The sequence below is a fragment of the Arabidopsis lyrata genome (assembly GCF_000004255.2).
Source record: "Arabidopsis lyrata subsp. lyrata unplaced genomic scaffold ARALYscaffold_7, whole genome shotgun sequence".
NCBI lineage: Eukaryota > Viridiplantae > Streptophyta > Magnoliopsida > Brassicales > Brassicaceae > Arabidopsis > Arabidopsis lyrata.
The window spans coordinates 12,375,729-12,513,606 of record NW_003302549.1 but is presented as its reverse complement, the minus strand read 5'-3'; the positions used below and the strand labels follow the sequence as shown (position 1 = coordinate 12,513,606).

General features: G+C 36.3%; 24 protein-coding genes, 3 long non-coding RNA genes and 1 other non-coding gene across 29 annotated transcripts in view; 16 read left to right on the top strand and 12 right to left on the bottom strand.

The window, feature by feature from the left end:
• Positions 1 to 243: 243 nt before the first annotated feature.
• LOC9304242 (putative pectinesterase/pectinesterase inhibitor 43) lies at positions 244 to 3,560 on the bottom strand. The gene is made up of 4 exons (XM_002868124.2): positions 2,606 to 3,560; positions 1,499 to 2,312; positions 838 to 1,222; positions 244 to 746 (listed from the first exon to the last, which is right to left on the bottom strand). The coding sequence occupies exons 1-4, from the start codon at positions 3,275 to 3,277 to the stop codon at positions 446 to 448; spliced, it is 2,172 nt and encodes a 723-aa protein (XP_002868170.2). The 5' UTR covers positions 3,278 to 3,560; the 3' UTR covers positions 244 to 445.
• An 873-nt stretch (positions 3,561 to 4,433) lies between these two features.
• Positions 4,434 to 5,288, bottom strand: LOC9304241. Its single transcript, XM_002868123.2, has one exon. It carries the CDS (start codon positions 5,132 to 5,134, stop codon positions 4,724 to 4,726), a length of 411 nt encoding a protein of 136 aa, XP_002868169.2. The 5' UTR covers positions 5,135 to 5,288; the 3' UTR covers positions 4,434 to 4,723.
• A 2,073-nt stretch (positions 5,289 to 7,361) lies between these two features.
• Positions 7,362 to 8,082, bottom strand: LOC9306264. Its single transcript, XM_002868122.2, has one exon. It carries the CDS (start codon positions 7,918 to 7,920, stop codon positions 7,657 to 7,659), a length of 264 nt encoding a protein of 87 aa, XP_002868168.2. The 5' UTR covers positions 7,921 to 8,082; the 3' UTR covers positions 7,362 to 7,656.
• A 576-nt stretch (positions 8,083 to 8,658) lies between these two features.
• On the top strand, positions 8,659 to 10,291 carry LOC9304240. Its single transcript, XR_002330223.1, has 3 exons — positions 8,659 to 9,107; positions 9,196 to 9,948; positions 10,033 to 10,291. It is a non-coding gene; the product is annotated as an uncharacterized LOC9304240 (long non-coding RNA).
• Positions 10,292 to 11,072: 781 nt separating this feature from the next.
• Positions 11,073 to 12,245, bottom strand: LOC110226787. The gene is made up of 2 exons (XR_002330704.1): positions 11,652 to 12,245; positions 11,073 to 11,304 (listed from the first exon to the last, which is right to left on the bottom strand). It is a non-coding gene; the product is annotated as an uncharacterized LOC110226787 (long non-coding RNA).
• Positions 12,246 to 13,791: 1,546 nt separating this feature from the next.
• Positions 13,792 to 14,595, top strand: LOC110226773. The gene is made up of 2 exons (XR_002330693.1): positions 13,792 to 14,122; positions 14,205 to 14,595. It is a non-coding gene; the product is annotated as an uncharacterized LOC110226773 (long non-coding RNA).
• A 4,364-nt stretch (positions 14,596 to 18,959) lies between these two features.
• LOC9306262 lies at positions 18,960 to 19,659 on the top strand. Its single transcript, XM_002870145.2, has one exon. It carries the CDS (start codon positions 19,050 to 19,052, stop codon positions 19,281 to 19,283), a length of 234 nt encoding a protein of 77 aa, XP_002870191.1. The 5' UTR covers positions 18,960 to 19,049; the 3' UTR covers positions 19,284 to 19,659.
• A 4,960-nt stretch (positions 19,660 to 24,619) lies between these two features.
• Positions 24,620 to 25,471, bottom strand: LOC9304238. The gene has a single exon (XM_002868120.2). It carries the CDS (start codon positions 25,416 to 25,418, stop codon positions 25,011 to 25,013), a length of 408 nt encoding a protein of 135 aa, XP_002868166.1. The 5' UTR covers positions 25,419 to 25,471; the 3' UTR covers positions 24,620 to 25,010.
• Positions 25,472 to 27,034: 1,563 nt separating this feature from the next.
• On the top strand, positions 27,035 to 28,293 carry LOC110226746 (60S ribosomal protein L19-2). The gene is made up of 3 exons (XM_021019315.1): positions 27,035 to 27,318; positions 27,515 to 27,753; positions 27,840 to 28,293. The coding sequence occupies exons 1-3, from the start codon at positions 27,255 to 27,257 to the stop codon at positions 27,885 to 27,887; spliced, it is 351 nt and encodes a 116-aa protein (XP_020874974.1). The 5' UTR covers positions 27,035 to 27,254; the 3' UTR covers positions 27,888 to 28,293.
• A 12,406-nt stretch (positions 28,294 to 40,699) lies between these two features.
• LOC9304237 (putative FBD-associated F-box protein At1g05080) lies at positions 40,700 to 42,064 on the top strand. The gene has a single exon (XM_021019503.1). It carries the CDS (start codon positions 40,706 to 40,708, stop codon positions 41,744 to 41,746), a length of 1,041 nt encoding a protein of 346 aa, XP_020875162.1. The 5' UTR covers positions 40,700 to 40,705; the 3' UTR covers positions 41,747 to 42,064.
• Positions 42,065 to 45,296: 3,232 nt separating this feature from the next.
• Positions 45,297 to 48,598, top strand: LOC9306259 (MATH domain-containing protein At5g43560). Its single transcript, XM_002870142.2, has 3 exons — positions 45,297 to 45,318; positions 47,615 to 48,024; positions 48,112 to 48,598. The coding sequence occupies exons 1-3, from the start codon at positions 45,297 to 45,299 to the stop codon at positions 48,340 to 48,342; spliced, it is 663 nt and encodes a 220-aa protein (XP_002870188.2). The 3' UTR covers positions 48,343 to 48,598.
• A 2,796-nt stretch (positions 48,599 to 51,394) lies between these two features.
• Positions 51,395 to 53,629, top strand: LOC110226606. Its single transcript, XM_021018651.1, has one exon. The coding sequence runs from the start codon at positions 51,544 to 51,546 to the stop codon at positions 53,521 to 53,523; it is 1,980 nt and encodes a 659-aa protein (XP_020874310.1). The 5' UTR covers positions 51,395 to 51,543; the 3' UTR covers positions 53,524 to 53,629.
• Positions 53,576 to 55,577, top strand: LOC9304236. Its single transcript, XM_021018652.1, has 8 exons — positions 53,576 to 53,950; positions 54,035 to 54,165; positions 54,323 to 54,400; positions 54,488 to 54,532; positions 54,617 to 54,661; positions 54,753 to 54,804; positions 54,885 to 54,981; positions 55,243 to 55,577. The coding sequence occupies exons 1-8, from the start codon at positions 53,671 to 53,673 to the stop codon at positions 55,406 to 55,408; spliced, it is 894 nt and encodes a 297-aa protein (XP_020874311.1). The 5' UTR covers positions 53,576 to 53,670; the 3' UTR covers positions 55,409 to 55,577.
• A 466-nt stretch (positions 55,578 to 56,043) lies between these two features.
• On the bottom strand, positions 56,044 to 60,427 carry LOC9304235. The gene is made up of 7 exons (XM_002868117.2): positions 59,920 to 60,427; positions 59,319 to 59,516; positions 58,580 to 58,852; positions 58,041 to 58,143; positions 57,762 to 57,880; positions 57,128 to 57,304; positions 56,044 to 56,972 (listed from the first exon to the last, which is right to left on the bottom strand). The coding sequence occupies exons 1-7, from the start codon at positions 60,208 to 60,210 to the stop codon at positions 56,166 to 56,168; spliced, it is 1,968 nt and encodes a 655-aa protein (XP_002868163.1). The 5' UTR covers positions 60,211 to 60,427; the 3' UTR covers positions 56,044 to 56,165.
• Positions 60,428 to 61,074: 647 nt separating this feature from the next.
• Positions 61,075 to 62,344, bottom strand: LOC9306258. The gene is given in 5 exon segments (XM_021016996.1): positions 61,075 to 61,351; positions 61,353 to 61,394; positions 61,483 to 61,793; positions 61,795 to 62,227; positions 62,313 to 62,344. Coding segments are annotated over 5 exon segments (1,095 nt in total).
• A 338-nt stretch (positions 62,345 to 62,682) lies between these two features.
• On the top strand, positions 62,683 to 65,092 carry LOC110226217. The gene is made up of 2 exons (XM_021016995.1): positions 62,683 to 62,739; positions 63,979 to 65,092. The coding sequence occupies exons 1-2, from the start codon at positions 62,683 to 62,685 to the stop codon at positions 64,771 to 64,773; spliced, it is 852 nt and encodes a 283-aa protein (XP_020872654.1). The 3' UTR covers positions 64,774 to 65,092.
• A 5,085-nt stretch (positions 65,093 to 70,177) lies between these two features.
• Positions 70,178 to 78,102, top strand: LOC9306257 (topless-related protein 2). The gene is made up of 25 exons (XM_002870140.2): positions 70,178 to 70,469; positions 70,568 to 70,747; positions 71,000 to 71,113; positions 71,201 to 71,359; positions 71,888 to 72,062; positions 72,164 to 72,296; positions 72,496 to 72,611; positions 72,930 to 73,062; positions 73,174 to 73,283; positions 73,517 to 73,586; positions 73,667 to 73,737; positions 73,823 to 73,918; positions 73,999 to 74,091; positions 74,279 to 74,406; positions 74,692 to 74,926; positions 75,038 to 75,196; positions 75,288 to 75,383; positions 75,716 to 75,865; positions 75,980 to 76,090; positions 76,230 to 76,406; positions 76,565 to 76,693; positions 76,809 to 76,904; positions 76,991 to 77,173; positions 77,455 to 77,630; positions 77,712 to 78,102. The coding sequence occupies exons 1-25, from the start codon at positions 70,390 to 70,392 to the stop codon at positions 77,917 to 77,919; spliced, it is 3,378 nt and encodes a 1,125-aa protein (XP_002870186.1). The 5' UTR covers positions 70,178 to 70,389; the 3' UTR covers positions 77,920 to 78,102.
• A 545-nt stretch (positions 78,103 to 78,647) lies between these two features.
• LOC9306256 (probable disease resistance RPP8-like protein 2) lies at positions 78,648 to 82,123 on the top strand. The gene is given in 4 exon segments (XM_021019088.1): positions 78,648 to 79,904; positions 79,999 to 80,145; positions 80,355 to 81,003; positions 81,005 to 82,123. Coding segments are annotated over 4 exon segments (2,712 nt in total). The 5' UTR covers positions 78,648 to 79,036; the 3' UTR covers positions 82,053 to 82,123.
• A 2,320-nt stretch (positions 82,124 to 84,443) lies between these two features.
• On the top strand, positions 84,444 to 86,978 carry LOC9306254. Its single transcript, XM_002870137.2, has 6 exons — positions 84,444 to 84,914; positions 85,130 to 85,341; positions 85,813 to 86,041; positions 86,169 to 86,254; positions 86,351 to 86,442; positions 86,531 to 86,978. The coding sequence occupies exons 1-6, from the start codon at positions 84,609 to 84,611 to the stop codon at positions 86,776 to 86,778; spliced, it is 1,173 nt and encodes a 390-aa protein (XP_002870183.1). The 5' UTR covers positions 84,444 to 84,608; the 3' UTR covers positions 86,779 to 86,978.
• A 107-nt stretch (positions 86,979 to 87,085) lies between these two features.
• On the top strand, positions 87,086 to 87,159 carry TRNAT-AGU. The gene has a single exon. It is a non-coding gene; the product is annotated as a tRNA-Thr (tRNA).
• A 13,684-nt stretch (positions 87,160 to 100,843) lies between these two features.
• LOC9304234 (two-component response regulator ARR2) lies at positions 100,844 to 104,434 on the top strand. 2 transcript variants are annotated; one of them, XM_002870136.2, is made up of 6 exons: positions 100,844 to 101,308; positions 101,792 to 101,944; positions 102,025 to 102,429; positions 102,518 to 102,594; positions 102,670 to 103,836; positions 103,974 to 104,434. In XM_002870136.2, exons 1-6 carry the CDS (start codon positions 101,149 to 101,151, stop codon positions 104,040 to 104,042), a joined length of 2,031 nt encoding a protein of 676 aa, XP_002870182.1. In that variant the 5' UTR covers positions 100,844 to 101,148; the 3' UTR covers positions 104,043 to 104,434. The 2 variants fall into 2 exon arrangements, with proteins under 2 accessions (XP_002870182.1, XP_020872616.1); XM_021016957.1 differs by lacking the exon at positions 100,844 to 101,308 and adding an exon at positions 101,424 to 101,701.
• Positions 104,435 to 104,518: 84 nt separating this feature from the next.
• LOC9306253 (COBRA-like protein 7) lies at positions 104,519 to 107,531 on the bottom strand. The gene is made up of 2 exons (XM_021016958.1): positions 106,765 to 107,531; positions 104,519 to 106,250 (listed from the first exon to the last, which is right to left on the bottom strand). The coding sequence occupies exons 1-2, from the start codon at positions 107,312 to 107,314 to the stop codon at positions 104,824 to 104,826; spliced, it is 1,977 nt and encodes a 658-aa protein (XP_020872617.1). The 5' UTR covers positions 107,315 to 107,531; the 3' UTR covers positions 104,519 to 104,823.
• A 5,870-nt stretch (positions 107,532 to 113,401) lies between these two features.
• LOC9306252 (L-arabinokinase) lies at positions 113,402 to 120,641 on the top strand. Its single transcript, XM_002870135.2, has 29 exons — positions 113,402 to 113,747; positions 113,869 to 113,976; positions 114,047 to 114,115; positions 114,199 to 114,282; positions 114,380 to 114,456; positions 114,640 to 114,706; positions 114,797 to 114,854; positions 114,956 to 115,023; positions 115,103 to 115,165; positions 115,330 to 115,383; positions 115,485 to 115,587; positions 115,668 to 115,777; positions 115,891 to 116,010; positions 116,137 to 116,193; positions 116,378 to 116,553; positions 116,625 to 116,793; positions 117,106 to 117,189; positions 117,472 to 117,597; positions 117,720 to 117,850; positions 117,923 to 118,004; positions 118,422 to 118,509; positions 118,670 to 118,713; positions 118,797 to 118,892; positions 119,019 to 119,095; positions 119,271 to 119,471; positions 119,551 to 119,716; positions 119,829 to 119,900; positions 119,994 to 120,194; positions 120,289 to 120,641. The coding sequence occupies exons 1-29, from the start codon at positions 113,643 to 113,645 to the stop codon at positions 120,400 to 120,402; spliced, it is 2,970 nt and encodes a 989-aa protein (XP_002870181.1). The 5' UTR covers positions 113,402 to 113,642; the 3' UTR covers positions 120,403 to 120,641.
• Positions 120,642 to 121,518: 877 nt separating this feature from the next.
• LOC9304233 (neural Wiskott-Aldrich syndrome protein) lies at positions 121,519 to 122,722 on the top strand. Its single transcript, XM_002870134.2, has one exon. The coding sequence runs from the start codon at positions 121,903 to 121,905 to the stop codon at positions 122,404 to 122,406; it is 504 nt and encodes a 167-aa protein (XP_002870180.1). The 5' UTR covers positions 121,519 to 121,902; the 3' UTR covers positions 122,407 to 122,722.
• Positions 122,723 to 125,483: 2,761 nt separating this feature from the next.
• LOC9304232 (GATA transcription factor 17) lies at positions 125,484 to 127,010 on the bottom strand. Its single transcript, XM_002868114.2, has 3 exons — positions 126,807 to 127,010; positions 126,549 to 126,722; positions 125,484 to 126,081 (listed from the first exon to the last, which is right to left on the bottom strand). The coding sequence occupies exons 2-3, from the start codon at positions 126,720 to 126,722 to the stop codon at positions 125,725 to 125,727; spliced, it is 531 nt and encodes a 176-aa protein (XP_002868160.1). The 5' UTR covers positions 126,807 to 127,010; the 3' UTR covers positions 125,484 to 125,724.
• A 968-nt stretch (positions 127,011 to 127,978) lies between these two features.
• On the bottom strand, positions 127,979 to 131,611 carry LOC9304231 (importin subunit alpha-2). The gene is made up of 11 exons (XM_021016980.1): positions 131,098 to 131,611; positions 130,909 to 131,005; positions 130,730 to 130,821; positions 130,490 to 130,621; positions 130,189 to 130,374; positions 129,946 to 130,109; positions 129,780 to 129,858; positions 129,282 to 129,410; positions 129,009 to 129,136; positions 128,524 to 128,901; positions 127,979 to 128,389 (listed from the first exon to the last, which is right to left on the bottom strand). Exons 1-10 carry the CDS (start codon positions 131,320 to 131,322, stop codon positions 128,526 to 128,528), a joined length of 1,608 nt encoding a protein of 535 aa, XP_020872639.1. The 5' UTR covers positions 131,323 to 131,611; the 3' UTR covers positions 127,979 to 128,389; positions 128,524 to 128,525.
• A 408-nt stretch (positions 131,612 to 132,019) lies between these two features.
• Positions 132,020 to 135,521, bottom strand: LOC9304230 (AMSH-like ubiquitin thioesterase 3). Its single transcript, XM_021016981.1, is given in 14 exon segments — positions 132,020 to 132,116; positions 132,220 to 132,282; positions 132,427 to 132,481; positions 132,484 to 132,501; positions 132,606 to 132,668; positions 132,755 to 132,844; positions 133,163 to 133,490; positions 133,573 to 133,619; positions 133,752 to 133,857; positions 134,264 to 134,355; positions 134,503 to 134,694; positions 134,784 to 134,859; positions 134,945 to 135,009; positions 135,260 to 135,521. Coding segments are annotated over 13 exon segments (1,269 nt in total). The 5' UTR covers positions 135,359 to 135,521; the 3' UTR covers positions 132,020 to 132,116; positions 132,220 to 132,244.
• A 719-nt stretch (positions 135,522 to 136,240) lies between these two features.
• The window catches only part of LOC9306251, a 2,170-nt gene continuing 532 nt past the window's right edge, over positions 136,241 to 137,878 (bottom strand). The window contains exons 3-7 of the mRNA XM_002868111.2: positions 137,095 to 137,157; positions 136,949 to 136,996; positions 136,746 to 136,808; positions 136,590 to 136,652; positions 136,241 to 136,474 (exon numbers count right to left, since the gene is read on the bottom strand). Of these exons, the coding sequence (XP_002868157.1) occupies positions 136,457 to 136,474; positions 136,590 to 136,652; positions 136,746 to 136,808; positions 136,949 to 136,996; positions 137,095 to 137,157 (255 nt within the window). The 3' untranslated portion in view covers positions 136,241 to 136,456. The remainder of the gene's footprint in view (positions 136,475 to 136,589; positions 136,653 to 136,745; positions 136,809 to 136,948; positions 136,997 to 137,094; positions 137,158 to 137,878) is intronic.

The following is a 137,878-nucleotide window of genomic DNA, read 5'->3' as shown; positions in this document are numbered from 1 at the left end:
GTTTTTCGGGCCGGCCCGAGCCCGGCCGGGCTAAGTCTTAAAAACTCTTTAGCCCAACGGGCTTAGCCCGAAAGGCCCGATTTTTTTCTCGACATATATTTTTAGGTCCGAGTCTGCTGTTTTTCAGGACTGGGCCGGGCCAGCCCGCGGGCTTTGGCCCTAATTGACATGCCTAGCTAGGATTACCTTCGATTCAAAGATTCACACAGTTTTATCCCATGATTCATGGCCTCACATGTTAAAAAACTAAAAATATATGTCACATTACTTATAGGAAAAACATTTTCAAATATCTATACTATACATTTTCCCTCAAAAAAAAAAGTTAAAAACACTATATACAAATCCTCTTTGTTTTTTTCTTCCCTCCGGATTTATATACACAGTTAAATACAAACACCTTTTCCTTTAAAAAGAGTTGGACGATAGAGAGACAAGTATATGATCAGTTAGCATTATAAGGTATACGCGTCTGTGGTATCCACGTGTTGCCACGTAGGAAATTCCCGGGAGCAAACTCCCTTGCGACTCTATCAGAGATCCGCTTGATACCTCTCCACCTAACCCGACGACCCTGACCCGAACCACGACCTCTGTTGCGGTACTCAGTGTAGAACAACGTGTTGAGCGCGAACGTCTCGTTCCACTTCAACCAACCCTCTGGGTCTATCACATCATCAATCTCTGTGTTCATTATAATTGTCCTCGAAAACTCTTTCCATGGCCGTCCCAAAAATGCTCTGTTCCTGTATATATAGAGGTTCATCTATATAATGAGCTTTAACTAAAGTGATATCTGGCTAGTACTTAAATAAAGTTTATAGTAATTATCATTACTTGGCTTTCACGGGAAGATATGATGCATCACCGGTTATACGGCTATTGTGGATAACAATCCCAGTCGTCTCACGCCGGTCTTTTCGTCCTTGTGCTGTGACTATGCACTGTTGGTGTTCCATGGGACGGCGGATAACGAATTCGCAGTTCTGAAAAACGGCCTTGGCATCACCGAAGACGAAATCAATGGTGCCTGAGACGCGGCAGTTACGGTAGAATTGACGATGAGTGTGGACGTAAAGCGTGTCTTGGTAACCATTCATATGACAGTTGAAGAACACAGCAAAATCGGCTGAAACTCGTAGTGCGACTGCTTGATGGCGTGCCGCTCCTGCCGTGTTCTCGAACCCTATGTCCTTTGCCATGAAATAGTCCCCATTCACCGCTTCAAACAACAACAACAACTATATATATTAGAATTTTACGTTAAAAATAACAGAGTTAATCTTATACACAGCTGAAATGAACTAGTTCAACATTACTAAAACTAAATTAAACAAATTTTAAAATGTTATAAATCGAATCATTAATCTACTTATTGGGGATTATTTTTGAGATGAAATTTTATAAATCTTTTTAGAAAACTTGATAGTTTTGAGTAGATCAAGAATACATAATTAAATTATATTAAACCATAAGTAAAATGTTATATATAATATACCAACGGAGGCAGTGCGGTAGGTGCCGACTTGGTTTGGTAAGAAGGCAATGTCTCCAGTGATAATCGTCTTTGTTGGTCCGTCTCCAACGAACATGACGTGAAGCATTTTTTTGGTTACCTCTACTTTCTCCTTGTAAACACCTTGCTTTATGTGAATTACAAACTTTTTTGTGTTCTTCATTGGTACCATTGCCAATGCTTGTGCGATAGTCTTGCACTTACCACTCCCGTCTTTTGCAACCACAACGTCCGCTCTGATTCCATTATTTCTAGGTCCACGTGCAAGAAGCCTTCGCGAATGCCGTGTTACCCATGGTGGGAACTCTCCTTCCTCCGATAAGTGTCGATCCTTTGAAGAATCCAATTTATTAAGGGGATTTAATTTTCTAAGAGGATCCAATGGTCGAATAATGGAAGAATCCGAATTTTGAGTAGGATCCAACGGTCGATTCTCGGTAGAAGTTGATTTTTGAGGATTACTCTCTAAAGAATCCAATGGCTGATTCTCAGAAGAAGTCGATTTTTGAGGAAGTTTATCGGAAGAATCTAGTGGTTGATTCTCGGAAGATGTCAATTTTTGAGGAGAATTTTCGGAAGATTCCTTTGGTCGATTCTCGGAAGAATCCAACGGTCTATTATTTGAAGAATCCGACGGCCGATTCTCTGAGGAATCCAATGGTCGATTCTCCGAGGACTCCATTGTTTTAGGAGAATTATCAGAAGAATCCACATTTGGAGGGGGATCTTGGGAAGAACCCACAGATTGGTCTCGTGAAGAACCTGAACCTAAAATGCCGAGTCTGTCTCTTCTTGACTGTTAAAGACATACAATCCAGTGTGGATTATTCATACGTAGGAAAATTAGTTTATAGAAAGTTAAAAAAAAAAACGGTAACTATAAGAAATTATGGAACCTATCAGCCAAACAGAGCAAATCAAGAGAACAGAGCTACACGATGTCGTTTCTGTTCTCTTGATTTGCTCTGTTTGGCTGATAGAACCTAACCCTATTTTTTTATAGTATAAAACTAAAATGTAACTTAAAACCATTGAACTAAGAATGATACTGAAATATAGGTTAGTTGATAGAGTGTGACGTGAATGTACCCTGAGAAATGGAAATGGAATACGAAAAGCCTTCAATAACTTATCGAGATTTGCGGCAATCGCTAATCCATTGCTAGTGAGACGCTGCCCCTTCCTCATGACTCTCTCCATCATCATGGCCGCTTCGCTATCTATCCCTTCAAATCCATCGATGCACGTCTGTTGGTATGTGATTGATCCACTGAGCCACACACAAAGATCCTCAACAAAGTCTGACAATCTTGTGAACAAAAATCCCCTAAATTTATCTCTCGTTTTTCGAAGATCATCAATTGCATCATCCATAAGCTCTCGACAAGTATTCAGGGCGTTCCTTGTGTGCACATCCGCATCCGCTCTACTTTTTAGATCAATCATCCCCCTGTCAATTCCACTTCTAATTGAGACGATAGCGAGATCGAAAGCAGATCTTATTAGATTTCGGGGATCCGGCGACCTCACGGTTGCGAGACTCGTGGTGCAATCTTGTTTGTAATCGGTGGAGGAACATATAATAGTCACCGCCGTCTTTGTTATCATCAGCTTGCTTTCACGGTGAATCTCTTCCATTTTTCTACTCGGGCTGCTGCCATCGTTGGCCTCTACACAAATGACCATTGCCATAAGGAGAGCCGTGAGGCCTAACAAGACATATTTCTTCATCTTGCTTGAATAATTCCATCCATTCCACATTATTTTTTCTTCCGGGAATGTTTTGGGATTTTTTAGAATATCAATTGCTAAATGTGAGTTGGTTTTGAAGTCATCCTTATATGTGGAAGAAGGGAGGGAAAGTTAGTTATCTACCGTTAAAAAACTTGAGGCAGTAATTAGTTTCTGAAAAATCCCAAAATATTTGAAATTTGTTTCCAGTGGTTTTTGCTATACTTGCGGGGAAATTCATAATCTTTTTATACCATTGGAGGTGATTAAGCACAAAATTGAATGCATAAAACATAGCTTTAAAAATTTGTATTTGCTAATTCTTTATCACATGGGACCTTTTTCTCTATGTAAACTTAAGATATAATGAAAAATGGAAAGAAAAGAGAGAACATGGGCACACACAAAAAAACAGAGATTTTTTTTTGACATCTTTGGATCGACAAAGTCCGATCCATAGCCAATCCCTACTACGCGGGGTAACGCGACTTACTGGAATCGAACTCCGGTGGGGAAGGCGGAGTCAAATGGACTTAACCATTTGACTAAAGGCACATCCAAAAAAAAAAAAAAAAAAAAAAAACAGAGATAGAGTAAACATTTTTGTAAAGAAATTGTAACAAATAAAAAATTAGCACATGTCTTATTTTCTAATCATTTATATTCATATTCATATTCAGATTCAGTAATATCTAGTTCTTATTTAATTCTAAGAGTTGGGTGACCACATTTGTTTCCTTTTAATTTTCTTATAGCCACCCAAAACTATTTTCACCTTATTTTCCAAACTACCATTTACTTTCTGAAATTCCTACGACCATCATCCACGACTTGATGTTAGATTGTTAGAATTCACACAAGATCTTTAGGGTTTACATGATGCATCTGACCCATGGTGCTGATGTCTCCCCAATTCATCCACGAAAACAGGATCTTAGATGTGTTGGAAAAAAAAACTAAAAATAATGTGAGATGAAAAATTAGATTAATTTTATACCTTGTAATATGTTTTCATGATTTTCTATGTAGTATACATAAATCATTTCATAATTCCGATAAATTAGAACTTCTATACACATTTTGATTCATATGCAGAGCCGCCCTGAAGGGAACAGTCTATTTTTGGTCTGCTTGGCGTCTCTAAAATATTAGACACAGCTCGGTGCATATATATATGACATGCTTATTTAAAGTTATTTTAACACATGCTTATTTATATTAAAAAAAGTCAAGACACATATGTTTACATAGCACCGTAACATTTTACATTACATAAGCTTCAACATAAAGTACTTCTAGATATACATAACAGACACGCACACTTGGTTGTGATCTAAAGCTTATTCTAACTCAAAACCGTGGCAACAAGCTTTAGCATATGTGTTGGTCTGATCTTTTTTCGAAACCAGAAACAAAAATTATCACACTTACTTACAAACTCCATGCATCTTCAACATAACTTGAGGTTTTCACGGCTTATTTACGAAATTCCTTTATAAGCACCCCTCCATAGAGTTGGACCGCCTCGTCACAGTTAATAACTCGTCCTTTTGGCGTCTCAAACCGGTTGGGATTGCCAACAAAAGGACGGGTACCACCAAAGTATTGAATATGTTCTGTGGGGTGAGAAAGAACAGGTTCTTTTATAGTTGACTCATGTGAGTACATATAAATAGCTCGACCACAACTAGTAGTACTAGTCGCCTCTCTTACGGTATAAATTTGTGGACCACCATATTTGTAAGCACTTTGGCTAAAACGAGAAGGGAACTCGCCTTTAGGATCATATGGTTTAGTGGTTAGTTTTGGAGACTTACCATACACCTTATCGACCATTTCAAAAGCCTTTTGAGCGATCTTTGTATTCCTATCCTTAATTTGAGCCATTGGTGAAACACAAAGAAGAGAAGAAAAGTCTATTGTTTTAGTGTATAATCTTTGTTTCTTTTGGTTTTAGTTTGATTTTGAAAAGGAAGCCAATGCCCTTTATATAGAAAAATCTTCTAAAGGAACCAACATATTCTTTTAACAAGAGCATTTCGTTACTTTTCTATCCACTTGCATTTTCTTATGAGCACTCGTTTTCTTTTACTAATATCCAGTATTTAATATGAAGTTGTAAGTTCTGATATATTCCTAATTATGAAAAATATCGATACGTGTAATCATCACAGAGATGGAATCAAATTTAAATAATCATTCGTATCAAAGAATGTAAATAATCATTATTCCCTCAATAATGTATCTCCTTCCAAGGCCATGGACGGTTTGACGGTCTGCCCTATCCTTTCCTTTCCTTCCCATATATTAGATTACTTTTTTTTTTTTTTTTTTTTTTTTTTTTTTTTTGACATCTTTGGATCGACAAGGTCCGATCCATAGCAATTCCTACTACGCTGGGTAACGCGACTTAGTGGAATCGAACTCCGATGGGGAAGGCGGAGTCAAATAGACTTAACCACTTGACTAAAGACACATCCCCATATTAGATTACTTATATTTTACAGATTTGACATATCACATGATTAAATTTATCATAGATATATTACTTAGCATCAAATTTACTATTTGAACTCAATTTTAAATGACCATCATTCGCTCTATAATTAATAGTTTTCTTTCATACTGTTCTTCTCTATGAACTGACGCATGGTTCTTCTACCTAAGCAAAACATTTCAAAAACTATATCAAAGTCTGTCAAAAAAAAAAATCATAAACTTTATTCAATGTATTTCGTTTGAGACGCGTTGTCGGGAATTGTGATGTTTTCTTCCAGTGACTAGTGACGCCAACAGAAACAGAAACTAGAAAGCTAGTCAATCATGGCTAAGGAAAACATCAACGTAAAAGAAAAGAATTGTATAGATATAAATCGAAAAAAGTATGAAGAAAGTAGACAAGAGAGTTTAGAGATTACTTCTCGATAACAAATACAAAGATGTAAGATCTTATCTCTTGAAAATAAAAGTAAAGTGAAAAAGAACACGTCGTTTTGATTTAATGAAGGTATATTGGAGCTTGGCCGTGGCACCAGGATGTGGAGGCACGGCAATGAGGCTCTTGGCCACGGACGGATGCTCACAGGCCACGGCGTCGAGGCTTTCGCCACTGTTGGTTTCTTCTCGGGTGTGGCTGGACAGGGCTCCCTTCAATCGGGCATAAAAACGTTTGGATTGTCGGTTTTGGTCGATTTCACTTAGAGACAGATCCTGACTCTTCCAGCTTTCCGTAGACTCCAAAAACGCATCATTTGTTGCTCGGGAAGGCCTTCAACAGATGTCAAACTGCCAATGGTCCGAAACTGTCTTGAAAGCTCATTTTCCTTCATTTATGCTTTTTATCCTTTAAAGCATACAAAATGTGATAAACAACGTTTGAAAACATTAAGAAAAAACTAGCTAAAATGGACAAAAATACGATGTTATCATCACACAACTATCCACTTCATATGGCCTGATAGAAACTGAAGAAGACATGGATATATTGTGAATTCTCATTCTGCTTCATCTGGGCTATTGATAAAATAGTCGGAAAACGACTTTACTTCCTTAAGAAACTAGGCTCGACGTATATGGTTGATGGCCTTGATACTCTGGTTTGGTTCACGGAGGTGGTTGCTTATGATAGGATCTGCTTTGTTTTAGCTCCCAATTCTGTGTTTTTTAGAGTCATGTATATATTAACAAAGGCTTCTAATTTCAAAAGAATGTAAATAGAAACCGGTGTCTTAATCTGCTAAACCAATTGGAAAAATAATTATTCACTACATTTGAGGTTCCATAATACATTTAAAATATTATTATTTTCAGCATCAACTTAAAGTTTGCTTTCATTCCCTGTTTTCTATTAGTTATTAGTTATTTTTTTTTGTCAATCAGTTATTAGTTATTACTATTAGATTTGATCAAATTACTAAAACTCCTATTAATATATTTTTTTTACATTAATTACTTCAAAATATTTTATTAAAAACTCTTAGAACATAAAATAATAATAAAATTTAGTTAATACTACAAAAACTTTTTTTTAGAAATTACCATGAAAGGGTCAAATATTTTTTGGTCTGCCTGGCGTCTCTGAATTATTAGGCCCCCGCTTGTTGCATATATGACATGCTTAGTAAAGTCTTTGAATACATGCTTATTTATGTTTACAAAGAGTCAAAGACACATATGTTTACATAGCGCCATAACATTTTACATTACGTAAACTTCAACATATAGTACTCTAGCTAGATATATAACAGACACAAACACTTGGTTATGATCTAAAGCTTATTCTAAGTCAAAACCGTTACAACAAGCTTTAGCATATGTGTTGGTCTGCACTTTTTCCGAAAGCAGAAATAAAACTTATCACACTTATTTACAAACTCACCATGCATCTTTAAACTTGAGGTTTACACCGCTTATTTACGAAATTCCTTTATAAGCACTCCTCCATAGAGTCTGACCGCCTCGTCGCAGGTAATACGCCGTCCTTTAGGCCTCTCAAACGGGTTGGGATTTCCATCAGAAGGATGGGCACCACCAAAGAAGTGAATAGGTTTCGCCGGGTGAGAAACAACCGGTTCCTCTATGGTTGTCTCAGGTGAGAATCGATAAGGAAGGGGCTTATCGATCATTTCCTTTTGAGCGACCCATCTATTCCTATCCTTTTGAGCCATTGCCATCGAAGCAGAAAGGAGAGAAGAAAGGTGTTTTGTTTTAGTGTGTTATCTTTAGTTTGTTTTGGGAAAGAAAGCCAATGCTATCTTTATATAGATATTATGGAACCAACATGCTTTTAACAAGTCATGTTGAGTCAAATTAAACAACCACAGAGCGAGAACTCTGGGAAGAAGTTAAAGAGGACAAGCCACGACTTTTTAAGGATCGGGCTGAATTGTACCAATCGAACCCTGGTTGCATGTGTAAGTAGTGGTCCAGACACAAGTACACAGCCACTTTGAACGGGTTCAATTTGTAAAAAAAAACATGCTTTTAGCAAGAGCTTTTCAGTGAAATTTTGTTCTGGAATTATCCACTTGTATTTGCGTGTGAACACTCGTCTTCTTTTAGTTTATTCTATTTAATATAAAGTTTAAGTTTTGATATTTTCCTTAGGAAAATTATGATACGTGTAATTATCACAAACATGGAATCAAATTTTGTTAATCATTCCGTCAAAGGTCATGGACGGTCTGCCTGATCCTTTCCTTATTTTTTTTCTCTCATATCTAGTAAATGCAGGTTAAACAAATCCTTTCATTTCCGTAAATTAGAATAGAGTATATTATAATTCAGTTTAAACAAAAAAAAAGATTACTTATATTATACAGACCACATGACATATTTATATACATATAGCTCGCATCAAATTGATGTAAAAGAAAAACTTATCATCAAATTCAAGGAATAAGTTGCAATATAGTACGTTTTCCAAAGATAATTGGAAAAGCAGTACGTGTACTATTTACAACTCAGAAATACACCCTGCTTTTACTGTTACACTAATAGAAGATAAAGTGTGTAATGGCAAGAAAAACCTTATCAAAAACTCATATTTACAATGTTGCCATTCTTAATCCAAAAAAAAAAAGATGTCTCTTTTCTCTCTCTCCCAGCATCTGATTCCATCATTCTTCTTCTTCGAGCAATCTCTTCTCCACCAACAACAACAACCCAACTAAACTTTTTCTTCTCTCCCTCAGATTCGCCACCTCCAATTCTCTATCATCAATCACGTCTTTAAAGTAGATCGATTGGAGATTTGAACAAGAGAGAGATGAAAGTTGTAGAGATGGAACAAAATTGCAGAGATGGAGCGGAGAGAGAGATGGAATCTAGGGTTCCAATAGAAACCATCGAAGAAGACGAAGTGAGTTAAAATCTCTTTATGGGTTTCTGAAAATTTCGTTATTTGAATCGATTTTGGAATTTTTCAACTTCTGGGTTTTCTCCTACAGGAGTTCGATTGGGAAGCAGCAGTCAAAGAAATCGACTTGGCTTGTCTTAAAACCTCCAATGCTTCTTCTTCTTCCCATTTCACTCCTTTGGCTCATCCTCCAATTACATGAAATAGCACTAAGCCTCATGCGAGAAGACAATCTACTCTCGATAAATTCATCAGAAGAACCGAGCATAAACCGGAGAATCAAGTTGTTTCCGAGTCGAATTTTGATGAATTTGAATGTGGTGGTGGTAACGATAAGAGTCCTTTAGTTGGGATTGATCCTGAGGCAGCTAAAACTTGGATTTATCCAGGTTTGGGAGATTGTAACTTTTGATAAATCTTTGTAAGTTGGGAGTAGACTCGGTAGTGAACTGTTTCTGATCTAACTGTTAGAGAAGATGTTGTTGGTTACATATTTGGCAAATGGTTTGGCTCTTGCTCTTGTTAGTTGTTTCGTTAAGAAGATAAGTTTGATTATGTTATTCACATGATGTGTGTTGTTTGATTTCTCTAACTTAGGGATGGTTCAGAGCCGAATCTTCTTGTTGTAGCGATTGGTTCTCATATCGATGCTATTCCATATTCCGGAAAGTATGATGGCGTTGTCGGTGTTGTAGAAAGTGAAGTTTAAGATTGTGTTTCTTGATGATTTTTGTTGGGCTTTCTTTGTTTTCTTAAGGTTGGGGGTTAAACCGAAGAGATCTCTGGAGATAATCTTGTTTACATCTGAAGAACCAACCCGATTTGGGATCAGTTGTTTAGGAAGGTACCCTTGTTTTGATTTTTATGAACTGAGAAACGATTGTTTCTTTGTTTCTTTTTGTCTTACTTGTAAATTTTCTTGATACAGCTGCTTGCTTGCTGGAAGCAAAGAACTTACAGAAGTACTAAAGACTACAATTTTTGATGGCCAAAATGTGTCCTTTATAGAAGCAGCTAGATCAACTGGATACGCAGAAGATAAAGATGACGACTTATCGAGTGTGTTCTTGAAGAAAGGAAGTTACTGTTTTGTGTGCCTTTTCTAGTTCTGATTTCATTCATTGTGATTGGAAGATTTTAAAGAACCAGTACACAACACACATAATATCCTACCAATTCAGATTTCATATCTTGTGATGTACAGATACCATTTCGTACAGCCAGGTTTCTATACAGATAGTATTCTGTTCATGCTGTACAGATAGCATTCTGTACATATCTTATGCTGTACAGATGCCAGCAAGAGGTTATCTGTACATCACTTAGACACACAGAAAACAATATTTTTTTTTAAATTGGTAGTGTTGGATTTCTTATATATTTGTTTAGTTTATTTATGAGGGTTTCGGTTAGGGTTAGGTTAAAGTGATAAGCGTAACGTACCAGCATTCTGTACAGATAGCATTCGGTTAGCGTTATGCTGTACAGATAGCATTCCGTACAGCATGGTGGCTGTACAGATAGCATTTCGTACAGTTAATCTGTACAGCATGGTGGCTGTACAGATAGCATTCGGTTAGCGTTATGTTGTACAGATAGCATTCCGTACAGCATGGTGGCTGTACAGATAGCATTTTGTACAGCTAATATGTACAGCATACTATATGTACAGACTGCGATTTTGGTAAACTTATGGAAATCATAATTGATATATAACATTTTGTGGATAACTAAATATGTTAATAAATTATAAGTTCGTTGCAAACTACCAGACCCAGTACACAACACACATAATATCCTACCAATTCAGACTACATAAATATTACACAACTTATATATAAGTCTTTAAACAAACAACTAGAACTCGTTTTCACCTTCAACAAAAGCAGCATAAGTGTCCATGCTTTAGAAATGTGTTTCCAAATGCAAAACCTAGGCATATAAAATTATGGAATTGGAAATTGAATGAGGAAGGGATAATTCTCCGTAAGCAAAGGTCTACGACAAAGAAATTTAAAAAAATTATGGAGAACTCCAATTCTGATTATACGGTCCATATTTGTGTAGATGTGTAAAGTTTGGTTAGCAATTAATATTAATGTGAATAAGATCGAATGATTAAGATGCCCCAATGTCGTTGCCTAATCCTACGGTCTGATTCTTCCTCTTCTTCTTTACAGATTACTTGCCAAAGCTGAACCTAGTAGTTAATAACAACAAAACAAAATAGTTCTTTTAAGACTCATCAACAGACCCAAATCAATTTTATCACACACAACAAAACCTCATCACCCCAAACATCACTCAAAATCATATGCATATAGAACAAATGAATCCAAAGAACAACGACTAAATCATCATCTTAACATATCACTCAAAATCATAGGCATATAAAGAAGATCATTTTAATTTCTCAAGAGCTGGGAAATCTGAAATTTCAATTTCACACCAAAGACATTCAAACACAATCAACAGAGCTAATCGAATCGAAACTTAATTTCTACCAAATTCAATCGCTCAAACTAAAATAAATCCCCAAATATTTACCTTCAGCGGCGGTAACAGCGGAGGAGACGACGAGTTTCAGAGTCGAAGTGAAAACAAATGGCTTTCAAAGTTTTCTTCAAATCCGGCCAAATAAATTCGCTGGTAACACGGCGAGACCTCGGCGGTGAAATGAAATCAGAGAAAGAGAGAGAGCTATGAGAGCCAGGGGAGAGAGAGAAAGCGAATCCAAGCCGTTGATCTCCTCTGGTACGATGTTTCCCATCAACGGCTTCTCCAACGGTCCAACGATTTCTAGCTTTTCCTCCTCCATTCTCTGATTTCCTCCAATTAGCCGATGTAACGGAATCGATAAATAAAGATGCAAATTTTCCAGACTTTGTTATGGATTTTGTGTTGCTTCGGATTCAAATTAAGAGGAGAAATCGAGGGATTAATTGAAAATTTTAGGGATTACTGAGAAGAAACGAAAAGAGACGGAAGGAGACGGAGGAGGAGGAGGCTGGGTTTGTGTTTGTGTTCCTGTCTTGTTCGTATCGGTGAAGAAAGCCATTAATGGTGGTGGTCTTTGTTTTGTCTTTAGATTGGAGATTGGAGATTTGAACAAGAGAGAGAGATGAAAGTTGCAGTGATGGAGCGGAGAGAGAGATGAGAATTACAGAGATGGAGTTGCAAGATAGAGAGATGGGTGGAGAGAGACGAAAGGGCATTTTCGTCACTGCACAAATCCTCTTTTTACTCTATTAGAGGAGAGTATCTATTAGAGTAACAGTGCAAACACACTTTTACTCATTATAAATAGTAACTGTACTACTTTTATAATTAAGTGTCAGAAACGTACTATATTCCCAACTCACCCCAAATTCAATATCTGAACTCAGTTGTAAAGACCATCGCTCTATAATTAATAATTTGATTTCATATTGTTCCCATTAAATAATTACATCATTTCTGTATGAATTCACGCGTAGACCTGAAGAAAAAGGGAAAAAAAAAAAAAAACTATTTGCCATGTCTTTATTTTTATCTGAAACCTAATTAAGTCTATCATATTTGTGTTTAAAGCAATTTTTGGATATCATATCCCTGTCTACACTGTTCAACAATATTATTTTTTTTTTTGTCTATGTCATATTGTTAAACTAGACATAATAAAATCATAAGTATTACCAGTAAAAAGACATGAATTCAAGTATTACAATAAAAGTTACAGAAATTATATTGGAAAATATCGATTTCTAATACGTGATCATAAGAAAATTTTACTAATCAATGATAAAATTTTGCTGTCTGTTTTTTTTTTAATGTCAAGAACCTGTAACGTATTGAAATTCATCTAAATGATCAGACACTACAAGAAAAACTGTCCAAAGCCACAAAATAGTCACAAAAAGTTTGTAGCTAGTTTATTTTAGCCACAAATCAGACACAAAACTATGTCGTGGCCAGTTCGTAGCCATGTTGTGGCTAAACCGTAGCTAGTTAGCCACAAAAAAAAATTGTGGCTAAATTGTAGCTATTAATGCCACGAATTACATTCGTGGCTAAGTCGTGGCTTGATAGCTACGGATAATCCACAAATTTGTAGTGGCTATTTCATTTTTTTTTTTATTAAGATAGCCACAAATTTACCACAGATTTATCCATGGCTATACGAAACTCTAAACCCAAAGACAAGCCCTAAAACCCTAAACTCACCAAAAATAAATTAATTACTATGGTGTATAGTAATGTACCCTAAAACTAAGATGTAATAATTATGAAAAATCTTATTTTCAAAACGTAACCATAACCTTAAATCTTAACTCTAAACCCTATACCACAAACCTGACCTAACTCCAAACTCTAAACTTTAAACCTTAAATTTTTAATCATAGAAATTAAATCATAAACCATAAAATGAAATTATAAACATTATATATATGCATAAAAATAATATTTAAAATTATTTACATAGGTACTTTACATAAAATACTTCTAGAAATTATTTCCTTTTAAATTTAAATCTCTAAACCAACAATTCTATTATTACATATATTCAAAATTAAAATTCCAATTCCAAATTACTAAAACTTAAGTTTGAAACCTTGTATTATAAAGTCAAAACCTTTAACTTAATAATACACATACTTAAAAAATAAATCAAAACTGTAAAACCAAAGTTTACCAAAACAAAGAAGTGAAGGCTTCTTATTGGGTAATCTATAGGGACAAGGATTAGACTTTGTCTTATTATCTACCATTGATTAGATTAAATCCAACGGATGAAATCTTTTCTTTCTTTTCTCTTTTGTTGGTCAAAAGTTCTCCTCTTTTTTTCTCTTTCTCTTTCTCCTTCTCCTTCTCCTTCTCCTTCTCCTTCGTTCACTTCATTAGATCCCAGCAGCGACAAGCGAGACCATTGCAGCAAGCGACGAATAAGATTTTCTAGTGTGTTTTTGGAGAAGCTGAGAACTCACTTCAAAAACATCAAAGAGAAGTATCAAACAAACATTATGATTACAAGATCTACGGTAAGATGTTATTCAAAGATTTTTGTTTTCCTACAATCTAACTCGTAGATAAGTAAACTAACCTATTGCTTCTTCTTCTTAGGCCGTATGGGCAGTATTTAAGGCTGGATCTGGGCTGAGCTTCTGTTTCAGGGCGGCGGAAGTCTTAGGAGAAGGTTAGATGAAAAGCCACTGTAGCTATCTAAAGTCTAGATCCGTGGGGGAAATCGTCTGGCCGTTCGGTGAGTAGTGCCGCTAGTGGAGTGCCGGTTCTTCCCTTCCACAGGTTGATGCCGACGTCGAGGCTTGTCGGCGAACAGATTCTGGTTGCGGCGGCGAGGACCTCCTTTGTTGTGATTAGGGTTTTTTTTTTGTTGATTTTAGCTTCCGGTTGAACCGGCATGTTGTTACCGGTTCAATTCTGTAACTCTTAACCAATTAATACAAATATTCATTTTTACTTAATTAAAAATAATTTGTTTTTTTTTGTTTTTTTTTTTTTTAGTAGCCACGGAAAACCACCATATAAATTAGCTACAAATCTATATAGATACAAATTTTGTGTGTGGTTATTCGTGGCAATCCATAGTTATTAGACACAACAAAGTTTCTGGCATTTTGTGGCTATAATAGACACAAATTTGATTGTGGTAAGTTAGTGGCTATATGCCACAAAGTTTATCGTGACTAATTTGTGGCTACGAGTCCACGAATAGCAACGAAGAAAAATAGCTACAACGCTATAGACACAAGTTTTTTTTGTGGCTTTCCGAAGCTATAATCAAAATAGCCACGGAATTTGGGGCATAGATACAAAAAAGTTGTAGCTATAGACAGTTTTTTTTGTAGTGAGAAGGCAACCATAATATCACAAACCACTAAAAGTAAGAAATTTTGTTGTCTAAATATTTTCTTTCCACCTTTTGTTTTATGATTACTTGCACGTGGAATTAAAAAAAAAATTAGGGTTTTCCAAGAATTTAATGTTGTTTAGTAATGAATCTTGCCGCCTTTAATTTGTCTATTTTAAAAAGTTTACAAAGATTTCAAATATCTCAAATTATAAAATAGTTTTGGATGCTTTTTTTTGTTAAAGCATAGATTTATGGGAAATATTAGAAAGTAACCTTTGACCGAAAAGTTATTAAGAAAATAGTCATAGATCTATTTTTTGTTAGAAAGTAATTATGGTCTCACACTTTAGAGTGAGTGAATTGACAAAATTAACTTTTTTTGTTTTGGAGTTGAATAGAAGGAGAGAAAGATTCGGTGTCAAAGACGGAAATAAAGATAATTTTCGTGAAATTTTAGAAAATAGCATGTAATATTTAAATTTAACATGATATATTAAACCGAATAACCTGTTATTTACAAAAACATACTGTTGTTTTTTTAAAAAGACATGTTTTTGAAACAAATGAACTGAATAGCGTGTAACATATAAAAATAACGTGTTATATTGAAGTAAATAGCATGTTATACTGAAAAAAAATGTTGTTTAGAAAAACAATGTATTTTTAACATTAAAATCATGCTTTTGAAAGAAATCATATGTGATCCTAATAAATAACGTGTAATATGAAAAAATAATATGTTGAAGAGAGAGATTTTATGCTATCACGTGTAATTCGAGAATGTAGCATGTTACAAAAGATAATGACAGACAGTTTAAAACAAAAACATGACGACGGAGATTCCAAAAAAAATTGAAATTTGACGAAATAAAGAGAAAGATCTTCTACAAATTGAGGAAGAGATAACCCATCAATATGGAAAGCGTTTGGTAACCTAGATTTATCGAAAGAGAGAAAGAATGGTGGCATAATATGTGTCGGATGATGGTTGTGGATGCAACAATGGAGGTAGAGAAGGAGAGAGAAATCAAAAAGTAAAAAAAATGAGAAAACAAAGGTTTTTGGGTAATTTCATCTACCCTTCTGACAAATCAATGTGTCTCATGGCTAGTTACTTAATTCTTTTTGAATCCATGGCTAGTTACTATAAATTCCCTAGATTTATTTGGATTCGGGACGTAGAGTGATACCAAGTTTAACACAAAAGTTATATTATACTGTACCAAGTTGAAATTATATGACCCTAGATAAATTCTATAAAATTACGGGATTTTTCCAAAAATTTATTGTTGTTTAATAGTGCATCTTTCTGCCTTTATCTGTTAGAAAATGTTTACATAGATTCAAATATCTCAAATTAAATAATAGTTTTTGATTCTGGACGAAGATTGATATCTTGTTAGATATTACATTATGAAGATGTAGTTGCTGTCTGATGAAGTTGTTGAATGAGTCAAGAAGTAATACATGATTTTGTCTGATGGAGTTGCTGAATGATTCAAGAAGTAATTCAAGATGCGACTGTTTTTGTGTGAGTGTCGGTTTCTAGAAGGTTTGAGAAGATATGTTTGGAGCGTGTTTAGATGATGAATCACAAAAGAAAAAGGAGTTAAAGAGATTTGGAAGACTTGATGAAAGTGGAGTTCAATGAAGAAAAGGAAAAGTGTAAAAGGAAATTTACTTTTTCTTATGGAAATTGGAAACTTTCTCGTATGGTGATTAGGAAATCGTTTTGACTATATAAGGAGGAGCTAAGAACGTCTTGGAGAGGCAAGAGAGCTGAAACATAAAGAAGAAATCTTTGAGAGCTTTCTGTGAAATTGTGTGCAGCTTAGTTTTGCGGATTTGTGCTTGTGTGATCAAGTGGTTTAGTTTTGAAGTCTAGGCTCAAGGGGAGTTTAGCTCAGGGTTAGGTTATACTGATTAAATCTAGACTCAGAGGGAGTTTAGTTAAGGGTAGAGATTATCCTTAAGGTTTCACGTTATAGAAGAGAGCGGTAAATCAAAAGGGTTGTGTTTGTTTTACGCGTTTGCGAATTGGTTGTAATTTGCTTTCTTGTTCTAGTGAAATCGAAATTTGGACTTGGTACAGGGGAGTAGGAAAAACCGAACCTCGTTAACAAATTTCTTGTCTCGTTTACTTTCCGCAATTTATCTTACCTCATCCGCACTTACACATTATATAGCAAGTTCTTCAACCAAAAATATGATATTATACCAAGTTTTGAAACTTCTTTTCATAGAGAGACTGGTTTCTTTTTATTATTTTCTGACATGCATTATTTTTTCCACAAACCCGCCGTCCACGGAATTGTTGATATGATTTATATGTAGTAAATAGATTCCGGGAGTCTACATGGCAAGTTTTGTGTCATTTCGTTTACAGTGTATGCTATTCGATTATCAATCTATTGCTTTAGTTTTCTTCTTTTTTATTTTCGGTGTATAGCTTCCAAAGTCGTATCTTTTTCTTTAAGCTTCCTCATCTTTTATTGTTTATATATAAGGATGAAACATAATCGGTTTTAATTAATGATCAATATGATTGTGATTTAGGGATTATTTGCAGCGTTTGGTGGGTTAGGTTTCAAAATACTCCATTAGTTTGATCATCTGCTTTAGGTGAAACATCAAATACTCTGGCTTTTTTTGCAATAGAACTAGGTGATCAACAAAGACGAAAATAAATTTATTATCCTTAATTCAGAATTCTATATTTGGCTTGATGAAGTTACCTTTTGTATCTCAAATTTAGTATCATTTGTAAATATTCATTGTTATCAATGAAATATTCATACACATATTTCACTAGCAGAATCTGATTACTCCTTGCCTAATTTTGCATATCCTGATTTTTATTTTTTGATACACATATTTATTGTTATCAATGAAATATTCATACAATATGTATTAGAAATTTTAGACTTTGATAACAATAAGTAAACCAAATATCTTTTGGTAAAATTGGTAGACAACAAAATGCTATGTTCTCTTACAAAAACTGGGAAATGAATACCATTATGATAACCATTAGAAATTAAAAAAAATGGGCATCCTTGGATATATGTTATATTCTTAGAGCCAAAGACTGAAAGAAGTCTATGAAAATCAGATAAGAGGAATATATAATTGTAGAGTTGAATGATACCAATTAGCCTACTTTTTCTCTTTTTCTCCCAGTGTTGCTTTAACCTTCCGAAAGCAGGATTCCATATCCCTTCTCTCCCAAGATTTGAAGATTTTTTTTTCTTAGTCATGTACATTACCACATAAATATACATACTTCCATTATACGTTTCATACATATATGATATATTTAGATTTTTATCCCCTATAAAGAATATCATGTTAAAAGTCTATGAAAATATTGCTACCAGAGTTTCAACTTGCATATTTGAAAGATTGGTTGTTTTGTCGTAGAAGAGTTTTCTTGGTTCTATTTGTTTAGGCTTATTAAAAAAATAAAGATCATGTTCTTCCCAACTTATATATATGACCAAATGTTCAGCCGAATCCATAAAAGCCTTGGTTTATATATGTATTGGGCGTTAAGCACAGGCTTGATACACTCACAGCTGGTTTCACTAACGTTAGTGCAAAGGACTGGGCTCTAAAAAATCCTATCTTTAATTACCTGCCACATGATCTGTCAAAACCACACGGACCAAGCTAGCATATTGCAATATTCCTAATAAAACCACAAATCTAACCAAATATCTAACACCCTAGTCATAATAACACACACACAAACACACAAAACTAACAAAATATGGCAGATTTCATGTTGTTTTTACTTAATTTTAAGTTTAATCTCTAACAAGTTTGTCTATATATTGATTAGATTTTCAATATTCTCCATCAATACGATAATAGATACAGAATGCATCAAATACATTCAAAGAAAAGAACTAAAGTAGAATTTTATGAAAATCGTATTATTAATATAATGTTAATAATGTCCTGCCCTTATGACAATTGCACCCTCAGTCTCTGTCTATATAAAAGCCACTAACTCTGTTCTCTTTCCTAACAACCCAAAATAGCAAACTCAATACATTCTTAACATCACTCCTTCACTCACTCTTTCTACTACCATGAGACTTTCTCGAAAGGACCGGCATGTGATGATTGCAGAAGATGAGTCAAAAAAGCTCAACAGAAACACTTCCATGTCAAATCCTAATCTTCCTTATCCTTATAACCTCAACCTCTCTTCTTTCTATACCCATAATAGTTTTTACATCTACCACGGTCCACAAGTTCGTACGGTCAAAGAGTCCATAAGATCTTCCACCAATGCAACTTTTTTGGTCTATCAATCCGACTAGCTAGTTCAATCCATGTAAAACAGCCGGTTTTTTTGTCAATCAATCTCGAAAAAAAAGAAAAAAAAATTGTTTCGCATCTCCTGCCCAAACGGTTTAACCAAACGAAGGCAATAAGCCTTAACGTTCCAGTTATGCTGATTTTCGTAGTCAAGGGATGAAGTATGGCCAAAGATGTGTGGCTCTTTTGCAGTTTTTGTTTATTTAGATATGGTGTGAGTGTATGCAGACCGGTTCAAACTTTACTCTCTTAAGAGTTTTGTTGTAAATTTGTAATAATGCTACAACTTGAATTTGTGTCTGTTTGTAGCATGTAAAGAGTACATATATGTAACCTTATCTTTATGTATGTCAATATGGATGTTTTTATATCAGTTAATCTCCGATTTAATTAAGAACCTAACAAAAAGTACGTACAGAAAATTTAAAGGCAAAATTCTAATCACAAAAGTCATAAACTACTTGTATATAAAGATTTCACAAAACAACTATTTACCAGGGTATATAGTATAACACTTCAACTTAACCACCGTTAGTGGCCGCTTATATTCTGTTAAAATGTGTGATGTGACATTTAAATATTTTTTATTGATAAAACAATTTTTAATTAGTACATAAATTTAAACTGTAATTATTGATTCAAATATAAGAATACAAAATTTTCCTGCATAGGTTATTTTTTCTTCTTTCCCCAACATTTATTAGTTGAAATTGAATCAGAGTGAACCGGGTGATCATCCTAACCACTAGTTGTAGTGGCTGTTTGTTATGACTCTGAAGAAGGAGCATTTTATCAATTCTGCTTCAATATATAAAAGATGATTAGAGGTTAAACTAATGTTATTTCATGTACATAATAAGATTTATATCTACAATTGTTAACAACTGAACAATTCTAATATTGATGAGATGGTTAAAAATACATGTAGAGTATGAGATATAGATACAATAAGGGCAGTTAACATATCTCCAATCAATCACACTAACATTTGCATGATTCCGAAAATCACAGAACCGGTAACGCTTTCGGATTACCGGCCTATTGCCCTTTGCAATGTATTGTACAAAATCATTTCCAAATGTCTAGTGAACCGGTTAAAAAGCCATCTTAATAGTATAGTTTCTGATTCCCAAGCGGCTTTCATCCCCGAAAGGTTAATAACTGACAATGTCTTAATCGCTCATGAGATGATGCATTCTTTAAATACCCGGAAACGTGTCTCACAATCATATATGGCGGTCAAAACTGATGTTAGCAAAGCATACGACAGAGTAGAATGGAATTTTCTTGAGACCACAATGCGTTTATTTGGTTTCTCAGATACGTGGATAGGTTGGATAATGTCTACAGTTCGAACAGTACACTACTCAGTTTTGATTAATGGCTCGCCGTTTGGAGAAGTAATTCCAGAACGTGGAATCCGACAAGGAGACCCGCTATCTCCGTATCTTTTTATCTTATGTGCGGATATCATGAATCATTTGATAAAGTCCAAAGTAGAATCTGGCGATCTGCGAGGCATCAGAATAGGCAATGGAGTCCCCTCCATTACTCATTTACAATTCGCGGATGACTCTTTGTTTTTCTGTCAAGCAAATAATCGAAACTGTCAAGCTTTGCGTGACGTTTTTGAAGTGTATGAGTATTACTCAGGACAGAAAATAAATGTTTCCAAGTCAATGATTACTTTTGGCTCAAGAGTACGAGGGCAGGTGCAAGAACGTCTTAAAAGGATTTTGAGAATCCCCAATCAAGGTGGGGGAGGTAAGTATTTAGGCCTTCCCGAACAATTTGGAAGAAAGAAAAAGGACATGTTTAACTACATTATTGAACGAGTAAGACAGAGAACTACCAATTGGAGTGCTAAGTTTCTTTCCCCAGCCGGTAAAGAAATTTTACTTAAATCGGTAGCTCTCGCTATGCCCGTCTATTCAATGTCCTGCTTCAAACTGCCTTTAGGAGTTATATCGGAGATAGATTCAGTTTTGATGCGGTTTTGGTGGGAGAAAAGTGCTCAATCGAAAGGGATACCTTGGATAGCTTGGAAACGATTGCAATTTTCAAAGAAGGAAGGTGGTTTAGGATTTAAAGATCTAGCTAAGTTCAATGATGCTCTTTTGGCTAAACAAGCTTGGCGTATCATTAGACATCCAAACTCTTTGCTAGCCCGTGTTCTTAAAGCCCGATATTTCCGAGACAAATCATTTTTAGATGCAACTACTCAGAACTATCAATCTTATGGCTGGTCTTCGATCCTAGCCGGACTTTCTTTAATCAAAAAAGGTGCTCGTTTCTTGATAGGTGATGGCACTTCTATTCGTGTGGGAAGAGATAATGTCTTACCAGATCATCCACCAAGACCACTTCACACTTCCGCCCTTTCTTTGGACGATAACATCAGTGATTTTATCACAACGTCAGGTTCATCCCGTTTTTGAGACCGAGAAAAGATACAATCCAACATTATCAATGAGGACCAAGAGTCCATTCTTCAAATTCACATTCCTCGTTTGACAACACAAGATCGTTTGGTATGGCATTACCATAAGTCAGGTGAGTATACGGTTCGAACCGGCTACTGGTTTGCCACTCATGATCCTTCTAGTGACGCATCACCCATTGATGTACCACCGGGCTCGATACTTTTGAAGAACAGAATTTGGAAATTATCAATATTACCAAAACTCAAACATTTTCTTTGGCGCATTATTTCACGAGTACTACCTACTACGGATCGTTTAATTTCGCGGGGTGTTTCTGTTGATCGTTTATGTCAATGATGCAAAGTTACAGACGAGAGCATTACTCATACTCTGTTTTTGTGTCCGGCCTCCAACTTGATTTGGCGACTCTCAGGGGTTCCTGCTTCCACTATTTCCTCTTTCTCTACTGATTGTGAAACAAACCTTTTGACTTTGTTGAATCTTCAAAATATTCAAGGGCTATCAAAACAAATAACATTGCTTCCTTGGTGGGTACTTTGGCACATTTTGAAGTCTCGGAACAATCTTATTTTTAACAATATTCGAGAAAATCATTCAAAGGCGGCACTTCAAGCTCAAGCGGACACAAAAGAGTGGCTTCGAGCTACGGCAATTGATCAAAATGATGTTTTTACTTTACAAGAGGATTCTGGATCACGTTGGACTCGTCCTCCATCTCCTTTTGTCAAATGCAATTATGATGCAAGTTTCAACCCTCACACTCATCAGGTCACTGGGGGCTGGGTTATTCGAGATACCGAAGGCAAAGCTTTGTCTTGGGGTTCTGCGAGATTACGAACTGTTAGATCACCACTAGAAGCTGAAGGCGAGGCGCTTCTTTTTGCTTTACAACAATCGTGGAGCAGAGGTTTTTCAAGGATTTATTTCGAAGGAGACTGTGAAGTTTTAATCAACATCATCAATGGCTTCTCCACAGATATAAACGTTGATGGTCTCTGTCAAGACATCTTCTTTTGGGCAACAAAGTTTCGAGAGATTCGTTTTATTTATGCTAAACGTGTTTGTAATGAAGTAGCTCATCTTTTGGCTAAGAAAGGTTGTATAAATAGAATTTTCTTTTCTGGTTGTGTAACACCACCATCTTGGTTGGGAGAACTCTTGTACTTTGAACGTATTCATTCAATATAAAGTTCTTTTGCTGAAAAAAAAAAAAACATATCTCCAATATCTTTCTAATAAATCACATGCACAATATGCTTTTACAAGCTCCCTTGAAATGGAGCACTGGAGGGGATGACAATTTTGAATGATAAGGCGTAGAACCAATTAAGCTTGAAGAATCCACTTGGCTAGATCGTCAGATGATATGACGTGAGAGACTTGCATTGTGCCACCTTGAAGTTGCTCTTGAATAAAATGAAAAGGCAATATGTTTCCAACTATACACAAACACAAGATTAGCTGAGAGATAATTGACACCATGAAATTGTCATAAACAATAATGGGAGTAGCGAGAGGAATCACTATAAACGATATATTTTGCCTCAGTGAAGGAGTGAGCAGTCCTTTTTTGCTTCTTGGAGGACTTAAATATTGGATACTTTCCAAGGTCAACAATTAATGTATGCACCAACGGAGGCTGTCACTAAACATCCGAGTATCGATAAAGTGAGGGAAGAATCAACAGAGTGTATGAGGCCATGATTAAAGGTGTCAGCAAGGAACCAAAACACACGTTTTGATAGCCTCCCAATGTGAATTTGTTGGTTAATTCATAAATTCGGAGGGTTTAGTTTATTCACCATAAAAGCAAGATCTAATAGTGGAATAGCAAAATACTGAAGATTCTCAATTGCAGCTCGATATTCTGTTGTGTCATCGAGGACCAAACCAATGTGAATAGTCAGATGCTTTGTAGTTTGTACCGAGATGGGTCTCAGGTCGGCATGGTATTAATCAGCTAGGTCTGAGCTAAGAGATCCATGAGGTACTTATTTCGTGTTAGGTAAAGACTAGCAGAGGTGCAAGTGAACTCTATTCCAAGAAAGTATAAGAAATCACCAAAATCCTACATAGAGAAGATAGAGTATGTGCTTGTAGTAAGCTTAAATCTTACGAGAGACTATGATAGAGTACATGCATTGTATTATAACCATTTCAACACTAACGCTGCACTAGATGTAAAACAGTTTTTTTTTCGAATAAATTTTACATTTTATTCAAAAAAAAGAAAAAGATAGAGTATGTGCTTGTAATAACAATGTCGTCAAAATATATCATGAAGAATGAGGTGCTTCTCATTATACCAACAAAAAGTCAGCAAGGAGCTTACCTGAGTCCATGATTGGCTAAATGGAAGAAAAAAAAAGTTACATTGGCGATATATGTAGAATCTTGTCATGACACTTCCATGAGAATACAATGGGGTAGGTTTGGTGATGCCTTCAAGGCTTCAACGGTGAGAGATTACTCATCATCGATTAAAAAAAATAAAAATTCATGAGCCTTAAGAAGGGTTTAACTTCTATCTTTCCCGTGAGATAGTTTGTGGAGTTGGGCTTGGAGATATTATTCCAAATGTTGATCGAGATCAAGGATGTCTTCGAGCCACTAATATTAAATATAGCGACAAGTTCGGTGGCATACATAATGCTTAAATTTTAAACATAGATGCGTTCACAAGTTAAGCTACTTAAGAGTTCACAAGTTAGGGTAGTCCAAAAGTTGGGTGGCATACATAATGCTTGTGATTTCTTTTTTCTTTTTACTTCGCAAATGCTATATAAGGAATAACGATATGATTTTAGTGGACTGTACTTGCAGAAAATGCCGTTTATATTTTGTAAGAAAAAAAAAATGTCACCGTTAAATAGAAAATTTTCTGTATATAGTTTTTCCAAATTTTGTAGAGCAGATACTTGTGCAAAATTTAAGATCAAGTATATGAGTATCCACTGTAGATATACGTCGTTAACACATTCGTAGAACCTACATTCACGTGTTTCAACTTACATACTTAAAAATCTTTGGAGGAGTTAAGCCATACAAATTTACATTAACTAGAAAAGCATATAAACTTTAACGAGTTATCTCAATTAGATATTAAACTTCAACTTATATTACTTATAATACATAGCAGACCTCAACACTTAGTGACGATCTAAACCTTATTTTAAGTAACAAACACATGTCTTGGTTTGCACTTTTTCCGAAGGCAGAAAAATAAAAACTATCATACTTCTTATAATTTATTACATTTTCAACATAGCTTACGTTTTATCCCGCTTATTTACGAAATTCCTTTATAAGCACCCCTCCATAGCGCTGGACCGCCTCATCGCAGCTAATAGCCCGTTCTTTCGGCCTCTCAAACCGGTCAACATGGCCAATAAAAGGACGGGCACCACTGAAGTATTGAGTACGAGCCGTGGGATGATAAAAAATTGGCTTTTCTATAGTTGACTCATAAGAAGACTGATAAATGACTCGACGAGCAGTAATAGTACTAGTTGCCTCTTTTACAATATAAGATTTTGGACCACCATATTCGTAGGAATTTTGGTTAAAATAAGAAGGAAGCTCGTTTCTAGGAACATATGGGTTAGGGGTAATTTTGTGGGACTTACCATACACATTATCGACTATTTCAAAAGCCTTTTGTGCGATTTTTGTATTCCTATCATTTTGAGCCATTGCGCGCCAATGAAGAACAAAGAAGAGAAGAAAGTTGTTTTTGTCTTAGTGTTTCTTTGGTTTTAGTTTGCTTTGGGAAAGAAGGCCAATGACCTCCTTTATATAGAAAGTTTAACGAACCTAGCTACTTACTCATCTGTTGACTTATCTTTTAGGAATTATCCCTTGACTTTACATATAAATAGTCACTTTTATTAGATTATCCATTTTGTAATGGTTAATTGAACAGAAACTGAAACTTGACATTACAAAGGGACCTTTTTGCCAAAACAAATACTGTTTCGGTAAAGGAAGACAAGAATAGATGGTATATGAACTGACATTGAATTCCTTTGACCCAAAAAAATGAACATTATATTGAATTACTTCATAGAAAATTAAGACAGTACGCGGCAGTACAAGATATCTCGTCCGAATTCGGTTTGAGCGATGTCAGAGGGTCATCAGGGGAAAACCTTTTTTTCCTTCCACCGATCGTAAATGTGTTCACTCCTGAACAAAGGTTAAATAAGCGGATCCTTCACCATACATCTATAGAGACCTGTTTCGTTTGTTTTTATTGGTGGTCGAATCATCCTAAGCTTGCAGATTATTTCAAAGCAAATGATATATTTTCTCACGACAAGCAAACTTAACCATTCATAGGTTCTTGAAAATCTGATCCGATCGATGCGTAACCAACCATGCGATGAATGTATGTTTGTTATGTTTAATAAAAGATTAATAAATCAAATGTGAATGAAAGAAAGTGATCGAATATTATAAATTTCATGTTTGACAATTAAGTATTAATACTCATTTGAAATAACATTATAGTAGTAATTTCAGATTTTAATTAGAAATTATTTTAAGACATCGTCATTTCTTTCGAAAACAATCTCTTAAGTTTACTTAATTATCAATATTGATTGATTTAATTTTAAATAAAGTCATAAGATCAGTTTAAAAAGAAATAAAGCCACATGAAGTCTATACATCTAGGGTAAGCAATGTCGAGGAATAATAGCAAAGTTGAATAGGATGCTAAATGAGAAGAAATGATAAAGAATATAACAATGAAGACCACTTGTCTTTTTCGCCCCAGTGCAATTAACCTTCCCAAAGCAGATTCCCTTTATATCACGACATATGCATACTTCCATATATACACGTTTCATGCATATGTAGACTGTAATCTGTAAGACATACAAAGAATCATGTTAAAAAGAACCGTAGGTGAGAGAAGAGTGGAGATACGGTTCCTTATCAGCTTCTATCCTCTGATAAATTTCTGCCACATTAGGCCACAAACCTTCATTTTGTAAGTATTTACATCTCTTGTGCCATTAATTAGTTTAATATATTTTATGGATCCACAAATTAATATTAAGGTCATCCAAACCCAAAAATCTTTCATATATATCTTCTATAAATCATGATAAAAATTACCTGAGTCTTTACTAAAGAATCAATTCCTCTCTTTTTGCCATGATTTAATATTTATTATATCATATATATTAATTTATAAATACTTCTCTCTTTAATATTTTACTCTAATTTATAAATACTTTTCTAGAATTTTTTACTAGTATTTAAATTTATAATCAGAGTAAAAAACACATTTGTAATTTATTATGCTTACGCTATTATGAAACAATATATTTTTACATTACTAAAAAAAGCGAGTTAGATTAGGGCTTATAAACAAATACTACAGAACATGTCATTTAGGCCCATGTTGATAAGATATCTATTAACGAAACGGGTAGCGCAAGAAATTAGGGTGAAAGTGATAAAACAAAAACCCTAGATCTATTCATAGTTATTTCACCGCCGATTCTGACGATTGGATAAGAAATGGTGTCGATCAATTTCCACTCACGCTTTCGTTCAAGGAGAAAGTGTCGTCGCACTGGTTACGGTAAGTCTGAAAGAAAATGATGTAGCCAATAATCTTTTGTAGGCCTGATCTTCATTTTGGTACTTTGATAAACAGTATGTCTTCGGTACCACTCTAGTCTTTTGGACTACTACTCTGGTTTGGAGATTCATGTGAACGTACTGTAATATTATGTATGATGGATGGAAATTATTTAGAAAGTTTTCTTGGTTTCCAGGTAAGGTTATGATGGAGACTTTGCGGCGAAAAATGAAACTTTTGATGAGAAGGCTGAAAATGTTAAAACGCTTGCTAAAAAAGTTCTGTTGGAACAAGAATATTGACAAGCACGTGTACCAAGATATGTTGATGAAGGTGAAAGGAAATGTTTACAAGACCAAGAGTGTTCTTATGAAAAGCATACACAAGTCTAGCAGGGAGAGAAAGTTTGCCAGAAGCGAGAAGCGTTTGACTCAGGTAAAAATAAGATCATGTTTTATTAAGTCTTTTGTTTATTAAATTTGGTTTTAGTTTTGGGTGTTTATATTTTGGTCATCTCATAGGTGCCTGAAGGAGAGAAGGCTGCACCAGCACCTCAACAAGAAGAGTAAGAAACCCATCTTAATTATTCCCACTTTGTGTGGTGCTTGTTTCTTGGTCTACGATTAAGCAAAGAAGATGAGCTTACCTAAAAAATGTTAAATATCTCGATATCTTGGTGTTGCGGGGATTCTTGCTACACATTGTGAACTCAAAAGAAACCGCATTGTGTTCCTCTACTTGATTCATCCAATCATTTTCACCAGCTTTATAAGCCGTTGAAGAGAGAAATATATATCAGATTCATTGGTCTTCTTTCTTTTCTCGGCTTTAAGGGAACCAAGAAAAAGGTGTTGTGAACTTGAGGTTGAAAATTTTGAGTTTCCTTGTAGAAGCAAAGTTTTCCATTATCTTTAAAGATCCGTCCAAGATTCCTTTATAACGTTTCTGGATCTGAATTTACTTCGTTTTGCGCCCTAGCAGTTTTGTTATTTTTTTTGTTTCGCTCTTAATCTGCAAGGTGTTACCTCATCTTTGTTCATCGTTTGTCTCTTTATCAAAGACTTCTTAAATATTGTCCAATCATTTTCGCCAGTTTTCCTTCATGAGCCTTTGATTAACCGCTAGAGAAGAAGTTGAGTTAGTTATATGTGTTGTGAAATTTTGTCTCAACAAGCATTTGATATCCAGGTGGTTAGGCTATGTAGATCCAAACATTGAGAAAAGAAACAAAGTTTTAGTTAATTACATTTTTTAATCATATTTAAATATAAACAACATGAATTTTTTTGAAAAGGTAATAATAGACGACGCTGATTATGGTTTGTTCAAAAAGCACCTTCAAAATTGAAATTGAACCTGAAACCATCATATTTTTCCCTAGCCAAAAATTATCACAAAACCACGTGCTTCTTTGTTCGAACTTGCAACCCGTTGAAGAGAAATATGTTATGTTAAAGATGTACTAGATTAAAACTCGCGCTATGCTGCGGGATATTTCTCTTAAATTATGTTTGAATCTCTAACAATCAAGAAACTAATCTTTTTTAGTAGAGTCATGGTCTATTACTTATTCTTCTTTTAGAGAAGCAACTATGAATCGCAATTAAAATATTTACTATAGTCTTTCATTTTCTAAAATTATTTTTAACCATTAGATCACATTATTTAGTTAAAACGATAATAGACAATTGAAAGTCACCAACTTACCCTAGAATACTAAGCTGCAAGACCAAAACCAAATTTGCACCATAAATTCAGAGAAAGATAATAGCAAATGCAAATTTAGCATTGATCGTTTGATGAAGAGGTTTTATTGTCACCGTATAACAATATAATTGTTGGATATGGGCTTCACCCATTAAATGTCATTTGGCCCAAACAGAGACCCATTTATTTACTGGGCCTGTTGTCTCCCAAAATTAGCCTACCAAGCTTGGAGGGTAAAACGGTAATTTGCTGAGGAAACAGAAGAGACCTTAGGTCACAATTCTTGTCCTATAAATAAGACACTATTTGTAACAAAATGGGACACAAGTTAATATCCAGAGAATCAGAGAATTATTCATAGCGTATACTTTCGTTCATAGTTCTTTGCGTATACGGTCGTTGGTTGTTCGTAGTTCTTTGCGTAAACCTTCGTTCGTTAATCATAGTTCTTTGCGTATATGTTCGTTGGTTATTCGTAGCTCATAGTCTGCACGTTCGTCATTTCCTCCCTGTAGCTAACCGATCTCGTTCGTCGTTAATAAAGAAGTCACTTCGTTCTCCCCAAAAATCCTATAGTTATTTGTTGTTACAACCTCGGTACAAACAATTGGCGCCCACCGTGGGGCGTGACGCTGGTAGTTGCCAGTTACTCGTGGAAAACCTGATCGAAGACGCGCTAAGCTGGTTCTCACGACTCGAGGCCAATACGATCGACAGCTATCACCAGCTTACCTCCGTTTTCTTGCAACATCACTCCATATTTATGGTCAAGGGTGTTTCGAATGCCGACTTATGGACCATGTCTCAAAAAGATAAAGAGCCGTTGAGGGAATTCATTGAGCGATTCAAGAAAGTCGTTTCCAGCATTACCATAACTGATGACGCCGCGATCGCCGCTCTATGTAATGCATGTTCGTATGAGTCCAGATTCAGAGAAGATCTCGTGATTACTCAACCAGCAACACTGGAGGATGCTCTACATCATGCTAATCGATTCATCGAAATCGAGGAAGAGAAGGCCGCGATGGCAAAACGACAACCCAAAGCATCAAGTTCGAAAGATAAGTCCAATGACGAGCACTATGAACCTCGCCAACACTACGACAAAGATTATGCTAAAAGTGACAAAGCTAAGAAAGCAGCGACGTATGCCATTGATGGTTCAGACTCACAACCTTCGAAACCATGGAACAAATATTATTGTGAAACAGATCCAAAACGCAACCAAGCGTACTGCGAGTTCCATAAAGTCTCTGGTCACTCGACCGATGAATGCCGACAACTCCAACTATTACTTCTCTCAAAATTCAAAAAAGGCGACCTCGATGTCGAATATGAATGATGCTAAGTAGCCGCTCACAAGGATAATTTATACCACCCAGTTCAAAAGGATGACCATAACAGATGCAATGACCGGCAGCGAACAGAAGAGCCTCGCAACAACGATCGACGACCCGATCCCCCTAAGCGAAACCGTGACGGACCACGACATGATGATAATGCGCCGGTTCCCTGGAATCGCATTCACATGATAATGGGCGGTTTAACGACATGTCGAGATTCTGTCCGATCAATCCGGAATTATCGACGCCAAGCCGAAGTTCACCGCAATTGGATCGTAAATAGCACGCCAACTCTCGATAATACGGAACCAATCACGTTCACAGAAGCCGACGCAGCCAGTCTGACGGGTCCGCATAACGATCCTTTAGTTGTCGAATTGATTATTGGAGAAAGTGTCGTCACCATAGTTCTCATCTACACAGGCATCTCAGTTAACGTCATTTTCAAAGATGTTCGCATACAGGTGGGAGTAGATTTGCGCTCAGCCGAACACAACGTCCAAACATTAACTAGCTTTGACGGAGACACGGTCATGACTGTCGGCACTATCATGCTGCCAATTTACGTCGGTGGAACGATGCACTGCTTCAATTTTGCTGTCGTCGATAAACCAATCGTTTATAATGTCATCCTTGGCACCCATGGTTGTACAAAATGAAAGCCGTCGCATCTACTTACCATCAATGCGTCAAATTCCCGACTGTACATGGAATCTACACGTTGAAGGGTGATCCGCTAGTAGCAAGTACCTGCTTCATAGTCGAACGCCAACTACAGAACGCGAGGAATTTTGTGATTGCCGAACCTGCTCAGCAACGCAACGCGCGATCTATCCCAGCAACCGAATCTGTGGTCCAGGTCAATATCGATACAAGTGATCCTATTCGATGCGTTGGTATAGGTTCCGACCTACTGCAATAGCTTAAAGACGATCTCGTCAATTTCCTCCGTCTGAATGTTATGACATTTGCATGGTCAATGGCGGACATGACAGGAATCGCTCCGGAAGTTACTTGCCATGAACTTAACGTCGATTTAATATATAAACCGGTAAAGCAAAAGCGACGAATACTTGGTCCTGAACGCGCCACCGCTGTCAATGAAGAAGTCAAGAAACTGCTCGACGCGGGATCCATAGTTGAAGTACGCTATCCAGACTGGTTGAGCAACCCCGTCGTCGTCAAGAAGAAAAACGGCAAATGGCGAGTCTGCATTGAATTTACCGATCTCAATAAAGCTTGCCCGAAGGACAGTTTCCCTCTCCCAAGAATCGACCAGCTCGTTGAAGCTACTCCCGATAACGAATTGCTCTCCTTCATGGATACTTTCTCCGGTTATAATCATAAAAAAGGGCATGGGCCGACGAACTTGGTGGTGTATTGTGGTCGCACCGCACCTCTCCACGCTGATCGACTAGCCAAACGCCTTTCTCCCTAGCTTATGGGCTGGAAGCCATGGCGCCATCTGAAGTCGGCCTATCCACGATTAGACGATCCATGCTCGTCCGGGATCATTCACTCAACGACAAAATGCTCCTCGATAACTTCGACACCGTCGAAGAACAACGCAACCAAGCTCTCCTACACATCCAGAACTACCAGCAGGCCGCAGCGAAATTTTACAACAAGAAGGTGAAATCTCGATACTTTGCCGAAGGTGATCTCGTACTCCGCAAGGTTTTTGAAAATACCGTCGAAGTAAATGTTAGAAAGTTAGGCGCTCATTGGGAGGGCCCCTACTTAGTCTGCAAAGTCATTAAACCCGACGTCTACGAACTTATCGATGGACGACACTCCTATTCCTCGTTCGTTGAATTCCCCAAATCTCAAAAGCTACTACTAATAGCGTCTCCCTCGCGCCAAAAAAAAAAAAAAAAAAAAAAAAAAAAAAAAACCGGTAAACCTTACCGAATACTATCTTTCGCAATATGAACGGTTGGCTTGATCCCTTCATATGGGTACGTAGGCAGCCCTTCCCAGGCACAGCTATAACAAAAAAAAAAAAATCGTCACAAGTATAAATCAATGTCGACATACTTAACGCAAGCTATTTCGAACGAGACCGTCTCGACGATTGATCCGCTCCCACATCGTCAAAACACAAGTATAAATCAACGCCGACATACTTAACATGAGCTTTTTCGAACGAGTCCGTCTCGACGATTGACCTGCTCCCACATCGTCAAATCACAAGTATAAATCAACGCCGACATACTTTACGCGAGTTTTTTCGAACGAGTCCGTCTCGACGATTGATCTGCTCTCACATCGTCAAATCACAAGTATAAATCAACGCCAACGTACTTAATACAAACGAGCTCTTTCGAACGAGTCCGTCTCGACGATCGACCAGCTCCCACATCGTCTCCCTGGCCAGGAGTTCGATTTAAACGCGTTCCACATGGATGCAGTGGCGAAATAATCCACATCCTTACTTCGGTAAGGACTAAAAGCCGAGCCAGTCTCGCATTAGCTAGCAGGCGGTCGAATCATAATAAGCCAAGCTCCGGCTTGCACGTTCTTGCCGACCTCATAGCACCCACAGGATAAGCCGGACACCAGAACCGCACCTATATAGTACGACGAGTCCGCTTTGTCTACTTTCTACTAAGTTCATCGTTTCGGCTCAAACGTATACAGGATAAGTCAAAAGACGTCTTGCCCCATAATACGTTTCGAAACTAAGCTTAAAACGCCAAGGATACCTCACACAAAATCAGCCGAGGATTACCTTGCACAAAAATGATAAAGGCATAAACAGCTTCTCTTAGCACGTAAAAGTCAAACGACTAGACGGGATAAGCCGAGCTGCAGATCGCACCTTGTCCGTAATTACAATTAGTACAACATCAAGAACAAGCAAAAACAAGAACCAATTGCACCTTCTCATCAATAAAAGGAAGCTGCTACAACAACGATACGACCACAGTACATTTAAAGGGTCAACAGTACATAATGCCGATCCGACAAGCTACAACAAGCTAAAAAGCCGGATAAAATCTACGAATACTGAAAGAAGAAAAAACAAACATCAAATTCTCGTACTCAAGGAGATCACCAAGGCATCAGCGACCTAGGTACCATCTTCCCCCACTCCAGCCTCGGTTACCTCCGTAGGCACGCCATCCGCAAACTCCGGAAAAGGCTCAAGATCATCGTTGCAAAGATCAGTAATCGTAAGCGATTCAACCGTCGCGTGCCATTTGAGCTTGTCAGCTTTGAGCGTACAAAAACACTTTCGTCGTCCTGGCCGTACCAAGACTCCTTCGCCGTGACGTACGAACTCCACCGAACAAACCTTATCATACGAAGTCTGAAGTCTGTCGTACGAAGTCTGTCATATGAAGTCTGTCGTACGAAGTCTGTCATACGAACTTGCTAAATGAGCTCTCCAGAATGACGCCCTTGTCCCGCCGAATGAACCACGGGTCACGCAAAATGAACCGCGGGTCACTCCGAACGAACCGCGGGTCACGCCGAACAAACCGCGGGTCACACCAAACGAACCGTGGGTCACGCCGAACGAACTGCGGGTCACGCCGAACGAACCGCGGGTCACGCCGAACGAACCGTAGGTCACGCCGAACGAACCACGGGTCACGCCGAACAAACCGCGGGTCACGCCGAACGAACCGCGGGTCACGCCGAACAAACCGCAGGTCACTTTGAACGAACCGTGGGTCACTTTGAACTAACCGCGGGTCACGCCGAACGAACCGCGGGTCACGCCGAACGAACCTCGGGTCACGCCGAACGAACCGCGGGTCACGCCGAACGAACCGCGGGTCACGCCGAACGAGCCGCGGGTCACACCGAACAAGCGCCCCACCGAACCAAGCACTCCACCGAACCAAACTTCCCACCGAACCATGGTTTCCTTTGCCGACCACGGTCCTTGCCGAACCACGGTTTCCTTTACCGACCACTGTTACACCACGGTTCTTCTCGCCAAACCACGGACCAAGCTCGCCGAACCACGGTCCTTCTCGCCGAACCACGGTCACACCACGGTTCTTCTCGCCAAACCACGGACCAAGCTCGCCGAACCACGGTCCTTCTCGCCGAACCACGGATCAAGCTCGCCGAACCACGGTCCTTCTCGCCAAACCACGGACCAAGCTCGCCGAACCACGGACCAAGCTCGCCGAACCACGGTTCTCCACCGATCCAATCCGACGAACCAAAGCTCACCGATCCACTTTCTTCACCAAACTACCCACAACCAAGAAAAAAGGGAGAGAAAGCAAAGAGGATAAGGAAAAGAGCTCCGCGCTCCTCGAAAAACATGCCCACGGCATAAATCACTGAAACGAGCTCCGCGCTCCTCGAAAAACATGCCCACGGCATAAATCACCGGAACGAGCTCCGCGCTCCTCGAAAAACATGCCCACGGCATAAATCACCGGAACGAGCTCTGTGCTCCTCGAAAAACGTGTCCACGGCACAAATCACAGGAACAAGCTCCGCGCTCCTCGAAAAACGTGCACACGGTACAAATCACCGGAAAGAGCTCCGCGCTCCTCGAAAAATGTGCCCGCATGCATAAATCACCGGAAAGAGCCCTGCACCCTTGTTTAAGCCAAATCAACATATATCCAATTCAGAAGACACGTTCACCAGACTCTAGAAAACTCTCGTCTGCTGGACTAAGGGGGGGGCTTATTGTTGGATATGGGCTTCACCCATTAAATGTCATTTGGCCCAAACAGAGACCCATTTATTTACTGGGCCTGTTGTCTCCCAAAATTAGCCCACCAAGCTTGGAGGGTAAAACGGTAATTTGCTGAGGAAACAGAAGAGACCTTAGGTCACAATTCTTGTCCTATAAATAAGACACTATTTGTAACAAAATGGGACACAAGTTAATATCCAGAGAATCAGAGAATTATTCATAGCGTATACTTTCGTTCATAGTTCTTTGCGTATACGGTCGTTGATTGTTCATAGTTCTTTGCGTAAACCTTCGTTCGTTAATCATAGTTCTTTGCGTATATGTTCGTTGGTTATTCGTAGCTCATAGTCTGCACGTTCGTCATTTCCTCCCTGTAGCTAACCGATCTCGTTCGTCGTTAATAAAGAAGTCACTTCGTTCTCCCCGAAAATCCTATAGTTATTTGTTGTTACAACCTCGGTACAAACAATAATGGCAATCTACAAATAAGCTTTGTTGAGATCTCTCATAGAGTGATCATATCCACCGAATAAGCTTTCACAATGCATCTTAGTTCCCATTCCTGCTCACAAAAATCCAAGCCTTAATCTTGACCAAAGACAAACCACAAATCCTAATAACACAACAAGCATAAATCACATTTCTTCCAGCAAAACAAGACCAGAGGTGCTGCTCTGTAACATGATGGTTTAGAGAGTCTCCTATTTTATAAGCTATTACATCAATAGCATTCTCAACAGCAAGTGCATCTAGTGGCTGCAGTGCCTTTGCCAAGCATGAGCATATGGATCCAACTTGCAAACTTTTAATATGCAGGCATAGCTTTTGCAATGGAGTCCGTATGATTTCTGGTAACTCATTGAACTCCATAAACCTATTTTAGAGTAGCTTCAAATATATCCAAACAAGAAAACATATAAGATTCTCATTAAACATAGAAGTAGAAGTCATCCTCTTCACTAAAAACTTACCAAGACACCTAATCATGGTACTTTATGGTGACAGAGAACTTGATTTTGGAATGAGCCACTGTCGTGGAGATAGTATTCCGTCATGGTCTAACCACTCACTTTGTTCTCACCTTTGACGTAGAGACTTAGACTCCTTTTCTTCCCAATCACTTCACTAGTACTTCCAACACGCCAACACGACAGCTCTCTCTCATCTTCCCAGGGGCTCGTGTGTTTTCCAGTTACGTTTTCAGAGACCTGAGTCCGTGTCACGAAGTAGAATCACTCGTTATGTTTGAAAAATTCAGTCTCTGTGTGAGTCAACACGAACAAAATTTCAAAGATGAAAAATCAAGTCAGACATATCGAAATAGGAAGATAAGATGCTTCTCTAGTTACATCGTCTCCAGTGATGCAACTGAAGGTCCAGAGAAGAGAACATGGTTTGCTGACTAAATCTAACAAACGATTCTTCGAGTCATGAACTCTCTGAAATCATAAAGGAAAAAGATGTTAAAACTCTCTCCAAGAAATTAACCGCATGCCGCTTCTTAGCCTAACATATAGAGTTACAGATGCAGAAACTTGCAAACATAAAGCTAAATCTCACATCCTGGTTCAAAATCGAATATGAGTTATCACCTCGAAGGCATGCAAATGCTTATATATGTCACAAGAAGATGTTGCACAAAGCTGCCGATCCGCATTGTTATCGGCAATGTTGACAATTTAATTTGATTCTTATCCATTTTCATATCAGACAATACATCTCTGCTACAATAGTTACCTGCAATCCAAGCAATCAATTCAATACCAATAATTAATATAAAGAACAAATCTAATAAACAAAGTCATATAAAACAATTAGTAAGTAGTACCAATTGCCTCTGAATTCGGCCTTATGTACAGATTACTCAATGCTTTCCTTTCAATTGAAACAACAGCTGAAACTTCGTCATGTCGATATATTCCACTTGAGGACTCTTGTTATTGTCTCGTTCATTGAAACTGACCCATCATCAGATTTTCTAGGTGAAGAAGCAACTTTGTGAGGAACTACGCTTGGCTTAAGGTAATACATTGCTCGAGAAACCGACATTTACGCAAACAGGTTGTGTTGGTGCTAACTTCAATTTCGTAGACTTGTTCGAACAATGTGCTTAATAACTTCAATTTAGCCTATCTAGGTTTCGTAAGTACTACAAAGAATTAGGTGAAATTAAAAATTATATATTCCTTCTTCTTGTGAACTTGATTTCTGCTATGTAAGATGTTTTCCACTTCAGTCTAAGATCTGTTGCTTTTAGCTTCTGTTTGGTTTAATACTGTGATTTGGTTTCGTTTAGGGTTGAAATGGCGATCATACGGTTTTAGCATTAGAAGTGGAGCCTTGGAAATCCAGTTTTTTCTTTGTCATTCTCTAATCTTATATCCACCATTAAGTAGTTCTTGGAACAAAGAAGATCAAGCGTTTGAGCCCGCATGAGATCACCTTAATTCAAAACACAAACCACAAACAAATGAGATGTGAATAAATACAATCATAAAAAATGGAACTTGATATATTAATAAGAAGCAACAATCCATAAACCCTCAACCAACCTTAGTTATAACATACCATAGCAAATAAGCAACGTTTAACCAAATCGCATCATATATAATACTATGGATCAAGCTATTATACTAAGAATTGCAATACAAACATATCAGACCAAAATCTAGGAAAAAAGAATGAATAGAATCATAAAAAATGGAACTTTATATCACTAAGAAGTAAGTAACACATGTTCGACAAAGATCTTACAAAATGATCAGATATGAACCTGATGAATTGGTGGATACATTGAATTGGTGCAGACTGTGAATTCAAGGAGTTCGTAAACGCTATGCGGTATGTTCTTTAGGCAAGTCACTGAGATAAATACACAGAAAAAGGAAAAAAAAACTTGCGATTATGAATCTAATTCAAAACAGAAGACCATAAATAATATATATGGATGATTTTGATCTTCTTATTAAATGTAGAATTCATTCATAATTATCAATTTCTTGTTGAAGCTTCGCCTCCTCGTTTTGGAGCCTAGTACGAATCGGCTTTCCTTCTATGAAAACATAAAACCCAAAATCACGAAAACGAAAAGCATCATATCATATGTCGATTTAAAAAGGAAATAGTTAAGAAGAATATAATTAGCCCAACATTTAATAATAAGCTCACTTCTTTTCAAACAGTAAACCCAAGATAATAGGACAAAGCTTTAACAGAAAAAAATGATGTGGGACAAAGAAAAACTATTATTGGTTGGAAAATCTCAACTATATTAATCGAAATGTTTTAATTGGATGACGATCTTAAATTCTTAATAAGGTCAACCTGGAGAGACCTTTATTGTTTTTATTGTATTGATTATCGACCAATTATCCACAAAAATATTATTAAAAAATGCGTTGATAAAATTCATCCACGTATCACATTGTTAGTTTAAATTAGGTCGATTTTTTTTTCCATTCGAGGATAACCCAATGCAGTCGATTATATCGTGTGATACACTAAAACATTGACCAGATTTGTAGTTATGTTGTTGGTCATATAACCTATGTTTGAACCATGATAATCTGTTCTTTGATGTGGGTATTTGTATATTGATTTAGTTAGAATGTGTAGCCATATAACATGTTATAATAGGTGTACCTACCAAAAACAATATGGTCCACATGACGGTACATTAAAACAGTGACAAAATTAACATGGTGTTGGTCACATAACTTATGTTTGTTGTTGCATGTTACTAAATGTGTCAAAATGGATAAAAGTTAATGGATCAATCCAAACCAATCCAATCTATGGATATAATGAATGAGAAATTTGGATCTTAATGGATTAGTGAGTTTAATGAATTGGATTGAAATGATTATGTTAGAATAAATTAGTGGATTACTCATAACCAAACTAATAAAGAGTAAACATTCAAAATCAAATGTCTAAACAAAATATAACCAAATCAAATGTCTAAACCGATTTTAGTAAACAAAAGTAAACATGATTTAACTATTAAATCCATGAAATAAATTTTTCCTCCAAAACGTGATTCAACATTTTTCCGCAAAAAACGGGATTTTGTATTTTTCCGCCAAAAATATGATTCCATATTTTTCCGCCGAAACCGTGATTCCGAATTTTTCCGCCAAAATGTGAATTCGTGATTTTCCTGCCAAAAATTGATTCCACATTTCCCCGCCAAAAACGTGATTTCCTATTTTTCCCGTCAAAACCGTGATTCCACATTTTTCCGCCAAAAACATGATTCCACATTTTCCGCTAAAAACATAATTCATAATTTTCCCGCAAAAACGCAATTCAGCATTTTTCCGCCAAAAAGCAATTCGCATTTTCCCCTCCAAATACATAATTCCGTAATTTTCCCAGCAATTTCACATTTTTCCCGCCAAAAATATAATTCCGTAATTTTCTCCCCAAAAACGCTTTTCCGTATTTTCTCGCCAAAAAGCGATCCATATTTTCTCGCCAAAAACGTGATTCCGTATTCTCACCCACCCCCCCCTGCGAAAAACGTGATTCTAGATTTTTCCACGAAAACATGATTCCGTGATTTTCCCGTCAAAAACGTGATATCATAACTCATTTATGGCATTAAATATTATTTGTAATATTATATGATGATAATAATAATAATAAATTAATTAAATATTTCATTTTTATGGATCAACTCATTGAACCATTAAACCATCAAATAATTGGATTAATGGATTGACTCAATTCATTTAACAAATGAGTTAGATCAACTCATAAAACCATTTAAGACTAAATTCACTGGATTATGGATAGGTTTGAATCGGTTTATCAATTTTAACACCCCTACATGTTACCATGTAAATCTAAGTTTTTGGTTTGGGTATGGATACATTATTCTAATTGGCATGTGAAACAATGCAACGGGCTTTACTTGTTGTTAATCATTTTTTTTTGAATTAAATACAAGTTGATTATCATGCTTTATAGTTTATACTATGTACTTTTGTAAAACATATATAATATTCATATAAATTTTACAATCTTCACATATCAATTACATTTAACCCAAATATTTGTTTAATTTAGAACTACATTGAGCTTTAATTGATATTTTGTTTCTTTTTCCAATTTTTAAAATTATTTTATTTTTTAGAGTTTATGATTTTGTATGGACATAAGGTGTATAGAAAAAAATTAACTCTTAAGAAAACAAATCTATAGCTATTTTCTAAATGGGAATAGTTTATATTTTTATAAAAGAAAATAACAATATACTGTATAATGTTTTTGTGTGGTTTATAACTAATTTAAAAACATTTTTGTCAAGATATTTTTCCTTATGTATTGTTGTACATATATATATGAAGATATTCTTATAACTCTTAATTCATCACATATCAATTACTTTGGAAATACAATTAATTTCAATATTATATATATATTTCAAATTCTCTTTGTTTTCCTATATAAATTTAGAATTTATAATTGTAAGATATCCATATCAAAACTTTAACTAAATTGGCATACACAAAAGCAATATAAATGGTACTTGTGGAAGAAAATCTATAAATATTTTATAAGTAACTTATTAGGTTATATTTTCTAGATAATTTAAACTGGAAATAGCAATATATAATGTGGTTGCATTGTGTACAACTAATTCATAATTTTTGAGTCAAGAATGGGTTCTTTGTGTTGTTTGATGAATAAAATATCTTCAGAAGCTGAAAATGTTCAGAGAAAAGTAGGTGAAACCATGATCAATGACTTACCCGACGATTTGCTTGTGCAAATATTATTGCTTGTCCCAACAAAAGATGCAGTGGCTACCATGATTTTGTCAAAACGGTGGTTGTCTATCTGGACGATGATGTCAAAACTCAATTACAAAGACAACAAAAAAATTATTGATAGTGAATGCAAAAGTGTTTGGCAGTTTTTGGATAAGTCATTGAAAATTCACAAGGCACCTGTATTAGAAAGTATATCTGTACATCTCGGTCGACAATGTCCTGTCGATGAAGATGTCGGAAAGTGGATTACAAATGTGATTGATCGCAAAGTATGCGAACTATTTTTTACGCTCAATTGGTCACCAAAACCTATCAAGTTGCCCGATAGCCTTTACACATGCCATACTCTCGTCCATTTGAGACTTTCCCGAAAGATTTTAGTGGAACTTGTTTCTCACTCTTATCTCCCATCACTTACGAGGCTTGATCTTAAGTGTGTCTTTTTTAAAGACGAAGATTCTCTAGTTAGACTTTTATCAGGTTGTCATAACCTCAAGGACTTATATGTGAAACGACATATTGAAGACAACGTGAAAAATTTCAAAGTGAAAGTATCTTCTTTAAAGTTCTTAGTGTATGTGTATGAAAAGAATCATAGTATAGAATATACTAGGGGGTCTTTGGTTATTGATTCTTATGCTCTAACTAAAGTCATCGTCTATGATAATTCGGGAGACTCTTGCACGATTGAAAACACACCTCACCTTGATAAAGCAAGTATATTTGTTATGTGTTACCCAGGTGGCAAGTTTATGTTCTCTTCGCTCATTTTTTTCGATGTACATTTGAACATAGCAACGGTACGTGTTGATATTTCTCTCACTGTCACTTTTGTTCCTAGTGGTTATATTTCAAACGATCACTTATGTAGTGATTATATTCATTGCAGGTTAAGTGTTGTACCACTATTAATTTCTCTCAGCTTGTAGAGTGTAGGATACAACCACGTAATTTTGATTGGTTGGAACCACTTATGGTTTTAGTTCAAAATTCTCCAAAACTAAAACTACTTCTTATTGACCAAGTTCGTACTCTTTCCATTATTTTAATCAAGCGCATGCAAATTTTGGTGGACTAAAACTGAAGTAAATGTTTTATTTTCTTGTATCTTACTAGAGCATCGGTATAATTGAGAATTTACCACTTTCTTGGAATCGTCCGAGTTATGTTCCTAAATGCTTGTTAACCCATCTCGAAATCTTTGAATGGAAAGAATATGGAGGAAGAAGCGAAGAGAAGGAACTCATAAGATACATCTGTAACACCCGCGTCCCGCGATCCTAAAGGGGGCCTGTTTGTTCTAGGGAAAACTAGATCATGGTCGAGAAAGACCAATGAATAAGTTAACCCAAGGAAGGAATGAAACGTTTAAGTCATGAAAAGGGTAGGTGACTTAGACGATATCGGGATAATCTAGTGATCGTGGAGAAATGATCATGGAAAGATTGGGAATGGCGTAGTCAAGGCCGAGAAAACGGACCGAAAGACTTAGCCGAAAAGAACGGACGAAACTGTCCGAGCTAATCTAGCTAGGTGAGCTGGATGAACTAGCTAGCTCAGCTAGGTGAACTAAACCAGCTGGAGGACTAGCTAGCTCAGCTAGGTGAGCTGAGCGGCAGCTCAACCGAGCTCGGTGAACTGATCGAGTACTGACCCAGCTGGGTGGTCCGGTCAGGTGACATTCGAGCTGGTAGACTATGGTAGCTCGGGATAAAGAGGTGTAAGGTCGAGCGGTTACCGATGAACGGTTACCGTTGGCCAAAGGGTGGATAAGGCCGAACGATTACGATCGGAAAGACGCAACCTTTCGGAAGGATGCAACGAACGGATGTGATGTTTTGGAAACACACCCATTTGCCCCCTATATAAGGGAGGACGCCCAAGACATCTCACAATCACCATCACAATCCAAAAAGAGTCCAAAACACACCTCGAAGTTGTTGGTCTGAAAGGGGGTGCGGCTCGGCGAGTATCTCCGGAATCGGAATGGATTCTCGGAGCCTCGACCGAACTGATGCGCATGCTACCTCCCGATCCAACGGTTTGATGGAATGTTTGGATGGATTGATCGGACCGATCGTCAGAGAGACGGATCGGAACAGATGGATCGTTCGTCGGAGAGACGGATCAGAACAGATGGATCGTTCGTCGGAGAGACGGGTCGGATCGGGTAAGATGGTTGGGTCGACCGAATGATCGGATCGTGGTATCGATCGATGGAACGACAATTCGATCAAGTAGTTGGATGGACGGAGTGTTCGACGATTCGATTGATGGTTCGGATCGATAGCTCGATTATGGGGTCGATGGATCGTCCGTTCTAGAAATCAGATCGTCGAGGGAAGGACACGAAAAGGAAATAGATCGGCAAATCTCAGATTGTCGATATGGAGGTATTGACGAATCCAAAGATAGACCGATGGAATGATAGGGTTAACGGGGAGTTAATCGGAAAGGTGTAGAAGGGAAAGGTGTTCGAGGAAGCACGAGGATAAGTGCAACCGAACACACCTAAGGGTCGCCCATAGATGCAATCTCACAGAGAAAGGGAGAAAGCACCGAGAATGGGTAAGGCACGTGATTCTCCACGTAAGGACCAAATATCGTGGCCGCCTTTATGAATCAAACGTCTCAGCCTTGGTGGATCCGATCAGAAATCGGTAAGACCTATGGTGACTCGACGGATAACCAACGGGAAAGTCCACGGTGAGAACCGATGGACAAAACGGATGTTGGACCCGCGAGCAAACCAATGGCCGACGGACGAATGATTTCATGGGCTAGCCTACGATAATCCGATGGATGAATCCACGGACCCTTGGGTGTGATAATGATATTGTTCGGATCGCATGGATGGATCGATAAGCCGAAGCTTATACCGACCACCATGGACCGGACGGGTAAACGGTTAATAAACCGTGGGCGGTCGTAGTGATAAACGACCGGATCGGAAACATGGATGGTTCGATAAGCCGAGGGCTTGGTTGTCCACCATGAAACCGAAGGGGCGTACGTTTGGAGGACGGATGGACCAATAAGCCAAGAGTTTGATTTGGCCACCGTAAACCAAGGAGAACGTACGATCCCCAATCTCTATCGTGGGACTTAGACCAGTGGGGTTGGTTGGTTGTATGGCTAAGTAACGATAGAGATTGGTCCATCAATACATGATCGGTTAAGAATCGTTGTATGAATGGAACAAGGTGACGAAAGGGCTAAGAGAAGGATCAATGGACGGATCGAAGAGGAATCCAATCCGCATGTAGGCCAAGGTATGTAAACGAATCTAACTTATTAGTTAAGATAGACGTTTGGGAATTGGCCGTTGGATTAAGGATAAAGGAATATGCAATCGTTAGACTTAGAATGGTTAGCGAACAAATTGCATGTCTTGGCCGAGTTAAAGATTGATCTAAAGTCTTTGGGACAAAGACGATCAAACCGGTACAAGGGATGGTTGGAATTAGACCAAGGGTAGAAAGACTTCCGCTGGGTAATAACAAAGCGATTATAGACTTAAGCCTAGTAAAGGCAATTCTATGTTAAATCGCGAAAAATATGGAGGTTCGGCCGGGAAGAGGCACGAACGTGAACCTTGGGTCGCCGGACGCCGAGACGTCCGGGACAGGGTCTCACAACATCCTTGTTAACTCTATGTGTTTAAAAAGAGTTTCACTCTCCATGAAATCAACTTGTGATCTTGAAGATAAAGAGAAGATGATGGACGAGTTAAAATCTATGCCGAGGATCTCAAATTCTTCTCAGCTTACTGACACTCTGCTAATTCTGAATTATTATTATTTAGCAAGGATTGGTTAATCCATCATAAACTTATATGCGCCATTTATTTTACAAATTTTTAAAACTAAGAGTTATTATTACATATTAGTCATAAACTAATTCAGTTTGCTATAATAGAATTGCTATTAAAAGAAATCAATTCTAGTGTTGCCATTCGTAAAATGAGGATATGATACTTTGGTAATGGTCGAGATCGCTCAGTTGGTAGGCATTCTTGCTAATTACTCTTGTATAGTTTTTTTTTTCTTTCTTCAAAATTGTTTTGAAACTATGACGTACTGTCTGTAGTTTAACGGTGATTACCTTTTGATCTCCCATGTACTCACGCTTCAATATTTCCCATACTTCGTGAGACGTACTCACAACAAAAATCCGTGACAAGATGCCCTCAGCCATGGTTGAAGAATGAGAAACAACGTCTTTGCATTTTATTGCGACTCTCCTGTAATTCCTTATTGGGTGTCGCTGGATTTTAAACTTCAAATTCATTCTCTCCTAAATCTCAAACCTCTTTGAGAAAAGTGCATTTGAAATATTTGGACTCTATTAGAATATGGGCTTCCAACTCAAAACCAATTGGCAATGAGTGGAGAGACCCATATATTTTATATACTAGTCAAGATCCCTTGTCCTTTCCAATGTGGGATAATATTATCCCTAATACGCCCCCTCGAGATGATGGCTCTAGCCATTGATCTCGGTATGCTTTGGCATGGATCAGCGGGCCAACTATTGGGCCGGACCGATGGTGGATTGGATTTGGACATGTACGGATCAGGCTCTGATACCATATTAGAATATGGGCTTCCAACTCAAAACCAATTGGCAATGAGTGGAGAGGCACATATATTTTATATACTATATTTTATATACTAGTCAAGATCCTTTGTCAAACATTTTTAGTAATGTAAGATGTTTTCTATCGTGGTTATGTCCGTGGTCTTATCATATCCTCGTCTTCATTTTTAGTAATTCATTTTTAGTAACCAGCTGCTGTAAAAGTTTCAAGTGGTTATGTCCGTGGTCTTATCATATCCTCGTCTTCCGCTTTAAGGTCTTCATCATAAATTGATTGGAGCTTCAAAATCGCATCAAACCAGATTAGCAACTTAATGTAGAGTTTGTTTCAGAGAGAACAGAACATTAACAAAAGGAATCTAGCATTTCAAAGAAAATGATTCGAGGCGAATAATCAGTGTCAAGAAACCACGGTCTTAACCATAAAATCCACATTATCAACATTATGGTATTGGCGCCGTCCTCAGCTTTGCTTCCGACCGGACCTGCTCCAAGACTAGTGCGTTTCTCCTTCTCTTTCATCGAACCAACAGATGTTCCTCAACGGGCGTACCACCAACCACTTCTTCTTGGCTCACACCAATCAACCACTTCTACTACAAAATCAGTCTCAGGATCACACAAAGGAGCAAAGTATATATCTTGATTGTGTAGACTCTTGATTCCCTGTTTCTGATTTTTGTATTTAAACATCCAAGACTTTGACGCCTTCCTTTTCTTCTTCATGTTTTGGCTGTCTTGGTGAAGAGACATTTTACCGAACAATTTAAATGCATAACTTTTATTTGATATTGTTGGCAATTTCCGAAAATTCTCAGCAGTTCCTGAAACTTCAGTGGTGTTGATGAGAAAGAAAGGCAACAACATCTTGGTGTGAATCAACTCCAGTTTCGTTTGCAGAACAACTTGAGACAAATTCTCTGCACAATCTTTCAGTTCCAGCTGCTGGATCAATTATGCATCACTGGCTAAACTATCATTTCTGTTCGACAAGAACAGATCACTAGATTCCAGACTAGGTTCCATAACTGAATCCATGGGATGAATATCGGCTTGTTCTTGAATCAATTGATTCTGTTCAATCCAAGAATATGTTTCACTCTCTTCTACGTTGAATCCAAACACTTTCCCATTATCCGAAAATTGTTCATCATCACAAGACTTAGCAACATCAATTTCTACCAAGTCTGAATCAATAAGGAATCGATCTTCATCATAATTGGTTTCACCAGTCTCTAATTCACAGCCAAATGAATTCGACAGCCACACATGACTCGATATCTCAACCCCAATTTCTTCAAATTCCATAGCATTAGAGAGATGATCTTCACTATCAATCATGAGAATACCTGAGTTCTTGTGTTGTAGATGATGATTCGGAATTTCTGGCTCTTTGCAAAACACACATAAACCCTTCAACCTTCTCTCGTCAATCTCTTCACATGAGATTCTCACACGACGATTGAAATCCGGTGACTCTGAAAGTTGCGGCGAGGCTGGATGAGCATTCGACTTGCAGATTCTCCTCCTCCTTGCTCCTTGATTGCAACCACAAGAGCAGAGCATGAATTCGTTCCCCGATCTTCGCATTCTGGTCTGCGATTGTCTCTTTCAATTTATCTATTCCCGAGCCAAAAGTTTCGTCAACTTCACGAACCATCATCCCCATGGAGGTGGTGAAGGGAGGGCTCCAATTGGTAGAAAAAAACCCGTAACCCCCTGGGGTTATCCTGCACTTAGAGACTTTGATTCTTCGTCGCCCTAGTAAATAGGAGAGAAAATCGAATTTCTTTTTTTGTCTTAAAAAATTAGGAGTTAATTAACGTTCACTAAAAAAACACCTTTTGTAGCAAAGCATTTATTAAGAAAAATAGAAAAGCTTAATACAAAGGCGGAAAAAGAAATTATAATAACTTGGTCCCGGGCATCCACCATTATACCCACAATGATTGGCCCTGCGAGAGAGATAGAGACGAGAGAACACGGCACAATTGCCAGAAATAAAAAGTTCATACGAAACTCGTCGGATTTCGCCATTGGAGAGACGAGAGACGAGAGACGCGAGAGAGAACACGTCTATTAAAAACTCTCAATAAATTTGAAGTTTATTTATTTACTTACAGGCATGGTTTATAATATTTACAAAATAACCTGTTTTTTAAAATAAATAAAAAGTTATAAACTACAGTAAAACCCAGTGCTAATACCCGATAATTCTTATTATCTCATCAAGAATGAAGTTACATCCACTATTGTGATGGATTTCTTGTTTTATGGGTTAAAGTCTCTTGAAGAAAAATGGAGAAAATTAGAAAGACTTGCAAGCGTGGTTGCGAGAGAATTGATGATCAGTAACCAAATTGAATCGGCTATGAAGACTCTTGAAGAGGAAACTAAGAAGGAGAGAACAAATGATGACAAAGAATTCGCTTTAAAGATCAAAGAAGACGAAACTAAGAATGAAAGAACAATTGATGCCAAAGAATTTCAAGCTCTAATTGCTAGTGTGACCAATGATATGTTTGTTCTTGTTAAAAATCCCATGTTACTTCTAGAGAGATTTGTTCTTGCGCCATTGCCTGAAATGGGTTCTCCAAAGCTTGTGCAGGTTAGTCTCCTATGGCTCAACGTCAATTATAAATTTTATTTGTGTTAGTAACGTTTTTTTGAAGAAATTTATTTCATGTGAAACTAGGTTGGCAATGTCCAAACACAGTATAATATGGAGCACGATGAGAAGCAATTAGCTGATTATGGTAGATGGGCTTTGGAGGTATTTGTTTTTGACTATATCTTCTGCAACAAAATTGAATTCACATATGAAGAAACTATTGCATTGGAAAGGCAAGAAGAGCTTATTCAGGAAGAAGAAAAAGAGAAGAACACTAAACTCAAAAAAAAACTTGTTGGAAAAAAAGTGAAGTAATTCTTTTTAGTCTTTTATTCCTAGGCTGTTAGACATTTTAATATAAGCTTTCTTGTTTTCAAGTATGTGATAAAAGATTATAGATATGGTGTTTGTGTTTGTGTTTCTTCTTTTTTTTTGTTTTTTTGGAACTGACAATTAGACTTGTTGCATTTAGTCAAAAAGGTTGTGATACAAATCAGTCCTAAAACAATTTGGCTAATTTTAACCAATGTTTTGTTGTGGATAGTATCAAATTAATAGTTTTGTTCAAAAAAAAAAAGTATCAAATTAATAAGGGTCATTTAGGTGAGTGACCAAAAAGATAAATGAAATTAAGAATATAGCACACTAATTTTAAAAACAAAGAGAATAACCATCAGATATAGAGAAATGACAAAAACACCCTTAAGTATAGCACACGTATATGTGCTAGTAAAGGTGATTTATTTTATTTATTTTTTCTTTTATTTTTGAATTTTTTTTTAATCCACCATCTCACATTTGTTTGGTACATAGCTTTTAAAATAAAATTAATTTAACTTTGTGATCCTATGTAAAAAAAAGTAGAATTTTTTCTGAATATGTCGTTGGTTGAATTATTTAAAACGGACATAAATTTTTAAAATAGTGAATAGTGTTTGTAACTAAAAATATGGTGTACTATACATAAGCACACAAAAATAGATATAGTACTATATTATTTCCTATATATTATACTTAAATCAACTTTTAACTCTAAAATACTAAACCCTAAATCCAAAAGTCTAAACCCGAATCTAAAATATATCTTTACAAACGGTATTAATAAATTTTAAAATTAAAATAATGAATTTATTTAGAAAAATTGAATAGAACATTTTAGTGTTCTATATAGTATGGTGACGATAACAAAGAATACAAAATAGTACGCATGCTAAAGAAGGAACACTATACCCTAAGTGATACAACATAGAGAACCCAAACGACAAAGTTAAACGCACAAAAAAAAATCATAACTTAAATACACAATATAGAAAACCCAATTTTTCGATAAGATGTTATACCTAAAAGATAACCAAATATCTTTAATTAAACGCATGTGAAAGTATCAATCCAAAGAGCAACCAAAGAGAGATCGAAATTTCAAATCTATCTTAAAAATATATACATTTTTTTCTGAATGAAACATAGTTTGAATTTTAACAATAGGATGTGAAAAAATTATAATAGTGAATAGTGTTTGTATTTAAATACAAGGCGTACTATATAGAATCTATATGAATAGAATGTTGTACTATACTATTTTCCACAATTCTAAATAAATAAATCTTTAACTTTAAATATTAAACCTAAGAACCTTCACTCAAACCAAAAACATATGTATAAAAAAGAGTGTTATACCCTAACAAATACAACATAGAGAACATAAAATGCTGAATTAAACGCACGACGAATAAAGAACGCTATACCCTATAAGGGATACAACATAGAGAACCCAAATGACCAAATTAAATGCATATCAAAGAAAGGAAGTAATACCCCTAAATAATACAACATATAAAACCCAATTTTTCGAGGTAAACACATGTCGAATAAGGGACATTATACCTATAAAATAACCTCACGCTATTGTTTTATTCTCGTGTTTTGTATAGTACAAAAATGTTTGTATTTATAATCATATTTTAGTTCGTTATAAATTTTTATCAAGTTTTTAAAAATTCATACAAAATAAGTCTTAAGTCTTTTTCTTTTAAAGAATCATGAACATAAATATATATGTTTTTAAGTGAGAATATGAAATCTGAAAATTTTGTGTGAAGATATTCAGTGCAAATATAAATGAAAGAATAAAAAAAAAACTGAAAGAAAAGAAGAGTGAAGAAAGGAGGGGAGGAGAAAACCGGTGTGAAGAAAAGAAAGTGTGACGTAAATGAGAGAGAGCAATGATAACTGTTAGTCATGCAACAAGGACATATTTGTCATTATTATAGATAGGCATGGGCAAATAAACCGAACCGAAACCGAAGAAAAAAACCGAACCGAACCAAAAATTTGAAAATAACCGAATAGATAGTAAATTTAATAACCGAAATAACCGTAATCGAATCATTACCGAACCGGAATATTTCGGGTAACCTAAATATCCGAAACACAATTATATTTTCAAAATAATTAGTTATTTATAGACCAAATAATCAAAAATACTTGAAAATATGTAAAAATAGTTAAAATACTCGAAAATAATCGAAATATATCCAAAAATATAAGAAAATACTCAAGAATAACCGAAATATCCGAAAATATCATAAGCAAAATAACCGAATGGATACTAAATTTTAAAACCGAAACAACCGGAACCGAACCGAAATTTTAAAATATCCGAATGGATACTAAATTTTGAAACCGAAAGAACCGAAACCGAATGGACCCAACCGATAATATAAAGTATATTGTAGGTTAATGGTTACTATGCTTATTTTGTTAAATAAAGTTGTTTTTTTGGTTATAGCCTCCAATTCCTTTTTTTTAAAATGAAATTACAAAATTTAAACAAATCATATAAAAAACTAGTTATAAATATAAACAAAGGGAGAATAAAAAAAGAAATAGAAAAAGAGAGAAATGATGGGAAGATGACTAAAGGGTAAAGCTGTCATTAATACACATAATACAAAGAATAACATAGATGCATGGTTAGTATGGTTAGTTGTTGAATTATAATTTTTTTGTTGGTTATAGAATGCAATTCCCCAATTAATAATGCATGAGAATAAAACTAACAAGAAGCCCATATTGGTCCAGAGTTTCTCTAGTCTCTTAGTACAAACCATAATTGAACCAGAACCTAAATACTCATTATGGCCAAACGGAAAATTAATGCTACATAGTTATAAATTTAAGGATAGGTTCAATTTTGTCACCTTTTCCTGCTCCTATAAAAGCTAAATCTATTGTTAGATTGCAATTTTTTTCATTTCTTTTTAAATCTTCCCTCACACGTCACACACTGCAAAACACTGAAATTATTTCTTAATTAGTGAAAAGCTTGGGATATGAATATATATTTATATTCTGTTGACAAAAAAAAAAAAAAAAAAAGAATTATTTTTCTTGTATTTATTTCTTTTTCAGTTCAGTTACCATATATAGTACATTGTTCCACCTGTCACAAGCAACATTTGCTTTCAAAAGCAAAGAGGCAATTTTTTCTCCATTTTCAATCTTCTTCTTCTCCAAATGGGTTCAACATCCATTGATGAAGATCTCGTTGAAGAGAGAGAAGAACTCATGGTGTCTTATAGTGAGAATAACAGTCGACCTATCATTAAAAAAGCTCACTTTTTAAAACCCTTTGTCACCTCCATTGATGGGTTTGAAGGTATTCTTCGTCCATCTCCTTCTCCTGAGTTAAAAGCTTCGTCTTTGTGTGTTTTCTTTCGTGGGTGGAGGTTACCCAACAAAAAGTTTCAGTTTTGGGCTAAAAAAATGGCAGCTTTACACAAACCCACTTGGTTAAAATCTGGGATTTTTGAAGCAATCAAAGCATCGACTTACAAAATCCACAAAAACCCGTCTTTGATTCTCTCTCTCGCTCAGAATTGGTGTCCTGAAACTAATACATTTGTGTTCCCTTGGGGTGAAGCAACCATAACCCTTGAAGATGTTAATGTGCTTTTGGGTTTTTCTATCTCTGGTTCTTCTGTGTTTGCTTCTCTTCAAAGCTCAGAAATGAAAGAAGCAGTGGAGAGACTAGAGAGACGAAAGGAGGAGTGTTTGAAGCAGGAATCATGGATTTCAAGCTTTGTAGATGATGAAATGGAGCATGAAGCGTTTCTAGTGTTATGGCTTTCGAAGTTTGTGTTTCCAGATAAGTTTGGCCGTTCGATTTTCAGTGATGTTTTCCCAATAGCTGTTCGTCTAGCTAGAGGTGAAAGGATTGCTTTAGCTCCTGCTGTTCTCGCAAACCTGTACAATGATTTGAGTCAAATCTGTGTTTTAGACTCTATGCAAAATGTTTATCTTGATTCTCTTTTTAAGCTTGTTCAAGTATGGATATGGGAGAGGTTCAAGAGTATAAGACCAGAAGCTAAGGTGATACCAAGGGGTCAACCTAGGATTGCTCAATGGAGTGGTCTGAAACAGAGATTTGAGAATGTGGGACTGATTATTTTTCATGGTAATTTTGATTGGCGTCCCTATAGTGAACCTTTGGAGAATTGGAACCCACCTCGGTTTTATGTTGAAGAAGCTAAGTGGGTGAGGATTGATGAGAGTCTATATGGTGATGATGATGATGATGATGATGATGATGATGATGATGATGAGTTTGTGTCTTTTGCTAGATGTGTGAGAGTGTCTAAGCTTGTTGGTATTGGTTTAGTAGAGAACTACTATCCAAATAGAGTGGCGATGCAATTCGGATTGGCGCAAGATCTTCCTGTTTGGGGTACTAATCATAGAAGAAACTTAACAGAACAAGAAGCATGGGATGATTACAACAAACCGCTTGCTGGTTTAAAGCTATACGTTCCTTCTCGCCTCGCCACAGCTTCGGTTACTGCAAGATACAGAGACTGGTGGGCGAAATCAGTTTCAGAAATGCGGAAAGAATCAACAGAAACTTTCAATGTAAGCAGTACAGTTGATCATTATGATGATAGTGATGATGATGTACCTCTTAAGGTAGTACCATTGAGCCAAGTCTATCAGAAGTTGGACGATGAAATGAAGAAAGCCAAGCATTCGACAAACAAGAGACGCAAGTTAGCTCTTGAGGATGATGAGAGTGCTGCTGAGACAGAAGATGATGAGAGTGCTGAGACAGAAGATGGTGAGAGTGCTGACACAGAAGAAGATGATGATAACATGACTGTTGCTCAGAGGATCAAATCTAGGAAGAAGTCTGGTGACATAGAGAATACAAGAAGTAGACTTGTGGTGGCGGATAACAGCGTTCCAGACCTTCCTCAAAAGATTGCTTCTGGAGATGAGACAGTAGCAACAAAAGAAACAGAGCAAAAGAATGATGAAAACAAGTCTTCTAATGGAGTAGCTGAGAAGGAAGAAGATGATGAGAGATTAAAACAGAGAAAGCTTGCAATAAAGGAGCTAGCTTTGAAGACGGAAGCACGAATGATGAAGGTAGAGACCACTTTGGCAAAGATTAGACAATGGAAACTTAGAAAGATTCACACCAAACCTCCAGTTTCTACTTAAGCTATATAATCAGAGAGTCAGAGACAAAAGCTTCTTTCTATGTGTGCAAAAATGATACTTTTCTTGGAATTAAATTTTCGTATTTAAGTTTTATACTTAACCCAAATCCACATTTCGTCTTCTTCTTCTTCTTCTTCTTCTTCTCCAATGATTGTTCTCTCAGTCTCAGTCTCACTCTCACTCACATCATTACCATTCTCTTACGCGCTTTCTCCGACTACGTGCAAACCACGTGCCTCTCCTCCACGTAGCACCGTCTCGTTAATTTCTTCCAGGAGACGACAGGATCGCCGCCGATCAATTGAGGCTGTGTCTCGTGATATCCATGGTTCCGATTTGTTGGAATTGGAAGATGAATCTGATTTCGAGAAGCTTCTCTCATCTGATAATCGGATCTCCATCGCTGGCTTCGGTTCTCTTCTCTCTGGTGCGTATACTTCTCTTTTCGTTTGTGTATTGATTGAGATCATGAATCACCGATAAATGATTGATTGCTTTTGTTCTTAATTAGAGAGAAGCGCGAGGAGTACATTTCCAGATTTGGAGAATTTCAGAATCGCGAAATTGCAAGGATTCCGACGAGTTTTCGCTCACTCCGCTCCCATCTTCTTCGAACTTGGGATCGCAAATCCTGAAACTAAGGTCGGATTCGATAATTGGTTATGTATTGAGAAAATGGAGTTTTTAGAAACTGATTATGAAACTTCTGTGAATGAATAATAATGGCAAAGCTTTATTAGAGATTATAGATATTATTTTGGAATTAGATATACAATTCTGAATGTGATGAATGAAACAGGAGATCTCAAGCTTGAGTGTTGAGCCATGTGAAGGAGAGAGCCTTGTGGTTACTGTCTTTGAGATCAAAAGCTCAGAGGTACCAAGAGATATCTCTGAAAACTGCTTCAATCTTTTGATACAAGTATATGTATAATCTTTGACGGTTTGATACATCAAAATACAGATTCCGGCTTTTATTCAAAGGGAGCTTGAATTCCGGTTTCTCGCTGTGAGTCACTACTTCCTCTTCTTCCTCTAGCTTCAAGATATGCCCTACTGTGTGTTACAATGTTCATTTTTTCCTTACATATAGGTTGTTCCTGAAACAATGGAAGGCAAACCGTACACCAATTCTGCGGTTCGTCTAGTTTAAACAAATCTTTGTTCTTAATGACATTTGTGCTGTTTGTTTACTCTTTGCCGAGTTTGAGTTTTTGAGGCATGAACAGGTACTTTGTGGTCGATACAGTGATGAGGAGTTCTTCCAGATTAGATGCAAAGGTTAGGTACTTCCAAGTCTATCTAAATGTCTCAAATTTTGAAGCTATTATAGGATTTATTCATTTGTTGTTTATCTGCAGGAAACAAAGAGATTTACTTTCAACATTATGGAAGATTCAACATCGAGAAGATTTGGCGGGACGACATCTTACCTTGTCGTCTCTATCTAAGACATTGGTACACTCTCCTCCTTACTACAGTTCTTATCCAACTTTAGAGCTAAATGATCAATTAACAAACCATCAACCATAACTTGTTTCAAATAAATTGAGAGAAACAAGTGTTGCCCGAAACAACAACTAATTATACTGTTGCACCACAACCTTGTTCTTGAATTAGCTCTGAATAATTTTTGGTACTTGGATGGGAAATTTGATGGTTTTCTGCTGGAACTTGATTAAAGATTCTTATATGTTGAAGATCTCCTGTGTTTTGCAGTGTGTTGGCTGCTAAAAACCTAGGAGATGAAGCTTACAATAACTTTCTGGATCATACGTTCTTGGGAGATCGAAAAACGACCATCAGAGAGTATTTAAGCAGCACAGGGTCTGGTATCATGGAAGAAGAACCACCAGAGGCTCTCAAGTCTAGATATGGAGGTTGATCAAAAGCCGAAAACTTTTAAAAGATGATTTTTCTATCAAACAAACTTCAAACGTTACAAATAAAAATGAACTTGTAGGTTTTAAATGTTTAATTGTTATCGAAGCTGGTTAAAAGAATATAGAAAGAAGAAAAATCAATAAATGTCCCACATCGGGAGTTTTAGAGAAGGGTAGTGTTTCTTTGGGCTATATAAAGGAATGAGTTTTGTCATTTTATGTAACCCGTTTCTGTCAGAGGTGAAGGATGATCCGTCAATGATCGTTTAGAGACGGCGGATCGTGCCGACACAGAATTTGACGAACATAATTATTAAGGCGAGTGGGCCTTGCCTTACTTTGGTTGGGCCTGCCCGTCAATTTTTGGAAGCCTCGATATCCCAATCGAGGTTCTACCCATACCAAACGAGATAAGACTTTTCTGAGAACTGAGAAGCTTCACCTAACCGAATCAAAATTAAAATGAACCAGAACTTTGGGCTTTGATATAATAAGCTTAACCTAACCAGATCAACCCAATTAAATTGAACCATATTTAAACCAAATTTGATGTGAAATTCAAGTGGAGGCTATTGTTTGAGAATTAGATCATCACAATAAAGGTCTGATAAGTGTTGAATGGTGAGCAACAATCACATTCACAGCCAAAAAAATCTGCTATTCCATTAATATCTCTCTACATTTGAAGAAAAAACATGTAAACTCTGTGTATAAATATTTATAATGTACAGTTGATGATGATAATGAAGCTGGAGGAGCTCATGAAGAGTGTGGATCACACTCGAGCTCAGTAATTAAGAGTTCCATCATCTTTTTATACATTGGCATATAATGATCATTTATCATTGTTCTCGATAGCCTAATCTTTCTGTACAGTTCTCTTGGCGTCTCATATATCCTTACATGCTCCACCGTAGTTGTTGTTCCGACCACCCCCACTTCGTCACGCTCTGTTTCAGACTCTGTCTCAGTTACAGACACTATGTGCATTATCTTACCCGGCGGGTAAAACCGCTGGTTCTCTATCAAGTCCATTGAAGATGCTGAAACCGGACTCTGGTTCTGTCCTGCGGTTGAATCGCCCCCGCCAGTAATGACAGTCTCTTCCTCTGTTATCTCCTTTGCTGCTGCCGCTTCTTCCTCCATGGCTTCACTGTCTCTTTCGTTCTCCTGTCGAGTCAACTCTTTGTCCAGTTCGTCCCATAGCTCACCTTCTGTCACGTCTTCTTCTATTGAAGATGTTTCAGCGATGACTTGGTCAATTGAGATCAACGGCTCTTCCTCTTCTTCTTCGTCTGGTTCATCGCGATCAGATTCACTGCTGCTTGAAGAACTATGTTCTATTCTCTTGTGACATTTACGGTCTATCACTACAGTTTCAGCCACTAGAGCTTCAGTGCTTCTTCTTTCAGGCATAATAGCTGATGCTTCCGGCAAGTCTGTGACTTTGGAGTTAAGCTGAGAGCTAATAGCTCTACGGCGTGGTCCTATGCAAGACCAAGACGAGAGAGTTGAACGGGTCTGCACAACGGCTTGCGCTACATCCTGCGCACGCTTTAGCATGACCTGAACAAATTTTCCAGCATTAATCATCATCAAGACAAAAGAAACACCTGCCCATGAATCTATACATTTAATTGTTCCACATATATCCATTCACTCAAAAAGCCGCAACCTTTTTTTCTCATGATATTATTTGCATTGTGGACCACAGATTCTACCTGAGTGCCGCTTGAGACAGGCCGAAGAATCGCCCCAGCACCAGCCACTTTTGCTTTCGCACTGGCTATAGAGGGCAAACGAGACCCTATAGCAGTTGCAGACCGATAAACAACACTAAGGACCCTGGTGTGTTCAACCTGATCACGCAAGTCATTTGACCATGAGGACGAGGTTACCTAACAGAAAATACACAAAATAAGGATCTTATCTTTGTCAAAAATGAGTGTACATATAATACTTTACAAGAAACTTTGAACCATGGTTTGCAAAAGTGGATATAAACTGGAGAACCATGGATGGGAAGAACCCACAGAAATCAAAATTAAGAGTTAATACCAAAGTGTCCATTTTCCATTGAACACTTGTGGGAAAAACTTTGGTCAACTAGCCAAATAGTGAAAATATCTAAGATGCCTGGAAAGACTGAATCATTTAGCAGGGGAAAGATATACATTTTATCTCTACGGCAGTACCAAGTTAAAAATGCAGGCTTGCATCCACTATTTAATATACCAAGCTTAACAATGTTAGCAATATATTGTACCACTACAGAATCAGGAAAATTTATTCTAATGGTGGCAGAGATAAATCCTGTGAATGTAGCATCACATATAGGCAAAGCAGGTCACATACCTCAGAACGAAGGTCATCGACTGAAGCAGCAGAGAATGTTGGGACTAGATCAGATCCATTGATAATAGTAGTAATGAATTGCTTGCCTGATTCTGCTAAATCCCAAGTCATACAAGCAGCTGCGAGTTGTTCAATTTGAAATTCAGTGCATAGTAACAATTTTTAATTTATACACACAGAACTAATTGAGATATAAAGAGTTCAGGATCAAAATTAAGGGAGAGGAGCAGATAACAAAACGCAAGAAAACACCACCATTAATCCTTAAATTGGGAGTACCTGGTGCAAAAGTGAAACAAGTAGCTGAGGAAAACTCTTTTTGCTCCCGAAGAATATACGTTAAAAGTGAAGCCGTCCCACCTCCAAGAGAATGACCTACAATCTGAAACAAAATATGCTCTTTAGATTCGAATAATTCGATACAGTAATAAAGGACTTCCTATTTCAACAGTGAAATTCTCAAGACAAAATGCGTAGCATTTAAAAAGTATCAATAATCTCTCTAAAACGGATTTCTAAATGAATTAAGATTCGCACGTGGGAATTAATTAAATTGACTCTGACGTTTGAACATTATGTCATCTGCAGTTTGATTAGTGTGACAGATGCCTACATAATGTCCTAGAATCCAAATGGGAAAAGTAATTCTATCTTCACGATCTGAATTATCACATAAGTAAACAACATACTTTTTTCTAGGTCATCTACATCTATTGGTATATAATCTATAGCAGTCATAACGAGACAAAGAATTAGTAAAAACAGAAAACGTAATAGTAATCTGTAAATCAGGAATGTATCGCTAACAGAGCATTTACCTGAACCTTGAAACTAGGATTCTCATCAAGGGCCTTGAGGAGGCAAGGAACACTAAGTTTAGCAATCCATCGAGCTGCAGCAACCATTCCACAGTGTGCATAACCTAAAACTAAGTTGCTTAGCCCACCATCATGCAAAACTGAATGATGGAAAGGGACCACTGCACCAGTTGCTGCTGTTAATGTATCTTTAATGCTATGAGTGCCACGGATCAAAAGCAGGAGACATTTTGAATTGGTATCTCGTATAATCGTGAAGGCAGGCTGCATAATCTGCAGCGTTCCCAAATTCAATTGTTTATGGTTCCGGATATAAACGAAAACAACAAAAAAGAACTCAAAAGTATAAAATATTAAACCAAACAAAACACTTGCACTGAGATCTAATCAAGCTTCCCCTTTTCTTTTAGTTTCCACTTGACCAGCATGATAGCCAATTTATCAAATATACAATTCAACGGATAAAACTCTTTGTAACAAATTAGGTCCAAATTTTAATACAAGAACAGCACTGAAGATCAACCATTATGGGGAATATATACTGTTATAAAAATATCTATGAGACAAACTCTTGTTAGCCTCCCAAAATATATGTTCCCAAGAGAAGCTATCCATAAAGTAAGAATATAGAGTGCTTCAAAAAAGGATTTCTAGTCTGGACAAGAAAGCATCAAGTCACTATAAACAAGCTAAACACGAGTAATAGCAGTCAAAGAAAAATCACACTGAAATGACCTACCCCTGCTTTAGGCTTCTGAAGAAGGACATCTTCATGAGTATAACCAGCAGTCTCCAGAAACACGGCAAATGGCTTCTTGGAGAAGAGCATACAGAGGGTCAAAAATCTCAGTAACTCCGTCAACTCCATGATAATCTCTGGTCCTTTTAACTCTATACAATTACTTCCAGCATAAACACTAGCAGTTGGAAAGTTCCCCTGAAAAAAAAACGCAAACATACAATGTCACTAGCTACACACCAAATTGGCCAATGAATCTGACAAAAAAAAACTCTGCATTGAAACAGCGGAAATAGTGACCACATCACTATTCACTAGTCATAGATTACAAGTGTAAATTTTTCCCACATGCAAAATAACCAAACAACCATCCTACACTGAAATGAACAGAGCTCAAATATGTCTTATTAGGAAAGTAAACGATATAGGACTCAGAATATCCCCACCAAAAATATGAAAGAACACAGAGTAAACTAGAATTTCTATTAAGTCACAGAACATATATATACCAAAAGATCAAATCAAGTTCGCTAATTTATGCAACCAATTTACAGATGAAAACTGAAAAAATTCAAACCCAGAAGAGGTAAAAAGGTCAAACCTGCCTACGCATCAAATAGTTAATACCAAAAGCGAGATCGGCAATAGGCCATTTGCCCAGAGTCTCTGAATACGTAAACCGTAACGTCTCTGACAAAGTTGAAATAGTCTCAAGCCAAGTCGCCGGCGCTTGAGCCGGTCTTCTAACAATCCTCCTCCTTCCGGATCTCCCTGATTTACCCAATTCACCTCCTGAATCATCTTCCCCATTTCTCGCCCACACGATCCGACGGCTCAGTAAGTACAGAATCACCACTGCTCCCGTCGCCGTCACCATTACACCCGCCGCCATCTCCGATCCTCCTCCTCCTCCTCCTCCAATTTCACTCCTCAGCCGAATCTAGAAAACGTAATTCAGCGATTCGAAGATTTCTTCACGAATTTCGAAACTAATCATCAGAGATCCTTCATAATGCATGAATCGAAGCTCTGATTTCTCCAAAATTTCAATTCCGATTTGGGAATTCCCCGGGAACGTTGAGAGAGGAAAGCGAGAATCGTTATGATATCAAATGGATTCATGATTTTTTTTTTTACATTTTAAGGTTTAAAATTACTAAAAAGGACATGAATTCGTCGGCATCTACTCAGGTGAATCAAGGGTATTATCGTCATTGTAAGAGACAAGTAGGTAACCATTTAAGGTTAAGTTAAGAGGAAAGAAGAACGTTAGGAATAATATATAGATTTGTTCCTACGTAAAGCAATCCAATGATATTAACACTCTAATCAGGATTAGTGCACTAATCATTTATTCATATAACCTAAATAGTTAGCTCCACAAACCAGTTATAATCGAATTTATGTTAGAATATGAACACGATCAAACACGATTGCTTTTGAGTACACACAACTGTGTCTCTTGTTTATTGTATTAACAATTATATCCATTGCTTTCACGACTTTACTTCACATTTATATAAAACAACTAGACAATAATAACAACAAAATGAAGAACTTAATCTTTTTCTTTTATCTATATGACTTCTTGAGTCCATGAGTGACCAATGCGTTGTTAAACTAAAAATGGAACCTCATAATTTTCTTTTCCTTGTAAGATAACATAGTTTAACAACGAATGATAAATTTCATTAATCTTGTCCTTGTACACACAACATAATCTTGGCATAACTAGTGAAGGACATGTAACTAGAGTCTAGTGAGACGTTGGAGGGATTTAGTAAGGGAGGACTATTTGTTCCGAACAGCAATTTGGTGTAGACTTGGGTGTGAAGGAACGTGGGGTTTTAGTGGCGATATCGTAAACACCGTAGCCTTCACCATAGCCTTCACCGAGGAAATAGATGGAGTTAGGTTTTAGGCCCGGGAATGAGCTGGCTTTGACACAAAAAGGCTCGTTATTGCCGAGGAATATGCAGAGATCACCAATGTCTTCTGTGTAACACATGTTCATATCTTCCTCTTCTCTAAACACAATTGAATACTAACGACTTGTTCGCAGGGCTTTCAACATACCTACCAAGCAGAGCCAAGAAAAAGAAAGAACATGTTATAACATGAAACCGCAAAAGCAAACAGACAACCCTAACATGAAACCTCGTACCATTTGAGTAGGAAACGTTGTCCTGAGGGACACTCCACAAGCTCGTGTGTCCTGTAACAAGAATCGAAAAGCTGCAACTCGGAATGCGAAAACTGAGGAAGGTTATGAAATTTTAACTCATGGTACTGAGGTGTGGTGGATGGTAGACCAACCCAAGACCACAAGTGGTGGCCACCAGAACTTGGCATGTAGAACCTTTGATCTCTCTTGGAATACATCAACTTGGATTGCTCAAAATAATCGAATAATCTAGTAGACATAGCGAGGAGGAACCCTTTAGTTTCACGACCAGGCGTATATATACTCACAGGAACGTCCCATGTACTTGTCAGCAATAATGCAGTCTTCTTCTTCAGGAGAAGAGGACATTGCCACACCACTTACCATTTCAGTTTGAGAACCATTTAGACTAGGCCGAGGAGGCAGATCAATGATCTTGGGGTTTGATTTGGAGCACGAGGGATAGTTGCTGATTAGTATGTAATCAGGGGAGCTAAGATAAACTCCCCATCCATGGGAACTTCCCACTAGCCTAGACTTAATCAAATCTTTGGGAAGTGGCTTATCAACGATGGTGAAATACTCTTCCTTGGCCGGGTCAAACATGAGGAACTCTGTCATTTGGGCTTCTTCACCACAAGGGGTGGCACGATGCAGCAAAAAAGGGTTGGTGGTAGAGGAGGAGAACATCCTAAGGGTTTGGCATCTCTGTGGGAAGAGTAAGAAGTAGACATCAGAGAAGAAGATGAAGAAGAAGAAGAAGAAAACAGAGATTATACAAAAACTAGAGATTGAAGAGATTTACCAGAGCAAGTTTGCGGAGAGAGGACTTGGAAGAGAGGCTGAGAAGCAGAGACGACATAGCTTTGCTTTGATATGTATAAAATCAAAAAGAACAAAAGGGTTTTCGAGTTAGTCAACAATGAAGTCCCTTCTTGACTTGGTCTAAGACCAAAGTGCTTAGCCACAAGAAAAAAGGGTTTTCAATAATGTCTCGCTCTCTCCTTTTTTCCTCTGTTTCCATGTTTCTCCACTTTCCTTTTTCCCTTGCTATATAATCTTGTGACAATGGAAAAGAAAAATCTTGTAATCAAATTTGTACACAAGATTCTTTACTTTGCACCAAATATTTTTTCTTTCCTTTTACCTTATTGACTAATGTGAAAATCCCTTTGTTTCTTTTTGATTCATAGCAAAGTTATGTCGTCTCTGGTTCTCAGCCTCTCTTCCAAGCCCTCTCTCAGTAAACTTGCTCTGGTAAATCTTCTAGTTTTTTTTGTCTAATGTCTGTTTTCTTCTTCTTCTTCTGATTTCTACTCACTACAAAAAATATGAGCATTGATAGCACATTATAATAGCTCAGTTTTCGCAACTGCTATTGAAAATATAATGTTGGATGAGGTTATCATATGATAGCGTTTCAGAAATGCTAACCCCGAAAATGAGTAATCGGGGAACTAAATTTCAGTTGGTGAACCTAAAATCACTATTTGCGGCAGCACTTAGTCGAAAATATTTATACTTAGCAACCCATTTTTTTATTTATTGATAACGAACAAAAATAAAAATCACGCACTCTCACCTGTAACCCTAAGGAGGTGTATTGGAACTAGGATTTTAGAAAATTTTGGGTTTTTACTAAAATCACCTGTTATTGAATTTGTGATTTTCAAATCTCTTCTCAAATCCAATATTATTGAAATTGAGATTTCAATAAAATCACTCACAATCTCTTGTTATTCAAACTATAATTTCTAAACTTGATATCAAATCAACTGTTATTGAAAACACAACTTTGTTTTTTTTAAAAAGCCATAACATTGATTTTGGGAGACTTTGGATACAATTTTACATGAGAAATTCAATTAAAGAAATCACACCTTGAGAGGTGTTATTTGGAAAAAACTTTTTTTAACAAAATAAACATAAGAGAAGTTGTCCTTTCACTTTCTCATTCTCATCGTCAAAAGTCAAAACAAATCTGTCACCTTTTTTTTGTTCTTCACTTGCAGAAAAAAACAAAAGATTTCGATGGCAAATCAAATTCATTACCAACAAAATCTCTCTCAGTTTCAAGTTTTTAATTTGAAGTCCTAATACAAAAACATAAACTTTTTTATAACCACAACACACCATGATTTCTTTATCTTTTACCACAAACAACGTTGAACGTGTTTTGGAACGTGTTGCAGAGAGAATCCAATTTTTCTATTTTTTTGTAAAGCAACGTTGCAAAAAGATCCCAAATTTTCTAGACAATGTTGGAGATAAGTTTTTTTTGTAAATCCAGTTTTCCTATTTTTGTTTTAAAAATCTCACCAAATCATCCAATATTATCTCTTAAATCTCACCAAATAACAAACTAGTATTTCCTTTTCTAAAATAAAAATTCTAACAATTCCACCAAAAGTATCCTAAAAAATCACATAACTTTCTCAAAATCCAAAATTTCCTAAATTCCACCAAATCCACCCAAATCTTTAATTCAATACACCCCCCAAATCAGTCAAAAACATTCCTTTGCATCCTCTGGGTAAACCTATAGCTATCCAACAACAAGCCATCATTAACGCCGCAATGACTTGTGCACCTGATCAAAGCAAAGATTTTGCAGTGGCTGTCAAGTGTTTAGGACCTATGATCAATTTCAATAGGCCTGGTGGAAAACACAAGGACTCGGGTTCGGTCGTCTTTAAAACCCCTTTCCAATATTTTGATCAATCAAAAGTTATGTATTCAAAGAGAGATGAAAAGTTCTACACTCCTAGTTTTGGAGGCCACTTTTTGGTTTCTTGGGATTCTTTCTTTGAAGAGGATATGACCGGCTCTGAGTTGCTAGAGTTGCGGTTTTCCAACATTCCTGAATTGACCAAGTCCGAATGGGAACTCTTGGACTCATGTTCCAAGACTGTATACTTTGTGGAGTCTCCCTCAGGCCAACGTTTCCTAATCAAGTGGTACGCCCAGAACCACCAACCAGGCGATTCAATGACATTCCTGTGTCGCGGAACAAAGCGTTTCATGGTGTTTAGAGAGGAAGAAGATAAAAGGACCATGTGTTACACGGAGGACATTGGAGATCTTTGCATATTCCTAGGCAACAATGAGCCCTTTTGTGTCAAGGCAAGCTCATTCCCTGGCCTAAACCCTAACTCCATCTATTTTGCAGGTGATGGCTATGGTGTTTACGATATCGCCACTAGAAAACCACGTTCCTTCCGTCCCAAGTCTCCCTCAGCCTTCTCGTCAGCATCACTCCTCCCTTACTGGATCCCTCCAATGTCTCTCTAGTTAGTATAGTTACCTGTCCTTCACTAGTTATTGGGCTAAAGATCTTCATTTTTTTCATGTTGTTCTCTCGTGGCTTTTGATTTTTTAAGCTTAATAATGGTTCTTCCGGATTCAACTAAACCAGCTCTAATTAGCATCTTCGAATTAAGAGCTTTTCTTCCTCTATTTACTTCAGTTTCGAGCCCTTGGAAGCTTATCTTCGTATCTCTATGAAACAAGGTTTGGGTCTCATTAAAATACTAATTACTAGGTATGATTCGGTTCATGTTGGCGGTTAGACACCGGTTCATGTAATTGGTAGACTCATATATAAAGCGAATAGTAGACGGCCCATTTAGCGATTTGTCAATTATTGAAAAAAGGGTATTACCACAATCGGACTTCAGACGAATCCAAAATTAACTGACACATTTATGTACTATTGTAGCTTACGGTGCTGGTGTAAATTGACATAAATAACCTTACAAAATAATTGTGTAGATATTTGTGAAACCTCTCTCATCGTTGTTTTCTCCTTCGATTCTGGGCACTCCGACGCATCAATCGATCGTCACAAGCACCAACATCAAACTCGTCCCATCTCTGGCAAGCCACCATACCAACTCTTATCCACTAATCTTTGATGCCTCATATGAATTTGAAATCCAAAATCCTCAAAGTTGTTGGCAAAGTATCACTAGAACCAGATCTACAATGGCCAATCAAATTTTGTTGATCGGCAAAATCGAATATAATCCTCCATCTTCGGCATCTGCGGCGGTGTAAAAGCAAATCGCCACTGTAATTGTTTTGTAAGCTTTCTATAAAGTGAGAAAACTTATTATTTTCATTGTTATCAGGGTAACATTGTTATTAATTATTATTAGCAAATATTATATATGAGTTACACGTTAATATAAATATTACCCATATCGACTATCTTATCATGTTCATATAAATATTATTCAGATATTAAATATGTTAGCACGTTAACATTCTATATAACATGTTATTATAATTGTTATCATGTTCATGATGTAACAGAAAGACTAATTCTTTTTTATTGAACTGATATATACATAAATAAAAAGTACTGATTCATAAATTTAAATCGATAAACATGTAATTAACACATAATATGTAAATTTATCGTGATATCATATGTTTTAGCATGTTAACCAAATAGTTACACACTAAACAAACAAATGTTTAACTATATCATCTGATAAATAGTATTATCGGTCTTGTATGAACAGTGTCAGCAAGCGGTTCATGAACAGTGTAACCGGTGTATTACATTGGAAAATAATTTATTAGATCAATGGCATTTTGTGTAATTAAGTTAAATGGGAAGGATATTTATGGTTTACTTTTGTTTTCTCTTTCCTACATACTTGATTTTCAAATTATTAGACTCATATATAAAGCGAATAGTAGACGGCCCATTTAGCGATTTGTCAATTATTGAAAAAAATTCAGATTTGTCAATTATTGATTTGTGTGAGTTTAAAATTAGTTATAAAATCAGATTTATGCTACTTTGTGATGCATATTAATCTTATAATTTTCCCTCTTATAAATATGTGATATATAGAAAAACAAATTGTCTTTTTAATCGTTGCTAATCCCATTCATTTGGTACCAGTATCATACTTTTATCTTGTACGTAATATATAAGAGATATATAGTTTTCATGAATCTGATTTATATGACTCCAATGAATTATTGTTACGTATATGTTTTTTTAATACAGAATTATAGTGTAGTATCCAATAAGTTTTTTTCACTGTCTTTTTTTGTCACCTTTCTTTATTTGCTTGGTTACTTGAAACTTATATATTATTATCTTATGAAATTAAAAAAACCATCTTCATTCGCTATCAAGAGATGCCAGTGAGAAGCATACACCAATAGTGTCCTTTTCATTGACGTAGAGATAAAAGATAATACCATTCTTAGTCAATCGCTTGTGAAATTGCATATAATTTGTCATTACTTCCTTTTTTTAAAAGATTGCTATATATTTTCATGCCCCTTTTTATCGTCACAAAAACGGGTTCTATAAAAACTTTGTTTCCAAATGATGCAGCAAATTTTTTACAGTTAGAATAATTATATTGTGAGTATCCTAAAAAACTAATGACAAATTACTAAAAAATGAGTTCGTATTGCTTATTATATATATATTTTATTATTTATGCTTGATGAAAATTAATTTTCATCATTTATATAAGTACTCTGATTATGTAGATATTTTGCATCAATTGAAATATATATATATATATATCAAGTTAATATCTGCAATGATTATAATAAGTGATACTAAATATTAATATTAGTTGTAAATAATTGATGTTAGTAACTTAGTATCAATTAAAAATATTCAATTAATTTTTAATAATAAAAAAATTATTTTTTCAATAATTAATATGAAAACAAACTATTAAACTTGATTTGTGATAATATTTGCTTATTAAGCCATACACCTTTTCGATTGTGAATACAGTTGCTTCTTGTTTAAAAGTGTCAAAATTTTCCTATGTCAAAGACACATAATATACTAACTTAAAATTAAATAAATAAATTAGTGTAATATATGAGAAAGTGGTTACTTTTAAAAAAATATATCTAAATTCTTAACAATAAAGGCCTATGGATACAAAGAAATAAAATTTTGGAAAAATATGGATACAAACTACAAAGGCTTAAACGGGAAAAAAAGTTTTGATGGTGGAACTTTTTTTTTTTTTTTTTTTGGATAATAAAGAATCAAACTCTTATCTTTTAGTGGGGTCAAAGAGTAGTTTATCCATCTTTTCTAAGTTCTCCCAAACAGTAAAAATTATTTTTAGAAACTAAAATTTTATAATAGTTTATTAGTACAACATTTTTGCTCCCAATTAGATCACACCAACTTATTAGGAATTAAGGTGTGGTTGTCGGAAAAAGAAAAAAGTTATTAGTATCACATGATCTCACAAACCCTTCATTAGATATGTTGTTGCCATGGTTATAAATTTATAATGAACTAAGTGTTAAATGGATAATAGATCTATCCAACAAATTTAATGAATAGGTTAAGATCGATCCATAATCCTCTAATATAATTGGGGAAGAAAAATTACTTGTACTTTAAGTGAAACCAATAGAAAACAAAAGAAAAAATCTTTTTTTCCTTCTATCATATATAGTCATTCTCTAGAGAACTTTAATGTTACTTTGCTAGCAACCTGTCTATTAGTTTTTTGTTTTTTTGTTAAAAGGAAAACTGTCTATTAGTTTGTTTAATATTTCTGCAAGCGGATCTATAAAGCATACACTAATTTATCCACTTTCTTTTATTACTAAAATAAATGATAACTTTTCACAATATTAAGAATGATTTCATACGAAAAGAAAAAGCTTTGTAAAAAATATACTCCCTCCGTATCAAAATATAAGTCGTTTTAGGTAAAAGCACGCAGATTAAGAAGATCTACTTTTTAAAAGTTCAGCCAATCATAAAAGAGACTTTATAATATAAATAATCATAAAATATTTAAATAATATATAATTTGCATTGAAACTCGAAAATAACTTATATTGTGAAACAAAGTACTTTATCCAAAACGCTTTACATTATGAAACGGAGGGAGTATCTTTAATCACATGGCCAAGTCTAAATACTTTGGTGCAAATCCAAATCATGTCACGTTGTTTACATATCTGAGGTTTAAACAAGGGTTAATGCTGTGAAAATAAATCAGAACTTTAAAATTTTGCACATGTTTGTAATAAAATTACACGTTATTTATATGAAGATAAGCTATTCATATGTTATTTATTTAAAATACGTATGAGATTAACAATTACTCTCTTTACGAAGTTACTATCCTAATATTTACAAAAACATTAACTGAATTTGATTGTTTAGAAAAAAAACTTGAAATAACTCAGCAAAAGATAGTTTTGTTTTATGTTAGACATTTTCATCTCTACGTTTGTTTTGTGGCCCAAATAATAAATGGATAATGTAACATTAGTGGTTAGTGGTATTTTTAATTACACCAACTTTATCTTTATCAGTTGTCCCTATCAAACGAGAAGCACTTGCTTGCAGCGATATCTCTCTCATATCTGTCGCTTTCGAGTTTCATTAATATCGTCACCAGATAAATATATTTCTCACGATATCTCAAGCTTCTTTAACATTTTAAAATCTCTCCGATATGATAGGTAACATCTCGCGGAAATAGTAGTCCACGTCATTTTCACCCAAAAAGGCAAGCGGACGTCACCTCGCTCTGTTAAATCCAGCTGAATTTCATATCTCGATTCCGTGCGATTCCTACGGGCCAGAATCTGCTGTTTCACATTCAAAATTGAAACACATACAAGCTAAATATTTTTTTATTGAATCCAAAATATATATATATCTATATCTCAATAAAATTTCTTATAACTCCAAATACATAAATTATTTAAATGGCGAAAAATTACCTCGAATAATAACAGTTTCCTTTTCAATACTTCAACTTTCAAATTTCGAAAGTTTTAAATTCAGAGACATTATGAACTAAATAATTTGTTATTTTCGATTGTGGGATATAAATACGTGTTATAAAATTTAATAGTTTATTATAACTTACAAAATCTCTTGATTAAAATTATTTTTTATTAGATTTCCATTAATTTTTGGGTATTCCATCTCTAATAAATAATACATGTAAATAAAACAAGGGCAAAAAGCTATAAATCGTACGTTGATCTAGTTAATAACACATGTATACATTATTCAACCGATGTTAAATAGTAATCTACGTTAATCTTACAATTGGTGCAGACTTTGGAATTGAAGAATTAATTTGTTACTTTGAGATTTCTTTTATATAACATGACAATATTAAGGGATAGACTTTATAATATTTTTAATTATGATCTTGTTAAATTTCATATAGAAAATAAATAGAATTTTTATCTCAAAAAATAATTATAAGAATTTATTTTATTATTTTTCTCTCAATTTTTTTAATTTAGTTTTGATTTTACTTAAATGCACCTTTTAATTTAAATATTGAAAAATTTATTATTTTACATAAAATAATTATAATTTTCATTAGAAATAGAAAAATGGTATATTTCAAAGGAAAACTAAAAAGTAGGGTAGTTTTCAAAAAGACCCTAAATAAATTCGGTCCATTGCAGCTTCGGTGTGCTGAGCTGTACTGGAAAAACGCCAAAAGCGGAGCGGTTCCGACAAACGAGGCTATCACCTCAATTTGATAAGAAGATCTACTTATCATAAATAACCTAACTAGCTTATCAAATCACAGTCGGTGTTATAAAAACCCTGCAAAACGCATCGAAGAAAGTGGAGAACAAGTCATACTTTTTTCTTTAAAAAAAAAAAAAAGAAAAAAGAAAGAAAAAGAGGAAATTTTTTAAATTTGAATTGATTTATTTTAATTGTTTTCTGGGTCAGCTTTCCTTCTTTAGTTTCGAGAGACGCGAAGAAATCGAACCCAAAACACAAACCCTAGAAAAACCATTTTTAACTTCAACCACCGATCTGGGAAATTAGCGTAACCGTCTCTCACCATTACCCAGATCGCCTCAATTCTCACTTCCTCGATAATCGCTGGCTTGAGGATTGACGAAATGTCATCTCTAAGCAGAGAGTTAGTTTTCTTAATTCTCCAGTTCTTAGATGAAGAAAAGTTCAAAGAATCTGTTCACAAGTAAGTTTAATCATAGCCTTGTTTCGAAATTTCGTCTTTAGGTTATTTTTGTTTGTATATCTGAGAATTTTGTTTTGGGTGTTTTGTTCGCTGTGTAGGCTTGAGCAAGAATCGGGATACTTTTTCAATTTGAAGTACTTTGAAGAGAAGGCTTTGCTTGGGGAGTGGGACGAAGTGGAGAAGTATCTTTCTGGTTTCACTAAGGTTGATGATAATCGTTACTCGATGAAAATCTTCTTCGAGATCAGGAAGCAAAAGTATCTCGAAGCACTAGATCGGTAATTTTGAATGTTCTCTTGGCTTTTTTTTTTCTTGAAATTGCGTTTGTTCTGATAGGGTTTAGGGCTCGTTTCGGGGATTTTTTTTCATTAGGTTGTTCGTGTTTAGTTCTGCTCTTGTTGATTTGTGTGGTCCAAAACACTGTTGGTTATTTTGTGGTGTTTGTGGTTGAGGATGTTTTTTTCGGAGATACCTTTTGTTTGTGTCTTTGCATTAATCTTATACATATGTTTTGTTGTTCTTGTTTTCAGAAATGATAGGGCAAAAGCTGTTGAGATATTAGCAAAGGACTTGAAAGTTTTTGCAACATTCAACGAGGAGCTTTACAAGGAAATCACTCAGCTTCTAACTCTGGAGAATTTTAGGTATAATTCTGTGTATTTGATAGTTTAAAAGTTTAAGGGTATCAATGGCAGTCATCTGGAGTTGAACTGTGGTTTTTTTCTTTCCAGGGAAAATGACCAGTTATCGAAATATGGTGACACCAAATCAGCTAGGGGTATTATGCTTGGGGAGTTGAGAAAATTGATTGAGGCAAATCCTCTGTTTAGAGAGAAGCTTGCTTTACCCACTTTCAAGGCTTCACGCCTGCGAACCTTGATCAATCAAAGGTAACCCCTTGTTTACAAAGATATTAGTTGATTCCTGTTCTTTTTTTTTTTTTTTGCCATCAATGTCAAGAAAATGTGTGTGCCTATTATGTTCTGGTGTTTTCCAAATGGTATTAGACATACTTCGAGATTGAATATTTCATTTACAGAGATTATAGCTTTATATGATCATAAACAAGCGGATGTCTCCAAAAGTTGATTGTTCCACTGTGTTTTCTTAGAAGGATGATCACCATATGTGCCAGATTGTTAGTGTAATCACGCCACTATTCTAGTGATTTGCATCAGAAAAGTGGTACTTGGATGACTATGAGATCAACCTCTGGTATCAGTTAATCTTCTTGTTTTCAACCACCTGGAAATGGAAAACTGTCATTAGGGTCAATTTAAAACGTGTTTGTTTTGTTATGCTTATCGAGTGCAATGGCTGAAACCAGTTTATCTAGCCTATTTTCTGAACCAGCTAGTAAACTGTGTCATATTAGTCTTTTACATGACCTAACGTTCGATGCTTTTGGTAATTTACAGCTTGAATTGGCAACATCAGCTATGTAAAAACCCAAGGCCTAATCCAGACATCAAAACATTGTTCACTGATCACACTTGTTCACCACAAAATGGAGCTCGTGCACCCACTCCTGTTCTTCCAGTTGGTGCTGTTGCAAAGCCTTCAACATATGCTCCTCTTGGGGTACATGGTGGAGTACGATCACATACCATACAATAAAATTATCTTTACATATTCAATAACTTTATAATATATTTAAGAAATGGACGTAATTTATGTAATCATATTCTGTACAGCCTTTTCAGCCTACTTCTGCTCCGGCTCCTAACGCAAATGCTTTAGCTGGATGGATGGCAAACCCAAATCCATCTTCATCAGTTCCTGGTGGTGTTGTGGCCTCTTCCCCATTTCCTATGCAGCCAAATCAAGGTAAGTTTTGTTGTTCCAATGTTTAGGTGGGTGGTAACATACTGCTGCTAATGATGTGTAGAGTTAATATTTGGTCATGAGTAAATACAGTATAGAGAATACTTGTCATGGTTTAAAGGATTGTAATCTTGGTGTAATGGAAAGTTAATTTAATAGTTTATTCGTAGTTCTGAATCCTTGTTACTGTATTTCATGGCAGTTGCCATGCTAAAACACCCTCGGCCACCCTCAAACTCCCTTGGAATGATGGATTATCAAAGTGCTGATCATGAGCAACTTATGAAACGTTTACGGTCTGGACCAACTGGTGATGAGGTAATTACTTTTCTTATTGTTGATAATTCACTTGACATATTTTTGCTTTCCATAATGCTAATTTAGTGTATAAAGTTCTTTTGACAGTCCAATTTTGGCTATCAGCTTTTCATAATAATTTATTATTATCAGAGGGACTAAATATATGGTTGCATCATTTGTAAATATTTGTAATCATTAAGATTGCCATAGTATGTTTCTGATGCATGCCTCATTGGTTTTAGCAGATTGTTCATGTCCACTACGAAAATAAAACTCTTGTTTTGCATGTCTGTATGTATGACGTTGAGTATATGGCTTGTATTTCTTATGTTCCAGGTCACATATCCTGCTCATTCTCAGCCTACCGCCTCACTTGATGACCTCCCTCGAAATGTAGTGAGTACAATGCGCCAAGGGTCAGCGGTGACAAGCATGGATTTTCACCCTTCCCATCACACGCTGCTCACTGGTTAGTCTCATGCTACTATGTAGAAACTAATAGAGTTGAGCACTTGAGCTTTGTTTGGCTCATGTCTCTGTTTGGCTCATGTTTCAACTTATAACTGTTTGTTACTTTTAGTTGGTTGTTCCAGCGGCGAATTCACCTTGTGGGAAGTTGGATCTAGAGAGAAGCTTTTCACAGAGCCTTTCAAGATATGGAATATGGCATCTTGTTCTGTGATCTTCCAGGTTGGTCTTTCACCTTTTTTCAAAACTGTGATTGAGAATCTCATCGCTTTTCTTTTCATAAATTATTAATTGTATCCTATACTTATGACCTAACTACACTGTGGAAAATGAAAGATGCTTTGTATCTGATACATGCTTGACTGATTTATGTTCTGTTCTATTAGAAGAAGTTTAAACAATGCACTATCAGCTTTTTATGTAATGATGACATTTTCATCTTGTCAAATTTCCAGGGTTCTATTGTCAAGGACCCATCAGTATCTGTCAGTCGTGTATCATGGAGTCCAGATGGAAATTTCATTGGTACGCTATTTGAAGATCATCAAATATATCTTTTCAACAGGACACAATGTTTGAATCTGATTCCTTTTTCTCGTGTACAGGGGTTGCGTTTTCTAAACATCTGATCCATATATATTCTTACCAAGGGTCTGAACTACGTCAACACCTAGAGGCATGCCTATTCCTTTTTTTTATCTTAATTTAACGTTGCTATGACATCTGCACAAAGTGAACAAATAGTTTGTTTCTGCTTATAGATGGATGCACATGTTGGCTGTGTGCATGACTTGGCCTTCGCCCACCCAAATAAGCAACTTTGTATTGTGACTTGTGGGGAAGATAAATTGATAAAGGTAAGTATGCAAAGAGAGGCTGTTACGTGCCTTTTCTGTGGCTTCCCTTTTTAGCTTTCTGACAGATACTTTGTGAGTAGGTCTGGGATTTGAGTGGGAAGAAACTTTATACCTTTGAAGGGCACGAGGCTCCAGTTTACTCCATCTGCCCTCACCAGAAAGAAAATATCCAGGTACAGCCATCTCTTGTCGATAAGTCTAGAAGGATTTTTTCCATTAGTTATAGCAATCCTGTTCCATTTTGGCTGTATTGGACAGAAACTTTCACCTTCTGGAGTGGATTCTCTGTGGGTGTAAATTAAGAGTGAAAGTTTTTACATTTTACTTTTGTATTAAATATGTTTCTTTTCGTTCATGCAGTTTATATTCTCAACTGCTCTTGATGGTAAGATCAAGGCTTGGCTCTATGATAATGTGGGTTCTAGAGTTGACTATGATGCACCAGGACAGTGGTGTACAACTATGCTATACAGTGCTGATGGTAGCAGGTACTTTCTTCTTGCTCGACAAGCTAGAACTTGAACTTGAATCTAAAAATTATACATCTTCATAAAACCCTTTATTCGTAGTCTAGTTTTGAAAACTATAAAAAGTAAACTGACATGGCTCATATAAGACAGCTAATTTATATGAAAAAGTAACAAACTTGCGTGTGGGAAGTTTTTTTTTATAAGAATTTAGTTAGTTATCAAATTAATAAAGAAGTTACAGGTCATCTGCTACTAAATGTTAGTTGCGGCCATAGTGAATGTTAAAGTTTCCCATTGTTTCAGATTATTTTCTTGTGGAACAAGTAAAGAGGGAGATTCTTTCCTGGTTGAGTGGAATGAGAGTGAAGGTGCCATAAAGAGGACATATTTGGGCTTTAGAAAGAAATCTACAGGGTCGGTTCAGTTTGATACAACACGAAACCGATTCATGGCTGTTGGTGAAGATAACCAAGTAAAATTCTGGGATATGGACAATACTAATATCTTAACAACTGTGGAGGCTGATGGAGGACTCCCGGTATGATATTCAAGCTATTGCTCTTGACTAGTATATAATCTTTTCTCTTTTTCCTTTTTATGGTTGCATATGTTGATTGTTCCTTACTGTGGTATGTACTGCCTATATCAGAGCCTTCCCCGATTGAGATTCAACAAGGAAGGAAACCTTCTTGCTGTTAGTACAGCTGATAACGGATTCAAAATCCTTGCTAATGGGGATGGTCTGAGAACCTTAAGGGTCATGGAAGCTCGTTCTTTCGAAGCATCCAGAGCATCGACAGATATGAAGGTTAAAACTTATTCTTATGCGCTTTTCTTGAAATTTTTTCTTGCCATACCTTTTGTCGAATAGAACTTACAATTTTATTCTGGGTAATTAGGTATCCTCGTCTGCAATGGTTACAAACATTGGCCCATCTATTGGTAAAATGGAACAAATGGATATTGGCTCTCCTGCAAGGCCAACCCCTATTCCTGTATGTTTTACTATATTTCGGCTTTACATCATTTATAATCTTTCAGTAATAGATAAATATAGGGGACAGGTAGAGCCATGTATGGTTGCAACATATCGGCTTATTGTTTCTGTACAATTCATCCTGATACACTAATGGCATCACTCAAATACACAGATTTGATCAAAAATCCTTTATCCATGCATTTAGTCCCACATGCAAACATATTGATCTGGGATACTAGAACTGTGGCCAGACTGAAAAATATATCTTGTTTTGATAGTTCATAAGTTTCTCTCTGTTAATACAAATTGCGGGGTTGTCCTCCAACTTTGGTGATATTATGTGCACAGAACGGAGTTGATGCAATGTCAAGAACTATGGAGAATCCAAGAAACGTGGAGTCTGTTGAAAAGTCCAAACCTTCAGAGCTCATGGAAATTGTTGATCCTGCTCAGTGCCGACAAGTGACCATGCCAGATAGCAAGGATTCGGTTAGCAAGGTTTGTTAAATATTTCCTTAATAAAGTTATTCATATTCAGCTGGGGACTTCCATTACTTATCCTGTTTGTGTATTACAATAATGGGGATTATATTTGCCACTTTCATGTTTAAGGTTGCTCGGCTTCTTTATACAAATTCGGGTGTTGGCATTTTGGCTCTTGGAACAAATGGTGTCCAGAGACTATGGAAGTGGAGTCGCAGCGAGCAAAATCCAACTGGGAAGGTAATACAAACTTAACTTCTACACCTCGCGCAGTTTGATATATCTGTATATATTATAAGTATGCATAAAAGTATGTGTGCTTTGATTACTTCTATGTTCTCCCTTCCAAGTCGCTGAGAGTGTTATTTTTCTTTTCAAGGCTACCGCTAGTGTCACTCCACAGCATTGGCAGCCTAACAGTGGTCTCTTAATGACAAATGATGTTCCGGAGAATCCTGAGGGAACTGTGCCGTGCATAGCCCTTTCTAAGAATGACTCGTATGTAATGTCTGCTTGTGGTGGAAAGGTTTCACTGTTTAATATGATGACATTTAAGGTAAGCTTCTTATCTATTTTTTCCCCTGTGCTCAGACAATTACGTCTTTACCAGTGATGGTACAACACTATAACTTTGGTATACTTGGCTTGTAATGGAAGTCAAGAACTGATCTGTGTCAAATATGTGGACTTACTGGAATTTCACTCTGTTCATAGGTAATGACTACTTTCATGCCACCTCCTCCTGCTTCGACGTTCCTGGCATTTCATCCTCAAGATAATAACATCATTGCAATTGGGATGGAGGATTCAACTATTCATATTTACAACGTCAGGGTAGATGAGGTAATTAATTCATCGTGATTACTGATTTTTGTAAAGACGAGGTATCCATATTGAACTTTGAGTTCTTCTTTTAACTGTGGAGAATGTGTAATAGAATCTTTCTTTCAACCTACAGGTGAAAACAAAGTTGAAAGGCCACCAAAAGCACATCACTGGCTTAGCATTCTCTGCCACTCTCAATATTCTGGTCTCCTCTGGTGCTGATGCCCAGGTATACTAAGCGTTTAAATTTCTCGGTATTGCTATTGAGCTTTCATCAAACTTGGCTGTAACTATATGGACCTCTCTATGCTATAGCTCTTCTTTTGGAGTGCTGACTCATGGGAGAAGAAGAAATCTTCAGCTATCCAACTACCAGCTGGAAAGTCACCAGTAGGCGACACTCGTGTCCAGTTCCACAACGACCAGGTCCATTTACTGGTTTCTCATGATACACAGATAGCCATATATGACGGTTCAAAGATGGAGTGCATTCAGAAGGTATAAAAATAATGTTTCACTAATTCCAGTGAAGAGTATATAAAGTATCTTTCGCTTTTCCGGTTTAGGGCACACATATGCTTCTGCTATCCTGTCCAAACAGTTTTACCTCATCATTTGGATAATCCACAGTCAAATCCGAATTTTTTTCTCTCTTGAGATTCCATCTTAACTGGCATAATGAGACAACATTCCCTCATTTTTCTCTCTTTGAATCACATAACGTCAGACAAAGCTTATTTCTCGTTTTTTTATTTTTGTTGTCGTCTCTTTTAATGCAGTGGGTGCCACAAGAATCGCTATCATCACCCATAACCTGCGCATCTTACTCCTGCAACAGTCACCTGGTTTACGCATCATTTGCAGATGGAAGCATCGGAGTCTTCGATGCTGAATACTTGAGACTCAGATGTCGCATTGGCCCATCAGCCTACATGCCCCAACCCACATCAAACAGGTTAGTTAACCTTAACAATCTTATTCCATATGAAGCGATCTAATTGTCTCACAAAAAAAATCTGTTTCTTTCTGCAAACAGTGCTCCAATCATGCCACTGGTAATTACTGCTCATCCTCAAGAACCGAACCAAATAGCTGTTGGACTCTCTGATGGATCGGTTAAAGTTCTTGAAACCCCGGAACCTTTTAGAAGATGGGGTGTTGTGGAGAAAGCAGGGACTGAAAACGGACGGCCTTCTAGTGCGTCGGCGGCTAATAACTCTGGCTCAGATCAGATTCAAAGGTAAAAGGAAAAAGGAAGAAAAGAAAAATGACAGTAAAAGTTAGTTGGGCTGCTTCTTTTGGTAGTGTAAATCTGTAATAGCTTTGGTCTTTTGTGTTGGACAAAGTAAAACTCTTTAGACTAAAATCAGTACTCAGTAGCTGTAGTTTCCTTTTGGGTTAGTTTTAATGAATGCATTTTTCTCAAAGCTTTTCTGTTTTCATTAGTCATGTCTCAGACCAAATATTGGTTTATCTGGTATGTCCTAATCCTAGTCAAAAATCCGCAGCTTCCAAGGTCACTTAAGTCCATTTATGCATAAATACATTTATTATTATATAAGGTACTGCTGCAGAGATAATATACAAATCCATTAATACACTTTTTGCATAGAAAATAAAAATCCTGTAAAACGAGATGACAAAACTCCCACAAAAATTCTACTAATACGGCATAAATCTCAACAGCCTCCCGTAGTTCTATAGTTTAACTAGGACTAGGAGTAACTAGTATGAAACTGTTTTAGGAGTAACTAGTATGAAACTGGTTCGAGTTACAAACGAGCAATGTCCTTTTTTGAAATTTCCTTCTAATTAAAAAAAAAAAAAAAAGAAGAAGTCAAGAAGCCGTGTTTAATAATGACTCACGAGTCCTTGTCATTGAAGACTAAAAGCTCATCTATTTTCTTCCAAAGAATTGCTGCGAGCACAAGCTAGTATATTTCAAACGAGAGGTATGTATATGATGCTATCTTCTTTATTTCTTCTGATTTTTCTACTTGTTAGACGTTGATCTTGTCTTTTTGTATCTTGTTTTGGTGACTTCAATCTGCTTTAAGATTAGTATGTCTGAATTGAATGATCACGAGTCTTGTTTCACGAATTCGATTTTTTTTTTTGTCAACCACAAACCTGAATCATAGTTATGGGTTTCTGTAGTTATATATCAAGAAAAGTTTATTTTGGTTTTTGGATATGATGAAATATCACACTAGAACGATGTGTCCATCCATATAGGGTTTTAACTAATTTTTCCAAGAATGTTTCACTTGGTGATTGTGGATTCTTGACTTCTTGTGATGGTCCCTCATCAGTGATTGTTGACTTCTGTCTGTGTTCATATGGTGGAACAGGAGAGTAGTTATGGCTGAAGGAGTTATCTTGTTTGGAATTGAGAAGCTTTGGGATCTTGTGAATCGAGAATCTGAGCAGTTTCAGGGGGTTCACGAGCAAGTTTCCGAACTAAAACGTCAGTTGGGAAGGTTACGATCTTTGTTGAAAGATGCAGATGCTAAGAAACATGAAAGTGAAAGGGTGAGGAACTTCTTGGAAGATGTAAAAGACATTGTTTATGATGCTGAGGATATAATTGAAACCTTTCTTTTGAAAGAAAGAAGTAGAAAAGAAAAAGGGATCAAGAAGCGTGTCACCAGACTTGCTTCCGTCTTAGTGGATCACCGGAAAATAGTTTCGGATACCAAGAGAATAACTAAGAGGATCTCTGATGTGATCGAGGGAATGCAGAGTTTTGGGATACTACAGATCATTGATGGTGGGCGTTCATTGTCCCTTCAGGATAGACAAAGGGAAGTCCGACAAACATATCCTAACAATTCTGAAAGCGATCTTGTGGGGGTGGATCAGAGTGTTGAAGATTTGGTTGGTCAATTGGTGGGAAATGATAACATTCAAGTGGTTTCTATATCCGGGATGGGTGGTATTGGTAAAACCACTTTGGCCAGACAAGTTTTTCATCATGACATAGTACGACGTCATTTTGATGGATTCGCATGGATTTGTGTTTCGCAACAGTTTACACAGAAGTATGTTTGGCAAAGAATCTTGCAAGAACTTAGGCCAGATGATGGGGAGATTTTACAGATGGATGAGTTTACACGACAAGGTAAACTCTTTCAGTTGTTGGAAACTGACAGATATTTGATTGTCTTAGATGATATATGGAAAGCAGAAGACTGGGACCGAATAAAAGAAGTGTTTCCACAGAAAAGAGGTGAGCTCTTATCAAATAAATGCATTGTTTATGTGCACACATTTGGTCACAAATGCCTTTCATTCCCAACTGTTAAATGAGACATATTTTGCAGGTTGGAAGATGCTACTTACTTCCCGCAATGAAAGTGTTGGTTTACATGCACATCCGACATGCTTTTCTTTTAGGCCTAAAAGCCTAACGCCAGAACAAAGTTGGACTCTATGCCAAAGACTAGCATTCCCTAGGAGAGGTGAAGCAGGTATACTTTAAGATGTAAAACAGAGGTTGTAAATTTTTCATCTTTTCCTGTTGATCAAAATCATTAAGTTGTTTCTATCAACAATATTCTAGATTAGTTGACTAAAATATCAAAATCATGGCCAATCCTTTTGGGGAGTGATGTAATTGGGCAATATCTTTATTTTAAGGATCACAACTTAAAAGATAACACTTGGTGATGATGTGCAGAATATAGGGTTGATGACGAATTGGAAGTCATGGGTAAGGAAATGGTCTCACATTGTGGAGGACTACCGTTAGCTGTTAAAGTGTTGGGAGGATTGTTAGCTACGAAACATACAGTTTCCGAGTGGAAAAGAGTATATGAAAATATTGGACCTCACATCGTAGGAGAATCTGGCTTAAATTTCAATACGGTTTACCGAGTATTGTCTTTGAGCTATGAAGATTTGCCAATGGGGTTAAAGCATTGCTTCCTTTACCTCGCCCATTTCCCTGAAGACTACAAGATAGATGTGGAGACACTGTTTAATTACTGGGCTGCAGAAGGACTTATAATGATCTATCGATCAACCATTCAAGATAATGCGGAAGGCTACCTAGAAGAGTTAGTGAGAAGAAATATGGTTATTGCTGAAAGAAGCTATTTGACTTCGAGAATCGAGTCATGTCATATGCATGACATCATGAGAGGAGTTTGTTTATCTAAAGCCGAAGAAGAGAACTTTCTACAAATCGTCCAAGGTCCTACATCTACCTCTACCTCAACCATCAATGCTCAATCTCCTCGCAGGCTCGCTGTACACAGTAGTAATGCATTTGAAATGATTAGACATGAAAATTTTAAGAAAGTTAGATCTCTTTTGTTTTTCAAGGCCAGCTGTGATACAATCAGTTTCAGACTTTGGAATTTTACCGTTTCTCAGGGTGTTGGATCTTTCTAGAGCTAAGTTTCAAGGAGGGAAGTTACCTTCCAGCATTGGAGAGCTCATCCATTTGAGATTCCTGAGCTTATACAGGGTTGTAGTATCTCATCTACCTTCTTCTCTACGGAATCTGAAGCTTCTGCTCTATTTGAACTTAGGTGTCGATGGAGTTTCAGTTCATGTGCCAAATGTTTTGAAAGAGCTGCGAGAATTGAGGTACCTTATCTTACCTTTTCTAATGGATGTTAAGACAAAGTTGGAATTGGGTGATCTGATAAACCTAGAGAGCTTGAGGGGTTACTCAATAGAGAACAGTAGTGTGAAAGACCTTCTTGGTATGACTAAGCTCAGAACTCTCACTGTCCATTCCCTTGATAGTTGTACTTTAGAAACTCTGTCTGCATCTCTCCGTGAATCGAGAGAACTCGAGCATCTTTCACTGTACGAGGTCATGCATGGTAGGCATAATGAAGGAAAATTAGTTCTTGATTCGATTCATCTCAAATTTTTAACGGTGGGCATGCATATGACTAGATTGCCTGATCAACATCGATTCCCTCCAAACCTTGCGCACATATGTCTTCGGTATTGTTGCATGGAAGAGGATCCAATGCCGATTCTAGAGAAGTTGCTTCACTTGAAATTTGTTGAACTATCATATCGTGCTTTCACTGGGAAGAGGATGGTGTGCTCAAAAGGCGGGTTTCCTCAACTGTATGAGCTAAATTTATGTGGACAATATGATTTGGAAGAGTGGATAGTAGAAGAAGGCTCCATGCCATGTCTTCATACTTTGACTATAAATGAATGCAGAAAGTTGAAGGAGCTTCCGGACGAGCTCATATACATAACATCCTTAAAAGAACTCACAATTGGGTGGAGGGATAGTGAATGGGGGTGGAAATTGTCTGAAAGAGGACAAGATCACTATAAAGTCCACCACATTCCCGTGTTCATTTTATTTACTAGACCTTTGTCTAATTTTATGTATAAAAATTAAAACAGTGTAGAAAACTACAGGATACCTCGATTAATATTAGTGTGTTGAATTATATAATGTTATTTTTGATATTTCTGTTACAATAAATTCTATTATATTTAAATCTGAAGTATACTGACATTTATTGTAGGCATGAGGCTCATGCCAGATCATCATGACAAGTTTGGTTCAATCATTTTGGTTAGATCTTTGGGTATGTTCGGATCCGTCAAGTAAGGTGGATTTGTTGTTCTAGCTAGTTCGATCATCTTGTATGTTTCCCAACGTTAAACATGTTATTATGAGTTATAAAGTTTTTTTTTTTAACACAAATGACATCAAATTATGCATGTTAAAATCCGGTTGTGATGATTATAAATCATAGAAAAAAAATCAGGTATTATAAGTTTATAACTTTTGTGTTGGACAAAGTAAAACTCTTTAGACTAAAATCAGTATCAGTACTCAGTAGCTGTAGTTTCCTTTTGGGTTAGTTTCAATGAATGCATTTTCTCAAAGCTTTTCTGTTTCCATGAGTCATGTCTCGGACAAAATACTGGTTGATCTGATATGTCCTAATCCTCTAGTCAAACATGGTTACTTCAAATGGTTGTGCAGCGCATCTTTCAGATTTCAAGTTTTTGTAGTCCACTCAATTAAATAAATATTCGGGCGTATTCTTTTTAGAGAGTCCCAGAAATGCTTCAATCATCAAAGGCCAAAGCACAAATACATTTGAGAGAATGTTGATAACATCAAATTTGTTCGGGAAAAAACCCGAAAAAACCGTCATCTATTTTTTTTTTGGCCGTTTAATACCTGTGTTTTTAAATTTGGAATAAAAATACCTCATTTAATTTCGATTGCCTTTTAAAACTATCGTTTTTTAAAACTTGGTAATTTCGAACCCGAGACTTAACAGTCGTTACTGGGCGTAACGGAATTATTTAACGGCGTTAAATTTTAACCGGGAAAAAACCAAGAAAAACCGCCATCTATTTTTTTTTTTGCCGTTTAATACCTGTGTTTTAAAATTTGGAATAAAAATACCTCATTTAATTTCGATTGCCTTTTAAAACTATTGTTTTTTAAAACTTGGTAATTTCGAATCCGAGACTTAACAGTCGTTACTGGGCGTAACAGAATTATTTTACAGCGTTAAATTTTAACCCCACATGTTTATATAAATATATACAAACTGCTCACAACACATTACGAGAATGTCAATGTGGTTTAGTGGTAGCGTGTGTCTTTTTTTAAACCACCAGATCCGGGTTTGAATCTTAAACCTGTTTTTTTTTTCTCTTTGTTCTCCACTTCGAATAACTTCCCATCAGTACAAAGTTAAGACTCGAAATGCAAACAAAAGATGAATCATAGAGCGATTTCAACAAATCGATTCTGCAATTAGATCTACCATTGAAAAAGAACAGCAACTAAATCGACATCAATCAGATCAGATCTATACATAAATGGGATGGATCTCGGCAAAAAACCATTATCAAAAAAGAGATTCGAGTGAAGAAGAGAAAGAGAGAGAGACTAGTTTGCATCATCGGAGATCTGAGAAGAAGAAGTCGTCGTCACCACCGGCGAAGAAGACGAAGAACACAAAAAGAAATTAATAAAAAAAAAAATGAGGTTGAAGTCTTGAAGAGTCAAACCCAGCTTCTAAGGTTTACAAAACTAACATGCAAACAGATAGTATATATTTATATGCAAACAGATAGTATATATTTATATAAACTCGTGGGGTTAAAATTTAACGCGGTTAAATAATTTTGTTACGTCCAGTGACGACTGTTAAGTTTCGGGTTCGAAATTACCAAGTTTTTAAAAACGATAGTTTTAAAAGACAATCGAAATTAAATGAGGTATTTTTATTCCAAATTTAAAAACACAGGTATTAAACGGCCAAAACAAATAGATGGCGGTTTTTTCGGGTTTTTTGCCGGTTAAAATTTAACGCCGTTAAATAATTCCGTTACGCCCAGTAACGACTGTTAAGTGTCGGGTTCGAAATTACCAAGTTTTAAAAAACGATAGTTTTAAAAGGCAATCGAAACTAAATGAGGTATTTTTATTCCAAATTTAAAAACACAGGTATTAAACGGCCAAAAAAAAAATAGATGGCGGTTTTTTCGGGTTTTTTCCCAAATTTGTTCTTATAGAAAATGAGAAGTATAAAAAGAACAAATACATGTCATAATCTAATCAACTAATTAATACGTATTTATTATTTAATTGATGATTTGTTAGTCACAGATTGAAAAATCCAAACGACATGTCTTTTTTTGTTATGTTTGGATCGACATGTCTTTTTGGTAAAGGATTGAACGCGTTACCGTTTTGTGGACAATTAATATTATAATTTGGATAATTTATCAAAAACAAAATCAATAAAATCTCTCAATCATAAGCATCTTTGACTGCTCTCTTAATTCACTAAAAAAGTCTAAAACCCTAACATTTCAAACTGCGTTACATAGAAGACGAAGAAGAGAAGAAGAATACGAACATCGCTACCATCATCTCCACACACCCCCAACTACTTTTTTCCATCGCCGGCCTGTAGAAATGTCGACTACCCGTAGGATCCGCGGCGAGAATCGGTTTTATAACCCTCCTCCGATGAGAAAACTTCAACAGGAGCGTGAGAAGAAGAGACTTGAATCGGAGGAGGAGAAGATGAGGGCCAAGGAGATACTCGATCGTAAGATTAAAGCGGAGGAGAAGGAGATGAATCAACCTGAAGAAGAGTGCTCGACCTCCGATTGTTCTTTGCCGAGTCGGGTCTCCACCACCACCACCGGAACTTCTTCCAATTTGGGCCGGTTTCTGGATTGCACCACTCCCGTTGTTTCTACGCAGTACTTGCCTTTGGTAATTAAATTACTCCGATTTCAATTGGATTAGGGCAGTTTTAGTATCAAGCGTTGAAAATGGGAACTTTTGATCAATTCTTGGGATTATCGCCATTTAGGATTATAGATTTGAGAAACATGTTATGAAGTTAGTAGAATCACAAGTATTATGCTTTGTTAAGAAGAATTGTGAGGTTGTTACGCTCACTCATTGGTTTTGTGTTCTTGCTTCAGACAAGCATTAAGGGGTGGAGAACTCGTGAACCAGAGTACTGTCCCTATTTCTTGTTGAATGATTTCTGGGATTCGTTTGAGGAGTGGAGCGCCTACGGTGTCGGGGTTCCTCTTCTTTTAAATGGGAATGATTCGGTTGTTCAGTATTATGTTCCTTATCTCTCTGGAATTCAGCTTTATGAAGATCCATCCAGAGCCTGCACAAGTAGGAGGTCAGTTCTTATCATTTTACTTATATTTTATTTGTTTCCTATCAACCATTAGCAGGAGTGATCTGGTTCTTTGCTCTGAAGTAGGCAAGCTGATATTTAGCAGTTGATTTTTGCCAATTTATATATCTTGAGATGAAGCCACTTCTTTCTTGGGTTGTTCTTAATCTTTGGATGTATGTTCTTTAGTATGATATAAAAACCAACTTCTAAGCGTTCTCTGCTACAATATCTAGAGATATTCATTTGGTTGACTAATACACAACAACTTTCGTGCTCTCAAAAACTAGTCTGGTCTGCGTTTATAAGATCAGTAAAACATGGAGTCGCTGTAGAAAATTAGGAACTAGAGATCAAGTATATCATGGTGTTGAATTCTAAATTTGTTTTGTCTCTTTGGTTTCCTCTTTAATTCCCAATTCGTTTCTGCCTTTTAGATTTAAAATCTTTGTTTTGATGTGTGTTCTTAAACAGGAGAGCTGGTGAAGAAAGTGATGGTGATTCGCCTAGAGACATGAGTAGCGATGGCAGCAATGACTGTAGAGACATTTCTAGAAGTTTATACAGAGCCTCTTTGCAGGAGAAACCTTGCATTGGTTCATCTAGTGATGAGAGTGAGGCCAGCAGTAACTCTCCTGGTGACCTTGTCTTTGAGTATCTTGAAGCTGCTATGCCATTCGCCCGTGAACCATTGACCGACAAGGTAAGTTTATCATGGCTGCTTATACATGTAACAACATTGGCTCGACCTCTCACATGGTGTTCAATTTTAGAGCCGGCGAAAATGCTCTGTTCTGTCACATAATAATTTTGAACCTTTAATATTGCAGATCTCAAACCTGTCATCGCAATTCCCAGCACTCAGAACATACAGGAGCTGTGATCTGTCGCCTTCGAGTTGGGTCTCTGTTGCTTGGTATTGCATCTAACATGTCCTTTCCCACATTTTCATGAGTATATTTTTTCTAATCTCTCTCTCTCTAAATATTATTTTCTCCTCACATTCTTGAAGGTACCCAATATACCGAATACCATTAGGTCAATCGTTACAAAACCTCGACGCTTGCTTTTTAACATTCCACTCCTTGTCAACCCCCTGTCGAGGTAAGCCTGCTCTGCTTATAGAAAACGTAGTCTAAACATGGGCTTATTACAAAACATCACAAATCAACTCTTTTATTATTGGTAAAAGGTACAAGCAATGAGGAAGGTCAAAGCTCAAGCAGATCGGTTGCTGCATCGTTGAAGCTTCCTTTACCTACTTTTGGACTCGCGTCCTACAAGTTTAAACTATCAGTATGGAGCCCAGAGAGTGACGTAGACGAGAACCAGAGAGTCGGAACGCTGCTACGAACAGCTGAAGAGTGGCTCAGGCGGTTGAAGGTAACTCTACCGGACTTTAGACACTTCATATCGCATAGTGGTTCGGCGTGGAGATGATGATATTTAGAGTCATTTCTAAACTCTAAATAAGAAGAGTGATATATAGCAAAAGTGATATATCTTTCGGCTACTTTTGTTTGTTTGAATCTGTATAGACACTGATCGTACATTTGTTTTATTACTGTGGAAACTTGTTATGTAATTGAAACAGTTTGGGAAAAAGAAAAGATGATTATGGAAGAGAGCTTTTTCTGCGTTATGATCATTATAGTTTTGTTATTGTTGTGTAAAAATTCTGAATATGTAGATTGTGAACTATTTGTATTATGAAATATTAATACGATTAGAGTTTGAGAAGCAAGATGCTCTAGTAGCTCAGTTGGTTAGAGCACCCGTTTAGTAAGCGGGAGGTCTTGAGTTCGACTCTCAACGAGAGCATTTATATATTATTACATTTTCTTTAGCCATTTGATCTTTTTGTTTGTTTATACTTTATAAGTTAAGAGTTGCGTATGATAATCGTTCCACGTTAACGTAAGGCCTCTTTTCTTCGGACAGGACCGTTACACCTCAACGCCAAAAACATTTTTGTTGTTTACTTATTATTATTATTATTATTGTCATTTATCAAATTTAGATTTTTCTACATAAGTGATACTATTAGTTATTAGAGAAATTGTTAAAAATGATGTTTTTTAATACCTTTTTTCAAAAATGCTTTTTTTTAGAGTCTATTTTTAAGTTTGTCATCTTTTAATTTTTAATGACCATTTTACCCTTATTTGAAACCAAATTTAGGTCCATAAAATACAAAATATTTTTTGGCGGGAAAAGTGATCCCGCAATTTTCCCGCCAAAACACTTGTAAAAACATTTAAAATACCTTGTAAAATTTTCCCGTAAAAATTTTTCTCGCCAAAAAACTTTTTTTGCGGGAAAAGTGATTCCGCAATTTTTTTGGCGAAATTTTTTTGGCGGAAAAAATTTACAAGGTATTTTAAAGGTTTTACGGAGTATTTACAAGTGTTTTGTAAGGTTTTACAATGTATTTTAAAAGGTTTTACAAGGTACTTATAAGGTTTTATAAGGGGAAAAATGTCATTTAATCGTCCAACTTTCAAAAAATGGCCATTTTATACATGAACTTTATAGAAGGCCATTTTAAACATCAACTAAACGTTGACTGCCGTATTAAACATGAGACTGCGTTGACTTGGCCAATATATACATGACGTTAAAACTCGATAACGGAACCATTAACAGCCGTTATCAGCCGTTAGCTATTCTGTTAGTTAAATCGTCAGCTTTCAAATTTAGGCCATTTTAAACATGAACTTCGTATGAGGCCATTTTATCATCAACTAAACGTTGACCCGGCCAAAAAAGACATGACGTTAAAATCTGCTAACATAACCACTAACAACTGTTATCAATCATTAACGAACAACAAAACTAAAACAAAAAAAAAAACATAATACAAAGAACCAAAACACAAACCAAACACCAAAGACACTAAATACCAAAAATAAGAAATTTGTTCTTGATTACTAGTGTGCAGACGAATGGTGAGATCAAGAGAGGTGAACGTAAGACACTAGACAATGATAAGAATTAGATCAAGAAAGATGAACGTAAGACATTAGACAATGGGGTTAATATCCTCATTTTGTTCCATATTCCCATTTGCATACATATTATGTACTTTCATCATGCTTCTCCTCAAATTAAGTATTCATCTGTTCTTTTCTCTCAATTTTCGTATCATTGTCTAGTGTCTTTCGTTCACCTCTCTTGATTTCACCATTGGTCTACACACTAATATCCAAAAACAGATTTCTCATTTTTGGTTACTAGTATGTCTTTGGCGTTTGGTTTGTGCCTTGGTTCTTTGTATTATGTTTTTTTTTGTCTTAGTTTTGTTGTTCGTTAATGATTGATAACAGTTGTTAGTGGTTATGTTAGCAGATTTTAACGTCATGTCTTTTTTGGCCGGGTCAACGTTTAGTTGATGTTTAAAACGGCTTCATACGAAGTTCATGTTTAAAATGGCCTAAATTTGAAAGTTGACGATTTAACTAACAGAATAGCTAACGGCTGATACGGCTGTTAGTGGTTCCGTTATCGAGTTTTAACGTCATGTCTATATTGGCCAGGTCAACGCAGTCTCATGTTTAATACGGCAGTCAACGTTTAGTTGATGTTTAAAATGGCTTCCTATGAAGTTCATGTATAAAATGGCCATTTTTTGAAAGTTGGACGATTAAATGACATTTTTCCCGTTTTATAAGGTATTTATAACTTGTAAAACCTTATAAAAAACTTGTAAAACTTTATAACTTGTAAAACCTTATAAAATAGTTTGTAAAATCTTATAATATCTTATAAATACCTTATAAATACGTTGTAAAATCTTTTAAAATACATTGTAAAACCTTATTAATACCCAGTAAAAAACCTTTTAAATACCTTGTAAATTTTTCCCGCCATAAAAATTGCGGAATCACTTTTCCTGCAAAAAAATTTTTTTGGCAGGAAAATTTTTTGGCGGAAAAATTTTTTACGGGAATACAAGGTATTTTAAAGGTTTTACAAGTTTTTACAAGTGTTTTGGCGGGAAAAATTGCGGGATCACTTTTCCCGCCAAAAAATATTTTTTATTTTGTGGACCTAATTTTGTTATATTTCCTTATATATTTGTGATATCTTTTATTAAAAGAAGGGTAATTTAGTCATTTTGTACATAAAAAGGGGTATTTTTAAAAATGGACAGCTAAAGGAGGCATTTTTAAAAAGGGGTATTGAAAAAGGGGTATTTTTGTAAGTGTCCCTTATTATTATCTTGTTTTACTTAATTATCAGTTGCCAACACTTGTATTAATATTGATAATTATCACTTAATTAACAATTGCCAACAATACGATTTAAGCGCTCATTCACGTGAATATTGGTATAAAAATAAATACAAACTCTGAAATATTAGATGTATTAGAGTTGAGGTCGATAATTGCAAAAAACGTCAATATCCCATAAAAGAGTTGGGTCAAAGATGGTTTCAATTGGCTAAAGAAGTGGCTGGTTTCACATGCGACATTTAATTTTCAAATAATGTTTTTAATTCTTATCTACTTACCATTGACACTTTGCATCACGGGGAAGCTCCTCCGCAAATTGAATCTACATCAACTATTAATTTTTTTTTTTTGGTAGGAAACAGGGAGTCAAGCCTCCCTGTATATTATTAATGAACTTGAAAAAATTACAAACGGACATGCCTTGGAAACGCAGTTCCGCGGTCATCATCCTCAACAAACGCTTCCACAAAAGGTGGAGCAAAATCAAAAGCGTGAAAGCCTAAAGGCAAAGTAAAAGCATAGTTGGCCAACCCATCAGCGAGACGATTAGCTTCCCTATAAACGTGCGATACACGGACTATCCAGTCCCTAGAAATAAAGCCATGGCACAAGCGTACCAGGAACGACAGAGGATGCGAATCATTGATCCCCGTCTGTAAGAACCCAACCACCAACTCCGAGTCCACCTCCAACTCCAACCGCCTGCATCCCCTCTCCCAGGCTATGTAGAGACCATAGTATACCCCCCATAGCTCAGCCAGTGGCGCCAAACATAAACCAATGTTCAGTGAAAAGTCGCCACGCCAATGTCCAGCACCGTCCCGTAAGACCCCACCCGCGGTAGCCAGCCCCGGATTACCCCGAGAAGCGCCGTCAGTATTCAGCTTCCACCACTCCCCCGTCGGTGGTTTCCAAGCAATCATTCTTTCGACTCTCGGACTAGTACCTCTCGTCTCGCGGGACAAACGATCAGCTCTCTCTACTTCAGTCGCAAGGTCCTTCACAAACTTAACTCTGTCCCTACACTTCCCATTCTCTCCGAAAATATATCCGCATCGCCACTTCCAGCCCCACCATACTCCTAAAGAAAATAGTGTAGCCCATGACTCATCCACACCATTTCCCGCAAGCTGCAAGTTCTTGTATAACCATTCCAGAATGGAAGTATTCCAGAATTGGTTGCGCCGACTAGCTGGTACAATCCGGCGCCATATACCGGCAATAGACGGGCAGTCCCGCAACACATGTAAAATTGTTTCCTCTCCTCCTTTGCAAACTTGACAAACGCTTGTATCTCCGAGGTGGCGTCGATGTCTTTCCACATTGGTCATAATGGCCTGATGTCCTACTAGCCATAAAAAAGTTCTCACTCTCTCCGGCGCTACTACCCGCCACACACGATCAAAGAAACTCGACAAATCTGGTCTCGGGTCTCTGTTCCTTGTCAAGAGTGCATATGCAGATTTGACCGTGAATTCACCATTCGCAGTCTCTCCCCATGATAATCTATCTCTAGCTCCGGTGACATTATCAATGACGACCGCCATCAATTGTAGGCGAGCTAAATGTGAGGCGTACGGAGTGATTCTGTTAAAGGTCCAACCCGTACCATCCCGCCAAAGCTCCTTCACCCGCAGCTCCATCTGATCAGTGGGTACGTCCGTAACAACGCTATCCAACAAAGGTTCATTCGATAACCATTTATCCGTCCAGAAACGGACTTCTCTCCCATCCCCCACGACCCATCTACTCCCGCGGGTAACCACCTCTTTCAGTCCACCTATTACACCCCTCCAAGTAGATGAACTTGGTCTTTTCGCGTCTATCCAAGTACGATCTTGCAGCCCTCCAACCTTATACTTACTGCGCAAGACTCGTGCCCAAAGACTTGTATGGTCCTTAATTAGTCTCCATCCAACTTTTGAAATCAGTGCTTTATTCATATCTTTAGAGAGTCTAATCCCAAGACCACCCTCCTTCTTTGGCTTACAAACCTTCTTCCAAGCTACCAAGTGTTGTTTTCTTTTTTCAGGTGAACTGCCCCACAAGAAAGACCGAGACACCTTGTCCAGCCCCTCCAAAACTGACGTCGGCAAGGAAATAACACTAATCGTATGTACCGGAATTGAGCTAATTACCGACTTTGTTAACGTGAGTCTACCCGCAAAACTCAAAGAGCCTCCTTTCCACCCCGCAAGCCGTGATGAAACTCTCGCAAGGACCTCCCCAAACGTTTCTTTATTTATCCTTTTCTGAAGGACCGGCATCCCCAAGTACTTTCCCAACTCCTTCGTTGACTTAATACCGCTCTCTTCGCTGATCAATTTTTCCAAATCCCGGGAGACATTATTTGAGAAAAAAATCTTTGACTTCTCTAAGCTCACTTTCTGGCCTGAGGACACGCAAAAGGTCTCCAAAATTTTGCGTATAACCCGAACTTGAGCTACGGATGCTTCCGCGAAAAGAATAAGATCGTCAGCGAAACAAATATGGGATAGTTTCGGACCTCCTTGTGAACTATTAATTTTGTGGTCACTAACTTTGAGTTTTTGTTTTTTCTTTTAAACAACTCAAATAAACAGAATTAAATTGCATGAAATATTAATAATTAACAAACGAAACTATATAAATCTTCAAATCTATATATATGAATAGAGAGTTTTATTTCCATCTAATATGAACACTTTTTTATTTATTGCATGGATTATATTTTGTTAGGATTGACTATTGAACATAGGTCAATAATCAATATCATTAAAATCTTAATAACATACTTAATCTTTATATAACGATGGGGGCTCTGCTTCTGATGCTTGCCCATAATGTGAAAAAATCAATTTCGTTGAGAGATATTCTTTCTTGCATATCTTAATAAGTTTTGACATAATGTGGATATTTTATATACTAAGTTTTAAAGTACTATTAACTCTGATTTAGTTTAGTACTTTGTTAACCTGTTTACATATAATTTGGTGGATTATATGAATTTGTTTAGACAGTGATCATAATTGCTTGAAATATATGTAAGATTACGCATCATCTTTCGTTCTATAACGCTTGGAGCATCATCACTACGGTTATTGAATTAGAGTTTGTCCGAGGTAAATTTTATAGAAAATTCATTTTAGTAATTTTAATTTTATGGTATATTCAATCATAAATTACCTTCCACTACTCTTGACTCTTTGTTCAAATATTTCCTGCAACACTTTATTTTAAATTATATATGGAGAATTTTCTGTAGTATATGTAGAAAATTTGGAACAAATTTCGTTTCACATGTCTATCACAGTGGTTTAGGAAAAAATAATACATAACATATGTGATTAATATTTTAATAGCTGAACATAGAGTATCTCGTAAAATTGACAAAATATTTATGTTATGTTATCGCATAAAATGATATCGATTTTAAATTTGTTTAGGAAAAAATAAAACAAAACATATGTGATTAATATTTTAATAGCTGAACATAGAGTATCTCGTAAAATTGACAAAATATTTATGTTATCGCATAAAATGATATCAATTTTAAATTTGCATAGTGTAAGAGATTTTATTCGAAACTCAATATGTTTGAAATTCTTTTTTTCAACCTCAACAATGTTACCAGTTAGTTATAAACACAGAAATAAATTAATATTATAAAATTCAAATATATAACCATTGATATTCTTAGACAAATTAAAATATTCTTGTTAAGACATAAGAAACAGTTAATTAATTTTATAAATAACAATCAACATAATCCTTGATCTAAATACATATATAACCATCACGATCAATAGTTTTACATTAGCTTTACCATTTTCTTAATTGAAATGAACCTAATTTTTTACAAAAAAAATACAAGTAATATTGCTTAAAGTTAATCTAAAATGTGGAAACCCTTGATTAATGGGCATGGCTGATTAAAGGTTAATTGCTTTTACATTAGGTATGAAGCTTGATTTACATATAATGAAATTTTTCGCTTACGGATGTAGAACACTGTATCTAAGAATCCAACGCGCTGCATGTAGAACACTGTGTATTACGTGTAAAATTGTCCATTATAAATGTAGTGGGTAAAATCATTTGGAGTAGATTTGAGAGTTGCTAAGAGATTACTCGTTCGTATAGCCGTTCATCATAATCATCGTATCCTATACTATTATTTGGGGAGTACAATTTACTATTACCCTTAATTAACCTTCTCATTTGTAAGAATTTACTTCAGAATGCCATTAGAAATAAAATTTTATAGAGTAAATTAATTCAACTCCTTAAGGATAAACAAGTCAAATACTATTTTATGCAATTTAATTAATTTAATTTAATTATAAAAATGAAAATCTATTATTAATTTCTTTAAAAAGAATTACCAATCAAAATGAACTTATAAGATTTGATATCTGATTTACCATATTAATTTGTTATTAATCGTTACACTTCACCTCTCATCTTTATATGATTCTATTTCTATTAAATAAATAAATCATTATATCATCTATATAATAAAAAAGTGAAGTTTTTTCCGCAGATACCAAGATTTGAATTTTTAAAAACGAATATAAATTATTCAATGTATGAAAGAACAAATTTAACGGGTCAAAAATTCATATTTGAGTAATATATTCTTTTTTTTTTAATATCATCAATATTTAATAGATCAAAAATTTATGAAGTATAAATACTCTAATTTGTTTTTTTGAAACAAATATTTATAATAGGCGGCGGGTTGAATATAATATATTATATGATGAAATGAGTTATGATCTTTATAACTATTTGAATATTTATATTTAATTTCATATCATTTTTTTTTAATTCATAAATTTACATACTACAAATTTTTTTTAAAAAAAAAATTAATTTGGAACATTTAATTTAATATATTAAAGAATATCATAAATATTTAATAGATTAAAAAGATAGAGAAAAAATTATAAATACATTAATTTGATTTTCTAAAAAGGTATGTTTAAAATATTTATAATAGGCGGTTAAATGTAATGTATTATATGGTAGAAAGTTATGATTCTTATAACAGACGGCATTTTAAGATTTTATGATGAGATGAGTTAAATAAGGTTTGACACTTCTAAATATTTAAAAATTTGATTCTGCAAGCAATTTTGAAAATAATAAATAATAGATTTTGCCGCAATATTGTCATAGGGATTGTAAAATGAAAATATAGACTCCACACACGGATTGAATTTGGTATTATTATATATCAAATATATGTTCATAACATATTTGATTATGTGAATAATTGGTAAATTCTGTAATTAGCTCAAACAAATCTCTATTTCAACAACCATGAATCAGAATTTGAAAAAATAATTTCCTAAATTAATTCAAAATAATAGCTAATTTTCATAAGTAATTCAAAATAATCTACGTTTTAGATGCGATTTATTTATGATATTTTGATTTTGATCTAACTAAATTATATGCACTCTCATTTTGTGGTTGTTAACATAAATTAACTCATTGTTTAAACAATATTAATTTTTTTAAAAATAATCTTATTTTTTGTTTTCATATCTTAAAAAAAATATCCATAAGTGAATACTATAAAAAAAGGAAAATATATTCATTCTAATATTATATATAGGGACTAACAAAAAATATGATTTTTTTACTTACTATTATAATATATCACAATTTTATTCTAAAACATAAAATTTATAAATTTTGTAATAAATGAAATTTAATCCGTACTGTAGTACGGGTGATGATCTAGTATATATATATGTGTGTTTGTTGTGTTCGTTTTGGATTAGTTTATAAAATTATTTATTCTGATTGTATGTGTTGTATGTATTTTTAAATTTAAATTATTGGTTTGATCGTATATTATTGTTTGATAGTATGACAAAATTAAGATTTTTAAAATTTGTACTTTAATTTTATTGGGTAACAGCTTGAAAATATAGAATTTCGTATCATATTTTGCCTTCTCAGTTTTGTTTCATTATATAAAAACGGAGGAATATATGGTTATATTTTATGGAGCTATAATATATTATCTCAAGATATACGATCGAGATTCTTTAAATTACAAAAGAAGAAACCCTTTGTTTTACAAAAAAAAATGATTACATAAAATTGGGATATGAAAATGTTATGTCTACGGATTAGACCAAGTAATCATCTTTAATTTACATCTATAAATGAATTTCAAATAGCAGAATAGGCGACATATTGATGATGAATTTTATAGGTCAGAGGCTTTTATAAGACTATATACATACGACAAAGTCATTAACAATCCCAAATGTTGTGACATATATCGTCCATTTGTAAATTACTAATTCACTAGTTATAAACAAAAATTATATATAGAACTTTTGTATGCGGTTATGGTCCTTATGGATATGCATAGAAATATTTTTTACAGATAATCAAAGTGGTTAACTTTATCTTTTGTAACTAAGATAATCGTATTTGAAGAGCTTTATATAATTTAACCATTTTCCCTGCTTGCATACAATTTGAAAAATATCCATTTATCCTACCAGGTTGTATTCCAATAAGTAGGGATAATTTATATAAAAAAAAAAATATGTAACTAAATATTTTACGTAGTATTTTTGTGGTTAAAGGAAAAAGGGTTGATGAGTAGGTGTTATAGTGGAAAGCAAGCATAGGAGGAGATCCACCAAGATCACTTACCAAAGTGCGTTGTTGCCACTTTTCCCAATACTATTGGATACGTTACACAAATGTCATATGTGAATCATATGTATGTGTCTCTTAGGTTTATTGTTTCCATTATTATAAGGTTTCGAGTTTCGACCATGCAAGTGGCAATGCAATTGTGCACTTCTTTTTGTTTTGCTTACTTTTTCTTTTTTGTTTCTCTTATATATGCTTAATTATAAAAACTTAAAACGAAAATAGGGTGATGTTCGATAACATTTGACCACACTAAACATTTGGTATGATCAAACCCAACAAATTGTTTTACATATATTATGCCTAAACGTTTAATTACTCGGTTTTAGCCATAATTTGTTTTATACTTTAGTTTCATGGCCGACTCTAAATGTTATCAGAACCATCATCGAGCGGAAGAGTTGTTAACATCATATATATATGACTTTACCCGTGAAGTCTTTTAAGAAGAGTTTGTAGCGATCTTCAACCAAAGTCGCTTAGTTACGGAATTAACTTTTATCTAAATGGTGACACGGCAGTGGTCTAGTGGTAAGAAAGAATTGAAGAAAGGTTGGAAGGAACTAATCCAGATTCGATCCATTATAGAAACAAAAACAAAAATCACATTTGTGTGAAAAGTCTGGACTTGGGTTTTGGCCTAAGCAATTCACATTGTATCCGGGATTATGTTAACTGGATATCACCAGACATTAGTCGGAAAGCATTCCAAACTCGGGGTTAGAGAGTGTGGTAGTCCAACACCTAGGTGTTGGCGACGAGTCCACATGATAGCAATTCGGTGCGTTCCCCCTGCGGCTGACCGGATCAGCCGATCGGGTAAAAAAAAAAAAAACCTTTTATCTAAATGTTAGAATTTTTCTTCAATGTTAGTTAAATGGTTCAAGTTTTGTGATCGGTCTAAAGAACTTACCAAGATGAATTAACTGAACGATCTAAAGAACTTAAAGGAAGTAATTGTTAGTGGCTATGTACATATTTAAAGAAATTAAAGGTCGGAAACTGCGGATCAAGATTCGAGTACAGATTTACATACAAGTGACTCAGATTTAAGACGAGTGATCTAAGCCATGGATCAAAATTCATAGAATGTATATAGACTTTAAATTGTCTTAGTCCATTCGATACTTTTTATATGAATCTAATTTTGCTTGATAATCACAATCGCGAGAATTCATTTAAAAATAATTGGTATATTATAAAGTATGGAATCCAGTTACGAAAGATAGATGTGGTACAAACGTCGATCCGTAGTTCAAATAAAAAAAAAAAAATTGTAATACAGAAATCGTTTAGGAAAATGATAGTGCATGGTTTTGCTCGTCTTATTTAATTAAGGAAATTGTTGGAGACGAATAATTAAATTGTATGTTTTTAACAATTAATTATAAAATACCTCAATTTTAAAATACAAAATAATGTTTATTTTATCTCCTACTTCTGCTAATCTAATGTTTTGTTATACAATTAAATTAACAGCTAAAGGAAAGCCGCATATTTGATTTTGTTAGAGGCTTCAACTAGATCAGTAGTTTCCGAAGCAAACACCACTCTATTCAGCTTATGGTTATGCAAAAATTTGTTGCTATTTTAATATTTTTTGCTAACGATTCAGTTTACGAGCGAATACACATATGTACGTACAGATATACTGTATACATATACGTAGTTGTGTTGTGCTGTGTGTGTATACGTGTATAGTGTTGTTAGAAAATGCGTAGCCTTAATCATATGCTAGAATGTGCGCTGATGTATTATTCTGTTTTACTTATGAAAGCATATATTATAATGTATTTTGCCCACTAAATTAATACATGTAGGTCATAGTCTCATAAGATGTAGGAGGCATGGTTTATATAGTTTCCAAATAAAAAAATCGAAATAGAAACTAAAAAAAATTTGGGAGGATAGTTTGGTAAAGTCATTCCTTTGGGGTTTCTTGGTTAACTAGAATTCTAGAAAATTATAAGATGATGAAAGAAAAAAGATTTTATTTTTTTAACAAAGTAAAAAATATTTGAGAACAAAGATAACAATATAATTTGTTAAGGTTAGGTTTATAAAATGAGTTAATTTATGTTTTCATGTATGAGCTGGATCCACGCATCAAGGGTCTCTGGCCCTATTTTTCTTCTCAATTATTATTAGTTTCGTACCCTGTAGTTTAAAATAATATAAGATCAACCCCACATAGTTTGATATCTTACATAAACAACCCATGTTTTTAGACAATATCATTAATCTTTTTGCAACCAATTGGGTTATGTATGTATTTATGCACATGGTATACTAGAAATAATTGAAAACATACCGTTGAATATATTTTCTAAATTGAAAAAATTACTATATATTTTTATTTACATAAACCATTTCGTCTAAAATACATACGATATCATGATCATATCAAAAAGATAAAACAAATTCGATAATATAACAGCCAAAGTGTTACTACCACCAACTATGTGCATACCCACAAAAAAATAGACAGTACTCAATTTACTTTAATTTACACCTAATGAAAAAACACGCCTAAGATTGAAACGAATGCACAGACAAGTTTGAAACACATTAAAATCATTAGAGCATGAACATGATAAAAAAATGTCCACTATATGATTCTTATGAGTAGAAGATCAAAGTACTCGCGCGAGATTTAGACGAATACTATAAATAATAAAAAAGTTTACAATCTATTTAAAAATAATTGTTAGAAAAAAAAGAAGTGTAAATTTATTTTACAATAGACAAAAGACATAAAAAAAAATTTGTACTACACTGCAAAAGAGAAAATCCAAACTAAGAACTTAAAAACACTAACTAATTATCAATTACCGGTCAATTAATAACTTAGCGGCTATTATCTTAAGCAAACTAAACAAAATTAAAAAAAAATGTTTATAAGAGATTAAATAATATTTCTCTATATAAAGTATATGAAACAAAAAGAAATCTATTAAGCATCAATCACTTGTAAGAAGAAAATGTATACCAATAATCTATTTAGAGTTCACTAGGTTTGGTAATTTAGCATTTCAGAAAAAGGGGATTTAAAAGTAAACTTGATAAAGTACATAGTCTATATCTGGAGAAGAGTAAAACATAAAGGACATTTCTGCACCACTTATATACAAAGATACACATACATGTATATATTATAAACTTTTTTTTTTTTTTTTTTTTTTGTCATCTGTAATTAAATATTACTCAAAAGAGCCATTCTTGTGGAATGTTGTTTACATAAGTGATATGAAGCGGTTCCGTACGAATTTTTCGTGCCAGATTATCCGCTTTTGCATTTGCACAACGAGAAATTAAAGATAAAGAGAAGGTAGAGAACTCTTCCTTGTCGCTCTGAAATTCCTCCAGATACACTGAGAAGGCCGGCCATTCGGTTGGGGAAGACACCATCTTCACCAGGTCAGAACAGTCTGTAAGGAATGCTACCTCTTGATTATCTGCACCAATCATACACTTCATCGCCCAAAGGAGGGCCTCGAATTCGGCATGTAGCGGAGATAGGCTTCTACGGAGGTTGGCAGCTCCCATTGTTGATGGCTCACCGTTTGATGGTGTACAAAACCACCCTATCCCGGAAAACTTGTCGCTGTCTTTCCAGGATCCATCCACAAAACAACGGTATCCTGTAAAATCCGAATCTAGGGACACCCCCCTCGTTTGAGGCCGATTTGGAAATTCCACTGAAGCCTGAGTTTCAGTATGAAGCTCCACTTGAGCTGAGTGCCACAATTGTGCCTCTCTTTCCGCTAACCGTAAAACCTCTAACGGATCGTTATCCACATTTTCAAACAATTTTTCATTCCGTGCTTTCCAAATATACCAAATAATCCAAGGAAAAGCTATAGAATCAAACTCCGATGGTATTCTCCAAAATAAATGATCCAAGTTTGCATAAATAGAATCTGTGGGAAAAGTCCCCATAACCGTAGGAATCTGAGAAAGTGCCCAAACCTGTCTTGCAGGATGGCACTGAAAGAGTGTGTGATTGACTGTTTCCTCTAGTGCACCACATCTAGCACAACCAGTGTCACAATCAATTCCTCTTTTTCGTAAGTTCTCTGTAACCGGTACACAACCCGTTAAGATTTGCCATAAAAAATGACGTATCCTAGGTGGACACTGTACTTTCCAAGTATGAGCCTTTAGCTTATTGAAATCTGGCCCAATGAAAGATGAGTTGGTTTCCAACTTATCCAACCGTGCGGTATGATACCCCGACTTAACTGAATATTTGCCGGATTTTGTAAAATGCCAACCAAAGGTGTCCTCCTTGGTTGGCGCACCCACCGGTAGGGCACTTATTAACTCGACATCTTCCTGGTCAAAGACCGCTTTGAGGAGATCAATGTCCCAAAAATTAGATCGACTATCTATAAGCATGTTAACTTTTAACGATGGGTCATTAATAGATCCATTACTTTTTGCTGGTCTCGGGAATTGAGCTGGAATCCACGGATCCTCCCAAACTGAGATGGAATTCCCAGATCCGACTCTTTTAATAAGTCCTTTATTTAATAAGTCCTTTATTATAAACTATATAATACTGTATAACATTTTCATATTTAAATTTTTAAAAAATTATTAACAGAACTTACTAAAAAAAAAAAAAAAAATCTGTAACAGAGAAATCGAGCTTCAAGCTGAAACACAAAGCCATGCCTTCTTCAACTCTCACATCTCAAGCTTAAATCTTTCCACTAATTAATTTTTATTCCATTTCACCACAAAATTCTCAAAAAATATATTCAAAATCTCATCTTCTTGGTATCAAATTTTCTTACCTTTTTTGTTTTGTTATCCCCAATTCTTCCAATCAAACCACGTCAATTCTTTTTTTTTTTTATATTCTCTGTGTTTTCTTCTCTAATCGTTCGTTTTCTGGACGAGAGAGATGATAAATCCGGGTCACGGAAGAGGACCCGATTCGGGTACTACTGCTGGTGGGTCGAACTCCGACCCGTTTCCGGCGAATCTTCGAGTTCTTGTCGTTGATGATGATCCAACTTGTCTCATGATCTTAGAGAGGATGCTTATGACTTGTCTCTACAGAGGTAATTAAAATCAAAATTTCGTTTTAATTTTAATCTAAATTTTATTAATTTCAAAGGTTCATGTTGATTTATAGTCCAATTTGTGGAAATTTTATTGTAATTTTGTGGTTAATTATGAGTTTTTTAATTACGGTAGTTGACTCTGCCAAAAATAGAAAACAGAGTTTATGGAATTGACTAGAAAAATTTCATTGACTGTTGAATGAATACACTGTTAGATTCAGAGTTATATATATAGCTTAGTTCTCTGTTCTGTTCTAAAATCATTTGTGATCTGCTTAAAGATTCTGATTTTAAGGTTTATTTTTCAATAGATCTTTTAGTTCTCAAGAAGCGTGTGTGATTCAAATTCCTTAAATTTTGTCAAAAATTTCAAGAGTTAGTTTGATTCTGGTATTTATTTTGATCCTGTTGTGTTTAATACTTTGATTATCTATATTGTTTTTTGATGTTTTAGCGTTGACTCTGATTCTGTTATTACAGTAACTAAATGTAACAGAGCAGAGATCGCATTGTCTCTGCTTCGGAAGAACAAGAATGGTTTTGATATTGTCATCAGTGATGTTCATATGCCTGACATGGATGGCTTCAAGCTTCTCGAACACGTTGGTTTAGAGATGGATTTACCTGTTATCAGTACGTTTGTTAATCGCTAAAACATTTATTGACTCTGATTGTTCTCTTGAGATCTGAATGTTTGAAATCTTTGGTTATAGTGATGTCTGCGGATGATTCGAAGAGCGTTGTGTTGAAAGGAGTGACTCACGGTGCAGTTGATTACCTCATCAAACCAGTACGTATTGAGGCTTTGAAGAATATATGGCAACATGTGGTGCGGAAGAAGCGGAACGATTGGAATGTTTCAGAACATTCTGGAGGAAGTATTGAAGATACTGGCGGCGATAGGGACAGGCAGCAACAGCAGAGGGAGGATGCTGATAACAACTCGTCTTCGATTAATGAAGGGAATTGGAGGAGCTCGAGGAAGCGGAAGGAAGAGGAAGTAGATGAGCAAGGGGATGATAAGGAGGACACTTCGAGTTTAAAGAAACCACGCGTGGTTTGGTCGGTTGAATTGCATCAGCAGTTTGTCGCTGCTGTGAATCAGCTCGGCGTTGACAGTAAGTTCAAAACTTGTTTGCTTATGCATTTGTGTGTGTTAATGTTAGTTTTCTTGTCTAATCTTACCGTCTTGGGCATCCAATGCAGAAGCGGTCCCTAAGAAGATCTTAGAAATGATGAATGTACCCGGGCTAACGCGAGAAAACGTAGCCAGTCACCTCCAGGTAGATATGTGATCGAATAGTATTACAGTTTTCGTTGTTGATGTGTTCTAACACTGGTAACATGTGGAATTGCAGAAGTATCGAATATATCTAAGACGACTTGGAGGAGTATCGCAGCACCAGGGGAATATGAACCATTCGTTTATGACTGGTCAAGATCAGAGTTTTGGTCATCTTTCTTCGTTGAATGGATTTGATCTAGCTGTTGCGGGTCAGCTTCCTGCTCAGAGCCTTGCACAGTTTCAAGCAGCTGGCCTTGGTCGGCCTACACTCACTAAACCGGGGCTGTCAGTTTCTCCCCTTGTAGATCAGAGAACCATCTTCAACTTTGAAAACCCGAAAATAAGATTTGGAGACGGACATGGGCCGATGATGAACAATGGTAATAAGCAGATGAATTTGCTTCACGGTGTCCCAACTGGTATGGAACCAAAACAATTTGCAGGTAGTCACATGCGTGTGCAGCAACAAATGACTGGTGTTCGTCCTGGACAGAATGTTCAGAGCAGCGGAATGATGTTGCCTGTAGCAGACCAGCTACCCCGAGGAGGGCCATCAATGCTACCATCCCTTGGGCAACAACCGATATTGTCAAGCAGCGCTTCAAGGAGAAGCGATCTCACTGGTGCGGTGGTGGTTAGAAACAGTATCCCCGAGACCAACAGCAGAGTGTTACCAACTACCCACTCGGTCTTCAATAACTTCCCCTCGGATCTACCTCGCAACAGCTTCCCATTGAAAAGTGCCCCAGGGATTTCAGTTCCAGTGTCGGCTTCTTATCAAGAAGAGGTCAACAGCTCGGACGCCAAAGGTGGTTCATCAGCTGCTACCGCGGCAACTGCAGGGTTTGGTAACCCAAGCTACGACATATTTAACTATTTTCCGCAGCACCAACAGCACAACAACAACATCAGCAACAAACTGAACGATTGGGATCTGCGGAATATGGGATTGGCCTTCAGTTCCAATCAGGACGCAGCAGCTGCAACTGCAGTGTTTTCCTCTTCGTCTTCCACACAGAGAAAAAGGTGGGAAACAGACGCAACAGTGGTGGCTGAGCATGGACAGAACATTCAGCCACCAAGCCGGAATTTAAATCATCTTAACCACGTTTATATGGATGGTGGTTCAGTCAGAGTGAAGTCAGAGAGAGTGGCGGAGACCATGACTTGTCCTCCAGCAAATACATTGTTTGAAGAGCAGTATAATCAAGAAGACCTAATGAGCGCATTTCTCAAACAGGTTTGATTCTTACTCGAAATTTCAACATACACAATATTAACAAAGTTTTCAATATAGTGCACTCTAAAACAGCCATGAACATCACAACTATGCAATTGATAACTTGACACTTACTTCATTGTCATGGATAAATGCAGGAAGGCATTCCACCGGTAGATAACGAGTTCGATTTTGACGGATACTCCATCGATAATATTCCGGTCTGACTACAGAAACCCAGACTACTGCAAGATTCTTTGTTTTTCTTCTCCCTCCTTCGAGGTACAAAGCTCAACAAATGGCGAAGGGGAAAATAGAAAACATCATGTGTTGTATCTTTAGATGATAATCTGCAGGAAATTCAAAAGCAGATTATAGAAGACAATAATAGTTTTCTTTTTGGATATTAGGAGTAATGTGAATTTCCTGGAGTTATTTTGTTTCTACATCTGTCTAGGTCTTTACAACAAGACTGTTGACATTTAGGGTTCTTGGTCGTCTAATTTCCGATAATTAGAATGTTTTGCTTCTCTCTTTTTGAGTTTTAGGAACATTTTGTGTAAATATGTTTCTATGCGTTGTTGCTTCATAATAAAAATACGGCATTTGATACGATCAATGAACAAAAATCCACAAAACTCACTCTTGGGTCTTGACCAGTTTTGCTATTTGCTTTTCAGACAAGAACTGGTTGGTTCGGTCATTTGTGAACTTATATGAATACCGGTTTGGAGAGGATTAGGAACAAATCAATGGCCGAGAAAGAGTAAACAAAATATAGTCTACATACTGATTAGTGATTACTGAAAAACTCTAATCTTAAACAATACAAGAATGGTAACATATATATCTTCATAGCACCTATATAAAGCTTCTTCCAACACTTATCACAGGTTGAAAAAGAATCGATTGATTCTCCATCTATAAACCGCGGAATTGACCGTTTTCGAGTAAACCGGGAAGAATCAAGAAACTGTATCGCCAACCCAACAGGAGGTTTCAGTGTAGTTACACCCGCAAAATCAAGAGAGCCAAAACAGGTAATGCAAGGAGGAAAGCAGAGATGTGTCTCCGGTGTTGGCTGCTTCTCACTGGGAGTATGGTTGGGAGAGAGCACTCCTCACCGTTGAAGAACACTTTGCTCGGGAAGCCATCTCCACCAGGAACATTAATCCCAGGAGTCAGTTTCTTGGTGAAGGAAATAACAGACTGTTGTTTCCCGGGAATCCGAGGATTCTTCAACGGATTCTCCCCGTCTCTTTCCGCCACGAGATAATTCAATCCGGGAAGGCCCTCCATGAATATAGTATTGTTCTCCCCGTTGATACCAAGTGTAGATGCATTGAATGAGTAGGCTTTCTCGAAACCCGGGGCAGCGTTTTTCATCTGAATTGCGGTAAACCAATCTACAAAATCTGTTTCGCCCCAGTTGAAGACTGTGACACGGGCTGTCCATCCGCCTCGATAATCTGTAGCCAGATGCCAATTGATGCTAACCCCGCAGTTATCCCCACAAGGCATCGGGTTTGGCACCGGCCGATGTTTTAGATAAGCCCAAGCGCCAGTGAGTTCAGTTCGGTTTTCAAATGGAACCAGAAGAGCTTGCTGGGGTAGAAGAAGAGACGGGGCTGTAGTGCTGCAAGCGCGAGCTGCTTTGTTGCTGGAACAACCGCAAGCGCAAGTCTTGCACGGGACGATCGAGTCGTTGAAGTAGGCAGAGAACGATACACAGCATCTAGGACTAGCATCTTTTGGTTGGGTGATGTTGCAGACCACCTGCCAGCTCGCAAAAGCAGTCCTGTTTGAGGGTAACCCACTGGGATCGGCGAATTGGCTCGGGCTCACCCGAACAGGAGGGCCACACTTGTAATCCGGGTTCAGTGTACCATTGATTCTCCAGTTCTGAGGCGGTGATAGAGCAGATATATTGAGATCCGGAGGCATTTTGTACACCTGCATCTGGAAAACTGAGCTCGACTTGCTAGGATCCATTGACCGCGGTAGAATCGTCCCATTTCTACAGCAAAATGGGATAAGACCGAACGTTGAATCATTGTATTTCGTAGGAGGGAGATCTATGATGGTTGGCCGTCTTGCACAGCTTAACACATTCGAAAAGTCAAGATCTTGAAAGTACTTCGCCTGTGGGCCATCAACACAATCTGATGAATCAACAATACTCGGGTAAGCCCCTTTCATGGTGTAGATAAACTCGTCCCGCATCCAGTCAAAACTCAGTTTCCAGTTATCTAGCCTGCCAAGCGGGTTATGGTTCTCCATTGTGACTTGTGCCATATAATTCGATGAATATGATCTGACCACATCGTACATGATAGTAAGGTCTCCATCTTGCCGAGGAAGGAACTCATTATCAATGATCTCTGTGTTATCATAGTCTGGGTCAGGCGTGCAACATACTTGCAGAACATTTTTACCTGACAAAACAGAGAAAACACACAGAAAATTCGAGTAAACCACAAAGATAGTTAAAAAGAACAAGAAGATCTTTTATCAACAGATTCATATTTAGAAATGTGATGAAAGTGGGATCAATTCATATACTAGCTATTCAATTACTTCTGCAGAAGATCTTAAGGCTCTTATTATTGCTCAGGTTCCCCTGAATCCAGATCAATCACAAGAATCTAATGTGTTGCAAAGACTCTCACATTTGACTAATTCAAACATTAGGTGTAAAAGGAAGCTAACAAGTAACAAACATTATCCACGAGTGAGCACATGGGACTTAAACAATGCAATTGTTGCTGGTGTTTGACTAACTCTACTAATCTAAAATTCCTCCTTGATTATAGGGATCTACACTAGATACTTCATCCTTAACAAAGCAAAACCAAGATCAGCAAACCAAAACTCCTAAATATAGCAAAAACCAAGATCAGCCAAAAGTGTATTAAGCCATAAATCAAGGAACCAAAATCAAATTCCAACCTTTTTGAGTAGCTTTGGGACATTTCCATCCATCAATAGCGAGAGTGATGTTCTTAGGAAGCGGAACATTCGGCGGCGCAACTCCGAACTGAGTCCCAACGAGCTCAACACGAGCTTGCATCTGAGTGACATCACCCGCCGTTTGAATAGCCGATTTCAAATCCGACGAAGGATAACCAGCGAATACGGTGCCGTTTTCGACGCTCACAGGTAAGCTCGAGCCGTCTGAGAGTACAGCATTTAAAGCAGACACGAGGATCTCTCGGTGAGCGAATTTGACGAAGACACGCCATGATTTGAGCTCGTCGCGGCCGTGGTTAAGCACTGTTATCACAGATTCGAACCGGTAGGGTTGATTTGCGGTGTCGTTAGGTGGGATCTTAGATCCTTTTGTGTAAGTGTATGAAACGAATACGCCGTTGCATAGATCCGAATCTGACGGTGGCGGATTAGTAGTGTTGGCGTCGGATTGAGATGACGTTAGAGGAATTGATACGATGAGAAGTGAGAGTAGAAGTAGCGGAGGAATGAAGTTGGGAGCTAAAGCCATGAACCCTAAATCTGTTGGGAACAAGAGAAGGTTTTGAATTTGAAATTGAGAGGACTGAGAAAAAATGGAAGCTTTTTGAAGAGATGATGACTGATAAAGCGACCGGGTTAGTGCAAGCTGTAATGAAAATGTGCGTCTTTGCAATTCAAATTCTTCTCTGGAGCCTTTGTTGGCTTTTTTTATTTATTTATTATTGTTGGAAAATCTAAGAAACTTTATGGAGGACCAAAAAATCTTACATTATTACTACATGAAAAAAATATTATTTTCTTTGGATATAATTTTTCAAAACCTATTTTATAAAAAAAGTGAAGATAAAAACACACCGAGAAAACTTCATTTTTGCAAAAAAAAACTAGAAATTTGTAATTTTCCAAGTGAGAGGGCACATGAGTTCTGTCGCAACTCGCAACTCGCAACATACCAGATCTTTATCTAGTAGAGAGGATACATCACTAGACAACAAAAAAGAAAGCGCAAACCCAAAATAAAACGTAAAGCCCGATAGAAGAGAGGATACATCACTAGACATCTCCCGTGAAATGTTTGCTTGGTCTTCACTCCTAAGCTTAATTAAGAAGACAATGAGATAATCTTCATGCCAAGTTAGATCACTATTAACAGCGACCAGACAGGTGTATTAAACATTGATGCTACTCTTGTATCCAAAAGCTTTAAGAACAATATTAAAGTTATGAATATAAAAGACTTTCTCTTTTATTGTATGAAACTAACTCAAAACATACATCCAAAACCTTAATCTCTCAAGTTCTCTCTACAACTCATAACCTCACATATCTCCTAATGTCATAACTCGACCTCTATTTATAGGAGGATACAATTCCTAACCCTAATAGGAATTACAACATATTAGATAACTCCTAATATATTCTAATATTATCTCTAATTATCCATAACTTGGTTTTAAACAAAAAACTTCCTCTTCAAGTTATCTTCAATTCTTCAAGCTTATTCAACAATCTCCCTCTTAAGCTTGAAGTCTTTAATCCTCACATCTTGAACACCAATAAGATCCCTCATTTCTTTAAATCTGATTCTCCCAAGAGCCTTTGTAAGTATATCAGCTTTCTGAATTTCTCCGGGAACATGATCCACATCAACCAGTTCATTTTGAATGCACTCCCGAATGAAATAATATCTTTTGTGGATGTGTTTGCTCCGGCCATGGAAAACTGGGTTCCTAGTAAGTGCTATAGCTGACTTATTGTCAATAAGAATCAGTACTTTATCACATTGTTCCTCAGTTACTTCATTCAAAAGTTCTTGGAGCCAAATGGCTTGTTTGGCAGCCTCAGTAGCAGCCATAAACTCAGCTTCACAGGATGAGAGTGCAACAGTTTCTTGCTTCTGCGAGCACCATGTTATAGGACAGTCATTGAGATAAAATATGTGACATGTAGTACTTCTTCCATCATCCTCATCAACATTGTGACTACTGTCACTGAATCCTATTAATTCTGTTTTGTTTCCTCTGCCAAAACAAAGTCCATATGATCTAGTTCCCTGCAAATACCTTAGAATTTGTTTCAATGCAGCTCCATGAGACTCCTTAGGCTCGTGCATGTACCTGCTCAGAACTCCAACACAGTATGAGAGGTCTGGTCTAGTATGAAGTAAATATCTGAGACAACCAATGCTCCTTCTATACTCCTTTTCATCAATATTTTTCTCTTCTGGTGCTTTACTTATCTTTAAATTTGCACACATTGGTACATGAACTGCATTGCAGTCTGCAAATCCAGTTTCCTCCAGGATTTTCTTTGCATATCTTTCTTGGTTTAGTAGAATACCATTCTCACTCTGAGTAACTTCAATTCCTAAGTAGTAAGTGAGCTTTCCTAGATCACTCATCTCAAAGTTTCTTGCCATGCCTTTTTTAAACTCTAATATTATTTTCAAGTCTGAGCCTGTAACAAGTAGATCATCCACATAGACAGCTACAACCAGAAACTCTTCTCTTTCTTTCTTTCGGTATATAGACGGTTCTTTTGAACATTTAGCAAAGCCTAATTCCAGAAGAATAGTATTTAGTTTTGTATTCCAAGCTCTCGGAGCTTGTTTTAATCCATAAAGAGCTTTGTTCAATCTGTATACTTTGTCTTGACTTCCTTCTGTTACAAATCCTTCAGGCTGTGAGACATAAACAACTTCTTTCAATTCTCCATGGAGAAATGCTGTTTTTACGTCAAGATGGTGTATTTCCCACCCATTAGAAGCAGATAAAGCAAGAATGAATCGAATGGTCTCTATACGGGCCACTGGAGCAAAGACTTCATCGAAGTCAATCCCATGTTTTTGCACGTATCCTTTTGCCACAAGTCTTGCTTTGTATTTATTTATGCTCCCATCAGCGTTTCTCTTAATCTTGAACACCCACTTTAGACCTATTGGTTTTGCTCCTATGGGAAGATCCACCAAATCCCATGTTCTGTTTTTCTCTATAGAAGTAATCTCTTCTGTACATGCATCCCTCCATTCTTTTGATTCTTTAGCCTCGTTATAGTCCCATGGTTCTTCATTTATGGCAAGAAGAAGTCTCTCACATTCGTATTCTGCAAGTAAAACATAGTCCTGCAGGTAACTTGGCTTCTTTATTTCTCTTTCAGACCTCCTTAGTTTTGGTTGTTCTGGAGTATCAGGGACTTTGTTTGGTGAAATGTGTTCTCCCTCTGGTTCACTGTTTTCTTCATTGTCCTCAATGTTCTCTGTTTCACTGTTAATGGCACTTTCTTTTATACCATTATTCCCATATTCACCAAAAGTGATCTCAAAGTTGGTATTATTCTCAGAGTTGTTCCATTTCCAGCTTGTATCTTCATCAAAAACCACATCTCTGCTGACTACAATTCTTTGTTTTGCTGGATCAAGCAACCTATAGGCTTTGGAGCATGGTTCAGTTCCTAAGTGTACTAGCATTTTTGATCGATCATCAAGCTTCTTGAGATGTACATGTTCTGTTTTTGCATATCCTATGCAACCAAAAACTCTTATATGTTCAATGTTTGGTTTCTTCTTCTTGAATGCTTCATATGGAGTCTGATGAGCCAATGTTCTTGTTGAAACTCTATTGATTATATAGGTAGCATGTCTTATGGCTTCTCCCCATAAGTAATTTGGAACCCCCATATGCTTCAAAATGCTTCTAGTCATTCCCATTAATGTTCTGTTCCTCCTTTCAACGATTCCGTTTTGTTGAGGAGAGTATGGTGCGGTTAGGTGTCTCTGTATGCCAGATGCATCACAGAAAGCTTGAAATTCAGCAGACAAGAATTCACCCCCTCTATCAGTTCGAAATGTCTTTATTGTAGCTCCGGTTTCTTGTTCAACGCTAGTTTTGAAAATTTTGAACTTGTTGAAAGCTTCACTTTTCTCTTTTAGAAGTACTGACCACATGTATCTTGAATAGTCATCAATTAAAACAAAGATATACCTGTTCTTTGATGGTGTGGATGGTGTGATTGGTCCACAAAGATCCCCATGAATGAGTTCAAGTATACCTTTTGCTCTGAATGATGATGCTTGTGGAAAAGACTGCCTTGCCTGCTTTCCAAGGAGACATGAAGAGCATATTTCCTTTTCTATTTTGATATGTGGAATGCCAAACACAAGTTCCTTTTCTACCATTGTCTTCATGGTCTCTGTTCCAATATGCCCTAGTCTAGCATGCCACTTGGATGAGATGCTTGAGATACCAATTTGCAGACATTTAGTATTATCAACTTTTATAATGACTTTGTAAAGCCGATTTTTCGATCTTTTAGCTTTAACTAGTAACTTCCCTTCTCTGTCACAGAGTGTTAAATGATCATCTCTCATTCTAACATCACATCCTGACTCAGTGGCCTGACCAAGGCTCACAATGTTGCTTTTTAAATCTGGGATGTAGTATACATCATTAAGAGTTCTTCGATCTCCATTCTTAGCAATAAACATAATTGAGCCTTTTCCTTTGATATCAATCAAAGAATCATCCCCAAATCTAACCTTGCCTGTAATTGATTCATCAATTGTTGAAAAATAGGCTAATATTCCTGACATATGGTTGCTAGCACCATTATCCAAGTACCAAACGTTCTCATTATCTGAACTTGCTTCAAATTTGTTTGGAACAACATTCTTCTCATTCAAATACATAATCTCATGCATCATTAGTGCGTCTGCTTCTTGTGTTTCAATATTCTTAATTTCTTGAGTCTCCTGAAGTTTAAGTAACCTGTCCGGGCAATCAGAGGCATAGTGTCCTAGCTTGTCACACCTATAGCACGTTATCTTACTTGCATCTCTGTAATTTCCATTGTTCTGTTGGTAATTATTATTTTGGACATAACCAGAACGTCCTCTTCCTCTACCACGTCGGCCTCCTTGACTTCTTCCTCTGTTTGAGTACCAGGGTTGTGTTTCAGAGTTTGCATACAACAATTTACCTTGGTCCTCTTGATTGTCTTCTTCATCACAAATCCTTTCTTCATAGGCTTTTAACCTACCAACTATATCTTCAAAAGTAGTTGAATTTAGGTCAAGAACTTGTTCAAGTGCGGCTATTATGTGTATATATCTTTTCTTTGGCAAACCATTCAAGAATTTCTTAACAAGTTTTGGTTCTTCAATGTCATGTCCAAGTGATGCAGCCTTTGTAGATAATTCTGAGAGTCGTCCTGCAAAATCATCTATCTTCTCTGTTTCTTTCATCTTAATTCTCTCAAGCTCACCCATTAGGGTTTGTAGTCTTGCATCTTTAACCCTATCAGCTCCTAGGTTTCTAGATTTAATCGCATCCCATATCCTCTTTGCAGTGTTTAGTTTCCCGACTTGCAGTGTTAGTGCTTCAGGGATAGACTGCAGAAGAAGAGCACTAGCCATGTTGTTCTTGTCAACATCCGTTGATCCCGGTTCTATAGCGTCCCAGACTTTATGAACCTTTAGAGCCATCGTCATGCGTATAGTCCAGAACGTATAGTTTGTAGGAGTTAGCATCGGACATTTGATAGAGGAGGAGCCTCCTCCTTCCTTGTTATCACCTACTGGGATCAAATCTCCCATGTTTCTTCACAGATCACCTTCTCGTGATCGTGCTTTGTTTTTCCTCGTGATCGTGAACAATATTAGCTCTGATACCAAATCTTGTATCCAAAAGCTTTAAGAACAATATCAAGGTTATGAATATAAAAGACTCTCTCTTTTATTGTATGAAACTAACTCAAAACATACATCCAAAACCTTAATCTCTCAAGTTCTCTCTACAACTCATAACCTCACATATCTCCTAATGTCATAACTCGACCTCTATTTATAGGAGGATACAATTCCTAACCCTAATAGGAATTACAACATATTAGATAACTCCTAATATATTCTAATATTATCTCTAATTATCCATAACTTGGTTTTAAACAAAAGACTTCCTCTTCAAGTTATCTTCAATTCTTCAAGCTTATTCAACAGCTACTGTCTTCTTTGATATCTTCCCCTTAAACTCTCTTGCTGATCACAAATGATTCGTCCAACAGAAAACGGTGCCTTACTCAGAAACTTTAAATAAAGGATAAGAATACTATGTCTACTTGGGTTTTGTCACAGATATCATCTGCCTCGTCAGAAAGGTAAAAGATAAAATAAAAATTAAATGATGACCTTATCTTCAACCGCTACTCCTACAACTTGGTAATTGCTAGTGTAGATAGGTTTGTTTTTTAATATGTAAATTTCTGTATTATATTTAGAAAATTTATACAAAAATATTCAAGAGATTAGTTACAACAAAGGAAAAATGTTGAGAATTAAATTTCAAATATATATTTGCGGATAAGATCAATTGTAGTTATACGTCCAAATCGACAAATCATCTTCTTCTTTTTTTTTTTTTTTTTTTGTTCTTGTCCTAGAGAGTTTTAAGATAAGAAAACAGTACTAACTTTTAATTATTTGTGCAGTCCAACTTTTCTGAATAGCGCAAGTTTTCTGTTTATATAGTTGGAATTTATATCTATTATTCATATAAAAAATCTCAGACACGAAATTCGTTTTATCCTCTTTCTTGAATTGCGAGAGCGTGTGTACGTAACCCTTCTTCGCATCATAAATATTTGTAACGATTTTAAGGGAAAAAAAAGTTTTAAAATCTGAAAAATTAATTTCGGTTAGTTCAGATTCATGAGCGGAAGAACAAAATTGCAGGAAAAAAAAAAAACCATTAAAACTGGAGATTTAGACTCTCTTCTTCTTCTTCTTCTTCCTCCTTGGCGCAATTCGCAAATTCGCATCGCGTCAGTCAATTATCGAATCGTCCTCTCAGAGATTGCTGAAGAGAATGAGGATTGATGAGAACGAAGGCGTCTCTGCTTCAAGCAAGCACCTAGTCTTCGCTTACTACGTCACTGGACATGGCTTCGGTCACGCCACTCGTGTCGTCGAGGTTTGTTATTTCTCTCTGCATCGGTCTCATTCTTGATTCATGCGTTTTGTTTCCTCTTTCATTGTTCGTTCGTTCGATCGTTCGCTTCTCGGTTAATCCGGATAATTCGTGGTGTTTTCAGGTTGTCCGTCACCTGATCGCGGCGGGGCATGATGTTCATGTTGTCACCGGCGCGCCTGATTTCGTCTTCACATCCGAAATTCAGTCTCCGAGGCTCAAAATTCGAAAGGTTTCTTACTTGTTCTTCTGGTGATGATTTACTTGCTTTGTCTTGATCTATGGAATTGCTTACTTGTTAGGTTCTTTTGGACTGTGGGGCTGTGCAAGCTGATGCATTGACCGTTGATCGTCTTGCCTCGTTAGAAAAGGTTTACTGATTCTTGTCCATTTTAGTCTTCCCTTGAATTTACATTTTTGGCTTTGTTAACATTTCGATACTGGTGTGCTTTAGTATGTCGAAACAGCTGTGGTTCCTCGAGCTGAAATATTGGAAACTGAAGTGGAGTGGCTTCATTCTATCAAAGCTGATTTTGTGGTAATTTTTTTGGTTCATCACAACTTTTTTCTACATCAAATACTTTTGCTTTGTACTCCATCAATTTCATACCAAGAGAAACCTTTGTTAAAAACAGGTGTCTGATGTTGTCCCTGTCGCGTGCCGTGCAGCAGCTGATGCTGGGATACGTTCTGTCTGTGTTACCAATTTCAGGTGACATTTTTGATGTTCTACTACTACTATCCATTTTTGTATGTCTTGTTTGGCTGGCCTGATTTCTTCTCCTGGTTTCAGTCCTTGTTCACGGCCTGTAACTCTGTCTCTACCATTCAAAATCTCCAGTTATAGTGAAAAAATGTTAAAAAACTTTATTGTACTTTTGTATGCTACTTTTAGCTGGGATTTTATCTATGCTGAGTACGTGATGGCTGCTGGATATCACCATCGCTCCATAGTTTGGCAGGTAGAATTCTCTAAACAAGTTTTATATACTCTTTCATTGGCTAGTAGGAGGTGATAAATCAATACTCAATACTTTTATTCCATGACATAGATAGCTGAAGATTATTCTCATTGCGAGTTCCTAATCCGCCTCCCAGGATATTGTCCAAGTATGCTGCATCTCTAATTACAATTTTTAAAAATCTTCTTCCATTTCTTCCTAGTGTATTCTTCTCTACTGCCTTAACTTTATTTCCTTGTTATCTCGTAGTGCCTGCTTTTCGTGATGTCATCGATGTACCTTTAGTTGTGAGGAGACTTCATAAATCTCGCAAGGAGGTCTGTCAACAACATTTCATTGATCTTATATTCAGTGGCACAACTAATCCAAATAACATCTAATGCTCCTTATGATCAGGTGAGGAAAGAACTCGGCATTGGTGAAGATGTGAATGTTGTTATACTCAATTTTGGTGGACAGGTATGGCTGTCTGTTCTTACACTTGATAGTTTCATGATTTTTTAAATTTCTCTAAACTAATACTCTGATTTTATCTGTAATGTGTATTTACATTGTTGCTCGTTGATCATGCATAATATATCTCATAAACATGCTCCTTGGTCATGTCTTTTTCTCGTGTGCAGCCCTCAGGGTGGAACTTGAAGGAAACATCCCTACCGACTGGCTGGCTGTGTCTGGTATCTCTTAACATTTTCCCTGCATCTGTTTTATGTATAGGTAGTCACTCTCAAGTTGAGGATTCTATACTGTTTATTAAACTTTTCAATATGTTGTTCAGGTTTGTGGTGCATCTAAGACCCAGGAGCTTCCACCAAATTTTATAAAGCTTGCTAAGGATGCTTATACGCCTGATATTATTGCTGCATCTGACTGTATGCTTGGTTAGTAACCTGATTAAGAAATAGTCAATGAAATTAGATGGCTAGTGGCGTTTCTATAATACATGTTTCCATTGTTTCAGGGAAAATTGGTTATGGCACTGTCAGTGAAGCCTTATCGTACAAGGTGCCGTTTGTGTTTGTACGCAGAGATTATTTCAATGAGGAACCTTTTCTGAGAAATATGCTTGAGGTTCAGCTAAATCCTCTTTTTATATTGATTTTCTTGTCCTTTACTACCTCAGTTCTTTCAATTTAAAAATGTGGATCGTATGTTCAGATTTTCTGGTCAAATTTCTTTGGCAGTTTTATCAATGTGGTGTTGAGATGATCAGGAGAGACCTATTAATGGGCCAATGGAAGCCATATCTTGAACGTGCAGTTAGCTTGAAACCTTGCTACGAGGGTGGCATCAATGGTGGTGAGGTAGATGTTCCATCTTGTTTTCATTTATCTCTTAAGTTGTAAAATTCTGGGAACGTATTAAGGCCTTACCTCAAATCATTCGTCATGTATACTAACTTCTCTTTTTCCACACTGGTGCAATGATAGATTGCAGCTCACATCTTACAGGAGACAGCCATTGGAAGACACTGCGCATCTGATAAGGTAAATTTCGTATCTAAATAGTAAATTCATATTGTTTAGCATGAATCATCGAGATATTATTAGGTTTACGGGATACTGTGTCATCAAAAGTATCTTGCCTGTGGGATCATTTGATATCTTATCAGCAGAATCCTTCTTTAAAGAAAATTATGTTCAAGTTTGTTGGGTCTTCTGTGTGATACAGTTAAGTGGTGCAAGAAGATTACGTGATGCAATTATCCTAGGGTATCAGCTACAGAGGGTCCCTGGAAGGGACATTGCTATTCCGGAGTGGTATTCAAGGGCTGAAAATGAAATAGGTCAATCTGCTGGATCATCACCTACAGTTCAAGCGAACGAGAACAACTCATTGGTGGAGTCGTAAGTATTGGATTTTGTCTGGCTATTTTCTGATTTTCTTTTTCTTCCTGATCCCTTCACTTATCTTGCAGGTCCACCGATGATTTTGATATCCTTCAAGGTGATGTTCAAGGTCTTTCAGATACATGGACATTTCTTAAGAGTTTAGCGATGCTAGATGCTATACATGATTCTCAAAAGAATGTGGAGAAGAAAACCATGCGTGAAAGAAAAGCTGCTGGTGGTCTCTTCAATTGGGAGGTAGCATATTTAGTTTACTCGATTGTTTTTGTAGCTTCAGTAATCATTCTACTGAAATATGAAATAGAACAAAATTAATGGCCTAAGTTCATGCCTAGTACCTTGCAAAAGTCGACTTGCAACTTCTCCAAAAGGATAGTTTTATTACAAGTGCTTTTGGAACTCGCAGTTAAGATGGTGGCATCATTTTTTTTCATTGGTGCAAGCATGTTTCATAAAGAACAATCTTGCTATCAGGCTAATTTAGCCTCTTATAAATCTGAGTTAAGTTGTTATATACTTATATGTTACGAAACCTTTGTTCTTTTGCAGGAAGAAATCTTTGTTGCTAGAGCACCTGGAAGGTTAGATGTAATGGGTGGAATTGCTGACTATTCAGGAAGCCTTGTCTTGCAGGTCAAAATTCTGTACTACTGGTTTTTCGGATCACTTGTACTTGCTCCTATTTTTCATTTGGTATCTACTGTCAAAGGGAATAAAATTTGCAGTAGTTTAACTTGTTGAGCATTTATCTAAGTCCCTTTCACACAAGTGACACAACACATCATTATGGCAACACATCATTATGGCCTATGTATAATGTAGTAATTGTATCAATCCCATAAGTTCCTCCTTGCCAGGGTATTCTCTATTTTGATTGATCACAACTTTTTCGTATCGATATTCTCACAACTTCAGATGCCAATAAGGGAAGCTTGCCATGTAGCTGTTCAAAGAAACCTTCCTGGAAAACATAGACTGTGGAAACATGCACAAGCCCGACAGCAAGCTAAGGGACAAGTACCAACACCAGTTCTGCAAATTGTACGTATGAGTATTTGAATGAAGTCACATTATGGGCTTGTGTTAATAATGAAGTGGATTGTCCTGTCTTAAGATTCTGCTATGTAGTCCTGCTGAGATTTCTTTGAATCTTTGTGTTTTAGGTCTCGTATGGATCAGAGATCAGCAATCGTGCCCCCACTTTTGACATGGATTTGTCTGATTTTATGGATGGAGATGAACCAATTTCTTATGAAAAAGCAAGGAAGTTCTTTGCTCAAGATCCAGCACAAAAGTGAGTTTCTCCTCTTTTGTTCGACTGCTTCTTTAAATTCTCTTTGTTAAACAAGGTAATAATATCTTCCAGGTGGGCAGCATATGTTGCTGGGACAATCTTGGTATTGATGATAGAACTTGGTGTGCGTTTTGAGGATAGCATCAGCTTGCTGGTGCGTTTTTTTTCATTCTTTTGTTAGAATTTATCATTCTCTGCTGCAGAATCCCTCCTAATTTATCTTTTATTACTTCACCATTTTCATTTTTGCATGTACTATCTGTTGGTAAAAAATGTTTGCCCTGTTCTGTGTTCTGATGCACATACTTTAGTTTACCATGTTCTAGGAGTGAAGTTATCAAAACGGTAAATAAATGTTTTCAAGATCTAGACATGCAAATGTAGGATATGAAGTTGCAGTCTTGGGTTTGCAATCCACTTACAGGGCCACAGTTGTGAGGCCTCTCAGTTATAATTCTGGCAAAATCTGTCACTAGTCCTTTTTGAGTTTCTTAAAAATCTCAGACCTGTGTCCTGCATTTAGTTCTTGGTATTAGCCTATTAGGCATTCACTAAGTATTTGTTTTCGTAGGTTTCTTCTGCTGTACCTGAAGGTAAAGGTGTATCTTCATCTGCTGCTGTGGAGGTAGCGAGCATGTCGGCAATAGCTGCTGCCCATGGTAATTTACTTTAACGTATTGTCATATTATAACGAACGTTGGTGAAAAAACAGACGTCATTCGAGATAGCTGAATATACCACAATATAGATATACCGAAAATTTGATTCTATGCATTTTAGTTTTGTCTATCCAAACAATTGTTTGATATATATGTGCAGGACTGAATATTAGCCCCAGAGATCTTGCTATACTCTGCCAAAAGGTTTCATGTTCAGCATCATACTAGCTCCTTTCCTGACTTTGTGCAATGTATTGGTTTTCTAATTCTGTTATGTTGCCTGCTAGGTGGAGAATCACATTGTTGGAGCTCCATGTGGTGTTATGGATCAGATGACTTCGTCTTGTGGGGAAGCCAACAAACTGTTGGCCATGATCTGCCAAGTAGGTCTTCGTAACGCCTAAGCTGGACGCAAAAGATCACCATTTTTTGTAGCGCATATGATTTCTTCTTTCTTAACAAAATTTGATCCACTCCTTTCTCTTATAACTTAAAAAAAAAACATGTAGCCTGCAGAGGTAGTTGGGCTTGTTGAGATTCCCAACCATGTCAGGTTTTGGGGAATAGATTCCGGAATTCGACACAGGTAAATGGTTTTTCTCATTTTGTTTTCTTCTCAAAATTTACTGCACACAATTATTTTTAACTTCACTAGACATAATTTTCTCCTTTAACTCAAAAGATTGCATAATCACGTGAGCTTTTATATCTCATTCATCAACGCATCTCAGTTCTCTTAAACAATTGGCTTTGTCATGCAGCGTTGGAGGTGCAGACTATAGGTCGGTGAGAGTTGGTGCTTACATGGGGCGGAAGATGATCAAGTCAATGGCGTCTTCTATACTGTCACAAGCAGCGTTAAGTGCCAATGGAGGCAACCCAGAAGAACTAGAGGATGAAGGGATTGACCTACTTGAGGCCGAAGCTTCATTAGATTACTTGTGCAATTTGTCGCCTCACAGGTGAGAACATTTGTCGAAGTAAAAGCATTTCGTACCAGCATAATGTCAGCTAATCCGCCTAGCTTTGGTTATGTTGCAGATATGAAGCCCGTTATGCAGATAAGCTTCCAAATATCATGCTGGGTCAGACATTCATTGAGGAATATTCGGATCATGATGATCCGGTCACAGTGATTGATCAAAAGCGTTCTTACAGTGTTAAAGCTCCTGCCAGACACCCTATATACGAAAACTTCCGGGTCAAGGTCTGTCTTTTGTTATTTCACAATCATCCTCTGTTCTTTAATCCTTTTCTGGTTGGTTAATATCTATGCCTAGCGTAAATCGAGACAAATGTGAAATGCTTCTTCTTTGTAGACATTTAAAGCCCTATTGACTTCTGCAACATCAGATGAGCAACTTACTGCTCTTGGGGGACTTCTTTATCAGGTATTACTTCAAACTACTGTGAGACCAAGAGTTGTTGAGTTTCTTGATGATTGATTTAACATGTTGAAGCTCTTTTACTTTACTTTGGTACAGTGTCACTATAGCTACAGCGCATGCGGACTAGGATCGGATGGAACCAACCGGCTGGTGCAGTTAGTACAAGGGATGCAGCATAACAAGTCTAATTCCGAGGATGGAACATTGTATGGAGCCAAAATCACAGGCGGTGGATCAGGTGGAACAGTCTGCGTCATAGGCCGTAACTCATTGCGCAGCAGCCAACAAATTCTTGAGGTATGTAAACACACTCGAGGTTCCAAGCTAGTATGAACTTAGTTACAGTAAATATATATAAGCTCTAATTAATGGTGTGCTGGTGAATGTTCAGATTCAGCAGAGATACAAAACTGCGACAGGGTATTTGCCACTGATATTCGAAGGATCATCACCTGGAGCTGGCAAGTTTGGTTACCTCCGGATCCGACGTCGTATCTCCCTCTGATTCCCATTCAACTTCTCCCTAATTTGGTAAACTTTTATTTATCTTCATGCTACGTTTCTTAAAAATCATATTCATATAGGAGTTTCATCTCACGAATAAGTAGGTACGTTGTTCTCCACTTTCAAAATAATAGTAGGGATGATAATATATCATCTCTTCTTTAGATAAATGATATGTATATACTGCGACGTTGTTTAAAACATCTTATGCAAAATAAAACAATTACTCTTCACTAATTAGTGTTTTATGTTAATCTGAATTGTGTTCGATGTGTTTTCATACATATTTGTACAAGTTACTTGAAGATTTTCATAAAGCATTGGTTAGGGAATAGGAATTAAATATGGAAGCAGTAAATACGCTAAAAGCAAGTGGAAAGATGGGGCTTGGTTCTAGGGTAGTAGTATCATAATAATAGCAGGACACAGTACCCGATGATCCTTATTTATTATTGCTCATCTCATGACTCATGTGCCTTTACATACCTTTTTTCCTTCGCTTTTATTTTTTTTTAAAAAGAGGAAAATTCTTAGTATTTCAAATGATGCAAGTAGTATCTTTGTTATTTTATGGAGTAGTATAGTACATTGATAATTTAAGCTTCACATCTGACGAATCATATCTCACTAATGAAGTCAGAAGAGAGAAAATCGTGATCTCGTTTATTTAGAACAAACATTAAAAGAGAGGATAGAGAGATCCGAACAAATATGAGAGAAGAAGGCACACACTCATAAACGAGCCGACATGCACGTGCTCTCTTCCCTTCATACGCGTTCGTTAGCTCTCATCGGATCCTATGAGCTTTTTTCATCCAACCGTCCTTATTTCTCCACGTGCATGCTCTCCACTCAATCCTTTTCCATCATTTGGAAAATGACTAGTTCAATAATTTACCCACCGTGCAACTATTTTTTATCTCTTGAGCACGAAATTTGTATCACGGGCTCCACTATTTGTTTCTTGTTTTGTAATTCTATGAACTATATTTTCATTACAACTAGAAAATAGTAATTGAATTTACAGAAATATAGTCATATTGTCAAAGCGAGACCAATTATTTGTAGTGTAGAAACATTTGGTTAATCACGTGTAGTATAGATATGTCTTCCGTTAAATTACATATTATATCATTATATCGTAGCTTTCAGATTTTCAAACTTTGGTTAAAAAGTAGCATTGATTTGCTACTGTTCTTACTCTGATTGGATCTTTCTAAGATAAATTCAGTAAATGGAGTTCACACACCTTATAAAAATATGCAGTATAAATTCTTCAATGACGTATAAATATATAAAGTTTTATAACAAATGGTGAGAAATAAAAAGAAGTGGTGTACACAATCTAACACGTTCCACTGCTTCACTCTAAAGAGTCACCACCAAACACCTTGCCCTCTCACTTCTTTGTCCTCTTCCCTCTTTCCTCTTTTCTTCTTTCTTCCTCAAATTCACTAATTCAGATTCTCTCACCAGACACAAACTCCAGATTCATCCGACAATGGAAACTCTCAGAACATTCCATCTTTTTCTTTTACTTCTCTTCTTCTTCTTCTTCACATTCACTACTACACTGACGTCACCATCTCAGATCGCTGACTGTACAATGTGCACTTCTTGTGACAACCCTTGTCAACCAAACCCTTCTCCTCCTCCACCGTCAAATCCATCTCCTCCGCCTCCAGCTCCCACCACCACTGCCTGTCCTCCACCTCCTAGCTCCGGTGGTGGTGGTCCTTACTACTACTACCCTCCTCCTTCTCAATCTGGCTCTTACCGTCCACCACCATCTTCCTCCGGCGGTGGCTACTATTATCCACCTCCTAAAAGTGGAGGAAACTACCCTTTTACGCCGCCGCCAAACCCTATCGTTCCATATTTTCCGTTTTACTACTACAACCCTCCGCCGCAATCTGTTATGTCCGGATCCGATGCAAAGATCAGATTCTCCTACGGAGTTTCATTTCTTCTTTTAGTTTTCTCTCTTTGTTTCGGTTGCTTTTAGTTTATAGATGATTAAAGAAGATAAATAAAGGAAGAAGTAGCTTTATTAATATATCAACCAACAGGTTAATTTCCTCATATCCTTGCAGAGATTTTTGCAGACAAGAAGGTAGAAGACAAGACTATGTATGAGAGATCTTCACGCTACAAATATTGAAACGATGAAATTATTATTTCTCCATTTTTATCCTGTATTTTGTTTTACTACTTTTTTGCTTGTACAAGTAGAAATATATTTGTACTTCTATCTTTAACAAATTTGTGTTTAATGAATGTAACTCTTTTTTTTATAATAATACATAGAACTCCTAAATAAATGGGCTCTAATTACTTTTATGTACTTACATTCCAACTCAAGAAACTAGTTGACGCAATAGTTTGGTTAAAAGGACAAAATAGAAAAAAAGCTGTATAATATTTATATACCAATAGTATAACATCAACTATCATACATTTTTGAGCATCTCCAATAGTAAAAAACTATAGAAGTTTCTCGGATATAATAATTTAATATTTTTGTAATAAATAAATTATTTGTTTAAATTTTAATTAATTAAAAAAAACTTTAACCAATCAAATGATGTCAAGTGTTAGACACAGTGTCTCACAGTTTTTCAAATGAGACACTATGTCTCATTTGATCTTTTACTTGTAATTATTATTTTTTTTAATTTTTTAGACACTCTTTGAGACACTTATGCTTACCAAAAAAAAAAAACTATCATACATTTTTGAATATTTTCGGATATTTTTTGATATATTTCGATTATTTTTGAGTATTTTAACTATTTTTATATATTTTCAAGTATTTTTGATTATTTGATATATAAATAACTAATTATTTTAAAAATATAATTGTATTTCGGGTATTTCAGTTACACGAAATATTTCGGTTCGATACCGATTCGGTTACGGTTATTTCGGTTATTAAATTTATTATCCATTCAGTTATTTTTAAATTTTCGGTTCGGATCGATTTTTTCTGTTTCGGTTTCGGTTCGGTACATTTGGTTCCGTTTATTTGTCGAGGCCTATGTATGATATTAGAGATGTAACAAGAGCCACACACACTCAGAGGAGGTAATGAATAACCCACTCGAGGCAATTTTGGGTCCTACTTTCTTCTTTGATAATGGGAAAAGCCCAAAATTGCTATAAGTGCTTTTGGGCCTACAGGTTCGACGAGCATCCTATGTAAGTTGATGTTTCAATTTTGGATTTCATCGTCATTATTTGTTTACGACAAATTATGTTTGTTTTAAACCAGTAACATGATATTCTGACAACGAAATTTGGTTATTAGCGATCAAAAACCAATAAAATGTAGATTATTTTCTTAAAACTTTTTATCGCTAATAACGGAAACGTGTTACTAAATCAGCAATGGGATGACAAACATAATTCCTTTTTTGTCTGGTTATGTTGCAATCACTAACCAAAATTAAACGGACAACATATAATAAGATCAAACCATTACTATTTTGGAGTCAAACCAGACAAATAAAGAGACACAAAAACGATGCAATGATCAAGTGTTTTCGAGATGACGTGTTAATTGTTGAATTTTGGTACAAACTTAAGTAGAAAATTAAACCAACTCACATTTTTAAGTTTTTTTGTGAAAAGAATGAATATAACGGATTAAGCCATTCAACTACTCAAAATTTTTTTAAATTTTTTCTGTTTTTTCTTTCGTTGAGTGGGAGTTCCTTGCTAAAGTCATTAGCAACATATATAATCTTTATATTCTATCTTAATCTGTTTCTTTACACGAAAATGAGAGTTTCTTTTTCTTTCCTTCTTCTAGGTAAAAGATACATTAAATTAACCAAAGAGATTTTGGAGTCATTTTGCTACTTTATACTTCAAAGTCAGAATCAATCTCCGACGTTATACAACTAATGTTTGTGTGTCAGCATGTTCACATTGATTTGCATGCAAGTGTACACACAGAGAATCTCTAGTTTTATTAGTGTTAACGCTTCTTCATTATCATACAATTTGCAGCCGCAAATTTTATCTATAAATGCTATTGGCCTATTATCCTTCCACATAAGACGACACACTTAGAGTTAGAGGAACATAGAGTTATATAAAATCGTTTTAGAGTTTTACATTTAACTAAATAAATATTGGGCTTAAGTGTTTTCGACAATGTTTATCCCCACTTCACACAGAGTTTGAAGCGTTTCTCTGGGCAATGAGATCCCTCACATAATTATCTATTTTTAATGTTGCCTTTGAGACAGATTGCAAGGAGCTGACCCAGCTATTGGACACTCCGGATGAGTGGCCCGCTTTTGCTTCGGAGTTAGAAGATTTCAATGCTTTAAAACTTGGTTTCTTTCGTTTTTCTTTAGATTTTATTCCACGTTCAAACAATGTCCGTGCCGATTGTCTCGCTAAGAAGGCAAGGACACGTGACTCTATCTTTCCCCATGTAAGCTCCACAACTCCGGATTGGTTTTCTCCCGTAAAAAACCGCCTGTTTCTAGCTTAAATAGATGAATTTATTATACTGTAAAAAAAAATTAAAAAAAATATCTTTCAATATTGGGAGCCAGAAAAATGTTTTATATAAACTTTTATTGTATTGTAGAAAAAAATGGGACATGAAAATCAAAAAAAGAATCGTATGAAAATGAGAGGAGAGTCGCAATTGTCTCCATCACCGACTCTTTAATTTTTTTTTGGTTATAATCAAATCTGATTTTATTTATATATTCATCAACGAAAAGCCCAAAAGTCATGAGCTGTTTATAGCTGTCTCGTTCTGAGATCACGCGCTCCAAATCGCGTGGAGGTCTAGTATCCAACTTCCAACAGATGAGATTGATTAACAGCTGGAATTTATCTTGTAGAAAAAGGTTACAAAATTTCAAATTCACATGATTGTTCCCTTTCTAAATCTTGATTAGTATTAAATTTTGACAAAAACAAAATCACAATAAACATTTTAATAATCTCATTTTCAGTTGTCCATTAGCTTACTATTAGTGTCAAAAATATCCATCAAATTCACATTTTAAGAACTAATAAAAGGTCATTTTATGGTACTTATAGAAAAGACTATGTAAGAGAGCTTATAAATCATTCAACAGATAACTAACTTGGTAGAAATTATCAGTAGTCAACTAAACCAGAGTTTAAACGAATTAATTAGTAGATAGCAGCATATAACATTAGCTTGCCTCTAAATTACATATATATGATAATTAGGATTAATAACCCTCTTTCAACATTTCCTCACTAACTTATTTTCCCTAATCCCTCTCAACCATTCAGACAAAAAAAAAAAAAGGAGTTAAGAAACTAAATCTCAACCACAAGAAAGAGCCATGAGAAGTACTGCGGCTCGTTCCTCTTCTCCAAGTTTCCTCCATAGTCTCTTCTTCTCCACCGCCGATCTCTTCATCGCCGGAACTTTAAACCCAAAATCCAAAAATCTACCAACCTTTTTCACATTCTTGTTATTATTACTGCTACTGAAATTCTCAGGATCTGTCTTGATCTTGTTCTTGACATTTCCTGGTTCACCTTTTCCAATCTTGACAGTTCGATTTTCAAGATTGAGATTGTTATTACATTTGTTCTTCATCTTATTGTCCTCTTGTCTAATTCCAAGAGCTGCTTGTCTCTTCTTTCTGCTCTTGATCCCACACGCATTGCACAATGACTGCAAACAAAGATAAACCATGATCAGACTAGAGAACACATAGTGGAAAATGATCAAACAGATCTAAAGTTAAAGAGACAAGTTTTGAAACATCTTCGTTACAAGGGCAACATAAACAGTGTAACAATAATCTTAACCAGAACTAAGGGTCTACAATTAAGCTCTGATCAATTGGTAGTTAGGCTCCAAACACAGAATCAAAACAAAACATAGAGATCAACTAGCTATGTTCAACTTCTATGATCAACTAATTTCAGTATTAACCATAGATTGACATCTACATAGATAATGTTACCAGATGATCACATCAATGAGACAAAACCCACTTGCAAAAGAGCTAACTACACAAGATCAACCTACATTTTAAGTGGATTCAAGTACCTATTTGACTAGATCTAACACAGGAGACCTTAAAGCTTGGATTTTTAGGGTTTAAAAGAAAAGGGTAGAGAGATCATGATCCTTACTTTAGGTCCAGCAGGTCCACCACGCCAAAGAGGAGTCCTGCTTGTTCCGCAATCAACGCATGTCTTCTTCGTATCACCTCCACTTCCACTGCTACTACAGTTCCCGTTGTCTACATCGGACGAATCTCCCGCCGATTCGAGCTTCGTCGTCTTAGTCTCTTCCGTCATTGACATCTACAAAAGAAAGAGACAAGTTTTAATAAACGTGATCAACAACTACAAGTAAGACAAGGATCAAAAATGATCATGGAAACTCACATTGATCCACTTCGAGGTTGAGAAGAATAGAAAACTCTTTTAACTTAAGCTGAAGAATCAGAAGAAAGGCAGAGAGGGATCAAAGAGAGCTCTTCTTCTGCTTGAATGGCTCTGTGTGAGGTTTAGAGAGAAAGAGAGTGAAGATGATGATGATAAGGAAGAGAGAGAGAGAGAGAGAGAGACGCCGCAGAGGAGTAACGGATAAAACAAACGGAGAGGGTTTTTATAGTAAAGGAGGAGGCGGGGACTAAAAAACCCTAGATTTCTATTTCCTAATTACTATTTTACCCTCGAGCGGGGGTTTTTATTACTCTCTAACCACCCGCCAAACAACCACAAACTGAAAAAAGAAGAGGGAAAAACATTTTACAACAAACGACTTGTAACAAAGATCTTGTGGAAGGGGGTTTTTTGGTATCTTGCTTGGTAACCAAATTTGAATTATTTTTCAAAAGCTGGCGCACAAAAATTCATTGGATTTACTTGTTATTATGGTTGTTTCGATTTGTATGCCACGTTAGATTTCCTTAATTGGGCTTAGAGATGCATGCATTTCTACTCAGTACTCACTGTCTTTTTTGATATTTTGTGTAATTCTTCACAATACATTTTTAATTATGTGAAATATTAAAATTGATTTAATATTTTTTTATCGAATATATCATAATAACTAAAAAAAACCATTCTCCTGTAGTGTATAACTTCTTTGTGTATTAAAATAACAAAACATAGCTCTTTTTAGGGTCATCTATTTAAACTTTTTTTTTTTTTTTTGACATCTTTGGATCGACAAGGCCCGATCCATAGCCAATTCCTACTACGCGGAGTAACGCGAATTAGTGGAATCGAACTCCGGTGGAGAAGGCGGAGTCAAGTGGACTTAACCACTTGACTAAAAGCACATCCCCCATCTATTTAAACTTTGAATGATCGACTTTTGTATATATTTAGGTCTTTTTTTGGTGCAAACCTACGCTTCTTAAAAACGACAATGTTTGCACAAAACAATGGATTTTTATAATATTGAAACCCTACTTGAAGTTGACGATAACCATTAATAACATCGATTTATGGACATATGTTGAAAATAGATACGCGTGCATTTGTAGACAATAGCCCAAAATGACTTGGACCGCACTAAAACAGATTAAAAAAAAAAAAAAAATACTATAAACAATAAAAGGACGAACCAATTGGGCTTTTATGTCACCAATAAGACCAAATAAAGTTTGACCAACTTTTTTATGTTTGACTTTGCAGTGTTGTATAGTACAAATGTAACAAAAACCCAGAGAGACACATTCTCATCACACATAAAAAACATATAAACCCTTTCCCAAAAATAAATATCCCTTGATGACTCCTACCCAACTCCCCCCAAACAAGCTTATTTCATGACTCAAACCCACCAACCACTGGATCTGACCGGACCAGGCCAGACCAGACCGGACCGGGCCAGACTAAGTAAGGCACCCCATCTGACTTTTACACAGAAGACCAGACTCTCTAATCAGACCCTTTCTAACCAGTGCCCCCAAACTCTTTAAGCTGCTTCGACTCTTCACACTCATCATGCTCAGCTCCTGTTGAAACAAAACCAGACTCACAGATTTACACATGCATGACACAAAGCCAGATCGACTCTGGCTTCCTAGCGTACGCCTCAAATGCTCAGACATCTGGACAGGATTAATTTGTCCCAAGTAATAAGTTTTACCTTCATTTGAAGTTGAATCCACCTGGTGGTACGGCTGCATCATTACCTCCTCCGAACTGGAAGCCTTGTGCAGAGGGATCACCAGGTGGTAGAGTTTCATCTTCCTCTTCCAACCAGTACGTTTCAAGAATCTTCACTGCCTTCTCATAGATTTCGCTGTTGTCATGACTCTGCAGATTCTCAATCTTTTCTAATCCCTCAGCATCATCGATCAACTGTGCATAAAAGTTTACATCCCCGGTATTTCCGGTCACCTTTTCAGCTTCCCCGACTTTCAAAATGTTCTCCAATCCTTCCAGACACACGGTGATAATCCTTGGATCAGGGCACACCAAAAGATCACACAGTGGTTTCACGACTCCTTGTTCCACCATGTACCTAAAAGATGCAGGGGAAGAATTTAACTGACCGTTTGCAAAAGAACCAACAAAGATTTCAAAGGAATTGAGATCAATAGAAGATGCGGCTTTATTTGATAATCTTACTTGATCTGGTCGGGAGAACCGCCCGAAGTGGCATTGGATATTGCCCATGCAGCTTCTTTCTTAATATCAAACTCAGCATTTTGAAGCAGATTGACAAGAGGGCAAATCAAACCAGCTTCACAAACAGCCTGCATTACCACAAGAATATTAGAGAACATAAACAGACAGAACATCTTTCGTCAAACAACAAGGCTTCTGAAACATGTCATCCAACATTAGTGTATGAGAAACTGGCAAGCTGAACAGAAACAACAATCTTTAGCAAAAGTTCACCTGAATCTGGTCCCTGTTTCCAGCAGTGATATTTGAGATTGTCCAGCAAGCTTCCTTTTTGATGCTCTTCTTATGATTGTGAGTCAGAAGGCTCAAAAGGCTAAGAAGTGCACCATGACTAATTACACACTGCAGAACCAACCAAAGAAGAAAGAAAAAAGTGAGGAATGGTAAATGTTTGAGATTCTTAAGAGTATTATACATCTAGAGGACTGCCTTAAATTAGTCTAACTATTCAAAAGGAATGTTAGGCATTGCATAGCTAGGGTAAAAAAACATGCAGGATACTAGGGGAAACAAAATCTAGGAAGAATTGACAGTTCCCATTCTAGAGATTCACCTAAGATTTGCATGATGATCAAATTTGACAACCAAATGTCATTATCAACAAGCTCAGATTCAGCTATCTAAGCCAGTGGTGTTTCATTCTTCCCATTAACATTGGACCATGTATACTGAATAATAGGAATGAATGACACTATAAAAGAACTAACATACCTGTGTCTGCAGATCATCTCCAGTGACAATGTTACCAATACTACGAAGCGCAGGAATAAGCACAGATGGTGATTGATGCCTACAGAAAAATAAAATTTGATAACATTCATTAACACATAACATTCATTCTACAAAACACGGTGAACTCATGGAATTTGAAACTCACTGGAGAAGCTCGACGAGTCGAGGAACAACACCTGCCTCAATGACAGATTGGATTTTGTCATTTGTGCCATCGGAAAGGTAAGAGAGAGCCCAACATGCATCCGTTAACACTTCCTCATCAGTCGAATGAATCAGGCGTTCAAGGGCTGGAAGTGCTGGACGGACCTGTTATTAAGAGATCACAGATATTAAAAGAAAAAATCCCTGATCTTTGGGCAGATTAAGATTGAAATGAGAGACAAACCTGGTCAAAGGGAGGCTGTGGCTTGCCCCTGCAGAAATTTGAGAGGGTCCAAGTAGCATTTCTCAGCATTGAGAGTTTAGCATGCTCATTCAACTGAGAGAGTAATGGTATCAAAGCTCCTTGACCAAGGACAAGATCTCTGCACCGTGGAGAATCACCAGCAACATTCCCTAATGCCCAAACAGCCTTACACATGAAAAAGATAGGAAAAAAAAAAACTTTAGAACATGCTTGTTCCCGAAAACAAAAAAAGTTGCCAATATATCCAGTCATGAGCAAAAACCGTAGACACATATCTTACCTGCTCACGGACATCATCACTCTGAGAAGCCAACAGCTGAACAAAAATCGGAACAGCACCATGTTCAATGACCACCTTAGTATTCTCTGAAGTCCCAGACGCAATGTTCGTCAATGCCCAAGCAGCCTCAAACTGAAGCCACACACATACACACATACACACACACAGAGTATTTTAAGTATCAGACGATAAGTCTAGCAAATGTAATTATGTAACAGATACATAACGGATCCACCAAACCTGAAGCTGTGGATAATCCTCTCTAGTGAGAAATTCCACAAACCGAGGCACAACACCAGCATCAATCACCTCTTCAATCGGAGGACTACGCTCTGCCAAAGTTCAAAAACCACAGATTCATTTCAAGAAATTCCCAAATCGAATGCAACAAACTTACAAACTCAAATCCAAAAAATTACCAATAGAAAGCAATTTCCGGAACTGAGTAGTCGCTTCAAGCTGTAGACTTCTATCATCTGACCAAACACCTCCAACCATTGAAGGCAGACTCTCCAACTTACCAAAATCAAAATCGATCTAATTAGCTCCAAATCAGAGAGAACAAAACACAAACCCTAAGAATCGGTTCCAGATCCCTAGTAATTTACCTTCTTCTCAACAGTTGAAGAAGCAGGAACAGAAGAAGGAGCGAATTGAGGTAGCTGATTAGCTTGAAGACCTTCACGACGCTTCTTCTGTAAGCTTTCTTCACGCTTACTTTTACGGATCTCAACCATGTTGTCCTCTCTCCTCCGTCTTCCTTCCTCAGCATCCACCGCTACTTTGTAGCGGTTCCGGCGAACCTCAGTCTTAGCGTTAGGTCTCAAAGACATGGTTAGCTAATACGAATCTCCTCTTCTTGCTTCGTGCCGGTGAATGATGAAAGTCACTGAAATGAGCCAACAAGAGTGGAGACTATGTATGTATATATATCAAAAAGTGTATGTAGAGAATCGGCGGATAGAAAGAGGATGATAAACCCTAAACGAAGTAGAGGGGAACGAGAAAAGAGGAAAAAGCACAGAGAGAGAAAGATTGAATTTCGTTGGTAAAATCTAAAAATCTTATAAGAAAATTTAAGATTCGTTACAGAGACCATAAATATACTTAAGTTGACTTGTTTATTCACTAATCATTACACTCTTTAGTCTTTACCACCGACTAAATTTTTTTTGTTTTTTTTTGCAAATTTGGCTTTGTGAAATGGTACATACGAATTTTTAAGTATATTCGATTTAGATAAACACAATGATCACTCAAAGAAGGCTCAGCCATGTTTAGAATTTTTTAAGGAATACATATATATGTACGGCTGAGACATCTGATTTCTGAGGTCTTTTTTTTTTAATGTTAAAATTCTCTCAAGGAAAAATAAAGCATGGTGATGGGGGGTTTGGTTTTAGCGGAGATCCAGGACTTCGTATTTGAGTTTGGCATTGAGGAAGACGTGTGAGCAATGCTCGTATATTGGGTTACCGTCTTCTGATTCTTCGTGTGGGTGGAAGCCTCGTTGCTGGCAGTTACGGATCACTGATACGCCTGATGGGTCAGAGAGATGGAATATTCCGTGAGGTGTTGATTCGTCTGTTGGAGCCATTACGATTGCCACTGCCTCCGGTAGCATTATCTGGTGAGATAGAAGATAGAGACAATATGTTAACATAGATGTAGATAATTTGGTCCGACTATCAATGCATCATAAGAAATATTGAAAGGGGAAGTTTTGTTACCTGATATGAGTAGTGTGTGTGAAGATCAACTGATGACATGAAGCAAGTTTGTGTAGGATGTGTCTGAAGCCAAAATGTAAATTAGCCAGAAGAATCGATAAAGTTTATTAACTACTGGATATGTGGATTCACAATTGTTCTGAGTAACTTTTTGGTAAGCCACCATCTGGAAATGGAAGATCTTTTTGTTCGGATGAGAGAACTTACATGAATCCAACCCAAGGGAAATAGAGAGAGTCTGTCCTGTACTTCGAATATTTCTTCCTCGTTTAGTGTTTGGCACTGTACATTAACAAATGGGGATGAACTAAGAGTGAGAAGGATCCCAGAGGAGAATTAAAAAGATCGTTATTGATGTAAATGGTTAAGAAAAATGAAGAACATACAGAATCTGAGGTAGACTCCTGCTTTGGGATTATGAGAGTAGTGATATGAAAAACCCTGTTTTTCTGCAAAAAGTGCAAATAAACAGTATATAAGTGATCATATGATATTGGAATAAAATAATATAAATGCCAAGGTTCCATCTACTCACCAGAGAGCCAGCAAGTACTCCACAAGTTTCTAAATTCCTTTCTGTGTTTGACCGAGCTAGCCTTAGGAAATCATCCATTATGCGCACGGGCTTCAGCAGATTTAAATAAAGGGAGATGACGTTAGTAGTAGATAAACATGACGTGAAAGAGATTAATTTCCAGCACTGTATCGGGCATGAACCCAATACTTTGATATAAAACATATTTTCCAACATAGTACTACTCCAATGTTCCATACAGTAGTTTCAGCTAATTTAATGTGTTGATTCTTGACCACATACATTAAATTAGAGTAATCATGGATAATTTTCTACTTGAAATGCATATCCATTCTACTTTACTCTCACAATCACTATGGAATTGGTGGAAATTGCACAAATATGAAAGAAGAAATAGCTGGAACTTACCACATGCAAATGCTGATAAGAATTGCTACCCTCTTTTCCTTCTAGAGAAGGAATTGCAGGTCCTGGTCTAGGATCAGCAACTTTAGATGGGCAAATTTGGGCTAACTCTTGATGCACTTGGGCAAGCACGGGAGGAGGGGAAGGTTGCTTCATACCGACAAACTGAAACGGGTCTTCAGTTGCATCACTAATAAACTGGGAATTTACTGCCTCAGAATGTTGCTGCCATCGACCATCATCTAAGGAGAGCACAGAGTTCAGCGTTGAGACTTCTTGAGAATCACCATTATGTGATGCTGAGGAACCGCTTGGTCCAGCTTCAATTAAACTGTAGAAATTCATGAAGTTAGCTACAAATAGCCACGACTTCTAACGAAGAGCTTAATAGGAAACAGAAGATGAGTACTTACCCAGAATTGTCTGCAGAACCCCAATCCGTATTACTCGGATATTGAACCTGTCATTCCATACAAAATAAAGATTTTTCTCAGCACCTTCAGATCTAAGATAATTAAATACTGGACTGGACCAAGAAGAAAAAGAAAAGAGTGAGAAAATGTGGGAAAGTTAACAGTGATCAGCACTATACCTTTATCTCCGACTTGGGTGCAACCCATTGACTTTTAAGACCATTCGGACCTAGAAATGAATGCCTTGACAAGGTTGCTTGGTTTGGAGGCAGAAAATCAAAAGATCTGCAGGTTCAGGAGCAAAATTAAAGTCACAATGATCATCTCGGATTAATATGGAGTAGCACTTGAGTTTCATATACTCATTTCTTGTTTCGATATCGCACAAACCAAAGTAGAATTCTACAAAACTCAACCACTAAGTATCTTAAACATGATACCATAAACACAAAAGCCAAGCTGCGTTGGCAGTTTAGTCCATCAGAATGGCAATTTTTCTGGTAATAAATGACCCAAACATCATATATTTATGGTGATCATAGAAACAGACAGATGTTAAGTAAGAAAACTAATGGCATATATCGGAGTGCATACCCCTATTTCTCAAGGTTTCCAAATGCTCAGAGAACTTATGGTGTTTGCTTCCTATTAAACAGAATTACCGACAATTATATTAAGGGAGAATACTCACAGCTTCTGGAATTGCTGATCGATCTGTGTACGATTTGAAGATGATGTCAGATTATTGTTATACGTCCAGGATGGTTGAGATGTTGGTAAGGGCTGCATCCAGAGAAGACAAAAAAAAAAAAAAAGACAAAAGGCATTGCTGGTAAGAAATCACATGGATTTTGAAGATGCAATGATTAAGTTAAAGAAATAGAAATAGATTATTATGTACTCAATGCAAATTCCAAGTCTCAGACGGACCTTGTTAATATCAGGTCCGGAGTATGAAGCTTTATGAGCAGGAGGCCACTCAACAGCATCTGAACTATATGAAACAATCGGGAGATCACTTCCAACCAGACGGGATTCATCCTCAACTCTGTTCAGCTTATCAACTAGCCGGTTGAATTCCGGTTTCAGAGACTCGAGCTCATTGATTACAGCACGCAACCTCTGTTATACAAAAAAAGACCAAATCTGAGGACACTACAAAGTCTAGTAACACAAAACAACAAATGAAAGATAAAACAGAAATACCTGACCTTCCTACTCCCAAGTCTTTCTTGTGGAAGCGATGCCTGGTAATCTCGATGGAAAGGAATTGTTTCAGAAATCAAACTGCAAGAAAAAACAACAAACTTGTAGCTCTTTCATGGAACATACACAAATCTAAGACTACATATAGTGATACTTTTACCCTCACCTTGAATATCTAAGAAGCATGATATACAAATCCACCACATTCTTCTCTTCCCGATATATACTGGCCTGAGCAATGTTCAAACATGTTACCATTTGATTTTGTAACTTTCTCAGAAATCAATTACTCCAAAATCTAATTGATAAACTAAAAACTTTCAGTCGCCACCTAAACCTAACAGAATCAATACCAAGTTTTACATTCTCCAGTTCCTAAACTTGTCAAATCCTAAAGCTGCTTAAACATGAATTAAGAATCTACATCTAGAGTAAAATTGAGATGGAGAATCGAATCTGCGTTGCGATATCGGGAACAGACCTGTCGGAGGAGATTATCGGCGATACGGTAGTAATTACGAAGAGGGATACGATTATCGACTTCGATTTTACGAGCCACCTTGTTCAGATCAATCTTCATCTCGCCGTATCCGATTGCACAGTTAAGTCTTTCCCGATTTGAAATCAGTTTTCCGGCGAAAGTTTTGCTGAGATCGAAGAATCAATGGCGCTGAGAAACGTAAGAGACAGAGAAGGGTTAAAACTGTGTCGTTTTATGAACCAATGTCGACATTAAAAATCAGTCAATATGAGTCCGTTTCCAACCAAAAGAAACTTATTGGGCAATATCGACATTTGCCTACTAAACTTTAGGGATATATTTGGAATTATCAATGTGAAATAATTCGTTTTTTTTAAAAAAAAATTTCTTTAAAACGATGTAAAAAATAGTGTTACGAAAACTATTGGTAACGAGGGTTACTTTTAGCTTTAAGAACTTTCGCCGTTAAAACTTTGGCTGCAGAAACTTTTGCTGTTAGGACTTTGACTGTAAAATTTTTTATAACTGCTTAGTAAATCTGACGATTCAACTTGTTTTCGATAAATGTATGTCCCGATTATATCGACACTGTGATTTCCCACAAAACATGTTGGTCTAACTCAGAATTTAGCTTATATTGTTCTTTAGCCGTAAAAAATGAAAACCTTAAGAATAGAGTTAACTCAAAAAGGTGAATAATCTTTTCTACGATATGATACAACTTATATAATCTATTCCAGCTAAAAGCATAAACCCAGCCACAAAATGTTAAAATAAATAAGAGCACTTAAATCACTGGTGAAAATTTAAAACTATTGTACATATGCTACATATCAATTATTTAACCTTTCATCTAATTAGTAATTTATAAACTATTTCATGTTCGTTGGCTCCAATTTTCATATGTTAAAAAGAAGTTTTACCAGAATTTTTTATTTTCATTTTCTTAAACAAAAAACAAAACACCACAAGGTTTATGAATGGAGCAAAAGAAAAAAGAAAGAACACAGCAACAATTGTCTGCGCAATTTATTGAAATGACAAACATTTTTATGAATCAATATCGAAAAAAACCGAACAAACTGTGCATAACTGCACACAAGTTTTTTTTATGGAAACATGAAACACGTGAGTAGGCTCACTACCACCAAACCAATCGCGTTCCACAATTTCCACGCAAACCCTTTTCCTTGTACCCTAAAAGCTCGACTCTGTCTGCAAAAATATAAAACAATTTCTTAAAAAAATCATCTATTTAAAACAATAAATTGCATCTACATACTATGAAAATAACAAAAAAGAAATAAAAAGAAAAAAATAATTTTCTTACCAGATTATCATGTCCCGTTGCACATGTGGGTCTTCTAGGGGGAAGTTCCTTGCGAGGCGTTCTCTGAAAATATAATAAAATGAACCAAAACTTAGGTGAATAATTTAGAGCACTAATTAAATGTAATTACTGGTATAAGTAGATTTTAAACATTACCTGAAATTTGGGTCTTAGTTTCTCTATTGCCGCAATTGGTCTCTGATCTATACTTGCTTCTTGCTGTAAAATATCAAAATATATAATAAAAACAATTACAATAATGTTTTCATATGTTGACAAAAAAAAAAAAAAATGTTTTCATAAGTCAAAGATTGAAATATGAAGATTTAAAGTTAGATATATTGCATAAATTGATCTACCTTGAGTAAAGCCCAATCTGCTGAATCGAAGAAAGCACGTTTGGAATCCTGCATTGATTTAAAAATTTAATATTATTAACAACTCAAATCATACTAATACGAATATATGAAATTAGTGGGTTACGTAAAGTTAAAAGATAATTCACCTTAGAGATAAGAGGCTTTTTCTTTGGCACAAGTCCTTCGTACTTATTTGCACCAGAAGTAGACTAATGACAAAATAAAACAAACCACAATAAACCGACAAATCCTAAACCGGAAAGCAATTTCCATACCGATCGGTATGTATGCGATAGGTTAACAACTTAACATAAAGGGTTTAATTTCATAAACCTATTACGTATCTGGATTTTTTAAAGAGATTCAGTGTACCGATCCCAATCGGACAAGAAACAAATTAGGAAAAATTGGGATGCATAGACCAAAACGAAATCGGCAATTTTCATGTGGACCGGATCAAGCGAAGATCCGGATGGGGAACACAAGTGTCATCAAACGTGTCACGTGGCAGTAGAATAAACCGTTGATTCTGATGCGATACGTTTAGATGAAGATGACCGTCCGTTTTCATTTAATATCTTATTGATAAGATTTTTATGTATAAGAAAAAAATATTGTTTTCCTATCAGAAATATCTTCCACCAAACGAATAAAAGTAGTATAAAACAATTCAACCCAATTAAAGTTTAGAAATCATGATATTATTTGATAATTAGTAATCAAATGTTTAATTTTGACCAGAAAATGTTAAAACAAAAACAGTGTTTGAATGGTAGAAGAAATCAGATAAAACCAAACGTGTACCCCGTCGTTAAATTGCCGACGATTGGGTTGGTAATTAACCAAAATTATTTTGACTTGTTGACTACTAATCCGACCTTAACTTAAAATCATCAAATTAATTTCTCTAATAAAAAAAATGTTTTACTG

Excerpts from the sequence above, each read along its gene's own strand:
- LOC9304242 (XM_002868124.2), bottom strand. The coding sequence starts at position 3,277 with ATGTGGAATGGATGGAATTATTCAAGCAAGATGAAGAAATATGTCTTG. Across the intron at positions 2,313-2,605 it reads TTCCATTTCCATTTCTCAGG|TCAAGAAGAGACAGACTCGG; the intron begins GTACATTCACGT and ends TGTCTTTAACAG. Across the intron at positions 1,223-1,498 it reads CTACCGCACTGCCTCCGTTG|CGGTGAATGGGGACTATTTC; the intron begins GTATATTATATA and ends TGTTGTTTGAAG.
- LOC9304241 (XM_002868123.2), bottom strand. The coding sequence starts at position 5,134 with ATGGCTCAAATTAAGGATAGGAATACAAAGATCGCTCAAAAGGCTTTT.
- LOC9306264 (XM_002868122.2), bottom strand. The coding sequence starts at position 7,920 with ATGGCAATGGCTCAAAAGGATAGGAATAGATGGGTCGCTCAAAAGGAA.
- LOC9306262 (XM_002870145.2), top strand. The coding sequence starts at position 19,050 with ATGAGACTTTCTCGAAAGGACCGGCATGTGATGATTGCAGAAGATGAG.
- LOC9304238 (XM_002868120.2), bottom strand. The coding sequence starts at position 25,418 with ATGGCTCAAAATGATAGGAATACAAAAATCGCACAAAAGGCTTTTGAA.
- LOC110226746 (XM_021019315.1), top strand. The coding sequence starts at position 27,255 with ATGGTGTCGATCAATTTCCACTCACGCTTTCGTTCAAGGAGAAAGTGT. Across the intron at positions 27,319-27,514 it reads GTGTCGTCGCACTGGTTACG|GTAAGGTTATGATGGAGACT; the intron begins GTAAGTCTGAAA and ends CTTGGTTTCCAG. Across the intron at positions 27,754-27,839 it reads GCGAGAAGCGTTTGACTCAG|GTGCCTGAAGGAGAGAAGGC; the intron begins GTAAAAATAAGA and ends GTCATCTCATAG.
- LOC9304237 (XM_021019503.1), top strand. The coding sequence starts at position 40,706 with ATGGGTTCTTTGTGTTGTTTGATGAATAAAATATCTTCAGAAGCTGAA.
- LOC9306259 (XM_002870142.2), top strand. The coding sequence starts at position 45,297 with ATGGCTCTAGCCATTGATCTCG. Across the intron at positions 45,319-47,614 it reads GGCTCTAGCCATTGATCTCG|TGCTAATACCCGATAATTCT; the intron begins GTATGCTTTGGC and ends AGTAAAACCCAG. Across the intron at positions 48,025-48,111 it reads GTTCTCCAAAGCTTGTGCAG|GTTGGCAATGTCCAAACACA; the intron begins GTTAGTCTCCTA and ends ATGTGAAACTAG.
- LOC110226606 (XM_021018651.1), top strand. The coding sequence starts at position 51,544 with ATGGGTTCAACATCCATTGATGAAGATCTCGTTGAAGAGAGAGAAGAA.
- LOC9304236 (XM_021018652.1), top strand. The coding sequence starts at position 53,671 with ATGATTGTTCTCTCAGTCTCAGTCTCACTCTCACTCACATCATTACCA. Across the intron at positions 54,166-54,322 it reads TCGCAAATCCTGAAACTAAG|GAGATCTCAAGCTTGAGTGT; the intron begins GTCGGATTCGAT and ends TGAATGAAACAG. Across the intron at positions 54,982-55,242 it reads CGTCTCTATCTAAGACATTG|TGTGTTGGCTGCTAAAAACC; the intron begins GTACACTCTCCT and ends TGTGTTTTGCAG.
- LOC9304235 (XM_002868117.2), bottom strand. The coding sequence starts at position 60,210 with ATGGCGGCGGGTGTAATGGTGACGGCGACGGGAGCAGTGGTGATTCTG. Across the intron at positions 58,144-58,579 it reads ATCCTAGTTTCAAGGTTCAG|ATTGTAGGTCATTCTCTTGG; the intron begins GTAAATGCTCTG and ends ATTTTGTTTCAG. Across the intron at positions 57,305-57,761 it reads TCGATGACCTTCGTTCTGAG|GTAACCTCGTCCTCATGGTC; the intron begins GTATGTGACCTG and ends ATTTTCTGTTAG.
- LOC110226217 (XM_021016995.1), top strand. The coding sequence starts at position 62,683 with ATGTCGTCTCTGGTTCTCAGCCTCTCTTCCAAGCCCTCTCTCAGTAAA. Across the intron at positions 62,740-63,978 it reads CTCTCAGTAAACTTGCTCTG|CCCAAATCAGTCAAAAACAT; the intron begins GTAAATCTTCTA and ends TTCAATACACCC.
- LOC9306257 (XM_002870140.2), top strand. The coding sequence starts at position 70,390 with ATGTCATCTCTAAGCAGAGAGTTAGTTTTCTTAATTCTCCAGTTCTTA. Across the intron at positions 71,114-71,200 it reads CTAACTCTGGAGAATTTTAG|GGAAAATGACCAGTTATCGA; the intron begins GTATAATTCTGT and ends TTTTCTTTCCAG. Across the intron at positions 73,284-73,516 it reads CTTGTTCTGTGATCTTCCAG|GGTTCTATTGTCAAGGACCC; the intron begins GTTGGTCTTTCA and ends TCAAATTTCCAG.
- LOC9306254 (XM_002870137.2), top strand. The coding sequence starts at position 84,609 with ATGTCGACTACCCGTAGGATCCGCGGCGAGAATCGGTTTTATAACCCT. Across the intron at positions 84,915-85,129 it reads CTACGCAGTACTTGCCTTTG|ACAAGCATTAAGGGGTGGAG; the intron begins GTAATTAAATTA and ends TTCTTGCTTCAG. Across the intron at positions 86,255-86,350 it reads AGTTGGGTCTCTGTTGCTTG|GTACCCAATATACCGAATAC; the intron begins GTATTGCATCTA and ends ACATTCTTGAAG.
- LOC9304234 (XM_002870136.2), top strand. The coding sequence starts at position 101,149 with ATGATAAATCCGGGTCACGGAAGAGGACCCGATTCGGGTACTACTGCT. Across the intron at positions 102,595-102,669 it reads ACGTAGCCAGTCACCTCCAG|AAGTATCGAATATATCTAAG; the intron begins GTAGATATGTGA and ends GTGGAATTGCAG. Across the intron at positions 103,837-103,973 it reads TGAGCGCATTTCTCAAACAG|GAAGGCATTCCACCGGTAGA; the intron begins GTTTGATTCTTA and ends GGATAAATGCAG.
- LOC9306253 (XM_021016958.1), bottom strand. The coding sequence starts at position 107,314 with ATGGCTTTAGCTCCCAACTTCATTCCTCCGCTACTTCTACTCTCACTT. Across the intron at positions 106,251-106,764 it reads TCCCAAAGCTACTCAAAAAG|GTAAAAATGTTCTGCAAGTA; the intron begins GTTGGAATTTGA and ends CTGTTTTGTCAG.
- LOC9306252 (XM_002870135.2), top strand. The coding sequence starts at position 113,643 with ATGAGGATTGATGAGAACGAAGGCGTCTCTGCTTCAAGCAAGCACCTA. Across the intron at positions 114,457-114,639 it reads GTCTGTGTTACCAATTTCAG|CTGGGATTTTATCTATGCTG; the intron begins GTGACATTTTTG and ends TGCTACTTTTAG. Across the intron at positions 119,901-119,993 it reads TTGGGGGACTTCTTTATCAG|TGTCACTATAGCTACAGCGC; the intron begins GTATTACTTCAA and ends ACTTTGGTACAG.
- LOC9304233 (XM_002870134.2), top strand. The coding sequence starts at position 121,903 with ATGGAAACTCTCAGAACATTCCATCTTTTTCTTTTACTTCTCTTCTTC.
- LOC9304232 (XM_002868114.2), bottom strand. The coding sequence starts at position 126,722 with ATGTCAATGACGGAAGAGACTAAGACGACGAAGCTCGAATCGGCGGGA. Across the intron at positions 126,082-126,548 it reads GTGGACCTGCTGGACCTAAA|TCATTGTGCAATGCGTGTGG; the intron begins GTAAGGATCATG and ends CTTTGTTTGCAG.
- LOC9304231 (XM_021016980.1), bottom strand. The coding sequence starts at position 131,322 with ATGTCTTTGAGACCTAACGCTAAGACTGAGGTTCGCCGGAACCGCTAC. Across the intron at positions 130,110-130,188 it reads CACAGCCTCCCTTTGACCAG|GTCCGTCCAGCACTTCCAGC; the intron begins GTTTGTCTCTCA and ends TCTTAATAACAG. Across the intron at positions 129,137-129,281 it reads GAAACAGGGACCAGATTCAG|GCTGTTTGTGAAGCTGGTTT; the intron begins GTGAACTTTTGC and ends GTGGTAATGCAG.